A 144179-nucleotide genomic window follows, 5' to 3' on the forward strand; every position below is an offset into this window, starting at 1 on the left:
GCTAACCACAGTTGACCCTCCTCTGTCTGGCTCATCAGGCTTCTGCTTGGGCGATGGAGTTAGTCAAGCCTGAACTCATGAGCCCTGGCTTCGACCAGGATGGTAGTGGAGAGGGGCTGAAACATGAGTGGATTCAGGATATATCCTGGAGGTAAAATGGTTAGGAGTTGGTGACTGACCGGTCATGGGGGTGAGGAAGAGGAATCTGTTGAATTGGAATTGTCTGGTTGTTTGCCACCAACCTCCTTGGGTTGAGGGACATTTGTATTCCTGGTACCTACTGTTGTGTTGGCACCTGGTAAGCAACCAAAAAATATTTATTGAATATATGAATGAATGAGTGATGAGTGAAGACAATGTGATCATCCAGTGGAAGTTCTGCCATTTACTCAAGGTCATATAACTAATGGCAGGACTAACCTTGGAGTCTAGGTAACCAGATTGTGTGTGACAGAACCTTTGACTTTATGTCCTATCTGTGGTCTCTCTCATTTCCCCTTCTGATTTTTAACTCTTTGAAGGCAGGGACTGTGTAAAAATCAATATAACTAACATTCTTATTTGGCAGTGGAAGGCTGAAATCAAGCATAGATGTCTGCGTGTGTCTCTGTTAGCTAGGATGTGCTTTCCTTTTGAGGATAAGGGAGGAAGTAGTTTGGGGAAAGACTGGAAGTTCACAGATACTGCAAGATTCCCAGGTTTTTCTGCTGTCGAAAATGTCGACTTTAGTTTTTCATTATTTCCTTTCTTCTCCATTCCATTCTAGCAATGGCCCACCCCTTGCCTGGATTAAAGCAACAGCCTCTTAACCTTCCACCTTTTCTCTTGTTATTTATGTGCTATTGACCTCACGAAATAGAGTCATCTTAGCTTTGCCACTTATTAGCAGGGTGATCTGGGCCAAGGCATTTATTTTTTCAGAGCCTAAGATTACTCATTTGTCAAAAGCAGATAAAGACAAAAAATGCCCTACTAATACTGTGAAAATTTGTTGTAAATAACTGTGAGAACCAGACCAGACCACAAAGGCTGGGCCAGGCTAGTGGACTGGAGAGACCAACCAGCCAGTCTTGGCTAAGGCAACCTCCTCTTTGGTTCACTATTGCCTTAGCTAGCAAGCAATGCAACGGGGTGGAGGGTGTCTGGTGGTACAAGTGGTAGCGCTTCCCCAGTGCATGCTTGTCGTTCAGTGATTTGGGGAGCTTCTGGAAGTTCCAATGAAGCAGTTGAGGACAAGTCGTGTTTCTGGGTAATGCTGCTGTGTAGACCCTAAGGGGTTCTCTTACTATTAACGCTATTAAATTTCTAGTGCCAGAATGTGCACTAGGCTAGATAGTTTTGTGTACTTCACTGCATTTGGTCAACATGACAAAGATGGAAAGTAGATATAATTATGTCTATTTTACAGGTGTGGTACCAATAGAAATGTTAAGTAACTTGCCCAAGACCACAAAATCAGGTTTATATCATTCCCAAGCCTTTTAATTTGAAGTTACAGTTATCATTGAATTATATACTCCTTAAGGTAGGATCTGTGTTATATAACTATTTATCTCCAAGGTGCTTTGTGGATAAAAAGTTCTTCATATATATTTTTTGATGCATGAGTGGGTAGATAACTTGTTTTATAGGTTATGGTTTAAAATTAAGGGACTCTGTAAGACTCTTAGAAAGTCATTAAGATGTCTGAGAAGACCTCCCTCTTGGAGGTCCAGGCCTAAATTAAACTTCAAAGTTGGGGTGCAGAAGAAAGGAGGATATTTGGGAACACTCAGTGATTTCCAGTTACATAAGAAGATTTGTGAGGAGAATGAGTACAGAATGATCTTTGTCTAAGGGCCAGGAAAACACAGTATGAATCAAAAGCCAAAAAGAAATCAGGATGGTACTGAACCAGTGTTTCCCAAAGTGTGTTCCAGGGAACTGTATCCCCAAGAAATACTATCTTGCAAGATGCTTTTCTAAAAAAGGTCATGATTAAATACTGAAGAAGCATCTTGCAAGATAGTATGCAGGGTTAGGGGTGCTGACCTGTGTGGTCTAAAATCCACATATAAGTTTTGACTCCCAAAAGCTTCACTTCTAATAGCCTACTGTTGACCGGAAGCCTTACTGATACCATAAAGGGTCGATTAACACATCTTTTGTATGTTATATGTATTATGTATGATATTCTTACAAGGAAGTCAGCTAGAGAAAAGAAAATGTTATCAAGAAAATCATAGGGAAGAGAAAATACATTTGCAGTACTGTACTGTATTTATTGAAAAAATCTGCATATAAGTGGACCCATGCAGTTTAAATCTTGTTGTTCAAGGGTCAACCGTACATACAGAAACAGAACATAGTATATACTCTTGTAGTATATGTTAGTGTTCTAAAAGCTGAGAATTCCTATACTGAAAAAAAAACCTAAAGCCCTTTTTACTTATTTAACCAGTATTCCCAAACATATTTAACACATATATTCTCCCTCCACACTCCATCATTTATTTTCATACCAAAGAACTAATGGTTATCAGAGCCTACTGAGAAATGCTAGAAAGGAAATTGAGTAGTAGTTGAACAAAACTCCCCTTTTCTCTTTTTTTATGCTTTCTTACTTAATATTCAGATCGTTTTGTATTTGCTGATAGAGGCTGGTCTATTTCATCCATTCACTCAATAAATACTCAACAAATACCTATAAAGCTTAAGACATGGTACAACATGCTCTGAGTTAGTAAATCCTTGATTTCTCTTGTCCACATGAGGAAGGGAAAAGAAAGGGGTATAGGAGTGCTGGGGATCATGGGTAATCAAGATATTTCTGTCTTTCCACATTTAGAAGACATTAATGCCCAAATAACAAGAATCTAGGTCTCTATGCTGCCATCAAGAAGTTCAGCATTTTTGGGGCGCCTGGGTGGCACAGCAGTTGGGCGTCTGCCTTCGGCTCAGGGCGTGATCCCGGCGTTCTGGGATCGAGCCCCACATCAGGCTCTTCCGGTATGAGCCTGCTTCTTCCTCTCCCACTCCCCCTGCTTGTGTTCCCTCTCTCGCTGGCTGTCTCTATCTCTGTCAAATAAATAAATAAAATCTTAAAAAAAAAAAAGAAAGAAGCTCAGCTTTTTTTTTAGGGTTTCATCCTTAAGTAATTTTTTTGGAACCTTAAGGAAGCTGTTTCCCAAACCCTCCCATTCTAACCAGGCAATCTGATAGTCTCTGGCCCTGGGACAGGGCTCCACTTCTGCTGGTCACTCCTTGCCATCTTGTTGCTTTTCTGGGCTGTTGTCTTTTTGCTTCTTCCCAAGGGCAAATAAAAACGTTTAGTTATAAGACAGCTTAAATCTAGATTTAGGGGAAAAAAAACCCTAATGCTGCAGGCCAATAATTTTGCTAGTTATTCTCAACTGATATACCCAAACAGAATATTTTACATCTCAGTCTGAAGCATTTGCATATGTGTGTATATATATATATTCATCAAATGGTCATCAAAATGTTGCTTCAAGAATTAAGGGATAGTCTGCACCCTAAAATACAGAAGTTCATTGCAACCTTCCAAATGAGTTTTCCAACTTGAAATCTTGTCTTCTCTAGAAGAAGCAATGTAAACATTTTGGATCAAAGAGAATTTCTTTTTCTTTTCTTTTTTTTTAAGATTTTATTTATTTATTTGACGGAGAGAAAGACAGCCAGCGAGAGAGGGAACACAAGCAGGGGGAGTGGGAGAGGAAGAAGCAGGCTTCTAGCGGAGGAGCCTGACGTGGGGCTCGATCCCAGGACCTCGGGATCACTCCCTGAGCTGAAGGCAGACGCTTAACGACTGAGCCACCCAGGCACCCCCAAAGAGAATTTCTATAGCAAGTGATATGCTTCTGGGGTTTTGCTTACATATACAAAACAGTAATGATCAGCTTGGCCAAGCTGGATCCAAATATATGCTGGAAGGGCAGTTTAAGAGATCCTTGATAGAGAAACTGTGGGTTAATCTGATAATGGAGACTCTCTAACTTGAAGAAGCTATGAAGAAGAGAAGAGATCATGGGTAATTTCATATATATACAATATATATCTAATATGTATGATATTAGGAGGTAGATTCTGAAAGGAAAGACCACTGCATGGATAGTATGCCTGTCTTAGTGGAGCTCTTCCTGAATTGAGGGTCTTGTAAAGATAATTATTTTGGGAAATGATTCCAGTGAACAGGTGTTGCATTGGGACCACGAGACAGAACAGGGAAAGAGGGAAAGACAGGATGTATCATTGAGCTGGTCACTGCCGTGGGTGGCTGAGGCTCCGTCCTTTTGCGGGAAGTCTCTGAGAAACTGTAGAATAAGCCTCAGACTCTTTTGCCTTAAGACCAGAAGTAGAGTAGCTTATGTATTGGCTCCCGTGCCCATGATCCAAGTTGCCCTGTGAGGTTTTACCTCCCTCACTTCCAGGTTTGCCCGTATGTCAGATGACTAGTGAGTTCCAGAGGGTGAAGAGAAGCCCCAGAGAGGAAAGTGAGACAAACCAGCTACTGTCAAGTTCAGCCTGCAGTCCTCTCTAAACCGTGCCATTTATTTATCATGTCACTTTCAGCTGAGGTCTTTATCTGGAGCAGCTTCTCAGTTCAAGGGTCAATTGCTCATAAAGCTATGGGCTGCCTGGAGGAAGCACAAATAATATGGAGAGCAAGCTAAAATTAGTGCAAATGAGATGGACTTTGCCAAAGGCGGCTCCCGCTCCTTCCCATTTTTTTCTGGCTGCCCTTTTCTGCTTACGCTTTGTGTACCAGACACTGCATTAAGCACTTTACAAGGATCACCTACTTCATTCAATCCTTATAAAGTGGACATTGTTGCTCTTGCCATTTGAAGGTTGGTTGGCAGAAATAGATGTGGCTCCGCTATCTCAGAGCGCCTGTGCCTGCCGCCAAAGGAGTGAGAGGCTTAGGCTTTTGATAAATATGAGGACAAGTGATGATCTTTACTAAGGCTCGGAAAAGACCTAGCCAACCCCCGTCACTCTGGCCCTTGACTCTGCTTTATTTTTCTTCTGAGCATATTATTTATTGGTTTATCTATTTGCTTATTGTTGGTTTCCTGCTACTAGAATGTAAGCTCCTTTGGATTTGGGATTTTATCTGTTTTGTTAGAATGATGCCCGGAACAGGGTAGGTAGTCAATGATGATTTACTATTGAATGTCAAAAGGAAAATGGGCTTTCATTGGTGTGGGTGCAACGAAGTTTGTTTTGTTAAGAACATTTTGATAATGATGGATGCCTGGGTGGCTCAGTCGGTTAAGCATCTGCCTTTGGCTCAGGTCATGATCCCAGGGTCCTGGGATCAAGTCCCACATGGGGCTCCCTGCTCAGGGGGGAACCTGCTTCTCCCTCTGTCTGATGCTCCCCTGTTTGTGCTCTTTCACTCTCTCTCTGACCAATAAATAAATAAAATCTTTTTTTTTTAAAGAAATTTTTGATTAAAGTAGTGATAGACACTGGTATAGGTAAGGGGCGACTTGCTCAGTCTCAGTGAGCAGGGATAAAGCCCAGTTGGAAGCCCATCGAATATGGAATCAGTGGTAAAGACAAAGAAAAAGAATGAAAAAGGAAAAGACGGGTAGGGATTGATTCAAATTACTCCATCTATCAATATTTATTGGGCACTATCTGTCCCAATACATAGTAGAGGACACACTGGATTGATTCAGTGGGATAAAATGTAGAGGAAAGAGCAAAGCTCAGAAACTGAAAAAATTTAGAAGAAACAGGACCGAAGAAGGCTCTCTGTAGGATATTTGTAAGGGCCTGGCCTTCTCTCTGAAGCATCTGTGTGAGTGATTTGTGGTATGTGTTAGGGAAAAGGATTACAGGAAGTTTCACACTAGAGAGACCTGGAGAGAATTTGACTCTGTTGCCAAGTTTTCAGAGTCAAAGAGGGCAAAGTTAATCTTTTCTACTCATGCAGGTCATCAAATGTCATCCAGAAATGGAGAGCAGCTTTAATTTTAAAAAAAGAAAGAAAGAAAGAAAGAAAGAAAGAAAGAAAGAAAGAAAGAAAGAAAGAAAGAAAGAAAGTTAACAATTATGTAAAAATTAACTCCCTGAGGGTGAATTTCTGGAAAGTGGCAAGCTTTAGAAAATGTGATAGAAAAAATAAACAAGGGGCGCCTGGGTGGCTCAGTCATTAAGCATCTGCCTTCAGCTCAGGGTGTGATCCCAGAGTCCTGGGATCGAGCCCCACATCAGGCTCCTCTGCTGGGAGCCTGCTTCTTCCTCTCCCACTCCCCCTGCCTGTGTTCCCTCTCTCGCTGGCTGTCTCTCTGTCAAGTAAATAAATAAAATCTTAAAAAAAAAAAAAAACAAAACAAATTATCTTGGGCTCGGGGGATATGGATGGTGGAGTTGGGTGCTGTGTATTCAGCCAGTAGTTGAACCGGAACTCTTCGTCCAGTGAATCACTGTTTTCTCCATCAAAGATGAACTGTCAGCCAGACCTGCAAAGGGTTCAAGGATCCCAACAGTCCCAAGAAGAAATGTGCCCACTGTTCTTTCTTTATCTCAAAGTCCCCCTTCCACCGGTGTGCACAGGGTTGCATTTCCTCGTCTGTGGGGCAGGGTGCGGCTAGGGTCTGGACGCTGGAATCAGAAGAGACATTCCTGACTCCCACACAGCCATGTTCCTTCCCTTGCTTTTGGTGTCAGAACTCTAGGGGACCTAATCCCAGGCTGGCATTTCTGGCCTTGCCTGAAACCCTCTGTGCTGTTCTAAAAATTAATATCACTGTTACCTAAGTGATATAAGTCAAGCCAGGAACATGCAGCCCAGGGAAGAAGTACATTTTATGTTTTGATTTCTTCTTTTCTTTTGGCAAAAGCTTGTTGTTCCCATCCCTGCTCGGGCAGAACTGAAGTCCACTTGGTGTGGAGGGGGGAGGGGTCCATCCTGCTCGACCGCATCTTAGCCTGGTGCCTGTTCCAGATGCCCTGCTGGTTACAGAGAAGCCACTGTGGGAAAACACAGTGTGCGTAAGCCCGGGCTTGCACAAATGAGGTGCTCCAGCCTCCATGCTGGCTCCCGTGAGATTTTTAGCCAGGGCCAGCTCTCCTCAGTGACATGGATTATAGATTTGATGAGACCTCCCCGGAACACACGGTGCATGAGTCCTGAGTTAGGGGTGAGTCTAAACTGAGGGAATAGTTTTTGCCTAGTAGAGGTTATGTGTATTATTGAGCAGGCTATAAAACTGGTATTATTTATGGGACCAGCCTTCTTCCAACTACCCAGGCTGGAAAATTAGTCATTTAAAAATTTCTCCCCATCCTTTACGCCCTAGATAGAAGCAGTCACCAAATCCCAATCAAGGATCCCAACAGTCCCAAGAAGAAATATGCCCACTGTTCCTTCTTTGTCTCAAAGTCCCTCTTCTGTTTTCTACAGGGTTGCATTTCCTTGTCTGTGGGACAGCGCACAGCTGGGGTCTGGATGCTGGAATCAGGCTGCATGTATTTCTTTAAGACCAGTCCCTCGCAGGGATTCCTACCTTTTCTCTCCATGCCCTGCCATCTGCATGGCCCAGCTCATGGGCTGGGGGGCAGCTGGAGGAAGCTAAGCATGCACTCTGGAGAAAGACATTTGGGACGTGCATTTTGGCTCTGTCATGTGACTTGGATAAGTTAAACTCTCTGTCCCTCAAGCTATTCTTATAAAATGGGATTGATAACACTCCCTACTTTGCAGGGCTATTGTGAGGATTAAATGCAATGTCATTTATAAAAATGCAGGTGTCTAAACGGTAGAGTCCCAATTGTTCTTTTAGATGTGGTGATTAGTAGACAAATGTTTATAAGGATGTGCACCAAAATGTTGATGGTGTTTTTATATTGAGGTGGTGGGATTTGTGGGCTTTTTTTTTTTTTAATTTGCATGTTTGTGCTTTTCTGTATTTTTAAAATCTCCACAATGAAAATGTATTACTTTTGTACTAAGAATCATACATAGGAATTAAAATTCCACCAAACCTTTAAGAACCAGCTGAGAGGACACTTCTTTTATTGAAACATTCCAGATGTTCCCGTTGAGAGGGATCTCTTTCTGAGTAAGTTATTGAATCACTTTGAGACAGAGATGCTCAGGTTTACGCACTGTCTGACGCTGGGCCTGCCTGTGTGGTTACTCAACAAATGTTTGTTGACGGGGTGGGCACGTGAGGCAGCAAGGACCCAGGGTTCTCGTGAGGGAAGCCAGAGCCCAGGTGAGCATGCCCGGCCCACTTATGGTGCCACAGGTGTCTGTGAGGAGGTTGGTTCGTTGAAGTGGATGGAGTTTGAAACTCAGACAGCTGTCCAGGGCCAATCCCTCCCACGGCAGGTCCTGCCCCTGATTGCTAAGGAAGGGAGAGGGGACTGCAGCTAAAAGAAACAATGAAGGACATGAAATTGAAAGAGGGCTAGACTGAGGAGGAGAAGACAGTCCTGCTTCGGTAACAGGTGGTGGGGAAGCACTTCTCCTGAGGTTGGACTGCAGCCTCACTGACTTCCACCCCCTGTTAGTCCCAGAAGGACTTCACCAGGCATTCACGAGCAGAGCCAAGACACCTTCACAGAGCTTTACAGACTTAGAGCAGAAGAGAAAGAAAATGAAGGGGCCCCATAGTAGCTGAGAGGGCTGGGAAATACAGCAGTGTGAAAGCACTTTCTAAGAACTTCCATAACCGGTTATGCGGGACTTTTCATGATAAATGGAGATTTTGACAGATTAAATAGAAGTGGGCAGAGCCTGAGTCACGCTGGTTATGCTATTATTATGGTGCTCTCTTCCCCTTGGCATATGCAACCCAAGAAACAAGTGATATATATTATTATGTGCATTCATGGAGTGAAGAGATAGTCTAAAAGAGAGAATGAAGAAGAAATACAGAAAGGAAAACGACTCATTGACAGAACAGGTGTGCCAACTGAGACACAAGACAGAATAGAGTTAAGCTCTAGATCTTACTGTAGTATATCTGGCCACTTATAGCTCAGGAAAACATGGTAGGACAAAACCTCAGTATGCTAGGCCATTCAGTGGGCTCCTAGAGTTTGGTGAGACCTCATGTGATGTCAATGGGGGCAAGACTATGAAGAGGTAGGGCTTTGAGTGTTCACTGATATTTTCTCCAACATCCTTTGTCAACAGTTGTGACTATCAATGCCTATGTATTCTCTGGGATACTTGTCTTGGGAAGGAAATATCATATGGGGCTGGTATTTGCATGTACATATACATGTGTGCATGTATATTTATGTGCATAGGAAGACCAAGAGCAAATAAAAATCTTTTAAAATACGTGTTCTGTGTATGACGAAATATTGATGATATACTTGGTAAGACCAGAGAAGAACTAAAAAACAGAACTGAAGCAATTAAATATTTGAATTGAATTTCAAGATAGTGATGAAGGTGGTGTTACAGAAGACATAGACAAAAAATATTTTTTGAGAACTTTCCAGATTCCATCACTGGTTCACATCTATCATTTCTTCTGATTCTGTGAGAACACTGTGAGGGGGGTAGAGTATCATAGTCCCATCTCACAGATGAGCAAACACATTGGGAGGGTAAAGGGATTGTCCGGAGTAAGTGGCAGGTGGGGAACTGAACCTAGGTTTGTAGACTCAAAATCTCTTGCTCTTGTGCTATTGCACTAATAACTAGTGACATTTTGTACCTTAACTCTCATTGTATCTTTTTTATATAAAACATTTTATATCTTATATACATTATATATCTTAGATCTCACCATTCTATCAAAAAGTCTGGGTGTTGTTCTGATAGAAATAAGAAAGTCCGCTTTTCCCGAGAATGGCATTTATGGATTCATAGCCTGTTTCTCTATGATTTCCAATAAAGCTGATGGACATAAAATTTTTCAAGAATATCACTGGGAATACATTTAAGGGGATATTTTAGTTGTTATTCTGAACACCCTGTCCACTTTGACTTTGTGTTCCACTGATGACACCCACCACTTCCACTGGGGGTTCAGAAGACAGCTGACTCGCTGGTGTAGAAGTGGGGGACACTTCTGGAAGGTGGTGGAGGAAAACTTTAAAAAGCTCAGGGGGTGCTCGCTTTGACAGCACATTTGCTAAAATTGGAATGATACAGAGATTAGCGTGGCCCCCGCACAAGGATGACACATAATTCGTAAAGCATTCCATACCTAAAAAAAAAAAAAAAAAAAAAAAAAAGAAAGAAAGCAAGCAAGCTTGAGTGGCTGGGCTGGGCATAGAGATGCAAGGGAGGATTTGTTGCCCTCGGTTCTGGGAGTGATGTCAGTAGACAGCCTCCAGCACTCAGCCCCATTGGGAGTTGCCTCACCCGCGGGCACACATTCCAGGGGATTGCCCACTTCCAATGACTGATCAAGGCAGAGGGTAAAAGTGCAGCTATTTCGGCCCTTTCAGGCCAACTCTGAGGGGTCATTTGCTCCGGCATTCCCTGTGGAGTCGGCTGGGGCTGCTGGACCTGCATCGTAGCCGGACTTCTCCCTGTGCCTACTGCAGCTTCCTCTCTCTCCCTTCAAGAGCTGTGGATCCCAGAGGCATTCCCTATTTAACATCCTGAACCCTAAACTCTTTCTCAGAGTCTACTTTTTGGGGAACTTGAACTGCAACAGTTCAATTTATCTGTGCTTTCTTTTGGAGCAGGAGTGGGTAATTTATCCTGGAAAGGGCCAGATAGTAAATATTTCAGCCCTTGCAGTCCAACCCTGCCTTTGTAGTGTGAAAGCAGCCACAGATAATATGTGGATAAATGAGCATGGCTGTGTTCCAATAAAACTTTATTTACAAAAAGAAGCGCTTGGCTGGATTTGGCCTGTGGATGTAGTTTGCCAGGGAATTACTGATTACTGAGAATTACTGATTCATTTCAGATGATTGGAGAATTCTGGCGAATTCCTGATTAATTTCTTCATACCCAATATTGCATAAGTTACAAAGCAGCTCATTATTGTGCATAGTGAGTGCTGAATGCTGGATAAGGCAGTAAGATACACTCTTAACAGAGCTAACAGCCCACAAATACAGTTTCAACATAAGACAGATTTATGATCTAATGCTAGAAGGTGCTTTTAGCGGTTGTCTTCTGCTGTAGGCAGAGCTGTTCCCCTTTAGCCTGGTTCATTAGCAACTTGGCATCCCCTTCTCAGAATCCATGGAGATGGAGAAAGGAGACTCCCAAAGGGAAGAGTGAGGGAAGGAAACGGCCAAGGCCTCTGCCAGCACTTTTGCATATGTTATTTCGCTCCCTTCACACAAACTGTGGGTATTTGTGTCCCCGTTTTGCATAGGAAGAGATTGCCTCAGAGAAGGTAAGGAGGCTGCTCTGCAGAGCTTGTAAACGGTGGAACTGATTTGAGACCCAGGTATGTGGGACTCGAGAGACCACGCCCTTTCCACTCCCCCAGGCTGACCTGTCAGCTTGGCCTTGGATGGGAGATAGTTCCTCTTTAAACCTGATCATTTCTGCCTGAGAGGGCTTGGCACGAAGAGCTGGATCCTGGACCAGCTTTCATGGCTCTGTTCCTGGGGTTCGTTGGAAGCTGAGTTTCCACATTCTTGCCATTAGCCAGCTCTGGGCCGTGGCATCTGATGAGTTGAGGCTTTTGGAGGCCTGGGCCCGGCTGGGTGGTGCTGGCTTTGAAGTTCACTTTCATTCCTTGCAGGTATGAGCATGGTGGGGACCCTGCACCAAGCCCTATCACCTTCCTCTGTCAGGCAGCTGTCATCACCCCACAGGGCTTTTCTTCACAGCCTGTTGTCAGGAAGCTGGCCAACTCCTTGGGAAGGTGAGAGAGGAAATTAGGAGGCTGGGGGCTGGGGGGAATCATGCCATCGTTATGCTCTTACCTTAGGGCTGATGGAAATAACACTTGTCTGGCACCTGGAGAGCTGGCTGGAGCCCAGGCTCTGCTGCACTTTGGCTCTGTGGTCCTGGGTGAGTCCTGTAATGTCTTTGAACTGCTCTTCTCACCCGTGTAAGAAGGATGAATGTTCTAGCTTGCCTACCTACTGCATGGCACAGTCGCAAGGATCCACCAGAGAGACACGGGAGAGAAAGCAGCTGGAGAAGAAGCCAGGGCCTAGTCTAGTGGTTCTCCCAGTCAGCAGACATTAGAACCACCTGGAGGGCTTGTTAAAACAAGAGTCCTGGGGCCACTATCAGAGTTTCTAATTCAGTAGACCTGGGGAGGGGCCTGGGACTTTGCATTTCTAACAAGTTCCTTACTCATCCTCCAAGACCCTTTTCAAGTTTCTTTTCCATGAAGCCTGTCTCAGATAACGCAGTTCCGGCTGGTCTCGCCTCTGAACTTCTAACCTGGGCTGTCCATGGTTTATACTCCTGTGTCATGGCACCCATGATGAGCAGAGCGGTGGCTGCCGGGAGTGCTCTCCTAGGCAGGGTGCCGGCGCTTACGCACACAGGTGTGGACAGGGAGGTGGTGGCGTGCATAGTAGATACTTACCACGCCTGACTTAGAGACTCCACTGTATTTTCTGTGTGCTGGGCTTGTCTTTACAATGAAATGATACAGTTCTTGATGATTTTTACTGCTGGCTCTTCTGGGGTACTTGGCTTACAACAAATCACCCTGAGCTCAGGGCCGTCTGTGTCCTATTCATTTTGACTGCTAAAGACTAGCACAGTGCTGCCAGGCCGTGGCATTGGCCACAGATAGTCTTTGCTCACTCAAATAATAGTTTTCAAACACTGGAAGAAGATTCCTCAAGTTTTTGTTTTGTCACAATGTAACAATCACAGTTATGAAGCACTTTCAACTTAATCTACATTATTGACACGCTCTGCACTATTTCCTTAAGCCCAGGCAATCAACAAGCCAATAAGTTAGGCCTTGATTTGCAGTGCTGTCAATATTTGTGGTGAAAGGACTTGCGCCCTGTTAATTTCAAGCTCCCAGAGTGATACCACTGAATACAGAGCTGGGAAGACATAGGCAACAGCATCCCTCTCTACAGTTTTTCCACCACGCACATACAGTAGATGGAGAAAAACTCAAAACACAAGTGACTGTATACTTATTAGGAAGTGATGGGTTTTAAGTATTTATTACCTTCTATAAATATTATTGATTTGCTCATAGGTTTGCATGATTTAATTATTAATAATGGCCATGCTTAACACCTGGTCAACTGGTTCTCGTGAAGCTCTCTTTAGAACACCACTGGATGAACTGGTATAGATATGCAGAAGTTAGGACTTTTTGGGTTGCAAGTCATAAAAGCTTAACCTAAATTGCCAAGAGGGATTATTTTGCCTGATAAAATTTAAAGCATATAGATGGGTAAGGTCGGTCTGGCTTCATGCCAGGTGTTATTAGGACTTGTTCTCTCTTTCTGTCAGCTTTTCTGTCCTCTCTGTGGTGTCAAGATGGCTGCCTACAGCTCGGGCTTCATTGTCTGTGGTTTCAGTCATCCAGAGAAGGGCAAGGGCTTGGCCTCATTGCCTCTGATTATGTTCTTTGTTTGGCTCTGAACCAGGAACGGGAGGGGAGGAAGAGTGAGGCTCTCTGCTACAGTCTGAGTTGTCTCCCTTCACCATCATCATATGATGAAACTTTAACCTCTAGTATGATGGTATTTGGAGATGGGGGCCTTTGGGAGATAGTTAAATTTAGATGTGGCCACGAGGACAGGGTCCTCATGATGAGATTAGTGCCTTTATAAGAAGAGGCCAGAAAGGTTCCTCTTTCTGCCATGTAAGGATGTAGTGAGAAGGCAGCCATCTGCAAGCCAGAGGAGAGGCCTCATGGGGACCCACATTGATTGACATCTTGATCTTGGGCTTCCCAGCCTCCAGACTGTAAGAAATAACTTCTCATTGCTTAAGCCGCTCAATCTATGGTATTTTGTTATGGAACCCCAGACTGACTAAGACTCTCCTTCTCCAGGTTCGCCCTGGCAGTTTCACCTGGGCATCTGGACTGAGAGTGGAGAGGGGTTTCCTCAGAGGAAATTCCAGGTATCATTACTGGAAGGGTGATTGGAAGCAGACAGCAAAGCAAACATCCACTGTAAGCTCGCTCTCTCTCTCTCTGGAAGGGATAGTTTCTTGGCTCAGAGGGTTCAGGTATCAGAATAGCCTTTCTGGAAAAATGATTGGATAACTCCTTTTGTGTCTAGTGGGAAAAATGGGAGAGGAAAGAATGGAAACCTGAGGGGGAGCCACAGTCCAAGTAGTTCTATCATTTTCGGGCTTGCTTTTGAAGGAGTTTAGGGCAGGCCACTGGAGAATGTGCCACTTTGGCGTGTGGATTATTTCAAACTGGACAATCAAAGCCTGAAAGACTCAGGAAGAGCTTTTTACCTCTCCCTTAACTGCCTAAAAGAATTTAGTTGGGGGGTCTGGTCTCAGAAAGGGCTATCACCAGAGATAACCACAAGGAGTCTGGACTCGGTGTGGTAGGCTAGGAGGAGTTTGGAAGGGCCTGTTTGTTAGGATTCCTCTCTCTGTTCCGTTGTCCGTACATGGTAAATACATTTATTTTTTTCATTTATTTATTTATTTTTTTACCAAACATTTGCTCTTCCCATCTTCCTGTGGATTGTCTTCCTTCCCTTTGAAGCCAAGATCCCTTCCCCCTTCTCCTTAGCTCACGAGGACATATAAACCTCAATTGTTTGACTGTCTTTTAGCCTCATAGCTTCAGGGTTCCTGAATGTAGAAAATTAAATTTGTTTGTTTTTCTTCTATTAATCTGTTCTATCTCAATTTAAGTATTAGACCAGCCAAAGAACCTAGAAGGGAAAAAAGGGGAAAGTGTTCCTCTCCTACACCTCCCACCAGGGGAACATGGCAAGATGTTTGTGGCACAAAGGACTACTGAGAATTTTGTTCCCTGAGTCCCAGGGTTCAAACTTTAGCTACTTGGGTGAGAAGATTGTGCCCAGGAAGGGGGGCTCTAAAAAGAAGTATCTTCACTAGGGGAGTATCTTGCTGGTACTAGGAGCATCTTGCTGGGGGCTTGGTGTGAATTCTGGGCTGACCAGCCATCACAACATTCCTAAAGACCTATCACTATTAGGACCTTAAATTTGGTGTGTGAAGTTATGTAGGTGCCCAGAAAAATGAGTGCAATGTGAAGGTCACAGACAGTATCTCTACTAGGAAATTTTGGAAGAAAAAGAGCTGGGGTTAGCAGTGGGCAGGTATGGATGCAGCCTTTTATATGAACTTCTAAGGAGGCGAAATGGAGAGAAACTTTGAATGGAACCAGATGTCGGTCTATCTGTTCCAGCCCAACAACTTGATTCTTCAGGGTCAGTCAGGGCCATGGGTACAGGAGAGAATGCCAGGCTTTCTGGCCAGCAGCAATTCCAAAATTCTCTCTATCCCTGGCGGTCAACACGACATTGACCTGGGGTTAGCCCTGTACTTTGGGGGTTGTGTGCAGTCCAGTGGGGCCAGGAGAAACCTGCCATATGCATATAGGATCTAAAATACAGCGAGAATCCCTTATGTGTGCTGGGCACTGTACCGGATGTCGTTACACACACACCATCTCGTTTGAGTCCCTCCACTACTCTGTATTACAGTCAGTTGTCCTCATCTGCAGAAGAGGAAACAAGTGCGGAGGCCACAGTTACATAGCTGCCCCATAAGTGGCACTGCTAAGCTCTACCCCAGATCTTTCTGACTTCAGCAGCAGGGTTGCTTTCCTCCATGTGATGGTGAACTATAGGTGTGGCAGCCTTTGGTTAAGCACTAATCATAAATGCAATCATCACTTTAGCTGTTCTTGAAGGCAGGGCTGTGTCTCATTCCCAATCATACCCCCCGTGACTAGTGGTGAAAGTTAAGAAAATACAGGATGACATGTACTTTTCTTAATGACCCCTGGCATAAACATTTAAAACATTCCACTTTAGAAAAGAGGAAACTGAACCTCGGAGAATTTAGATACTTTTTCTAAGTTCTCAGAGACGGTTACTCAAACTCAGGTCTGTGTGAATTCAAAATTGATGATCTTTACATTCCTTGGTATGTCTCCCCCGTTGACCTGCCCTGTGCTACTCAGCTTCTCTCCCCACTGGGTAGAGATAAGCCAAATGTGGATGGGGAGAGGGTGGCAGTGGTGGTGGGATGTGCATCAGTTTGGCATTGAGAGATGCCAAGAGGTAGACCAGTAAGCTGGATTCAGGCTCAGGCTCTACTTCTGTTTCAGCTAGAGTATCTGCTTTATTTAGTCTGATTTTTTTCTTAAGATTTCCTTTTTCTTCCCCCGAACAGGAGATTTTTTTTCCCACTCTCAGGAACAACAAATATTTCATGTACAGAAAATATTATTCAGAGGCATCTTTGGTATGTATGTATGTATTTATTTATTTATTTTAAAAGATTTTATTTATTTATTTGACAGAGAGAGTACAAGCAAGGGGAACAGCAGGCAGAGGGAGAAGCAGGCTCCCCCCTGAGCAGGGAGCCTGATGCGGGGTTCAATCCGAGGACTCTGGGATCATGACCTGAGCTGAAGGCAGATGCTTAACTGACTAAGCCACCCAGGAGCCCCCATCTTTGGTTTTTAAAAGTTAACATTTAATTTATTAATGTTTTAAATTCAGAAGCCTTGTTTTTCCTTAAAGTTCAATTTATAAATCTTATTATTCTATTTACAAGTTTAGTAAGTGTCAATTACTTTTAAGGAAGCCTTTAATTAATAATTAGGCCCATTTATAGACTTATATACCTCTAAGCTTTTAAACTCCATTTACTAATTGAATATTTTAATCTCATTTGAAGTCCTTCAATATCTTGACAAAATAAGCTTTCTCAACTTCTTTTTTTTTTTTTTTTTTTTAAGATTTTATTTATTTATTTGACAGAGATAGAGACAGCCAGCGAGAGAGGGAACACAAGCAGGGGGAGTGGGAGAGGAAGAGCAGGCTCCCAGCGGAGGAGCCTGATGTGGGGCTCGATCCCATAACGCCGGGATCATGCCCTGAGCCGAAAGCAGGCGCTTAACCGCTGTGCCACCCAGGCGCCCCTAGCTTTCTCAACTTCTAGCAACTTTTACAAATTTAATAAAATAAACTTACATAGATGGTGATTCTTAAGTACTCTTAATGGTTCCAATACTGTACCTAACCTTAGAAAGATTACACTTAAATATACAAGTCAAAATTACTCATATATTTCAGATCGGGGTTTTTTTAGTGCAGGTGTATTTTATAATAGGCCCAGCAACTTCTTTTGAGTATTACAAATACTTATACTACCAAATAGGCACAGATTTATTCTAAATACATAAATATTAATGTTCTAAGTGTGAATCTCTTAAACATTTCTATTCTTAATTCTAATTTTTCCCAGAGTTGAAAGATGCTTATCCACTAAGGAACTAATAGTGCCATCTCGAGCAATTTGGGGAGAATTCAGAGATTTTAGCTAGGATTGTAGCCTGGATTTCTGCCTGCCCTATTTGTAGCCCACACCTGGACTTCATCCTGTTATAGGTGGTCAGACTTGCATACAGAGCTCCACAAACTGGTATGGCCACATGGCTATTTACCAGGGTATCACTTCTGCTTACACTCATTTTATCCCACTAAACCCAGTCCCAGATTACTCATGGAAGCCTGCAACTGACTCAGGCTGTCACGTGACTCGATTTTGCCTTCCTTTGTCTAGGATATATTAATTTCTTTTCCGTCTAGCTCCAATGACTTTTGACATCTATGGAATTCTATCTTCTTTCCATATTCTTCCTGACCAGTAGGACCACACAATTCATAGAGTTATGAAAATGATATCCAATTACATCCTGCAAATCTCACAGCTTCTAAGGCAGAATGCCTGACAATTTTACAAAGGCTTCTATTGTTTAAAAGGATGTTTTAAAACATAACAGTGGTGGAATCCTCAAGGTTTAGAAGAGAGAGCAAATATTTTGGGAGCACCTGCTATGAGCCAAGTACTTTATGTACATTATTTTATTTGTCCTCCAACACCCCTTCAAAGTGTTTATTTTTATCCCCATATTCAAATGAGGAAGCTGAGTTCGTGGTGTTGGAAGTTTCTCAAGGCCAAATGACTAACAAATGGTAGAGCTAGAACTAGATTTTAAGACTGTTTGCAAAGTTCAGGATCTTTCTACTATTACTACTTTCCAGGTTTTGAAGGTTTTATTACCTGGCTCTGTAAACAATGGAGTGGTCTCCTCACTTCTGCACCTTGACGACCAGAAGTTTCTAGTGTAAACCTAATCTTTCCAGACAACCGCAAGGCTCAAAAGCAGTATCTGTTCCCCTTCCCCTCATATTTCTTAAACCACCAAGATTAAGATTAAAATTTAAGATTTCCAAGGATTTTCATGCCAGCAGCAAATTAAGGGTAAGCTATAAGACGCATTACAGCCACAGCCCTGGGCCAATGTTCTAGGGTCCCGAGGGGTTTGCAGAGTTCAAATCCTGACCTCAACTGAAGGTGATGGGGTTCAGGGTTGATGGCCCCAGAATGTGTCACTTTGGCCTATGGATTATTTTGAGCTGAAGACGATCAAGGCCCGGCACACTCAAGAGCTTTTACCTCCCCCTTAACTGTCTAAAAGAATTTAAATAGGATGTCTGTGATAGGAAGAGTTACTACCAAAGAAAACTTTTTTTTTTTTTTTTTACATGAGAAAGACTTCTCCAAATGGTATGGCAAACATTTGTTTACCAAACATTTGCTCCTCCCTTTTCCTGTGAATTGTCTTCCTCCCCTTTGTAGTCCCAGACCCCTATTTCCCTTCTCTTACTTGGGACGGCATATAAGCCTCAGTTACCTGTCAAGGGAGAGCCTCTCATCCTCGTGGAGCTCCCATAGGTACATAATTAAAGTTGTTTTTCTCCTGTTAATGTTTCATGTCAAGTTAATTATTAGGTCAGCCAAAAATTTTGTAAAGGAAGAAAGGAAAGTATTTCTCCTCTGCAGTTTTGGTGCCCAACCTAGGGCTGGCCAGTGCTCACTTCAGGGCGGCTACAGGGGACAGATGCTGGGACCTCAGATTGCAGCTGGCAGGAGGTAAGTGTTCTTACCCTGTCAGTCTCCTGGATCTCTGTCTGCCGGGTGTGCTGGAAGTGAAGAAGGTGAGAATCCTTTTCTTTTTCTAAATTTAGATTAGGAGAGAATATTTGTGTGAGCTCGTTACTTGGGTACAGCGACTCTGGTAAAGCTTTGTCATGAGTACTCTTGATTCCTATTGATCGTGTTCCTTCCAGAAATGACCATTGCTTTCTTTTGTCTTTGTCTTGTGTGTCATTGGTTAAGAGGAAAAACCACAGGGTAGCACGCAGGCACAGGTCCTATAAATCTGTTGTGTGAGCCGGTCTCACAGACTGGTGAGTTCATGGTTCTCACCAGAAGGGCATCTGTTTAGGGAGCTTTGCCGTGGGTCCCCTGTGTAAAACCCAGCTGAGTTTTTCCTTTTGTCTTGTTCTATGTGCTGAGAGCTTGGCTTTGCGACTGGTGAGAATATTCTCTTTGGTCTCTGCCATCTGGGAGTTTACATCCTTGTGTGCATCTGGAGGCCAGTCAAGTGGACTGGGGTTCTGGGACGTGAAGTCACAAATAGCATGTTCTGTTGTCGTTCGGCTGTGCCAGCTCTCAGGGGAGTTTGTCTTGAGGGGTCCCAGTCCATAAGGGCCTTTGCTGTCTCAACCTCTGTTGTCTTGTTAGTGGTGGAAAAGTCCTGTTTCTGTAGAGCCTGCCCCGTGTCACAGATTAGGTGGTCTGTGATTGAAGGTGTCGAAAACCAACCTCCAGTGATTCGGGGCCAAAATATAACTCGAAGACAGAGTTGGGGATAAAGAAGAACGATGGCGTTATTGCCTAGCTGGGCAAAGGAGGCTGCGACAGGCTTTGGCCTTCAAAATCTGCAAGGCCTTCTGGAGGAAGGAACCGGTGCGGAGGGGGGTTTTATAGAGAAATATAGGCGCTAGCTGGTGTGACAGGAGTTGTGCCACCAGCTTCCCTCCTCACGTCTAGGGTGGTACCGGAATCCTGAAACAAAAGGCTAAGACGGGAAGAGGGGAGGTTTGTGGAAGAGAGGAAAAAGGATACTTTAAAATCCAGCTTCACTGAAGCATTAGTGCAGCCAGCGACAGCAAAGGCCTTCGCTTTCTTAGGCTAACTTTGGGAGTGAACTTTCTGGATCTTGTGGGGGCCGCATCTCTTGTACTCTCTTGTGGGGCACCTCTTGTGCCCTTGGTTGAGCCGTAAAAAGGTTATTGGTTTGAGTCGCTCTTGAGATTAATAAACTTGTCAATGGCCAGGAAATGGATCTTTTTAAAAAGGTTATTTATTTATTTATTTGAGAGTGTGTGTGTGTGTGTGTGTGTGTGTGTGGGAGAGAGAGAGAGAGAGGCAGGGAGAGCAGCTGACTCCCCACTGAGCTGGGAGACTGACACAGGGGACCCTGAGGTCATGACCTGAGCCAAAGGGAAACGCTTAACCGACTGAGCCGCCGAGGCGCCCTGGAATGGACCTTTTGAATTGAAGAAGCTTCTATATTTGAAATACAACATTTTTTAAAAGAGAGCGCTCATTTTAAACAGTCATTTCCTTGGTACCTATGGAAAGACCAAATTAAAAAGTGGATACAAAGAAGTATAATGGCTAGCCTCGGGGGCTCCCCTAACAAGGCGAAGAGCAGAAATTAACCTTAGAACAAAATTAAAGTCCACATCCAATGTAAATTCCCCTTTTTAAAGTCTGGCCCCATCTCCTCAGCAAATTCCCTTCACTTCCAAAATTCCTCCACTTTGCCCAGAAAATTCCTTACACACTCTGCTGCCTGTTTTAGCTTCCCTTTTGCTACAAGATTTACACAGAGCACTCCGGACTAATCTGTAGGCCTAAGGTATGCATTCTTTCTCTGTTGCTCAAAGATGTAAATCTTACCATGTCTTTGAAATGTAAACACCCCACGAGGTAATTAAAACTCTGCCCAGACTGAGAAAAGGAGAGGGGGTGGGGAGGAAGAGGACTTTTTAAAATACAAACCGCTAAAAAGTCTGTCTAGCCCAGATTCCAGACCCTAGCCTCCTGAAGATCACCTGTCAAGCACAGTACAAACACTACAATACAAATCTTCAAGTCTTCTCCACATGTAGTAAAAAGCTTTAGCCGTCTGAGCTCATAAACTTAACTTTACTCCAACTAGTACTTATGAGCTAGTGAGTTTTATATTGTTGTATCTGATTCATGGCTGAAATTTGAAAATGAAAGCCATAGATCTCCTTTTATCAATATGTTTATGTCTGTCTTTCGTACGTACATTAGAGATATGGTACTTTTCCACCTCCAGTTGGTGTTGCCACAATTAATTTGTGAAGAGCTTCATTTAATTGACTTAAAAATGTGTTTATAAATTTAAGTATTGCTACACCTCAGAACTGTACCAGAGACGAAACCAAATATTTTTCAAGTCACATGATCAAGGATAATTTTTTGGTAAATAAAAACTAGTTTAAGTTTGTTGGTTTAATGAATACAGACGTATTTAGGGCTATCAGCATTAAGTATATAATATTTGTACTTTACCTAGGTTTACGAAGAGTAAGATAAGTACATGTTATCTCGGTTACAAAATATCTCAGCAAAATAATAATAATAATAATAATAATAATAATAATAATAATAATAACTTAAGATGAGAGCCAACTGCTTTAATGTGTCCTGAAAGTTTCATGAGTGATCTAAGTATGATTGTTAAGAACAAGTAAATTAAATAGATGTAAATGAAATATGAAATTTTAGGTGAACTTTTCAGAAATGGCTGTTTTATGGTATATGTATTCAAAAATAGTTACCGAATCTCTTTGGTGACTTCCACTGATAAGAGTTTTCCTAAGGTAAATTAAATGGTCGAATTTTATTGATTATCTAGATCATTTCCAAATAAGATAAAATACTAAAGCAGTGATTACTAAATATAAGCTTCCTTTTACAGAGGAACTGAAGATATTTGGGTCCATTAGTAAACACAGTCTGTGCCATACTGAAAAATTTACTATGGGAGAACGTGTATTTTCAGAAATTATACAAAGTATTTATAAATTTACCAAGCCATAGAATGCTAATGTAAAGACAGTTCATAATTGTTTGTTTTTAAATTTTCACTAAAAATTAAGGTTCTTAAGGGTTAAAATTCTAATATATGTAATTAAAGCTGCTAGAAATAAGGGACACCTCTCCAAACACAAGGAAAGTAGGATATGTGTTTGCAGGGGAAGGTTAAGGAACGGAAATGCATTTTTATTGAGGGAAAAGAAAGTAATATTGTCCTAAAGAAAGGCGATTTATTTCAAAATGAGAAAGAGGAAAGACAGGACAAAATCTGAATGTAAAAAAGAAAGTGATAGAAGGTTTGTGGAAAAGGAATCCTTGGAAAGGAGTTTTAATGTGTGGTCAAGCTGGCTAAAGTTAGAATAAACCTAATTAAATGAAATAAGAATTCTAAAAAAATTTTAAGCTTTAAAAAAATAAGTTTTAATGTCAAGAATAAGCTGGTGCAAAAATTAGAATTTAGTTTTCTCTGTATTAAAAGGATAACATTTCTTGAATTATTAGTGTGCTTTTGATAAGAGATTATAATAATATTTTTCTTTACCTTTTAATGTAATATACCTAGAGACAAAGATTTTGTGTCTTGTCAAACTAATTTCCTCTGTGTCTTCATTAGATCTTTATTTACTTAAGAAAGCTAAGTCTTCTCTTTGAATATAACTAATTTTTTTAAACAACTATTTAACTTTTTGTATTCGCCTGTGAAGTCTTTGTTACTATGGTTAAACGGATGACTTAAGTATTGTTTCACAGTGACCTATGATCCTATTTGAACAAAGATTTAAAAATCTCTGATATTTTTGACGAATTTCCCTCAAATTAAATTGCAATGAAGTCTTTTGACCTCGAACTAACTTTGCAATTTTATACAGGGCCCGAAAAATTGCAAAAGATTTGTTCTCTCTCCCTATTTTTTAAAAGCAAAAAAACAAATAAAAAAAAAAAGGAGATGTTAAACTAATTAGTCTTATTTGATATGTTAAATTGCACGAACGGATTATTGAACAAAAGGTAATACTAAGCCTTCTTCATGTTGTATTGCATAGGCATATAAGTATTCTACAAACTGTATGAAATTCCTAGAAATCTACTATGTCTTAATATAATGTTATCAGTCACAATTCCAGTTATCTGAAAATGTTATGTGTCACAGAAATAAACAAATTTCCTTGCCAATTGCATTGTAATAAACTCTCATCAGATCTTTAATCATGGCCATTTTTAGATCTTTTGTCATTTACAGGTGGTTATTGTTTTACTCTGGTGCTTTTGTGCAAGTGTTTGCAAAAGTGCTTCATCTCCAAGGAGACTCCTGAAAAGTACTCTAGAATACGGGTTTCTGATAACTTTGAGGTTAAAAAAAAACTGAACTGGGTAAGAATTTCTAGAACTAATAGAAAACGTGAATTCAAGTAGAACCAATGTTAATAACATGGGACTGAATATTTGAATTGAGAAGTATGATTATAATTTTTTATGACTTTTTGTTTGAAACATTGCTGATTTTTAAAAATGATTTGTTTTTCCAGATTTAAAGAAACTTGAAGAGGCCACTTTTAGGCAACAGGCTTGAGCAATGGAAACCTGAGTAAGTTAAAGAGCCTAGAGTGACCAGGGGCTGAATGCAAACAGGCTCATTAGGTGACCCACCTCCAAATATCCATATGCCCTAGCTCACCAGTGGGCTGTTTACAACCAGGCACAAGTACCAAAAAAGGAAAATTCCATACATTCCCATACTTCCTCACTCCCCACCCTTAACTATAGCTCCCTACCACTGCCTTGTGTCAGAGGGTCTCTCCTTTTCTGTCCTGCTTACTGCTCCCTTCCAGTGTATCTAATAAACCTTTTTTCTGCTTTGAGTGAATTCTTTCACTGCCCGAGCCACCTGCTTCCACCTGATTGGGTCCCCCTAAAATGTTTTTTCCTTTTTTCTCTTAGGCTACTTAGGACTTAGAGCAATTCGATGAAATATACCTTTGTGAAGAAAGATGAAATGTTTATCTTTTCTCTTTGCTTGATCCCTCCAGAATTCAGAAACGCTCAGTGAGTATTCTTATTTTCATGGCAATATAGTTATTTACATGTGTTCAACTTGTGATCCTTGTAGCAAGACACACTTAGGAACATTGGTTGTATCACCAAGGATTTGACTGGAATATCATATTTGAGAAAGAAACACACAGACTCAGATAGGACCAGACAGCTTTAAGGAGCTAAGGTTGCCTCTATTGAACTAGTAAAGCCCCTTGAAAAACCAGTCTGGTACCTTGCTTACAGAGTTCCCAGCTGCCTTACCAGGTGAATAAGGAAGGATACTTCTTGGCAGGCCCAGGAACCTCAGGGTATTTTGAGGACCTCAAGAAGAGAGAAATTCAACCAAATCTACAACTATTAGGGGTGAAGTCTGATGGCAAGTGCTTGGCTTGGCTGCTTAGCCCCAAGAAGCTGTTAAAAGTCCAATCTGAGGTTCCTTATAAAAAACACCAGCAAAGCAGATAAAAAAAGATTCTATATAGTCATTATTCTTGCTGCACTTATGTAAATAATCAAGCCAAATTTATTGAAATGGACAATTTGCAAGCAAAATACTTGACTATGGTTCTTTTTAATAAAACTGGGAATGAACTGTAGAGATAAAAATTATGTTTCTGTAGAAACTGTAATAGACACTCATGGAGATTAGATTCTAGTCTGTTAATTGTCTTCGAGGTTTCATTTTCTACCTGTAAACTGTCCTAGATCCTGAATTCTTCTACTTTCCTCCAATATCTGGCTGTAATTCTCCAAACAAGCATTCCTAATTTTTCTCCCACCCTTCTGACTTGGAATCAATAAGAACTAAAACTGTCCTCTTTCCAAAGCTGTGCAAGCTATATCGGAACACCCTAATATAAATCACAGAGAAATCACCACAACAGCTCATATATAGACAGTCCTCACACCTATGGCCATGCGGTCACTGCCTGCCCTCACTCCATCTGAAGATGCTTTGAACTTGACATCTAGAAATTTTCTTGACTGGCTACTCTCAGAACTCAGAAACTGGTTTATAATTGTCCCAATCATTGACCATGGTTTTTCCTTTGTTTCCATGGAAATACCTTATTAAGTACCTGATTTCTTGTACAATATAGGCCTAACCTTGGGGTCCCAGCTGCATCACCACCCCCTAAAATGAGACCTCACTGTTTAAGAGAACTGACCTAATTTCAAGAGTACAGGATTAATTCAGTGAAATCAGAGCAATCTACCAGCTCAGCTTTTACTGTATGAAACGTCCAGGGAAGTTTCAGAGGAGGGAACCGATGGGGTTCAGGGCAGGCCTTCCCAGAACGTGCTGCTTTGGAACGTGGACTCTTTTGAGTTGAAGACAGTCAAACTCAACAGACTCAGGAAGGGCTTTTTACTTCCCCCTTAAATGCCTAAAAGAATTTAGATAAGAGGCCTATACCAGGAAGAAAGCTATTACTAAAGATAAGTTGTTTGTGGGTTTTTGTGGTTTTTTGTTTTTGTTTTTGTTTTTTGGTTTTTTACATAAAAATGATTTCTCCACAGAGCATAGCAAACATTCTTTTACCAAACATTTTCTCTTTTTCATCTTCCTGTGAATTGTCTTCCTCCCATTTGAAGTCCCAGACTCCTACCCTCTTCTCAGCTCAGGACACATAAACTTTAACTACCTGACTGTTAGAGAAAGCCTCTCATGTCTTCGTGGGGCTCCCATGAGAATGCAATTAAGTTTGTTTTTCTTGTTAATCTGTTTTATGTCAATTTAATTATTAGACCAGCCAAAGAACCTAGAAGGGAAGAAAGAAAGTTCTGGCACTCCTTCCACCTTGTCCTAGAAATCTTTGGGCTTTCTTCCATCTCTAGGAGGCATTCAGACAGTTCTAGAAATTAGCACTTTCTGCCTCCTACCTTTTTTTTGCCTTCTTTTCTGTTTGCCCAGGTGAGAACTGCTCCCCTGACAAGTCCCAGTGTGGCTTAGGACTCATAGCTTCTTAGGGAAGAGGGTGGGTGGGAGCTGAGGCCCACAGGCTCTAACGGTTGAGCCAGTTCCTGTGTAGTGCCCAGGCCAGCGGAATGACGTCTTTCTAGTCACTCTGTATGATTGCCTGAGAGGGAAGAAGGAGGAGTCTTGACTCTGGAAGTAGGATGCGTTTGTCAAAATTCATTGTCCCCTTTGCTGAGGGTTGGACCCAGCAGGGTGGGTAGGCTTCCAGCAGAGCTTCAAGCAGATGGCTGCACTGACTGATGCCCGATGTGGAGACCCAGTGTCAGCCCACAGTAGACTGACTCCACAACAAAAAGATACTGGGATTGAGGAAGAGGGTCTTTGAGTCCTATCTTGGCTTTCTCATTGACTAGCTGTGTGATTTAGGATTGAACTGTGAATTGCGCTCCCTCTCTCCCCCATAACTTAGAATTTTAATTTTTCTCCCTTAAAAAATGTTTATTTAGATGTAGGCTTTAAAAAGTCATAAATTACTCTTGACATGAATTAAGAAAAGGAAAATATGAGTGAAATAAACTGATTAAGGTATTCCTAAAACTTCTTCACTTCTCTGAAAAATTTTTTGGCTTAGGCATCTAAACACTACATTTTTCTGTGCAATTGTTTTGAATGCCGGGTAAGGTTGTAATGGCACGTTGATAGAATGGCGGCAAGGAAGGTACCTGCCCAGAATGCCTAAATCCAGCCTGGCTAATCACACTCCTAACAGACCTTCCGAGATTCCTAAGGCCCTACACACCCAAGGAACAATAGTTGAATAAGAATAAAAGTGTCACTTGTCTGTCAGCGCCGATAACTCACATCAAACTAAGAACTCTGATCAAAATCCTCGGAGCCCATGTCTTGGAGGACCTAAATGAAGGCTTTTGCTTTGGTCTTAAATCGCCATTTGGGACCGCCTTGGGCAGGTGGGGATTAGTGTGGGAACTCGGGCTATCTAAAAGGTAGAACTGTCTATTTTGCACCAAGTGATTTTTTCCTGAAGTTTTTCTGGTGTTCTAGGTTTCTTCATCAAAGGATTAGCTCAGAACACTGTATATAGCCACAGGCGGTGGCACCAGATCTATTCTCTCAACTGGCATGGGTACCAGTCGCTGGGCCAGGGACAACAGCTTGAATCTCAACTATGGGGTTGGGTCAGACAGTCAAAAGGAGATGCCTGAAAGGGAGTCAGTGATTCAGTGGAGCTCCATTGTTTTCTGGAAAAGGAAAGCTGTTCGACTTTAACAGCCACATTCATCCTGCCCACAAAAGCACTTTTGGTGAGATGATTCCCCTTCCCTCTCCCAGCCACGCCTTCCCTTATCAATTCACAGGACACCGAATAGACAGAAAGTATTTAAATCTGTTGGTTGGGGCCCAGTTTTTCATCCTACTCTAGATAACCAGCACTGTTTTCTTTTCATTATGGAGACCAGGCAGGGAAGTGGGAATAGGTAGGTATTAGTGATGGAAAATGATCCTTTCTCTCAAATCAATAAAAAAAAAAATCAAACTTCATGTTCCTAAGTGGCCTTGAGAAACCTTGGCTAAAGTTTCCTGTGAAGTTCCCAGGAATAGCTAAGAAACTACTTAAGGCAAACTTAGGGTGATCCTAGCCATCTGTATTTATCCAAGCAAGTCAAATGGATTGGGACACCCTGTGAGGCCAAAGAGATATGAGTGTGGCTGTGTTTCAAAGTGGTTACAAGCATGGGTTTGGAGCCACAGAGCGCTGCATTTGACTCTTGGCCCTGTTACTTATTCTGTGAGACTGGGCTCTCGGCTCTCTCTGAACTTCGTTGCCCATCTCCAGACATAAATGATAACAATCCCCACCTCCAGAATGCTGGCTCTTCTTAAGCAGTCAATAAATGAGAGCTGTTATTATTGCCTAGGGAGGGAAGACTAGGAGCAGATGACTCAGCACAGAACTGGGCATTTCTCATAGAAATTCCTCTTACATTCCACTGCCTTTCCCCCCACTGCACATTTTACCAATGTCTATGAAATCGTAACAGAATGCAATGTCTTGCCTAAAATGATATAATGAAGAAGACATTACTGTGTATGGTGAGGGGTGGGGTGTGTATGAATATGTGGTATCAAGCAAGGAATGAGAATATGTTTGTAATTCTTTGTTAAATTACTGTGGCAGTGCCACTAGCAGATGAAATTGATCATTGTGATGGTTGGCTTTTCTTCCATTTTCTGGATAAAGATACAAGTCTTTGGTTTTTAAAGCTCCCCAGCATTTTTCTAGCTTTAATTAAAACCAATAACTATAGAAATAATTGTTTCTATAAATACCAGGAGGAACTGAATACTGGTTACTGTGTAAGAGCCCATCTATGAAGGGGAATATTCTGAGACTTTATTCAACCCTTGTTGTTAGGATACTGGTATTAAAGTTGTGAGTGGCTGCAAGCAGCTTTAAGAGTAAGGAATAGAGCAAAAAGCCTTTCAATGCCAAATAGCCAGCCTTTCCTGGGGAAACAGAGTCTGCTTCTGAGGAATAATCTAGCCAGCTGAGAGAATCTGGAAGTCCATAGTGTGGCCATTCATTATAGTTGAATTCTAACTTATTCCAGAGCTGGTTGGGTGAGAGATTGAAGTACTTTATTTGAAAGCTCCTACTTCCATTGCTAAGCCTAAGTAAGAGCCAGACAAAAGGCTTTGGAAAGATCTAAGGAAAAGTGAGACTCCAAGAAGGGTGGACACTATTAAAACAACAACAACAACCAACTGCAGAATGTCAGCTCTGGGAGGAATCTCGGAGATGAGTTTGTATCCCAATCCAAAGCACTCATTTTACAGATGAGAAAACTAAGATCCATGTAGATGGAGTGCCTAAGATCATTGGAAACTAGAGCCCAACTTTTTAGATTCCTGGTCCAATGTTTCTCCCACTAGAGATTGTCACCTATTTGTGGGGTACCCTCTGGGTACCAGGGTATAGAAAGTATAAGACATCCTATCTTACAACATGGCACTTACTGGTGGTCAGACAAACAAGATATGTATGCATGGAGTGATAATATTACAGGCATCTGTGATGGGCACCATCTGTATGAGACAGAAGAAGGAGAGATCTCATTATTGGTGGGCCAGGGAAGCTTCCAGAGATCATGGGACTATAGGAGGGCCATGAAGGTTGTATGTGGTTTGGATGGGAGGAGAGGAAGGCCAGTCTAAGAAGGAGAAAGACATGTTCAGAAGAGCCAAGTTAGGACAGTCAGAGGAATATTTGTGAGTCAGCAGCAATTTGGCAGAAGTGTTAAGTTTCACGGGGTCACAGAATGTTAGAACTGGTAGGTACTACAAAGATCATCCGGCTCAGTCACCTCATTTTACAGTTGAGATGTTAGGTCCAGAAGGTTGAAGTGACTTGCCCAAGTTTATATACCTACAAAAGGCAGACTGGGGATTAGGACTGTCTCATCCAGTACAATTTTTACTATACTCTGCTGACTCTAAGAAAGTGATAATAGACAGAATGATCACAGAGGACCTTGCATGAGACACAAGATGCTCGTATGGGAAACCTTTGAAATGGGAGATGATACATACAGATTGAGCTGGTGGTGATATGCAGGATGGATGGAAGGAATTAAGCAGAGACACCAGTTAAAGAGGACCCAGACCTAGAACAGCTATGAGATATAGGAAGTGATGTGGCAGGAGAGCAAATGAAGAGGAAAGGATGAACGTGAGAGAGATAGGCTATGGGAGTGAGGCAATGAGAGAAGATGGAGACAAAGACTACTCTGGCAGTCCAGAGTTGACCAGTTGTCCATGGAAGAAACCACCTTGTACTTTCCTCGGGCTTTTGCTGTCACTTCCTCTTAGCACTTCATTCCTGTATTCATTCTTCCTTTCAACAAACATTTTTGAGCTTGTGGAAGGTGTTTCATATTCACCCCAGCCAGTGACCAACTGAATGTAGTGCTTCTGTTACTTTCTTGGGATCTGCCCCCTTGAACTCTTCTTGGTCAGAGTTGTTAGAGGAGAAATAAGGAGAACAGCTTGGTTATTGAAAAGAAAAAAACCCTGATTGTCTGGGAGGGTGTTGAAAAGACAGCAAGATTTCAAATGGCAGAAGGATCAAAGTGTCTTGAGAAGGGAGGAGGCGGGCCCTGTGCACACAGAAGCTCCTGGGTCATAAGGAGAATAAAAGATCTCAGTGTGATGGCAACAAAGGGCCTCTTGTGCATTCACAGCCGGGGCCTGCAGGGGTGATGAGCAACATTGGCCCCAAGGCCAGGCTGGGGTGGCTCTGGGTTCAGACTGCTGCCCCTACCCAGGAGAGTGGAAGGGCCTGTGTGTCAACTATCGGAATGAGGGCAGGTGCTGAGAGCTCCTTATATCTGAGAGAGACCCAGAGACCACAGCTTTAGAAGGCTGAGGGCTGCCAAAGGGTCGAGCCTATGCTTTTCTTCCCCTTCATTCCATCTTTCATCAATTCCTACCCCACCCTCGTCTTTGGATACCCTTAATAATTATGGTTTGTCCTTCTCCTTTTTGTGGCTATTGTGACTGTTTTTATTCCAAAGGTTTAGTCTTACCAACCGGACTTGACCAAATAACAGCAAATAGGTCAGAACACACAGACCAATTAGTAGATTGGTTCTAGCCATGTGGAGAAGTATCCTGTCATACATCTAGGCCAAGCATAATGGTTCTAGGCACAGAGGAGACTTCAAAATGGTTTAACTTAGTTTTGTTTCTGTCTTCTAATAATACCAAGTGAAAATGGGGTAGAAGGAGCTCCAGAAAGCAGGTTAGGGAAATATGGTCAAAAACTCCAAGTCAAAGAACTTCCTATTTACCTTTCAAAATGTGTAACTTTTGTAAATGTCCTCTGATTACCTCTTGTACCCTCTGAGGTGAGGGGTTGTAGAGAAGTGCTCTAGAACCCTTGCTCTGCTATTTGCTAGTGTGTGATTTTGGGTAAATCACTGAATTTCTCTGGACTTTGTTCTTTATCTGTAACACCGTACGATATCTACTTTGCATAGTTCTAGCAGGACTATTTAACAAGTCTCTGGCAAAGAGTAGGTGTGCATTAGGATTAGTTCTGGGTGAGACCAGCTCGGATTTAGGACTTGGTATGTAATTCCTTCTGTTCTCTCCGAGTTGTTCCCTTCTGGCATTGAGGAAAATTAATCTCAAAGAAGTGTGATTATCAGGAAAGAGATGAGCATGTGGTGGAAATTGCCATGTTCTAGTTCATCCTGGAGGTCACCTCCCTCCTCAGGCTGCCTTGTGTTTTGGGACACCATGGATGGATGCCCATTTAGACTTTATTATAGGAAGCCCGAGGGCTGGGCAGTGTGTGGTTAGGAAAGTCATGTCCCAGCAGGAAAGAGTCAGTGACTTGTGCAAACTGCAAGCTGAGCCAGGAATGCAACCCAGGCATCCTGACTCCCCACCCTATGCCTAGAGATAAAGCCCATTCCCGTGTCCTGTGTCTGGGGTTGGACATCTCTGGAGCCAAGAGGGTGACATCAGGGCATCTGGTGAGCTCAATCTGCTGCTCTAATTTGGATGTAGAGAAGTGGTAACTTTGCAGCCTGGGTTTCTCAGAGGCCAGTGGTGGGAACAGGTCCTTCCCTGGAGACTAGAGGGAGGCAGCAAGCTTTCAGAATTCTCCACAGGCAGGGGCGGGAAGAACCACTGAAGCATCGAAGGGGAAGGGAGAGAATGATTTATGGGTAAAACCTAAATGAGCAGAACTTGCCGGCTTGACCTCAGCACCAACTGAGGGGCGTGGGAGAGCATTCTGCAAATATTTGAAAAGCATTGGTGCCAGAGAACTCAATGACTGAACCTGGATGGAAGGGAAGGGAAGGGAAGGGGCACAGAGCTAAGTCTGTCAAGGAGATCTTTCCCAGAGCCTCCTCCCTCAGGAACCCTTGTCACTTTGGGCATCTCCCTATGGCAAAGGGTTTAAGGGCTGACAAATTCCAGGATACAGACCACATGGGCCAGAGAAATAGGCCCAGATCACTTCTCCTGTAGAGAATTTGGGCAGCATGCTTGAAGAGAGACAGACAGTGAGAACAAGATGAATGGGATAGTCCCACCCTTTCTTTTTATGTTCTAATCAGTTTTCTGAAGATCCCCATTAATTTGTGTTAGTCCTGGCTTGTTCCACCTCCCCCCTGGTCCCTTCCCTATAATATCTTTGTGTGTGTGTGTTTGTGTAGGGGTGTGTGTGTGTGTGTGTGTGTGTGTGTGTGTGTGTGTAACAAGTTCACAGTAGGCAGTTCATCTTCCTTCAGGAAGCCCATCCTAACCTCAAGGAGCACATACTTGAGGTCATTACAGTGCCCCCCACTCCCCCGCACGCCGCCCCCTGCCTGCCTGAAAAGCCAACACGTTTCAGCATACAAAAAGTTCTCGGTGAACAGATACTTTATTGGTAAAGAAATACTTTGAACTTTGTTTATCCTAATATTTCCTAAATATGTTTGATTATAAAATTCTACTTTTAGATAAATAGGTTACATGTTGGCCGAGAGGCTTCCTCACTTGGTGATTCATGTATGCACGACCGGCACCCCAATAACATCCTAATGCTTCAGTGGGAAAGACTGCCCATTCCGGTTCCTTTGCACCTTCCATAGCACATACCAAACCCTGGGTGCTCACAACACTTGGGCTTAATTAAAAGGCAAGAGGAACATGAGAAATAAAATGAAAAAGCAAATGACAAAACCGAGAAAAAAAATTTTTTTTAATTGGGAAAATTTTGCAGTATGCATACAAAGGAATGATACCTTGCACATGGAGAAACTTCTCTAAGTCCATAAGAAAAACAAAGACCGCTGCAACAGAGATGGGAAAAATCATGAATCCTCAACTCACAAAAAAAGAAATGTATAAAGCTTATATACATTTGGATAAATCTTAACCTCACAGTTATAAAAAATATAAAGTAAAGAACGAAGTATCATTTTATCAGTTAAACTGGGAAAGAATAAAGAATTGCGTTAGTGAAGTTATAGGAAAATAAAAACTCCTTTATATTGTTGACTTTTAAAAAAGTTTGTATATAGCTATTTCCTCCAAGATGTGCTAATAAAAATAGGAATTTCCCCATCATGAATCATTTCTCAAAAATGTTATTAGTGACTATATAATATTCCACTCCAATATGGACTATCAGAATTCATATAGCTGCCATTTTGACTGGGCATTTAGGTTATTTCCAAGGTTTTGTCTGTTCTTAGATTATGTCCTTATTTAATAATGTGTTAGTTACATTGTGCAGGGTAACAAATAGCTAACCAAATATTATATGGCTCAAAACAACAATTGTAGTTAAATCTGGTTTCTATGGGTCAAAAACTTGGAGAGGGCACAGCAGAGCAAGTTGGCTCTATTCCATGACTTCTGGAACCCCATCTGGAAACCTAGAAGCCTGGGGCTAGAATCCCCTGACATGTAACTTTCTCACATGTCTGCCATTGATGCTTAGCGGGGCTGTCTGCTGGAACCCCTACACGTAGCCTCCCTGCGTGTCCTGGGCTTCCTCACAACATGGCCATTGGAATCCAAGGGCAACTGAGAAGGGTATGGCGCTGGCTTCCTCTGGATGTTGTAACAAATTAGCACAGATTTAGTGGCTCAAACCAACATGAATTTATTCTCTTATTGTTCTGGCAGTCAGAAAGTCTGAGATGAGCCTTACCAGGCTGAAATCAAGGTCCTGGCAGTGAAGTGTTTCTTTTGGAAGCTTCAGGGGAGATTTTGTTTCCTGGCCTTTTCCAACTTCTAAAACTGCATTCCTTGCATTGCTTGGCCTGTGGCCCCTACCTCCATCTTCAAAGCCAGCAGCCAAGCATCTTGGTTCAGTGGTCACGTTGCTTTCTTCCGATGCTTCCCTTTTCTAAGGACAGTTGTGATTGCATTTAGGGCCCACCTGATAATCCAGGATAATCCTCCCATCTCAGGATCCTTAACTTCATCATATCTGCCCTGTATCTTTTGCCATTTAAGGTGACATTCACAGAATGGTGATTGCCAGAGGGTGGGAGGTGAGAGAAATGGGGAGAGGTTGGTCAAAGGGCATAGACTTTGAGTTACGAGTAAGTTCTGGGGATCTAATGTATAGAATGATGACTATAGTTAATAATACTATATTATAGGGGCACCTGGGTGGCTCCATCAATTGAGCGTCCGGACTCTTGGTTTCAGCTCAGGTCATAGTTTCAGGGTCCTGGGATCGAGCCCCAAGTCAGGCACCATGCTTAGCGGGGAGTCTGCTTGAGGATTCTCGCCCCCTCTCCCTCTGCCCTTCCCACTTCTTGCACTCTTGCTCCCTCTCAAATAAATAAATAAATCTTTAAAAAATATTGTATTATATACACTTAAAATTTGCTAAGAAAATAGATTTTAAGTGTTCTCACCAAAAAAAAAAAATATATGAGGTGATAGATGTGTTCATTAACTTGATTGTGGGAATCATTTTACAATATATGCATTTATCAAATCATCACACTGTACACTTTACATGTTGTACAGCTATGCCTCAATAAAGCTGGGTTCCAGGGATTAGGATCTGCATATATTTGAGGATCCATTTTTAGCCTAGCATAATGACCGAAGGGTTTTCTCTCTTGTCGTTGGATTTACGGGAAGCCATGTAGTCATGCGGTGACTGGTGCGGGTAGAGGTGGACTGCTGGTACTGGTTGGTGACACGGACTCACCTGCTCATGCAGTGGACTCATGGCCTCCGGTCCTGCTCAAGTTCAGTCCCAGAAGTACCCTTTCCATTTTGGGAGGACTGTTGCTGGCCACATCAGCTTTATGACTTGGTGGGTCTGATGGAACACAGCCTATAATGAGCAGCCCCAAGAGTGCTGTCACTTGATGTTCAGTGGTCAAGCATTCCGTCTCTACCAGGACCTAGTAATATGCCAAGAACTGGGTTCAAATAATTTATAAAGTCCTGCTGCAGATGGCACAGCCTTGCTTCAGAAGCCCAAGGGCCTGCATTGTAATTTTCCACTGGGGCTCACCATAGTATCTATTATGCGCGTCTTTTCCCAACACTGACACTACCAACACCGCAGGGTGTGGCAGATCATGTGGCTCCAGTGTCAAGGCTTTTAGCACCATGGCTTCAGTCTGCTGCAGAGGCCTTTCCTGGTCTAGACAGCATCAAAGCTGGCAGCCTCCCATGTCACCCAGTATAAGGAAAAGGGCGATATTTCTAGGTGTGGAATGTGTCCCATCCAGAACCCAAAAGCCTACCAGGTACGCTGGGTGCTAGGACCCTAGAATGCAGCAATCTGTCTTTTACTTTAGAAGATATCCTGCTATGCTTCTTACTACGGGACCCTGAAACCTTAATTGAAGTGGCTGATCCTTGACTCTTCACAGTTTTTATAATCCAGCCCCGGAGCACATGTGTCTTCCCAATGCTTCTTGCTTGTCCTTCCCGGTCAGCATGAGGGGCTGATGTAATGGATCAGTGGGATATTTTGTGGATTAAAGCAGTCAGATGTGGGGCACCTGGGTGGCACAGCGGTTAAGCGTCTGCCTTCGGCTCAGGGCGTGATCCCGGCGTTCTGGGATCGAGCCCCACATCAGGCTCTTCCGCTATGAGCCTGCTTCTTCCTCTCCCACTCCCCCTGCTTGTGTTCCCTCTCTCTCTGGCTGTCTCTATCTCTGTTGAATAAATAAATAAAATAAAAAAAAATTAAAAAAAATAAAGCAGTCAGATGTCTTTGGATTATGTTGTGGCAGAGGGTGGTAGAGTGAACAGAACCTCATGGCAGATCTATGGAGGATATTGTCTTCTGCCCCATACAAATGCAAACTGTTTCTGATTGGAATGTAAAAGAATGCGTTTGCAAAATCAATGGTTACATACCCTGAGGCCTCTAGCAATAGGTAACTTTAGACACAGGAGCCACAGTTGGGGCGTTGAAGCATTTAGGCCTATGCTGGTATATAGTCATTCTCCAGGGTCTGCTGGTTTCTGCGGGGGTCAGACTAGTGAATATGGAGACATTATAGATACTACAGACCTAGCATCTTGTGGGTCATTAATGGTGACACTCATCCCGCCATTCCCCCAAGGATATGATATTTAGGCGTGAGGGCAAGGGGGTAAAAATTGTGAGGTTTCCAGGGCGCCTGGGTGGCTCAGTCCGTTAAGTGTCTAACTTCGGCTCAGGTCATGATCTCAGGGCCCTGGATGTGGCCTTGCATTGTGGGGCTACACGCTCAGTGGGAAGTCTGCTTCCCCCTCTCCCTCTTCCCTTCCCCCTCTCTTTCCCCTCCCCCTGCTCATGCTCTCTCTCTTACAAATAAAAAAAATCTCTAAAACAATAAATAAAAATGACCCATAGACCAGTATGACTGGTTTTATAAAAAAAAATTCTAAGGTTTCCAATTAGCCTTTCCTACTATGATAGATCTTATGCCACAAGCCAGGGATCCAGTGTGGGGGTTACTCCAACTGCCATGTACTGAATCAGCTCCAATTATATCCTTGGAGATTGTGTGAGTTGAGTCTGTGCACCTGGTGGGCCCTCTGTGAGCTGAACTTTAGCCAAGACTATATTTATTACCTGACTTCGGAGCCCTTAGTTCTAACAGGGAAGCCATAATGGTGCTTTGGGTCTCTGGATATTGATCAGCTTAGACCCTATGTTCAATCGTCCTTGAAAATTCTGGTTATTTCCCTTTCCCTGATATACAGTCAACTGAGTAAATGGCTGTCAGGACCCTCTGGAGAATCATGTGTTATATATTTGCCATGGTGTTGCAAGGTCTTTCCTTCTAGGAATCCAGTCATTTGTCCAGTCAATGGTTCCAATGAGGTCCGGAAACCGAACAAGGGACATGTTTTTTATTCGAGCTGATGGTCTGCCTTTAGCCTCTTGCCCCTTTAATATGCCTTTTTTGGATTATGGATATTAAGCAGCACCCTTATTGACTCTGTTTCTTTGGAGCATTCTTATTTGCATGAATATTAATAAACCCAGCTTTGTGACTGCCTTTTCTACCATCTAATTGAACTGGGAATCCTGCAGTTCATTTGCTAAATCTGGCAACACTGACCCCTGCCAGTCTTCTCCGTGCCTGATGGGAGAGGGGTCCTCTTATGGAAGGTCTTCTGGCCTCATCTACGCTATCTACTCCAGCTCACTCATTTTCCTCAGCCTTCTCACATCTCCCTCTATTGTCTTCCAGGGCAACTCAAGCATTTCCAATTCTTTGTGTGGCTACTGCCTTTCCAGGGTCTTAAGAGCCGTTCCAGCAGCTGTTTGGCCCATCCCCTGGGGTCCTTTCTAGGGTATTAAGTCCATTAATGAGAGAAAGTGCCCTGAAGTCAATTAATGTTTGCTCACCCAGTCTTACATTCTGACTATTTTGATCAGGTGTCTTCAAACTCAATCCCAAGAGTGCTCCTCTGGCTTCTGCTGGCACGTGCCTGCTAATTTTTGCAATTCTTTCAGTATATAGTCTCTTTACTCCCTTATCAGGCACAGCATGTCCCCAGTTGGGTTGTTCTGAAGTTTAATTCTGGTTGTTGTCCTAAAAACCAAGGAGAGGCATGGGGTTAGCTTCTAAGGGGAAACCTATTGCCTGTGGGGAGAGAGCCTTGCAGGATCATTCCATCACTGAAGTGCTAGCTTTTTTTTTTTTTTTTTTAAGATTTTATTTATTTTTTTGAGAGAGAGTGAGAACACGAGCAGGGAGAGGGTGAGAGGGAGGGCCAGAGGGAGTGGGAGAAGCAGGCTCCCACTGAGTAGGGAGCCTGATGTGGGGCTCCATCCCAGGACCCTGGGATCATGACCCGAGCTGAAGGCAGACACTTAACCTATTGAGCCACCCAGGTGCCCTAAAGTGCTAGGTTTTAATAGGGAATCGTGGGCCACCTCAGCAAGCCTAGAGGCTCTGGGGAGGAGGGGAAGGCTGAAGGGTCAACATTTTTCATTAGGAAGTCCCTTACCATATTTTAGGGGCCCAAATTTTGCCCACCAGGGCTCTCTCTTATGTATAAGAGATTGGCTGAGTATTCAAATGTTTCTGGAACTCTGTGCCTCTAACAGTTGGACATTTAGACTGCCACTTAGCTGTGTTTGTTGTTCCATTGCAGGAGATGAAGGCTTCCTTGGGACTGCCCTAGAGGGCCTCTAGCTCGCACACTTAGCCATCGTTAGTGGGCCTCAGTCTCTGTCTCTTTGCAGGGCATCTCTATGACTCAGCAGTAATTAGCCAACTCTGAGTCTTTGTCGACATTTTCCTTCCCATATTTTTATTTTTATATTTTTATTTTTTAGAGCGGGGAGGGGCAGACAGACTCTTAAGCAGGCTCCATGCTCAGCATGGAGCTGGACACAGGGCTTAATCTCACAACCCTGAGATTATGACCTGAGCCAAAATTAAAAGTCAGATGCTTAACTGACTGAGCCACCCAGGTGTCCCTTCCCATATTTTAAAAAATGTCATGGCATTCCTTTCCACTGGGACATTCCCAAGGGTTACAAATGAAGCTTTAGCAATTTGAACTATTATCTCATGCCACAGAGTATCTGTGCTTCATCTACCAACAAGGATGGCGGGGGTGGGGATCCAGTCCCAAATCCTCATCCTTTGTTTCTTTTTTTTTTTTTTTAAAGATTTTATTTATTTATTCGACAGAGATAGAGACAGCCAGCGAGAGAGGGAACACAAGCAGGGGGAGTGGGAGAGGAAGAAGCAGGCTCCTAGCGGAAGAGCCTGATGTGGGGCTCGATCCCATAACGCCGGGATCACGCCCTGAGCTGAAGGCAGACGCTTAACCGCTGTGTCACCCAGGCGCCCCCTCATCCTTTGCTTCTTGGACCACTGTTGGGGCCATTTGTGTTAGGAGTGTCCTCTGAGAAGCAGATGCCAAGATAAGATGAAGGAAAATGGGGATGGAGCTGGGAGAGCAGCCAGCCTGTAATATAGTTCTGTCCCCAGTGGGAGGTAAGAGGAAAGGAAGGAAGGTTGGGTGGAGGCATCTTAGTCTGCAGTAGAGTTCTAAGAAAGTTCGGCATGGTTGTAAGTTCAGCTGAAGTCGCTTGTCTGAGGTGTCATGTCTTCTAGGTGCAAGCCTGTTTAGAATCCCCGCTGTGCTCCATCATGGTGGGGGCAGCCATCAGAAGTGTGGCCTCAGAATGGAAGTAGGGATGGAGTTCAGAGCATGGTAGCTGGGCTTTTCAGTTATGTTCCTGGAGTGGGACACACAGGAGGTGCATTTCTGTGGTTTCCATAGGGACCATGTCTTTAAGACCTTTGGGACTCCCTAGAATCTCTTTTGTCCAAGTCAGGGGCTCTATTAGCATTATCTTAATTCTTCTAGAGGTCCTAACAGAGGGTGTTACACCCTCGAAGTGGTCTTCATGTTGGCCTCTCCATGCTATATTGGCAGCTTCCTATATTTGGTCTATGCCTTAATTTAATTTAGTCTCAGCTATATTTTAATTTGAGAATTTTTAATGGATAGAGAGAGTGGAGATAAGAAATTGTGTTATTCATACTCCTTCTAAATTCTGAGTGCAAATTATTCAGTTCTTTTCTAAGTTTGTCTCTCTCTTTTTTTTTTAATAGGATCTTTTCATTTTTAGCACAAGAAGTCAACCCATGTTTTCAACATTCTGCCCAAGTTCCCAAGTTCATTAGGTACGCTTGCTATCTTCCAAGCTATGGCGGGATGTACATTTCGCCACTGTATAATACAAGTTGTCCTTTTTCTAGTTCTCCACCTACTTTTCAGTTTCAATGCCACGTCTTTTAGCTTTTTGTTACAGCAGAACCCCATTTTTATGCCAGTCATATCAATTTCTATGTCATTGAATTATTTCTTCAGCAATAATGCATAAGAAAAATCACAGAAATCTCGTACAACAATAAGCTTTTGTTTAGCTCATGCCTCTTTAGGTTAGTTGGCATAGGCTGGAGCCAGTTGGGGCAGCTCTGCTCCCTGGGTCTCTCATCCCTCTCATGGGATCAGCAGGCTAACTTGGCAGGTTCTTTTCAAGATGATGGCAGAAGCACAGGAGAACAAGTTCAACTGCATAAGTCTTCTTAACCTTTTGGGTTACTGAACTTGCTAACGTTCTATTGGCCAAAACAAGTCACATGGCCACGCCAAAAGCCCAGGGGCTTTTCATACTCTGCTTGTGGAGATGGCGAGAGGAGAGAATAAATATTTCCAAACAATAATCTCTTTGAACCACAGGTATTTACTCTTACCATCTTTGTTATAAACCATGTTTCCATTTTATTGTTTGAAGGTCAATTTGCTTTCAAAGATTTTTGAAGTAAAAGAAATTTAAAATGTCCTGGGACTAGAAGGCTAATTTTTGTAAACACTTGTGAGGCTACTTTCAACAACTTTTTGAGTCTTTATGAATAGTCTAAGATTGTAGCTAAAGAGATGGTCTGTACCTTACATACCCTGAGAAGAATGGATCCCTTGTTGAATTTCTACCCATTTCTCTTGTATCTTAGAACTCCAGGGGAAGCCCTCAAAACTCTAGAAGTCCACCCAGTCACTGACCCCAGGAACAGACAGACAACAGCTCTCTTTCTGCTATATTACTTCTTCATTGTTTTTCAAGTTCTCTTTGTTGACCACTGACTGTCACGTGTTAAGTGCCTCAGTTGTGATATCTCATGGAATCATCATCACGGTGCTATGAGGCTGTTGTTACTGTTGCTCTTATCATAATCCCTTCTGGAAGTAAAAGAAATCCGTCCCCAATCTGACAACAAAGTAAAACAAACTTGAACTTGGGCCTCTCTGACTCTAAAGCCAGGGCTTCTGTCCTTATCAATACTGCCTTTTGTTTGAATCCTGCCTCTCTCGCCTCTTCCATCAATTCTTGACTGCCCCAGAGGTCCTTAAGGTCCCAATAAAATCAACAGAAACTGCTAATGCAAAGAAATTTGACTATAGAACACTACGAGAAAGAGTAACTGGTGTTGGGATGTTTTGCTTCGGCCCAACATTGTGTCACCACAAGGAAGTATACAGCTTGCTGAGGATTGGTGACTGAACTTGCCAAGAGTAAGCACCCCCGTGGCTCTGGTCTGTGTTGAGGAAGCCCTGGTGGCAACGGAAAGGAAGGGAGTCACTGCCTGTGAGATGCTCCCTTCCTCTTCCTGACAGTAAATGCTGCTTCAGGAGGCTCTGCTTTGCAGGGCAGGGGGTCACAAGAGGAGGGATAGTGAAAGATTTATTTTCCACTTAACAAAAGGCAAGGGATCCCTTTGGAAGTTCTGTTTGGGATCTCAGGCCATCTACACGCAGCAACCCAAGCAGAACCCCCCGACCACCCTGCTCCTGTAATTTGCTCTCAACTGTCTTCCCCTTTATTCCGTAATCCCTGTCTCACTCTCACTGTGCCAACTGCCCGGCACAGCAGCTCTGTCTGGCCTTTGTCTCGGCGGTAAACTTTCTAGCTCCATCTCTGAGGGATTTGTCCTCATTTCAGGGTTGGAAACTCCTCACCTTCAAATTACACAGTCAGTTTCTTGAGAAGGATGAGATAATAGATCTGAAAGTCCTATAAAGAAGAAAGACAAAGAATGAAGAAAAAGACCCAAAGCATTGTGCCCTCTCCTACCCCATGGGCATTTCATAGAAATAGGAGAGCCTGATTAGCCAGAAAAAGTAGAGGTGTTTGGAAGAAGGGGGGCAGGGAGGGAAATTTTTAATTCAGATGTGGCTCTTTCTCTAGGGCCCACGGGGATCTGAACTTCAGCTCTCTGAAAGTAACAGCACCAAGCTGAGGGCCTTGCAACTTTTTAAAGTAGAAACTCAGAAGGGTCTTAAAGGTTAAAAGTCCACCTAGGCCAACTCTCCCCTGCTCCCCATTTCTCTTTCCATCTGATGCTTGGTTTTCTTTGACGACTTGTCTTCTGCCATCTGGTTGAATACATCCTATTAGGGTAAAGTCACTTCGGTCTGGCACAGGGCTTTCTCTCCTTGGGCAGTTCTCCCTGAGTTACTAAGCTCCAGAATAGGAGTTAAAGACTAGTGAGTAGGGTTCAGAGGTAAAGGATGTGACGAGTGTTTGCAAAATAAGGAAGAAAGGATTTATAGCATTTCCCTGTGCAAAAGAAAGAGTAGGAGGCAGAGAGGGTAGAAAGCTACGGAGCAGGGGATGTTCAGAAGCCTGCAGTCAGGTAGACATGTGCTCTGAGTCCCCTGGACTGATGAATGAGACACAGTCACCCCAACTCCCCTTTTAATAAATGGCAACCCCCCCAGCAGGAAGTTGAATTTCCCCACATGAGGGTTTACAAGGCCCCTGCCTTTGGTCTAGTGCAGTTATTCCCAATGCTCGGAAAATTTGAAATGATGTAGGACGTGCAGGGATGGGGAATGGGGGAGGTGGGGGCATGAAGGAGGTAAGGGGTGGAGGGGTTGCACAGTGGGGAGAAAGAGATGGAGAGAAGGTGGGAGGAGAGAGAGAGAAAGGGTGAAAGAGGTGGGGTGGAGAGAGATGGGGAGAGAGGAGGGAGAAAGAGAGAGAAACACAAAGACATGAAGAGACACTGAGATACTGAGTGTATCAAAGGGAGTGGCAGCGAGTTTGGACAGGGAGACCATTGTGAAGAGTTAAAGGAAAGTCGAGGACAAAGGAAATGAAGGGAAATGACCTGGAAGTCTCTCCAGTGCAGCAGCGTCTGTATTGGCATCGTCATGGCTCCAGATTTCTGGGCTGCAGGGCATTTTTTTCTTGGGCAACTTGACTCCTCCAGAAGAGTGGCTCCCAGGCTGGGGAACTTGGGCAGCGTGCAGAGGGAAGTGGGGACTGCACTAGAAGGGCTGTGGAAGTATCCATCTGTACTGACCCAAGGCACAGGCCCGAATGCCCTCGTGCCCTGACCACTCCATGAAAATGGGCACAGGCAGGGTGGGTTGGGCAGAACTGCCAAGTATTCTTGTCTGGCACTCATCCTGGCCTTGACGCCTGTCACCACCCTGGTCTCCCCTTGCTATTGGAGAGGCTGATGGAGCTGAAAGGTGGACCCTCCCCTCCCCAGCTAGCCTGGGAGCTGCCATCCTTCTGATTCCAAAGCTGGGCAGTGTGTTGGCTCCAATGGGATCTGAGATGGCACAGGAGGAGCACAGGGTATACACGTGCAATTAGCCCTCAATGTTTGTCACCTCTGGGTCCATTTATGACATAAGAGGAGAGAAATTCCATGCTAGCTTCCCCTTCCCCTTAGAAAGATAGACCAGCAGTGGGGTGTGTGGGTCAAGTTGGCTGGGAAAGTGGGCATGGTGTTTTTATGTTAATTTTCATCTGTGAAGCTTGTTTGTGAAGACCTTTTCAAAGCTCTGAAAGCTATTTATTATTACCTCTGTCCTCACCATAAACCAATGAGGAATGTGGTCCCTACTTTAAAGAAGAGGAGACAAGTGCAGGAATGGCTCAAAGGTTGTGTGGTGAGACTCCAAATCCAGTGCTCCTCCTGTGGTATGGTGGAAGCTATTCTGAAGGCTTGGGACAGGTTAGTCCTGGGCCTTGGTAGTTGGGGGAAAGGGGCAGGAGTTGGCTTTTCACTCTCTTTAGAGGTCTGCCCTCATTGCCTGTACAGCAGCGTGGAGTAGAGGAAGAAAAGCATTCACTCTCTTTGTTTCTCCCTCCCCCAAATAAAGGCACCTGCAGCTAAGCCCATGCCCATGATAAAATGTCTTACTACTGCTGGGGCTCACATAGACGGGAAAGCACATCCTGAGCCCAGTTAAAAATCAGAATGGTCTTCCTCTCATGAAAACCCGTGGGGCAAAAGGAGAAACAATTGGTCACCAGTAATATTCTACAGGACGTTATGGAAGGAATCTTGATGTTACCCAATAACCCCAGACCCTCCCCTGCCCACAAGGGCCAGGCTGTCAGAACCCAAGAAATTTGGGTTGGTAGGATCCACATTTAGCTCTGCAAGTCTTTATTTTGTGCAAGGGCTCTAAATTTTGCTGCAAGAGGTAGACACGGAGCAAACTCGTTGAGTCTCACAGTCTGATAGACAGAAGACCAACATGCACAGAACTGCAGGACGGAGAAGTCCACAAGAGCTGCGAGAGAGGACGAGGTGCCGTATGGGATTAGAGGAGACAAGCAGCCACGTTGGGCTGGAGAGTGAGAAATCAGGGAAAGCTTCATGGAAGAGGGTGGCAATCAGCATGCCATTCTGGAGCTTCCCAGCGTAGAAGACTTTTCTATAAGTTCTTTTGGTATACACTATTACGGTAGCAAATGTTGGTGAGGTGGAGAAACGAGCACCAGCCTGCTTCTGAGAGTATAAATGCTTATGACTTATTGGAAAAGAAATTTGACACTCTCAGAATTCAAAATTCTAGGACTGGATGCTACAAATGCCCTGACACATATGGGATGATACACATGAACGAGAGACCCACTATAACAATGGTAGTAGTAGCAAAAGACTGAAAACAACCCACGTGTTCATCACGAGAGATCAGGTTATGAATTCCAGAACACCTAAGCAATGGAACCCCACGCAGACATTAGAAAGAATAAGGTAGCTCTGTATGTGTTGCTATTAAAACAATCTCCAAAATACGATATTAAGCAAAACATAAAGGCAAAGAATGGTATGAACAGAATACTCTCACACGTGTAACAATTGCGGTCCCAGAAGGATACACAAAAATCTTTTAACAGTGGTCACTTCTGGGGAACTAGATTGAGGGTCTGGAGTAGGGGACTGTTAAAACATTTTCAATAACTGTGAAATGTTCCATATATCTACAAGAGTATTTTACATATGTACTATCTGAAAAGTAATTACAAAGCACAGCAGACTTATTGCATATTGTGTAATAAATTCTTGTACTCTGAATTTTATACTATTTGCATATGGTAGTATGTTACTTTGCCAATGTAAAATAATCTCTGTGAGGCAGACGATGGGATTTGTTCCCATCCCTTTTTCTAAGGGACCAGTAGGAGCTGGGAGCTTAGGCAGAAGGCCTGGATGTGCCCAGGGATGGCAAGGAGATTGGTTGCACTGAGGGCAGAGTGAGGGCTGGGAGGGTTAGCGTCAGAGGGGAAGCCAGGCTCCACGCTGAGCTGGGGATTTCCAGGCCAGTCTGGAATGTGTTAGCTTCCGAGGACTTGTTAAATGTTGGAGAGAGAGATGCCATTAAAGTTTTACAAAGAGAATCTAAAATCAAATGCTTTGATGGTCAGCAAGTCCTCCAACCAAGCAGACTCGCATGGGCCGGGCTGAGAAGGAGCTTGTTCCCCCTGCTCAGCTGTGAGAAATCACTTGCTGATGGTCTGCGTGTGCTGGGTGCTGCCCTGACCACGGTGATTGCGTTGTTAACCTCATAACATGACCAGGTAGATCGTCCGTTCCCATTCTGCAGGTAAGGGGACTGACTCTCAGAGAGAGCAGGTGACATGCGGAGGCCCTCGCAGCTGGCAAATGGCAGAGGTGGAATTTGACTCCCCTGGAGCGCGCGTGACTCTGCGTTCTCCCCACCCCATGTACTCTTGCTTTGTTTGACACTGCTCATTGTCAGGTGGGTTTTCCTGCATCTGGGGGGTGGTGTTTTTCTCTCATCTTCTTGTGATGTCAGCCATACCACGAAGCTGAATGTGCAGTGGATGCCAAGCTTAGTACGCATGAGATGGGAGGTACCTAGGCTTCTCTTGGGGTCTTCACCTGCCTTCCACCCATCATGGAGGCCCTCCCCCTGCATGAGAAAAGTGCAGGGTGGCAGAGTGGTGTCTGACAGCACAGGCTTTAGGGGTGTATGGGCTTCGGAATCAGATTCCTGGGTCCTTGCTTTGCTTTCTCCAATGCTGGGGTCCTCAGAATGGTGCCAGGCAGGCTTCTGTGCTCCTGTCCAAGTTTTGCCGGGTATCTATATGGAATGTCCAACACGGAGGAGAGGAAGGCATTAATGGCCTTCTTCCCATTCCTGCCAATGCCAGGTTTATTTTTCAGTCTTGCACATCCCACTGACAAGCACCATTTCCTGGTGTCTCACACCAGGACTCCATATCAAGATTTGGCCGGAATCCTGCAAAAGGAAAGAAAGGGCAGATGCTGTGGGGTGGCCTGGACTCTGGCCCATGACCCATGGGCCCTCCCTGTTTGTACAAAGGCACGAGGGATGCCAGCCATGCCCCAGAGTCTTTGCAGAAGTGGTGAAGAGCGTAGCCATCTTTACAGTCTGGATCTGGTCACGTGCTGCCTGGGATGACGGTTGGGTTTGGTCAAAGGGCCTTATTTGTTATGGTGAACCCGCAGGCTACAGTGGAGGCCTGCAGGATTGCCTCCCCTTTCTGGGAGTTTGGTGGAAGCACCAATGTAATAATCTTGATTTATATCTCTAGCCAGCCCCCAAACACAGCTCCAGTCCCTGACAAAAGTAATTCTCCCTTGGACAGTAACGTGTGGAAATATGCCAGTTTGAGCCTGTAATGTACATTCTTCTCCCTGACAGGACAGAGCTCAATGAATATTTCACCTTCCTAATCTTGGCCACGGTCGGGGGTTCGCGAAGCTGTCTAAATCCAGTTTATCAGCAGGAATAAATGCCCTCAGACTTAAAAAGTGGGAAGCAGAACTTGGCTCCATTGGGCTGCTGATTTATGAAGGAACACCGAGCTGGGAATGGATGAGGCGAGAGGGGGAGGGAAGGAAGACAAGAGTCTGTGGGATTCCGCTCACAACCTATAAAAGCAGCAACATGTACTCTAACGAGAGATCATATTCCAAGATGCATTTCCTCCTGTGAAGGATATGGCGTCTGGCATCCATCACTTGTAGGGACAGAAGAACTCTGCAGGGACCAAGCTGCCTTTGGGGTGCTTGGGAAGGGCAGGATGGGGCTGGATCTGCAAGAGCCATGGCCTTGAGGTTGCATGTTCTTTCCCTTGGTTGCCCACAGGACCCTCCATGCCTATATCCACAGTGCATTAGGCCTTATCTTTCCACCAGCCAGCAACTCCTGAACTATTCCCTCCAAACATCATCTCAGGCTGAAGCCTACTTGGCGTGTCTTTTCCCTCCACAATGACCACTTTGGGACCTCCAGTGGCCCAGTCAAATCAATAGCTTTCCTACTTGTAAAGTCTGCTTTTTGTTTTGTCTTTGTGACATCCGCAGAGTCACCTTCCTTCAGAGGATAAGCAATGTGTTGGAGACCATGGGCTGGCAGCCAGACTGCTTGGGCTGGCATTTAACCAATACTTACGTGATTTGGGTGGGTTTTCCTCTGTGCCTAAGTTTTCTCACCTGTATTATGCAGATAGGAATAGTATGATTAATCTCTCTGGGTTGTTAGAAGGATTAAATGGAACTATAACAGCCTGGTCCCTAGCACGTGGTTATTCATTCATATCATTCTACAGAGTCTCATCAGAATGATGATGACGGAGATGTGATGGCGACAACAGTAGCAGGACATTATGGACACTAAAAATACTGTGAACAAACAACAGTTTTTTTTAAGGACTTTGTTTATTTGAGAGAGAGAGGGGCAATGAAGGATGGTGGCAGAGGGAAAGGAAGAAGCAGACACCCCACTGAGCAGGGAGCCCCATGTGGGGGCTCGATCTCAGGACCCCGGGATCATGACCTGATCTGAAGGCAGACACATACCCTACTGAGCCACCCAGGCGCCCCAATGAACAAACAACAGTTTTAAAGAGCAAAACTTTTGCAGATTCTGCAACTTGGCTGTCTTTTGCTTTTTTGGATGGTTTTGCAATAACCAGCACCAGAGCCTCCTCTTAGTTCCTCCCCAGGCACAGTGCAGTGAAAAGAACATGAGCTTTGGAGTCACACAGGCCTGGAGCTGAACTGTGATCATGGATAGATAGATAGATCACTTCATTTCTGTGAGCCTCAGTTTCCTCATCTATAGAATGGGAATAGAAGAGCTACTTTGTACAACTGTGGGCGGATTGAATGAGACAGCTCACGTAGCTTGCTGAATACAGGAGAAACATAAGGAGCGCCCAGACACTAGCTTCCTTGCCCCACCACTGCCCCACACGGGCTCCCTCTATCTAAATCCTCTTTCTTTCTCAAGATCTGTTTGAGACCTGCCTCCTCCATAAATTCTTCCCCCTACGGGTGGACATATTCCCTCTCCTTAATAAATTTATAGCCTTGGGTCACTGAGTTGGCGTTTCCGGGTCTGATTGACCTGCCAGGCTGGAATGCCATCACTTTGGGTTTCATAACTCTGAAGTCAGTGCCCTTAGACTCTGCAGTTTGCCAGGAAGATGTCGATGTGATTTCCTTCTCAGCTAGAATGAAGACTCCTTGAAGGTGGTTTTTCTGCCTTATCCATGTGTATGAATCGTGCTCCTAGTGCAAGGGCTGACAAATAGTGGGCTCAGTGTGTGATAACTGAATGAATGAAAGAAGGATGGAATGAGGGTCCAGAGAGGTAGGAGAGACCCTTTACAATTTAGAGAGCACTCCCTGGTTGTAGGTGGCCTCTCACAGCTCTGGGAGGAAGCTCTTCCATGGCATCAGCCCTGGAGTTATGTCAGATGGGCTCAGGCCTCCAGAGTGTGGCTCTGTAAACAATGGGAAAAAAACAAAGGCATTCTGATCAGCCTGTTCTGTTTGGATTGGCAGGAGGTTTCCAGTTGGAATTAGTGCCTCGGACGTGAATATTGGAGTCATTCCATAGGAGCAGAAGGCTTGCTGGCTCAACCACTAGCTTTGATGTAGAGCACATGCGCCGGGGGTGGGGGGTACAACTTCAAGAGAGGAGGGGAGAAGGACACAGAGGGTCCGGCTGAGTTTGGAACTTGTCAGTTCCTTCCCAGGTCTTTCCCACTGACCAAGCATGCTAACGCCCCAGTGTTGTTAGGGGGCAGGAATAGGCGATTCTAACCTGGGCTCTGCTACTAGCTGGCTGTGTGACCCTAGGCAAGTTACCTCACCTCTCTGGGCTTCAGTTTCCCCATTAGTAAAAATAACAAGGTAGATGAGATGATCGCTCTTGTCCCTTCTCCCTGTTCTAGGAACTTTTTGTTAGTCCATAGCCGCAGATCCTGAAGTATTCTGAGGAGCTGGGGGAAGAGGGAGGGGATATTGAGAAACAGGGATATTAAATGCACCCTGCAATGGGACCCAAGACTCCTTTCTCTTGGTCCTTTGCACTTATCACAACCCTCTCCTTCGCTTTTGCCTGCCCTCTCCCCACCCCTGACGATGATCCTTGTGGGAGATGAGCGCATGCTTTGGGGCAAGCTCAGGACATCCCTGAAGCTGCACGCCTTGGTTTTCTCATCTGCACGGGGAGGCCGATGCCACTTCCCTTACTCAGAGGCTGTGAGGATTGAGTGAAGTCAAAAATGTGCCGTGCCTTGGAAACTGTCAAACACCACGTAAACGTAAGGAATTGCTATTATGGCATAAAGCTGGCCCCGATGGGAAAAATATCAGCAAACAGCACTCTGTCAGGTGGCCCCTTTCTTTCTGGAAGATGTTTCAGTGCGAGGGATGCTTCCACTGCTGTCTGTCAGTGGCCTGCCCTGTTTGGTTTTCTCGGCTCCTTTGAAACAGAAACACCGCTGTCTGAGTCTTCATTTCCTTGCATACTTTTCCACTAGAGCAGAAAAAGCATTTTCCATATGATCTGGCTTATCCTGCTTAGCATGTGCTGCAGCGTCTCTGGGTCTTCGAATGAGAAGACTCTTCTCGCAGTCCCTGGAGCAGAGCGGTCCGGGAGGCTGTGTTGGGAGCAGATGCCAGGAAGTGGTGGCCAGATTGATGTTCTTTCTCATGACTGGGTCAGGGTCTGAGGTACAGAGAAAAGAGGCACTGGTTCCTGGTGTTGGGTTTCACGGCATATTAGTCGAGAGTGTGATGAGACCTCAAATAACATGCAGTCCAGCTTCCCTCTTAGACCGGAGAGTTCGGGGTTTTTCTGAAGTCAGCCGGCTCGTTCAGAAAGGAGCAGGGATTGGAACTCCTCTCCGGACTCAGTTCCAGGGCTCTTTCCAGCCTACCACATGGCTCCTTTTTCTTTCTTCTTCTTCAACTTGCCCACCCACCCCGCTCCCCCCATCACTCACCATTCTTCCCTCCGCCTCTGTCCTTTCACTTCCCTTTCCTGAGCCCATCTGATGCAACTTTTGGAATGGAAAAGTTCTCAGAGTTTCTGGGGCAGGCGGGTTGTTTGGTCTGGTTGGGTGATGTCCTCAAAGCACCGTGGGTGTGTTCCTGGGATGTTAGGTCTCCAGGAAGCATCCAGTGCACCAGCTCACTGCATTGGCCTTTTCTCAGAGAGCCCACCCACAGCCCCATGGCTAAGGGCTCAAGGCTGCCACCTGTGAACTGAGGTTCTATGGTGGCAGGTGCCCCTCTCCCACTCCCCCTCTGTCATTGACATGGAAGGAGGGCCGGTGTGTGCCGAACACCCACAACATAAGCATGGCCCAGGATCTCCCTCCTTGGATCCAGCCTTCCTCCCCTGAGGGGCATTCCAAAGCCACACGGATGAACCAGACAGCATCTCACTTGGCAGCCATCTCCAGAATCACCCAGATAACGTTGGCCCCAGTTCAAGTGCCCATGCAGCCCAACACTGCGGTGGCTTGTCTAGGGGAACTCACCATGGGTAGATTTCACCCTCTGGCAACAGCTGACTCTATTTATTCAGATGAGAACAATTTTCTCTCCCTTGCACTTTCAACAAGTTCGACCTCAAGGCCCCCCCCCCCCGCGCCCCCCCCCCCGCCGCTCGGCTGCCAAAAACAATAAAAGGCAGAAGCAGGAGGTAGAGGGTGGGGGAGACTCTCTAGTCTAATTGAGCTGTCAGCTGAGCCCTGGGTTTCCTGGATCTGGGGTGTCTCATGGCCCAAATGGGCCAGTTTGCAGCTAGTGGGGAAGGGAGCTGTTTTACTTCCTAATCATTCTTGGAGATAACTGTGTTCAGTGCGTGTGGGAGAGGCCCCTGTGGAAGTAGCTTCTGACCAGCCACCCCATGGCTGTTCTTCCTCAGGGGCTGGGCTGGAGCTGCCTCGGTTGGAAACTGATCTGTAACGTGGGGCTGGGGATGGGAGCAGCAGGAGGGCCTCAGTGCTGTGTCTGTGATGCGCCAAAATGAACAAGTCAGGAGCCAGGGCCTGGCACATGTGAATCTGAGGCCCAGAGAGGGTCTCAGCCCTCACCTGAGCACTAGCCCCTGTTGGTTTTGTTAGCTTTACACTCTTATACAGTGACTATCCTTGAGTGGGATTGTTGGACTCAGAGTCCCCATGGAGGAAACTTCTGGAGTGTCATTTTCTTTGGCTTTCTGTAGTCTTGGAGTTTCATGTTAAAAAGAGAAGTGTGTGTTGGATGATGCTTTGATTGGACCTGGCCACTTTTTGGTGTTGAGGCCACATTGAGTGCAGGGCTGGAAAGCTGGGCTCATTCCATCCTGGAGTATGGATGGCTTGGGATCCTATCAGGTTGGGGAGGCAGAAGGGAAGGGCAGTGAGAAGGATCCTTCAAGTGCGGGGGTAGCACAGAAGCCAACATCACTATCATTTGAAATAACTTATTCTCCCCACTCTCTGCCCTGCCTGCCTTCCCAACCTCATGTCACTCTCCTTGTCCTCCTCCCAGTCCTCACCCAGATTCATGTTTCCATGAACATTCCTGACACTTGAGGGTGACTTTGTTCTCACTGTGCCTTCTGTCCCCATTGCCTTTTCCTCATGTCCAAACCATACCCATGAACTGAGACTGTAATTACATCCTACTTCTTCCCTAATTCATTTATCTGTCATTTTGAGGCCTCTCCTGTTTCCTCGGGACCCTTTTGATCCCTTACAGCACAGAGAATAGTTTGTTGTGTCAGTTGCTCATGACTGGTCCTAACTCTTTCTTGGGATTGAAGTCCCTGAAAGAGAGATTTCCTGTTTTCTTATTGCTGTGTTTCCATACAGCCTAGCACTGGGCCCTGGGGGGGGGGGGTAAGTGTGAGATAATAGCCTATAAGGATGAAACATCTTGAAGTTTCTGCTCTTGGTAGCTCTTAGTCTTGAACTCTGATGGGGACAAATAAATGAAAGTTTCCAGGTTAGGGTTAGAAACAGCAAGTTTCAGGGCTGGAAGAGATGATAAAGATAATCTAGTCCCAAATCTTATTTTACAGATGGAGAAACGAAGTTTCCAAGAGGTGCCTTGTTGCCAGCCTTATAAGCAGGGGGTGGCTCTGGTCTGATGATTCTTATACCTGTTCCGTAGTTCTTGGAGAAGGCTTTCTACCAATGCTCCCAGGGTTTTCAGCAGTAGTGCTGGATTCCCCTGTATTGCCCTATCAGTCTCACCTGCCATGTTCTAGTTTCAGAATCCTGGGAAGCTTGCTCAAGACCTGTCTGTGCTAAATCCTGGAGGAGAATAAACCTAAATTCAAACACCGCTTGCTTTGGAACCCCAAGTTGTTAGGCACCCTTCCATCAGCATTGCTGGATTCCTAGCTCTGCCTCCTGGGGGACGACCTTGCAATGAATTTCAGATTGTAGTTGATGGGAAAAAAAGAAAATTGAGATTAAATTAAAAATAAATGAGAATAGCATACAGAAGCATGGGGAGGGCAGATCTGGATACTGGGGCCCTGGGTTCCAAAAGGAGAAAGATGTTCTTCCCATGAGAAAATTGTCTGCAGGCTTCAACTGAGCCTCTGTGAGGGACGGGGACACCTATGCCCCCAGATCCCCTCCCCTAAGAAGAGGAGAAGGTTCTGGACTAGAGCTTTCTCCAGATGTTGGGCTGATACAATTGGGCTCAGGCTCTGGGCTGATGAATGTGGCATCTCAGAACATCTCTTGCAACTAGATTTGGAGACCAATTGGGGTGAAGGGGAGAGGTGCAAATATCTCCCCTCCTCTTCCTCATTCCCCTCACTTTATCAGCTCCCAAGCTTAGAAAAAAAAGTGATTTCTAACTATCTCTTCCTTGTCCAGGGCTCTTTGGAGAAAATAAGACAAACAGGGTCAGAAGGAGGGCAGCCCAGCCAGGCGGGTGTCCCAGCTGGGGATGTTCCAGCAGAGCCTGGGCATGAGCTTGACAGGCGCCCTCCATCCAAGTTGGCCTGGGCTAGCCCAGCTTTTCCTTTCATTGGCTGCAAGGTGACAGGGGAAGCAGGGGACCTGGTGGTGTCCTTTCATGCTGTCCCTGCCTCAGTGGTCCCCCTTTCCTTGAAAAAAAGTTTGTTTTATTATTTGACCTGAGAGAACATCATTTCGAGACGCTACAAAACCCAAAGAATGTCCTTTATCTGCAAACCAGGGTCCTTCTTTGAGCACCTCCTAGCAACAGAGAACAGAGCTGGCCAGAGGGAGGGTGGCCAGAGGTTCAATGGCAATCTTCCTGGAGTCCCAGATGTGAGCTGTGGCTTCCAGGTAGGGGCCGAGAGGTTTGGATTTGCCATGTCCCCACATGGCTTTTGGCTGCAGAGCTCAGGGACTGTGCAGCCTGCAAACCTACTTCCAGAAGGAACTCGCTCCCACAGTCCGACTGGCTCAGAGCCTGATGGCCTTGTCCAAGAAACCATAGCCTGCGGACCACAGAAATGGTCGGATGTTGTGGTGTGGGCACTGTTTCATCAGAAGCATTGCTGGCATGAAGTTTTCAAAACTTCTCCACCACACACATCCACCTTGAATTTTCTCCTGACCCTGACCACATCTCAGAGTCACGGGCATTTATTTTTCCTCTCTCTGTGCTCAGAAAAGAAACTGTCTTAGGCTTACCAGGTGTTTGGAGTAGGACAAGATTTCCAGCAAACCTGAAATTCAGAGGTCAGTAGAGGGAATGGTAAAGGGGGTCCTAAGCCTCTTGTTACTTCGTGCAGTTAGATGGACATTGAAGAAGCTGTTTTATGTCCCGGTTTTTTCAATTGCTATGACAAACTCTCCCCTTAATAATTTTTTTTATTGTGTGTTTACTTCAGGCCCTGGATCCTTTGCCTAGATTTCTTTAGATTGGCTGTGGAAACCAAAGCACAGGGAAATTAGTGCTATTATTTTCCAAAGCCTACAAAGGATAAGGGCATGTTTTCTGACCTCAGAGAAAGTTGAGAGATCCTCCCTCACTTCTTGAATCCTCTTCTCTTACCCGAGGGGAATGAGATTGCATGCCTCCTCCAAGAGCTCTACACATCCAGCAAAGAAGCAAGTTGGAGGATTGACCAAACTGGGAATAAGAAAACTTCTAGAGCTGCTAGACTGATGGACTGTTATCGTTCCTTGGAACTAGGCTAGTTGGAGTCCCTTGAGATTTTCCTGAGGGCATCATGTCCCCCAATTCTACCTTTGCCTCGTCTCAGAGGACCCAGCTTAGCAATCAAGAACAATTTTCTAGGAGTGAAATTTTTACCCTTCTCCCCTCGACTTCAAATCTTGTCTCTATGCTACTGACTTCTTTAGGTTCTGTTTTAAAAAACAAGAACCTATTAAAAATAAGAAAACAAGACCTCTGCTGGTTGTCATGTGTCCTTCCAGAAATAGTGCTCAACTACTATTTAAGACCTTGAAGTCAGAATTTCCAAGGAAGCATCTGGGGTGGGCTCCAGGGGGTAGGGTAGCTTGCAGTGGCGTGGGTGACTTGCAGTCTGCCCCACATATGGGACCACATGTTCCTTGGGTAGTTGGGCTGTCTCTTCCTCTGGGTCCCATCTGGCTAGTTCGCAGCAGAGCAGCCCCCAGAGGATGCAGAGAAAGATCTGGCCCTCAGCTGATCTAGAGATTAGCCACCACTACTGACTTCCAAGAGATTCAGGGATCTGGTGTAGACCAGAGTTTAAGAGCAAGTGCTGTGCAGCCAGACCCACTTCTACGTTTCCTGCCCATGTGAACTTGGGGAGGTTTTTAATGTCTCTAAGTTCTCCTACATAAGTGAGGGATAAAAATATCTGCCTTATAAAGTTGATGTAATGATTAAATAACATTGAGGAAATGTTCAGCAAAGGCATGGGCCACAGTGAGCACTCAATACATGTTACTTGTTAGCAAATATAAATTCCGCTATAGTGATGCTTCTTTGTTGGTGCGTATGTATCTCTGTAAATGCTACCGAGACGACTTGCTTGGCTGTGCCACCTTCTAGATTGTGAATTTCTTATTTTGTCCAGTTCATTTCCAGTGTTTATCCCAATGCCTGGAAACCAGGAGATTCTCTCTAACTGGTTGTTGAATGAATTAATAACAAACTGATTCAATTAGGTGGGGAGGGAGGCAACTCACACGGTGAATGCTAACTGCCTCTTTGGAAAGTAGAGTAAAATTATGACCTGTTGAGGCCATCAGGTAGGGATCATGTTCAGTCGTTTTGCTTAGGGAATGCTTCAAGTTCTCAGGTGCTGGAGAAGTTGCTGAGGCTGAGAATTTGCCTGGGAATGAGGATACTAGGAAGCCTTACCATTTCTGTTCTGCCTCTAACCCAGGAAGGCCTTATGATTTCCGCAAAGACACTTCTAGGCCGCTCATTTTGCACACATCGCCAGGTCACCATTTACATTGAAGTCACTGTGAGTGGTGCCTGGCAGAGCTGTGCCCCGCATGGCCTGAAAGGCCACATGTGGCAGCCCCGGACACTCCTAGCATTGAGAACAACCTACATTCCTAGACTGTAGGACTCACCTTCCAAAGGAGGATTCATTTTCAAATGGCCTGAAAAAGATGAAAGTGGTAGGAAGATTAAGGGCAATTACAATGTCTCCTCTGCAGACAGGCCTACAGGGGTAGAAGGAGTTTTGAGGGTTCCAGTTGGCTGGATTCTTCTCAACTCAATGGCGGGAGTATTCACACCATGGAAAATAACATATGCTACAAACCCAGGCTCCCTCCCTGCTCTCTTGAGAGCTGCTTGTTAAGTATTCATAGTGCCCCACTGATTTTTGACTGACAGCCAAAGATGTCCACAAGAAACAACACAGGATGGTGAGGACGAGGGTAAAAAGAAATCCTGGGGATGTGTTAGGGGCCTGTGCAAACACCACTGGGGAAATGGAATTTTGCTTGCTGAATGCATTTTGAAAAGTGTTCACAGGCCCAAGCTGCTGAGAATTGTTCTATTTTCAGTTTTGAGTGCTACAGCACAGGAATTTGGCAACAGCTCCTTCTGGGGCCAACCCTGCTTTGACAGATAGGGCTTGCCTTGGGACTGAGCCATTTGGAGTTTCCAAGGAAGCAAAGTAGGTAAGGAAAGGGATGGGAGCAGCCTGTTCTAAGGCAGCCCCAGGCCCTAGATAGTTCGCCGCATTGTGCCTGACCCTCCCATGTTTGTCTCATTTGTGCCACAACATTTCACCCTTTCCTTTATGTGCCTAGAACGAATTTCAGTAGGTAAGATCCATATAGAAATTTGAATTTCAGTAGTGTATAGCACATAGTGGACACATTAAAAAGATTTTTACTGTAGTATAAATTGAGGGTTTAGGTATGCTCTGTGCAATTTGCTTTACATATATTATCTCATGTCAGGCTGAGAACCCTACGAATCAAGTACTATTTTTCTATCCCCATTGTGCCCTGAGACACAGAGACACAAGCCCGGGAAATGACAGATCCGTGATGCCTACGCGGGACTGTCTGAGTCCACAGCCCCCATTTTTAACTGCTATGCTAACCACTTGGTTGGGATTTGAATGTATATCAAGGAGAGAAAGGAGAAGACACAGTGTGAGTTGTCTAAGCTGTGCTGTCTCCGAGTGGACCTGGCTGGGGGGCTTGGTGGTATTCTGGGGGCTTTGACGCTGTCTGCCATGTTGGCTCGCACTGTAACACCTCATTCTACTCTATTGGGTTTTATTTATTTATTTATTTATTTAATTTTAATTTTAATTTTTATTTTTTTTACTCTATTGGGTTTTAAAGGGCATCCAGTGACGCCATGCTCCAAACTCTGCTCTCAGCTTCCATTTGTTCATCCAGCCGCTCATGAAAGCCAGCTTCCTCCCGGGAAAGTTGTACTCTGTATCCCTCCGTGTGTGTGTGTGTGTGTGTGTGTGTGTGTGTGTAATAATAACAATAAGAAACCCTACTCCTAAGCCACATGTTTCACTTTGCTGCTTGTTAATTTTAACAAGGCAGCTGGTGGTTTGGGTTGAGAGCTTGCTTTTCTATTAACCGCAGCTTTTCCTCTCTGTGGATTTCCTGTTTGTAGTTTCGGAGGTAGAGCCTTGGTAGAGGCAGCTCTGAATCATTCCAGCCTAACAGGAGCAGCTCTCGAGAACCTAGGCAAAGGAAGCCTTGCACCGGGCCAACCTTGGTCTTTCAAAATAACATTTTATAGCACGTTGGTTATGGGCCAGGCCCTCTGCTCAGCGTGGGAGACACAGCCAAAATGAAGATGACCAGGACCTCCAAGGAGCACATGGTCTAGTAGTGGGGATTAGACGTGCCCAAAGAGTTACTCTAAAAACTGTGCTAGGTACTCTAAGAGAGCCACAGGGCAGTGGATGAAACAGGAAACAGCAGATTCTAGATCTGCCATCTTCATGGAGGAAGTTAGATGTGAATTGGCCTTTGAGGAGCAGCAGGTCTTTTCATTTGTTGTTTTATTTTTGTTTTTTTATAAGCAGGGATGAGGGGAAGGGCATTCTAAGCAGGGAATAACTCCATGAGCAAAGGCCCAGAGGTGAGCGGTTGTAGACATAGTGATACCCCTGGTTAACCAGACAAGAACAAATGTGAGGGCAAAGGTAAGACAACAAAGGCACCTGGGAGCCAGGTTGTGGGGGTCACGTAAGGTCATGTAAGGAGTTTGAACTGTGTTTGGGCGGATGATGGTCACTATGGAGTATCATGTGCTGGCGGGAACTGGGTTCTAGAAAGATAACTGGTAAGTGGTCCTTAGGGTCTAGAGATGGTTGTCATGTAGAAGGCTGTTCGGGAGTTACAGGAGAAGGATTGGGTGCAGGAGACAATTCAGGGAGGGACCAAGAGCAGCGGAAGGTGACTCTGAGCTATTGATCCCAGGTGATTTTGATGACATTAACGTGACAAGAAAGATGAGGAACCAGGGAGGAAAGGAGAGGAGACTTTTTGACAAGTTGGGTTTGAGGTGCTGGTGAGTCATTGAAGGGAAAAGATCCATTTGCTGGCTAGAAATGCAGGTCAGGTTAGAAAAAGAGCTCAGGGCCAGGGTCTGGGTTTTTGATTTGTATGGATGAGGGGGAAGCAGACATTCTAAGAGGAAAACAATCACAGAAGGCAACACAAAAGGCGTAATTGGACAGCTAGGGAAGGAACTAGGAGAGTTCAGGCCTTCAAAGCCAAGGGAAGGAGAGCCACAAGGGGTCACCGTGCTAGGAGCTGCAGACCAGCACCTCCAGTGCTGGAAGTTGGGGACAGACAGTAGGACTTTACCATTAGGAAGATACTGATGACAACCCAGGAAGAGAAGATACAGTGGAGTGGTGGCCTCAGTGAGTCATTGGTGGAAGGTTCCGGCATGTTGCCTACAATTTATTCATTCCCCGTATATGCTCTGAGTGCCTATTGTGCTGCAGGCACTGAACTAAGTAAGCACTAGGGACACAGCAGGGAGCAAATAAGACAGAGACACTTTCTTCTTCCTTTCATAGAGCTTGCAACTCAATAGAGGAAATAAATATTAAACCTATAAATACTAAGATGTTATTTTATTATAGAATGATATCCTAGTTTGGGGATCAGGGAATGCCATTGAAACTAAGACCAAGTAGGAGTTAATCAGGTGAAAGAGAGATGGGAGAGGTTGGGTAGCAGGGAGAAGGGGCAGAGAAGGCCCTGAGATGAGAGGAACTTGCAAAGATGGAGGAACTAAGGGGAGATCCTTGGGGCTCCTTGAATGGGAGGGAATGGCTGCCTTTGGAAATTTGTCAGTGAAGCTAAGACAGAGATACAAGAAGCTTGAGGTAGTAATGGTCCAAGTGAAGCCATGGTTGTGGTAAGGGACACTCAACGTGGGAGGCCAACTAAGAGGGAGTGATTCTGCTGTTGGTCTGAAAGAAGCCAACACAGATCGCCTGTGGGTGGGTGGGGGGTGCATGTGGCAGGGAACTGCTGGTGGCTCCTAGAGCCTGGAGGCAGCCTCTGGATGACGGCTGGTGAGAAGTGGAGGTCTGTCCTGTATCCTTGAGGAAGCAACCTCTGCCAACGTCCGAAATGACCTTGCAGTTAGATACTTCCCTAATGGAGCCTCCAGATGATGATGTGGTCCAGATGATGCCTTGATTGAAGGCTGGTGAGACTGAAGTTGTGCCCTGACACATGCAGACTGTGAGATAATGGAAGTGTGTTAGGTTAAATGGCTAGGTTTGTGATAATTTTGTTATACACCAGGAAAAAATGAATGTGCTCAGTATATTTTTAGGCTAACATGTTGGAGGCTGTGGAGATCGAATAATGGAGGCTGTGAGAACATAATGTTGAAAATGTTGGGAAGGGCAGCCAGCCATGTGGTCTGGGAAATTGACAGAATATGGTCATGGAGAAGACAGGAGAGGAGAAGAGAGGATCAAGGTGAGAGAATTTGGGGAGCAGCAGGACAAGAGTCATTTATTCTCTGGGATGTTCTTACGTATTTCTGGATTTCCCTTCCATGAAAATTGTCCTCTGCTGTATGTTTCTTCCTTCCTCTTCTCCATTAGGTCCTGCCCCATAGCTCACTGACTTTATCTGAAATGCTGAGCCAACTAGGGCCTGGTTGGGGCAACACTGATAATCATTTAAAAATGTTCTTCCTTATTTTCATTTCCTTTGATAATATTATTATACTCATGCTAAAGGAAAACACTTCAAGTCCGTTTTTTATAATTTTTTTTTAAACTGAAAAATATTATTCATCCAAAATTTTATCATCTTAACATATGTACTTTTCTTCCGGTGATTTTTCCCAGGCTCTTGACATGCAAATATACTTCTATATAACTGTTATTGCACTTATGCATAAAACTGTAATTACTATTTATATTTGTGATTATAAAATTTATAATACTCCTTATACATGTGCATATAATGTTGAATTTTCCTTTACTATAAATATTTTTCCATGTTGTGTCATAGTTTTTATTGTTATTTTAAGGCTATCTAATAGTCTATCATATTGAAATAATTTAATATTTGTAGGTTGCTACAATTATTAACTTTTATAGAGCATGCTTCAAAACCATCTTTATGTAAATAAATTGTTTTCTTCTTTTGAGAATAAAATTTTAAGATAAATTCTTACAAGTGGTGTTACTGAGTAACAAGTAATAAATATTTTTATAGCACTAAATGTATGTATCCATACCCATTAATAATAAACAACTAAAGGTAATTGAAGTATTACTATTGTATCACAGAGTAAGCAGTTATTTGAAATAATTCCTTTAGCATTTATCCCTATGATCAGTAGGCCAGGCAATGATATAAGAAGGTGACCCATTTAGGATATAGAGGTGTAATTCCCAGAGATCATCTATCCATCAACTCACCCATTCCTCATATCCATCCATCCACTTACCCATCCATCCATCCATCCATCCATCCATCCATCCATCCAGCCATCCATCCATCCAGCCAGCCACCTATTCACCCATTCATACAACCACCTATCTATCCACCTGTTGATCCATCCACCTTCCACTCATTTACCCACCCAAGCATTCATCCATCCATTCACCCATCCACCCACCTATCCATCTACCCATTTACCTATCCACCCATCCACTTCTCCACCCACCCATTCCCATCTACCTGTCCATCCATTTATCCATCCATCCATCCATCCATCCATCCAACCATCCACCTTTCCACCATCCATCCATCCATCCATCCATCCATCCAACAGATAAACAATAAGCAACCATTCTTAGACACAGTGTTTCCACCATTACTGAAACAAATTGATTAGGGATGCTCCCTTCCTTCTTCAATATATAACTGAACTTTTCCTGACTTCCTTCCCCTCCTCTGCCTTTGATGTTCACTTTAATCAATCTTCCTGAGTTTAAAAGTTTTGGCAAAAGAAAACCTTGGCCTCTCTTATTTGCCTCCCTTCTCATCCTTATAAGGACACCTCTGCTCGTGTCCCAGACAGTAGTAAAGAGAGAATAGTATTGTTTTCCATCTAAAGAAAAACATCTCAAGTGTTTCGCAGGAAGAGAGCATTAATCCATGCTGGTGATATGGTGCTTTTCCTAATGCCAAGCCTGTCAAGACATATGACAAAATAATCTCACTGAAACAAAGCATATTGTTTTCTACAGTGTGAAGAAAATTAAAGGAAGGCCATTAATTCAATGGTTCTTAAGATCCTGAGATTCTTCCTTTAGGTTTTATGCTGTACGTAATTATGTTTTTCATAAATTTCCATGTGGCAAGTTGGGTAGTATCTTTGCTGAGTGCCTACTAAGAGCAGAGCTTTAGAAAGGAAGTGAGAAGAAACAGAAGATACGAGCACCATTGGATCTTGCAGCCAGACTGGAAGGTAGACCTTCTTTCTCTCCTTCCTCTTTTCCTGCTATTATCCCCTTGTTCCTTCACTCCCTCCTTTTCAACATTTCTGAACCAAGCAATAGGAACTAAATTACTTGTTTCAGTTAATCTTATTCTCAAACATCTTTGGCTTTATTCACACACACACACACACACACACACACACACACACACACAGCTTTTACACCATTAAAAGAAGGAAATGATTAGGTTCCTTTCCTCTGAAGCCTTCTCTCTCTTCTAGTGACCAAATGAATATTTTCTGACAAAACTTGCTTTGGTTCCCATTACAGTCTTCCACACGTAGAAAAACGACTTTGTCTGAAACGAAATGCATTATGTGTCTAGTACTATGTGACCTGACACCATCGACACTAATTGTTTCCATTCTTAACTAGGCCCCAGCGTTTATTTGAAACTATTATTCATCCTCCCCCCACTTCCCTTTCCCATTTGCTTTTTGGAGCCATGTTCTTTTATTTGCCTCTTTCCTTTCAGTTTCTTTCTTTCATTCTTTTCCTTGTACCCTCATGTGTGAGTCTTAACCAAGCTCCAAGTCGTGCTAGTCCAGGTGAGGCCTCTTCTAAGAGGCATTTTTCTCCATTTTTTCCCTGTAGTTTTTCTCTTTCAAGTAATCCTGACTTTATACACAAAATCAACTGATAAATATGTACTTTGTGTTTACGTGCAAGACATTGTGGTGGGTGTCTTGAAAGAAAGAAGAAGAAACTTGATTTCTGTCCACAAGGAGCTTGCAGAGAATTTGCAGAAAGGACATAGGTGCTTAGGAAACACTGTGGTTTGGTATATTTCTGGGAATACTTCTCTTAACAGCTGTTACTTCACTGATTTTATTTCTTCACTACACTCTGAATTCCCCTTGAGACAGGGTGTTTCAACTGTATAGTTTCCATTTAGCTCTTAATATACTCAGTCATTAATCCAGAAAATTTTTTACTGACTGTCTACTGTTTGTCAGGCTATTGTTGAGCTGCATACCAGCAACGAGTCTGGTCAAGCCAGATAGTCAAACTGTTACAGGACTTTAGAAAAGGAGAAAAGAGATCACTTTTGGGTGCAGTGGTTAAGGAGTGGACAATAGGGTGGACACCAACAACGTGTAGCGTTTGGACATATGGGCAGAGAAGGGCCACAGAGGCTTTCCAGGCAAGAGAAATAGAACGAACAGGAGCGTGGGCCCTGGGTTCTGCATGTGTAGGGGTAAGTGAGTAGAACAGTCTGGCTACCGTGGAAGGCTTATGTTTGTATTGGGATGTCCGGGAAGATAAGGGTGGAGAAGGAAGACTTTTGTGTTGGAGAAACTCGATGGTTGCTTACCCACACTGGCTCCTATTGCCTGCCTTCCCACCTGCTTTTAGGCAGTTTCTATTTCTTTCTGGCCCCTTCCATCCTTTTTCCTCTGAAGGATTGGAGCTGGAGTTGTGCAGGCATATCAGATTGCAAGTTATAATATAATGTTTGGATACTGTACATTGCTGTGCTCTTAATTAAAACATCTGGCTTACCTCTGCCTAAACCTGTCTGCTCTCGAGTGCCCCTGTGCCTCTGTGTTTACAGAAGGCTCTTGACTGCTTTATGTATTTACAAGTCTCTGCTTCAGTTCTCACACAGAAAAGTCCAGTCATCCAGTATCTCTTAGCTAAAACTCATAAAATCATATAATGTCAGAGTGAGAAGGGATTTTTGCTGCTTATTCACTCACCCTCCTCATTGCACAGATGATGAAACTGAGACCCACAGAGGGTAGTCATTTACCCAAGTCTACATTACTGACTTGCTTATTCCTCATTAATTTGTCCTTTTGTTCATTTAGGAAAACATTTTTAAAATGCCTATAAGGGCCACATGCTGAAGCAAATCTGAATTAAACATGAGAATGGACTTGAGGAACCATATTCTATGGGGAAGAGTTAGAAATGGAGAATTACCACCCATGATAGAGTAGTGACATGAGCAGAGTGGGGAGGAAGGGGTTAACTTTGTCTTGGTGACCCAGGGAAGACTTCGTGGCAGAGATATCTTTAGAACTAGGTCTTGAAAGATGTGGAAGGGGTCACTGGGCAGAGATGAAGCATGGATATTCCAGGCAAGGAGAGAACAAAATAAGCCAAGAATCATGGAAAAGGGTGCTTGGCAAGGATAGAGTGCATTGTGGCTGGAGGGTTCTTGGCAAGGACAGTGGGAGTTACGGCCAGAGAAGAAGGTAGGGGTCACATTGCAAAGGGCCAGAGGTGCCCTGCCAGTGTGACATTAAGTTGGTGGCGGTCTTTCATCAGGAAATGACCTGACTTGATGTTTTTCTTTGTTACAAGAACATGTATGATATTATGGCAGATGACATGGAGGATGAAAGGCTGATATTAGAGACATTAATAAGAGGACTGATACTTAAAATAAATCCTGATGTAGCCCTGAATTAATCTGGTGGTAACATATTTGCAGAAGGTGGACATGTTTTGGAAGATATGGCTACGTAGGATGGACAGCAGTTGGTAACCAAATGGATCTGGAGGATGAGGAAGAAGGAAGAGAGGAGGATGACAGACATTTTTAGATTTATTTATTTAATGATGGAGGGATGCCATTAGATTAAAGAATGCAGAAGGTTGAGTGGGTATGGGTAGAGAGTGAGAGAAGAGATGCTGTGATTGAGTGGGCTACAGTTCTTCCAGGAGGAAAGGGCCAGTAGGGGGCTTGACATTTAGGCCTGGGTGTTACCACATTAGAAGTTGATGTGTCAGGGCAAAGTGCAATGTACTGGGTCCCACTTCCATGCTCTCATTGGAACCAATGTGCTGCATATCCTCTCTTCATCTAGATTCCAGTTCTGATGTGATTCTGACTGGAGTGAAGGGAATGAGCTAAATAGCCTCTCTCTCACTTCAGTGGAGACCAAAGAGTCTTTGTTGTGTGTGTGTGTGTGTGTTTTTTTTTCTCAAGTCATTTCCCAGGACTGATGGCACCCCAGGACTCCAGGGGAGGGCCTGTCAGATGGAGTTTATTTATTTAATGAAAAGAACTTAATAATTTGGTTTTGTTTCCCCCTGGTTCTTTATTTTTCCTTCTACCTCCCTTTTTTTTTTCCCTGGGCTTTGCAGGGTGGGAAATGGGTCAGCAGCTTGGCCAAAACTTTCTCGAGTATTTAATTCTTTAGCTGTTTTACAAGCCTGCCTGGTTTATGTAGCTAATCTCTCTTCTGCGTGTCCCTAGAGGAATGTGTGTGTGTGTGTTGGGAGGCAAGGGAGGGGTGGGATGCACAGGCAGGGGCCTTGTTCAGTCGAGAGAACTAAAAGCATAATCAAGTCTGGAGTGCTGCTTGTGCTCTGGTGGTTAATTCCTCCCTGTGTTGGCCTGTCACTGAGGCTGTGTTTCTGTGCAGAGACTCTTTGTACCTTCTTGCTCAGACGGATGAGCTTGAGAGGTGGTTTGTCTCAAAGTCTGCGTGAGGTTTGAAGACTCTGGGAAGGTGTAGAGACCAGGAGGGTTGGAAAGGGTGCAATGGCAGGGGAACGGGCCTTGGGATTCAGGAAAGTGTAGGTGGTGATGGCTCTCTGCCATCGCACACCTGTTTCTCTCTGTTAGAAAATGGGATGACTCTGTGATTCTGAAGTTCCTCAAATGGATTTCATCTTAGGAAGGTGTGTACCTTCCTGATGGAGGGAGAATGGAAAAGGAACAGTTTTTCAGGTGCTTATTATGTGCTAGGTCTTGTGCAAAGGCTTGTATATATCATCCCACTAAACTTGACAAATTCTCGAAAAACTGCATTACTGCCACTGTACCGCTACTACTATTCCTATTTTAGTTTATGTTCTACAAATGAAGAGACTGAAAGTCAGAGGGTTGGAGGATGTGTCCAAGGTGGTTCTGCCAATAAGCGCAGAGTCGAGTCGGGATTCTCTAGACCCCACACTTTTAGGAATATTTTACAGCATTTTTTTTTTTTCATAATTCACATATCAGATTCCCCACCACCAGAAATGTGTGGCCAGACTGGGTGTGATTATCCCCATTTGACAAATGAGGAAACTGTGCCTAAGAAAGGTTAAGTGACTTGGCTAGAGCCACAGAGCTAATTAGCAGTAGAACCAGACTTAGATCTTGATCTCTTGATGTTTAGTCCAGACTTCTCCCGACTATTCTAAGCTGCCTGCTCTTTCTTGTCACTGCTATACTCAATCTTATTCCTGAGTCTTGATTTTTGAAGGGTGGAAAACTTGCCTGTTTTAATCTCCAAACTTAAAGTGTAACTTAAAGAGCCCCAGGGAAAACAAATCAACTGCAGTGCTTTCCGTCAAGGCTGCAAAATCCACCCCTGAATTAATAGGATAGTTATTGTATATAAAATGTTAACCTGATTAAAAACATATTTATTGAGGATTAGCAAGTCTGTAATAGCTATAAATCTCCTTCATGGTCATTAAAATCTTAAAATATGTTTCCAATAACAATGCAATTATTTATATAATAATTGCCTGAGTAAAAGAGAATTAAATGCATATTTGGTGAGTATAGATTTCAATCTGTAACACACAGAGAGCCTGGGATTGTGGGGTGGGACAGTAAGAACAATGACGATCTCCTTCAAAGAAGAAAGAGTGAGTAGGAGCATAAGGCAAGGCGCCCCCCCCCAACCCTCCCACCCACTGTGTCCTGGACCTGCCTGGGTCTCACTGACATTTCACATGGTGTCTGTGCCAAGTGTTTTCATCGTGTTTCCAGATGTACCTAAAGTATTTCCTGGGTGAGAGTCAAAGTGGAAGAAGCAAGGCCAGCAAAATGGGAGAATATATTTGTAAATCGTGTATCTGATAGGGACCTAGTATCCAGAATGAAAAAAAAAAAGCAAATTTACAACTCAACAATAAGAAGAAAATTAGCCCAATAAAAATGGGCAAAGTATTTGAATAGATATTTCTCTAAAGAAGATGTATGAATGGTTAATAAGCACAGGAAAAGATGCTCAACATTATTAGTTATTAGGAAAATAGAAATCAAAACCACAATGACAGATCACTTAAAAACCACTGGCTAGTCAGAATGAAAATAGTGGGCAATCACAAGTGTTTGTGAAGATGTGGAGAACTTCGAACTTTCATATATTTTTGGTGGGAATGTAAACTGGTACAATGACTTTGGAAAACAGATTGCCATTTCCTCAAAAAGTGAAATACAGAGTTACCATATAATCCAGCAATTCTACTCCTATGTATATAGCCAAGAGAATTGAGAACATGTGTTCACACAAAAATGTGTACACAAGTGTTCATACTAGCACTATTCATAATAACAAAAAATGGGAACAACCCAAATGTTCAAAGATTGACGAATAGATAAACAGAATTTGATATGTCTGTATAATGAAATATTATTCAGCCCTAAAAAGGAATGAACAAAAAATCATATATTATATGATTCCATTTAATGAGATTTCTGGAATAGGCAAATCCATAGAGAAAGAAAGCTATTTAGTGGTTGTCAGGGGGTATGGCAAGGAGAGATTGGGAAATGACTGCTAATGGGTATGGGGTGTCTTTCTGGGGTGATGAAAATATTCTGGAATTAGATAATGGTTATGGTTGTACCATTTGTGAATATACAAATGACCACTGAATTGTAACTTTAAGGAGATGAATATTATGGTGTGTAAATTATAGCTCAGTAAACAGAGTATGAAAAAAATTTCAAGACTTGAAATGCAAACAGTCCTAGAAGCTCTAAATCACTGGTAGTTTACGTACTGCGGTAAATAGTAGGTGCTGTCTAGTAGGTGATCAACATATATTTGTTGAATAAATAAATGAAAAATCAAATTATTTCCCGAGGAATCAGGTTTTGATGAAGGAAGAGACAAAAGACCAGAGAAGCTTGAGGGAGCTCTTTACAATACAAAGGAGGCAAGGGTGAGGGGAAGGGAGCTGGGAGATAAGGGGTAAGCCTGGAAAACAATAACTAAGACATTTCCTTTTTTCACATTTTTGTCTAGACTGTCTCCAGATGCTCATATTGTCTCCCTACTCTGGCCTGGTTTGGTTTTGCTCCCCAGGGTATCCCTAGTGCCTGGTCCCTACTGGGTTCTCAATGGAGACTTGTTTAATAAATGAATGATTAAAACTTCAAGAGCTTGTTTGAGACTCCTTGGTAATTTTGGGCGAAGGAAAGTTGAGAATCTTAGGTAAGAAAGCCAGATTTACCTTTTGAAATAGGATCCTCCTATTGGACAGAAAAGCTAAGCCCTGGCCCCTTAGCCCTCTGCATAGCTCTGCACAAGGTTAGGAATCTCTCTTGCCTCATCTCCTACAGTGTGGCCTGGAGCTAAGCCAGACCTTAAGAGGGAAATAGCAGACCTTGCAGTTATTGGTGGACTTGTCCTGACCTAATGGTGGGGAAGACCCATGGGTTCAGTTCTGTCTCTAAGCCGTGCAGTTGAGAGGGTTGGCCAGGGATTGCTGTGGTGGATTTTACGGGAATGTTCATAGTAAGGATTGTACGCGGTCAACAATACACACATGTAGATGCATGTCTTTGTATCTGTATTATTAAAGACAGTATCAAATGTACAAAACACACATTTATGTGAATAAGAGAAGTATGTATTCGCTCAACAAATAATTCCTTGCATACCTTCAAGAATACCTTTAATAAACAAATTTATTGCAATAATGTCAGAACAGGACCAGTTTTTTGTCTTGCTCTGTCACTAAGTGTGGGTCTTTGGACATGTGGCCTTACCAGTCTGTCTCCCAGGTCCTCACCTGCAGAAATCCAAGTTTCATTTCTAGCTTTTGAGTCTGCTTTTTTGCATTTACATGACAGAGGTGATAAGGGGCAAGGAACATTAAAACTAAAGCTTTTTTAAAAAATAATTATTATGAAATAAAATCAACATGAAATGAAGATGAAATTCTCTTACAAAGTTAGGAAGCAATAATGGTAATAATAGATTCTACTCTCCGGCAAACTAAGGCATATTTGGGATTAAAAAAGAGGGACCCAAGAAAGCCTTTGACTCGCTTTCAAGCACTGTGAGCAGGGTAGGTCTATGTAACCATCATCTTTCAAGTTCTTAAAATACTGTGATAGTAGCTCACATAGTTTTAGTACTTCCTGAATGCCAGTCATTATGCTAAATAGTGTATTGTTATTATGTCATTTAAGCTTCACGACTGTCTTATGAAGTAGGTATAATTATTCTTTTCTTTTTACAGATGAAGAAACTGAGGCCCAGAAAAGTTAAGTATCTTGCTCAAAGTCAACAGTTAGCAAATGACAGAGAGATTTCAAACCCAGGCAGTGTACCTCCAGGCCCAGCACTCTTTTAACTACTAGACAATACTGCCTCTTATTTTTTGATTCTAAGATATGAAATCATGAATTGGGCATATTGTAAGCATCATTTCCCAAACTATAATGTAAGATATAGGATAAGAGAAGGGTTAGTGATTTATCATCAACAGAGAAAGGACCAATTCTTAAACCATATCATAATTTTGCAAGAGGATTCCTTTTGGTGAGTAAGATGCATTAGTCAGAGTTGGTGCAGCCGTTGGGACAGGTCATGGGATCTAGATTCCATCCTGTATGTCCTTCTTAGGCAAGCTGCAGTGCCAGTCTTCAGAGCCTTGGTTTTCTATGGTGGTCTGCTCCTTGGTTTGCATTTGGTTTCTGGGCATAGAAGGAAGGAATCCTTTCAGAGGTGGAACTGAAGGAAGTTTCAGGGAGTCTACCGATCACTGATTCAGAAGTGAAAATAACCAGCAAGTGCCCAGCGACATGGGATAGCAGGCCAGAAGGGAGTTTGGGTTGATCCCAGCTCTCCATGGTTAGATTCTTAGGATTTGGTTTATGAGCAGTAAATTCCTCCATGAGGTTTGTCTTTTCATTTTATTGGAGAGAGTTCTCTCATAAAGTTCCCCTCCAGACCATCAAAACTCACTCAAACTCTTGGGAACTACACATTCCATCTGCATGCCTTGTGATTTCCTCCCTCATAATGTATCTTCTTCCCTTCTGTTTGGAGATCCATCTCAATCTTTTTTCCTCTCCCTCTATCCCATCTCAATGAGTGATCCCAAGAAACTTTGTTTTCCTAGAGCTGCCATTTTGAAAATGTTGTTTCCTACTCTAGGAACTGCTTTATGAGTAAGACAGGACACCTCTCCATTTATCTATAGGATGGGGGAAAACGTAGGAGTTAGTATGGTGCTTAGATCTCATTTAGTTAGGCCTACCTCCCAATGTGAAAATGGTCTATATATGTCAAGTGGTCATCTAGTGGCTTATAAATACCCTCAGAGACAAGGAACAACCGGTTCAATTTTCAGGCAGTTCTGGTTTTTTTTTTGTTGTTGTTGTTATAGGGCATAAATGTGGTATCTACCCATACGTTCCATTTCTTCTCTCATTCATGAGACAAGACTTTAAGATCACTTTCATGGCTTTTGCTCCATTAGCCATCCCAAGACATCATCTACTTTCTTTATTAAGGCTACATGTCTTGTTTTTCATGATTCCTATGTATTTTTTCTTCTTTCTTCTTCTACTTTTTTTTTTTTTTTTTATAAGTAGCCTCCACACCCAGCATGGAGTCTGATGCAGGGCTCAAATTCATGACCTTGAGATCAAGACCTGAGCTGAGATCAAGAGCCAGTTGCTTAACCAACTGAGCCATGATCATCAACAAGTCTTGGGGCCCCTGGATGGCACAACTGGTTAAGCGTCTGACTCTTGGTTTCAGCTCAGCTCATGACCTCAGGTTCTTGGTCTCAGGGTCTTGAGGTCAAACCCCGTGTGAGACTCTGAGCTCAGTGAAGAGTCTGCTAAAGTTTGTCTCTCCCTCTGCCCCTCCCTGTGATCTCTTTCTCTCTCAAATAAATAAACACGCCTTTAAAAAAAAACCCAACTCGGGGCGCCTGGGTGGCACAGCGGTTAAGCGCCTGCCTTCGGCTCAGGGCGTGATCCCGGCGTTATGGGATCGAGCCCCACATCAGGCTCCTCTGCTATGAGCCTGCTTCTTCCTCTCCCACTCCCCCTGCTTGTGTTCCCTCTCTCGCTGGCTGTCTCTATCTCTGTCAAATAAATAAATAAAATCTTAAAAAAAAAAACCCCAACTCTCTCAGAAGGTGAGTCAAAGTGAATCAAGGCATATTCCAGGTGTGGACCAGCAATGAATGCTATGGAGGAGACAGTGGCAAAGATGGTGTACCCTCTATGTTCTGTGTTCCATATCCTAAGAATCTGTTATTCATTTTTTTTCTTTTGTAATCTCACTTCTATGTTAACCTTTCAGAAAATTAAATCCTTAAGTTTTTCTTACTAGTGCTGCTATTCAGGCATATTGGATCCTCTATGATCTAATAATAAGATAGTAAATGGACCAAGCAGAACGGTCTTCTTTAGTAGCGAGAGACAACGTTCTCTGAGTAGGGCTCTGTGCGGTCATGAGGTTGACTAAAGTACATGGTGAATGAACCTGAGTAGACTCTTGAACAAGGCAAAGGCACTGAGGTAACAGAAAAAGGCCACTGTTTCATTAGATATTTGGCAGGATGAGACTTGGGTACTTGAATTGGGTATGAAAATCAGGGGTAGAATTTGCTGAAGAAGCCAGAGAAAGAATATCTGTGGTCAGGTATGAGAAATCCAGTGGGTGCATTTCCACTTATTGATGTGATGGGAAGAAAGTTAGACATGATATCTCCTCTCTGAGCTGATGTCGTATAGCCCATGAGCATTTAGTGTACAATTTATAGACCTTGATAAATTCTCTTCCCTGAACTGAAAGTATTTGTGTTGTAATCAGAAAAAATGTTTCATGTGTTCTGAGCAAGACCCCAGCTCACCACTGAGAAACTATAGGGAGAAGAACCACAGGATGTGTTTCTAAGGCCCCATGCTTCTGCTGCTGCTGCTCCTTCTTCTTTTTTAAGATTGTATTTATTTATTTATTTGTTAGAGAGAGGGGGGGAGAGAGAGCACAAGCAGGGGGAGCGGCAGGCAGAGGGAAAAGCAGGCTCCCTGCTGAGCAAGGAGCCTGATGCAGGACTCGATCCCAGGACCCTGGGATCATGACCTGAGCAGAAGGCAGATGTTTACCAACTGAGCCACCCAGGCGTCCCTCTAAGGCCCCCATCTTAAAGTTTCCTAAAGGTGGGGAGACCCTGATTTCTTCCCATAATCCTCCAGGCATCCCGTGGTCATAGATTTAGGAGGTATTTTGGTTACAAACTCAAAACAGGAATGGGCACTACCTCTTAATCCCGGGGCGGGGAGGAGGGTCTCCAACACAAGTGGGGGTAGAACAGAGCCACTGGGGTCAGAGGAAAAGCATTGGAGAGAGGAGTGAAGGGTGACATCTCCTCGCAGTGGCTCTCTCCCTGCCCCTTACCTCCCCATTGCACCTCCCACTATCGGAGTGGACAGGCTGGGGAGACTATGCCCTGGCTCGGCACTAGGGGAAGAGGGCATAGAAGGGGTGGCCTATCATTTTCTGCAGATCTCAGCCTTAAGTAAGAGTGGCAAAAGGACTTGGGGAACTTCCTATATGGGTTAGTCCAGCTTTCGAGGCTGAACTCTTGGGCAGCATTAAGGGATCTGTTTGTCCTGAGGGCATCCCGGTCTAACTGGCCCTTTAGGAACTAAGCAGGGATGGTGCTTGGAAAGAGTCCCAGAGATCTCACTATCTCTCATCTTTCTTGATAACGCCTAGCCCTAGAACCATCTTTTGGGTCATCCAGGGACATGAATTCCTAGCACAGTGGCTGGTACCTACTAGGCACTAACTCCACATGAACAATATCATAATTAAAAATTGATCGGGGGGGGCGCCTGGGTAGCGCAGTCGTTAAGCGTCTGCCTTCGGCTCAGGGCGTGATCCCGGCGTTCTGGGATCGAGTCCCACATCGGGCTCCTCTGGGAGCCTGCTTCTTCCTCTCCCACTCCCCTGCTGTGTTCCCTCTCTCGCTGGCTGTTTCTCTGTCACATAAATAAATAAAATCTTTAAAAAAAAAAAATCGATCGGATCAGTTTTCTCAAATTGGGTTAACCATTCGCAAACATTTCGAATCTGGAGGACCTGAAAGTGTTTTGGGTTGCGTGAATCACCATAGAAGAACTATACAGAAAATGATTTTGTTATTCTTATTCCTGACAGATAACTGAGCACGAAGTGACTTCCTGAACAACCCCACAGAGCGTTAGCAAAGGCCTTGGGAAAAGAACTAGGAGCCCTGCCTCGTTCCTTGCTATGTTAGGCAGCAAACCCTACTTTCCTTCGCCAGGAACAGCAACCCGATAAGGCTCCCTCTGCCAGATACTAGCTTCCCTGCCGAGTCAGGCAGGATTGGAAAGGCAGATGTTTGCCAAGCGGAGCTTGCTTTGAGTCATATCCTGGTAAATGTGTGTCAGAAGCAGGTGAAAGATGTTAAATTTCACACAGACGGTGCACCAGATGAAAGGTGAGGAGCATAGCAGCGCCCGGCTTTACCTTCATGCCCAAACCACCTTCTGTTCTGCAGAGAGAAACACACCACAAAGTTGCAGAACAGAGTGCAGTGTTATTCCCTGGGGCCAAGAGTTAGGATGCAGGAGGGCAGCCAAAGTGCTGACACTGGGGTCTAGCTTCCACCAGACAGGAGACATTGAGGCTTTAAAGAGGCAATAGTGGCACAACATCATGAATGTACTTAATACCATTGAACTTCACACTTAAAAATGGTTCGGATGGTAAATTTTATGTGTATTTTACAACAGTTAAGAGAACAAACTGACAACCCGAACAGCAAAGTACTAAGCAACAGCAGCAGCAAGAACAAAGCTAGTAACTCTTTCGTGCAAGCAGTGTAACGGGACGAAAGAGCTTCCTCTCGAGCGGAGCTGGAGGATCAAGTGGGACGTTGTGTGTGTGAGTCCGCTGTAAGGCTACACCAGTGCACGCTTCATCCTGGTGTATCTGTGCTTCTGACCACTTGTCCTGCCCGGTGTTGCTCCTGGGACCCAAGGAGTCCTCTCCTCACCAAATACAATCTAGTCCAAGGCTGAAGGTTTCCACCAGGGGTCCTGCCTAGGGCCCGACTGTCAGCACATGCTAACTCTCTCTGACCACGCATGGCTCCCTGCACCCCGAGAGCTTGGCAAGTGTCTGTGCCTTCCTGTTCCTCAGCTGAGACAGGCTGGTACTGTCAAAGGAACGTTACTAAAAACTAAAAGAAATAAATGCGGAAACAACGACAAGTTGCATGAGTAAAAAAGTAGTTTTACTTTACTGAACACATACTGTATGTTAGTCACAAAGCTAAGTGTTTGATGTGTCATTTTTAACCCTTGCAGTACTCTGGAAGGGAATGATTACTGTGCTTTTCTAACATCAAGGGAACTGCTCGGAGACCCGAGGCACACTGCAAGGCTAAATCAAGACTCAAACCTAGTTTGACTGGCTCTAAAATCATACCTGACTTTTCCTTCCATACTGCTCTTGAATTTCCCATCCAAAGGACTTCACCGAAAGAGCAAAGAGCTTTAACAGGCGCCCGCATGCCCCATGATAACCATGGTCTACGTCTGGTTGCAGGCACATTTTTCGGTCTTTGCCTGCCTCCCTCAACTCCTGCCTCTTTCTCAGTAAGCTCATGAGGATAGGGCTTGGCTTGCTTGTTCAGCACTGTACCGGTATGACCAAGAACAGAGCTGGGTATTTGGAACATAGAGTAGGTACTCATAGATATTTATCGGATGGAAGAATGAATGATCTCTTAGTGACATCACATTGTCCTCAGCACTCAAAGGCTGATCTGTCAGTCCATTTTATCCTGCTATCCAAGGACAGATATCAACTTTCATCTGTAAGTCACTCTTCAGACCCCAGAGTCCTTCTTCTTTTATTTTTTTTAATCTTTTTTATTTTTATTTTTTTAAAGATTTTATTTATTTATGTGACAAAGGGAGACAGCCAGCGAGAGAGGGAACACAAGCAGGGGGAGTGGGAGAGGAAGAAGCAGGCTCCTAGCAGAGGAGCCTGATGTGGGGCTCGATCCCACAATGCCGGGACCACGCCCTGAGCCAAAGGCAGATGCCCAACCGCTGTGCCACCCAGGCGCCCCCAGAGTCCTTCTTCTTAATACTGGTTTCTAGGTAACCTTTTTAGCTCTCCATAGACTTACTGAGTTCCATCAAACGAACAAATCCTTTCATAGCCTGTGTTATCTTCTTTACCCCCAGAATACTACAGACTGTATTATTGACCCCAGTGAATGATGATGGTGACTATGAACCTGGTGGTGATGGATAACTAACATTTATGGACCAATTAATATGTTCTAGGCATCATGCTAAGAACTTTACATGCATCGTCCCATTGAATCCTCACAATATCCTTTGACATTGGTCCTCTAATTGTCCCCATTTCACAGAGGAGAGAAACAGACTGAATGGCTCAGTGAAATGGCCAAAGTCATGAATAATTCTTTCTGCCTTCCAACTTTAAACTACTCTTGGGAAGTAGTAAAAAGACCCCAAGAGTGATACAGAACAGAAATTTACAATCTATAGAAACAAAGACTTCACAGGCAACATGACATCATTAAAATCATCTCTCTCAATAACCACTCTCAATGTGAATGGCCTAAATGCTCCGATAAACACCACAGGGTTGTAGATTGGATAAAAAGACACAATCCATCCATATGCTGTCTACAAGAGACTCATTTTGAACCTAAAGATACATCCAGACTGAAAGGGAAGGGATGGAGAAGCATTTTTCATGCCAATGGACCTCAAACTTTAAACTACTTTGTATTTTGCAACCCTAAATTGTTCTCCTTCTTATTTCACAAAATACATTGTCTTGGAAAAAAACAAACAAACCAAACTCCACCCATACAGCAGACTTATGCTATCACAATAACCTACATTTACACCATCAGAATTAGCACCCACTCTGTAACAGAAAGGATACCCTTTAACAGGCAGATTTGGAATATTCTACTTGGTTGATGAAATTTGCCTCCCCTGACTCTCTAGGGTCCTTCACCAGCACTGCATTTCCTAACCCACTTCCTTTCAAAGTACGCAGTCCTTCCAGAAAACCCTCGAATTGTGTAACTTTTGGCTGGACTCCATTCAAAATCAGTATTTTACACTTAATCTGTTTCTAGATGGAGCAATCAGGATCAAGAGGATTTATGAGGAGTGCTTTCCTGGAGCCTGACCTTTCTCTCATGTTTAATCATTTATTTGTAGTCTAGTGTCTTCAATGAATTTCAGCCCTATCCTGGGGCTTCCAGATGTGTCATACTATCAGATAGCCCCTCACTGCTGGAGTTGATGGTCTTGGCAATGAAAGGAAGTGGGGGCAAAGGTGAAGTATGGGGTCTGGAAGCTTAGGGGATGACTTCTCAAGAACTTGTTGTAAGCTGCCTCTTCACCCCCAGCCTTGATTTGATTCTGGCTGTCTGTGGTCAGTTTCCTCACGATCTCTAGAGTGCTAACCATATCTTCCTTCGCACCTGGCTGACTTACCTTTTGCAGTGAGTTCAGCATTGGAGATAGAGATGGATCAGGGAAAGAGAGAAGTTTCAGTCCTGTATGAATTCGTTTGGAAAAGTAAGCATGTAGAATTTAAGCAAATCTCCATATTGTCCCTGGAATAGATTGAGGTCTTTGCAAAACCCAAGCAGCACAGCATGCTCCTTTTCTTCAAGGTCAAGCATTCCGTGATTCTAGAGTGAGCGAATATATGTCCCCAGATTTGTTCAGGAATCCTTTCTCCATCCGCACGTCAGCTAGAACCTGGGTATTTCTCAAGCCTCACATTCAGACAGGTGGGGCTGCTGCTTTCCTTCTCTCCTGGTGTCACTTTAAGGTTACTGCTCAAAGGGACTGATTCTTTTCTCAAGAGACTATTTTCTCTGAAAGTTCACAATGTTCACCTTTCTGTTTGCTTCAAGGAGAACTCTGAATTCCAATCGAAATCCTGCAACTTGGAAGAGAGCTTTCCAATCTTCTGGAAATTTTGTGAGGTCATTTCACATGTTGGGAATTGGATACCAGAATTTTTAGATCCCTGGCTGGCCAAGGTGTACACGCAGTAAGTAACCTGGTCTTCAGGATCCGTGAGAGAGACCTATCCCATAGTCCTTGGGAACTCTTCCCCTTTTAAACGCTTGTGTTTATTTTTTAATAAAATATTTCACACAAACAAAGATAAAATATAATGTATGTAAGGTATACAAGATAATCAAGTAAATACTCCTGGGTCTGTTTGCCCAACTTAGAAGAATGTTGCCGAAATGATGAAGCACCCACGTACCCTCCCTGTTGGTTAGTTCCTCCCTGCAAGGAATTTTATGTTTTGTTTTGTTTTTTAAAGATTTTATTTATTTATTTGACAGAGATAGAGACAGCCAGTGAGAGAGGGAACACAAGCAGGGGGAGTGGGAGAGGAAGAAGCAGGCTCATAGCGGAAGAGCCTGATGTGGGGCTCGATCCTGGAATGCCGGGATCACGCCCTGAGCCGAAGGCAGACGCTTAACCGCTGTGCCACCCAGGCGCCCCAGGACTTTTATGTTTTTTGTTCTCTTGTTTTTCATTACTATTTGAAAGCGTATTTATGAATATATTTTACAATTTTGTGGGAATGAACTTTATTTGAATAGTATCACACGGGGTACTTGGGCTTTACGTTTTTCAAATTCACCTGAATTGATGCATTTATCCATAGTTAATTTATATTTGCTGCTGAACGGTATTTCACTATATGACTGTGTCACAGTTTATTACTGTCCCCTTGCCAGTGCATATTGGTTGTCTCCCATTATGCTATTAAAAGTAATGCTGGTATAAATATCGTTGGCCATGTTTCTTGGCCACATGGACCAAGATTTTCTCCTGGGTCACAGTATTTCCTTTGACCACTTTCTCTACATTCTCATTTTCTCTGGTAGGCTTCTCTTCTTCAGTGACCTCGTTTCTGGTAGTTATCCTCAGAGACTATGCAGCGGACACTGGTGGTGGAAATGTAAACAAGGCACAGTGCCTTTCCTTGGCCCACCCCCAGGTTAGCGGGGTCATTAATCGCAGCATTCATTCTGATCACCCAGCTGAAACCCTGACATTGAATTCTCAGAGGTCAGTTGGCCTGTGGTACCGTCTCGCACTCTCTCTACTGGTCACAACACCTCTTTCCTGCCTCAAAATCACTATTTTTACCTCAATCACTATTCCCCCCCCAATCTTCCCCTCCCTTCTCGTCCCCCTCTTTACCTATTGTTCCCTTCCCCCACCCCAAATTTTTACCTGTCCTCTTGATTCTATCCAATGACCAAATCCCCTGACCACTCTTTCGCATACTTTTATTTTCAGTCCATGGTTTTTTTGGTAAGCCCACCTAACATGGTGGGGATTCCTTATATCCCTCAAATCTTTGATTTTTTTTGTCTTAAGCAACACTCTCACCTCTGTCCTTTGAAAAATGCTTTTACATCTGCCACCCAACATCTGTCGTTGTTGACTTCTGCCCCAGACTCTATGGAAGATGCCTGCCCAGTGCTCACCAGTTACCTCCCAAGGATCAAGTCTAACGACTTTTCTTTGTACGCTCTGGAATTCCTCTCTGGAATTCCTCCCTTGTTTTACACAGCATGCTATTGCCCCATCATCCCTCCCAACACTCTCCTTGTTCATCTTCTTCTTCCTCCATGTACATTCCCTAAGTTCTACTTCAGAGGTATCATCCATTTCTTTCATTTCAGCCTGGGAAGTGGGGCTTCTCTGGGGACATTGTTGGGACCTCAGCAAAGGATGGGGCAAAAGCTTTGCACACTCAAGCTTCTTCTGGACCTGTAGGGACATTCAAGGGGAGATATGGTAGTGGGGTGGGGCAGCCTGTATTTTCAGATGGTTAAGATACTTAGAGTTAGGTGGCTGCTAATTTTGTGGTTTGGGGTGTCTCACCCACTTTTGCCAGTGGTTGGAATTTCTGGAGGTCAGGGAGTAGGTCCTTCGGGGGGAACCAAGACCCCACTGTAGAATTAGGCTCTGAGTATATACATCCTAGTCTTAATTAAGATTAGCATAGAGGCTAGGCAGGATGACTCAGGCAGTTTCTGGACTCAGCAGCATGGCTTATACCGGAATCTTCAGTGCTATCAACTTCACATGGGTGGTCCTAGCCCTGGTCTGCCTCCCTGTTTCTGTCCTTTTTCTTTTACTCTTTCCCTCCATCTCTCTTTGTCAAGCGTGCAGAAAAGTTGCAAGAACATTAAAAAGAACCTTTTTTTCCCTTGAGTATATGAGAGTAAGTTGACACGATGCATAATCAGCTCTGAATATTTTAATGTGTATTTTCTACAAATAAAATAGGATACTCTTATTCATAATCAAAATATAATCATCAGAACCAGGATATCAACATTGTTAACCTCTAACTCTCAGACCCCATTTCAGTTTTACTTATTGTCCCAATAAATTCTTTTATAACAACAGGATCTAATCCAGAATCAGTCATATTTCTTAATCTCCTTCACCCTAGAGCTGTTCCTCAGTCTTTCCTTGACTGGCTTCATGATCTTGACAACAAATCCAATTATTTTGTAGAATGCCCCTCCCTTTTGGTTTACTAATGTTTCCTCGTGATTAGACTTAAATTACACATCTTTGCTGGAATATTTCAGAAGTGACGCTGCATTCCTTTTACTGCAGTGTTGAAAGGTATATGATTAGAATCTGTCCCGTTACTGTTGATGTTAATTTTGATCGCTCAAGTAATTTTTTATCTCTCAGACTTCTCTCTTCTTGGTAATTGGTGAACATTTTGGGGAGGTTGCTTTGAGACTCTGTGAATATCCTGTTAATCATTAAACTTTCAATGTATTCATTAATTGATGTCAGTATGAATTTATGGCTTCCTATTTTATTTGATAGATTTTAATCTATTATTATTTATTATCATTATTCATTTTGGTACTAAATTGGCAACTTGGCTTTTGTGTTTTTTTGACATCACCATCATTTTTTGAAAGCTGCCTTTATTTTCTGACACAGAAAGCTATTTCAGGCTCATCTTTTACTTTTTCTGTTGAGCCTTAGAGATAAGCCATTCTTTTAAGGAACTCTGAATCCTTTTAATGCAAAATGGTATTTGGAAACCACAAAATTTGTGTGCTAGATGAGTTTACTGCTACGGGGGTGTTACTGATTTCCGATCCCTTTCGGAGTAAGAGCTATGAGGAAATGGCGCTGAAAAGAGAATAGGTATAGGAAGAGGGATTTTTCTTTTACAATCTAGTTCCTTCCTTCCCAACTATTTATTTGCTATTGCCTCTGATGCATCTTATAGGCATTTTAAAATCTACATATCTGAAACTGCTCATAGTTCCTTTACAGTAAAAACCCTTTTCTCTTCACTCTCCAATACAGCTGATGGCAATATAAACAGTTTGTTCTTTCTGGAAGATGACTTGACAATATGATCCAAAAGCCTAAGAAAAATCCTACATTTCCTTTGACCTCAAATTATACTTGTAGGAATTTATACTAGAGAAATAATTAAATTTGTAAGCGATATTCAGCATTAAGGATGCTAATTATAGCTAAAATTGGAATCATGCAGAATTCTTAGCATCAGGGAGCAGCTAGAGTACATTGTAACGAACAATAAGGTAGAATTCTTTGTAATCAGCACAACAGTGCTGAACTACAGTTACTGATGTGGAAAGATGTTCACTATATGTTACTAAGGGGAAAGGAAGTTATAAAGTGGAATGATCCAATTTATGATGGAAATATTAGAACTATATATGTGTAGGGAAGGAAAAAATTTTAGAAGGTATATCAAAAGGGAATGTTTAACAGTGAGATTATGGACTTTTCAATTCTTTTCCCTTTACTGTGTTTTCAGGTTTTTCTTCACCAAATACTTTTATTTATACAATTATGAAAGGCAATGAAAAGAATGCACACGTCCTTGATCTGATTTTGGCATTTCTGTTAAGGCAACAGCCATCCCTGAAGTCTTTGAAACCTTTGAATTTTCATTGATGGCTCCATCTCACCAGTTACAGAGTCCTGTTGATTCTCCTTTCACAATATCCTTGGGATGTCCCTTTCCTTCTGTTTGTCTGTCACTAGTGTAGCTCAGACCTTGGCTCCTACACCTGGGCTATTGGATTGACTGCATTGACAGAGCTCTTTATCCCCCCAGACGCAGACATCTGGATGAGTTGCTATGGGACAGTTCTCTGGTCACATCACTCCCTGCACAGAAATCTTCAGTGGTACTCCTCTGTGTCTTTAATAAAAGCTGGATGCCTTAGCTCAGCCTTCCATAACCTGGTCCCAACCAGTGTTGCCTTGCAGTAATTTCATACTTGAACTCTGTGCTCCAGCAAACATGATCTAGCTTCAGTTCTTTAAATATATATTGTGTTTTCCTGAGTCTGTGATTTGCTCAACTACTGGCCATTCTGGAATTACCTTTTCCGTCTACCCTGACTCCTTCTCTCCCTTCAGTACCCCACTCAAATGGGATGTCTCCTATGGTGTCTTTCTCTGTAGGCTTCATTGGATGTAATTCTCCATCTATGAACAGTATAAACATTTTATGTCACTCCCATTTTATATACCACAGTCAGCACTCTCTTCTTTTCTCAGCCAGGCAAACTTTCTTCCCCTGGGGTATAGTCAATCCACTCCAGAATCTAAGCCTTCTTTCTTGGAATTCCTATGTTTGGCTCAAGCTTTTGTCCACTTTTTTTTTCACTACTCTATGCTGGAGAAAACGGGAATTGAGATCCTAAGACTTGGACTTGGTCTTCTTAAAGTTCTTCCTTGAGATTGTTTCTCTATCCACCAAAAGGTAGTTTCTGCCCTTTTAAATGCTACCAAAAGGGACCTGGCAAAAGTCATTGTGATCTCCATTGGCTAAACCAATAAGCTTATGTATGTGAAGGATGGCAACATTAGGGAACTGACTCTGCAGTTGGACAGACTAGGGTTTGAGTCCCAACTTCTCCTTTTACTGTCTATTTTGTACGGGTTACATAAGTTCTTCAAGGACCAGTTTCCTCACCTATTAAGTGGAAAGAAAGAATAGTACCTTCTTACTAGAATTGTTGTAAAACTTAAATGAGATGATGGTTATAGAGTGTTTACATAGTGTTGGACATCTCAAAGTGCTCTGTAAATATTAGCTATTGTTGTTATTAGATCAAAAAGTCTAAGATCATTGCACTGGCTTCTGCCTATCCTTCGCCCTCACTTCCTATCACAGTCTTTTCCTCCTGTTCATCCCATGCACTTTATGCTTCAATTATAGTAGAATGTATATAGCTTTCCAAATACACTCATTCTATCCCATGTCCGAATTTTTGTGCTTGCTCTTTCTTCCACCAAGAATATCCTCTACCCGTTCCTTATTTACCTGATTAAACACATCCATCTTTTGGAACTTAATTCATATGTCACCTCCTAGTGAAAGCCTATCCTCCTCTTCCCCGACAGAGCAATTTACTTTCCTCTTCGTGCAATCTTTCTACCTTGCACGTAGCTCCATTGTTGTGCTTACCCACACCGCACTATATTTTACCCCCCAAATAGAAACTCCTTGATTCTGCTTCTATTTCTCTATCCAGTTCCTACCACAGTGTGTGGCACATGTTAGATACTCAACAATATTTGCTGAATGAAAAAACGGAAGGAGGCAAAGCTCAGAAACAGCAGAGCCAGGACGAAAAAGCAGGACTTTTTACTCCTAATCCCATGTTCTTTCACTGACATCCCCCCAAAGTCAAAAGCACATCGAGTCAGTTTTGCAGGTTGTCATATGATGTCTCATGGCCTTGGACTGACCCTGACAGTGAGATTTACTGCTCAGTATTATAAAAGCTTTAGACTTCAGCTCATCTCGAAGGAATTGTACAAAGATGGGACTAAAGGACGTTAGAAAACAGCAGGGATGTGGTAGGTTTTGAGGCTGAAGACAGGCACCTTCAAAGACCCCGTCAAAAACAAAACAAAAACTCTTTTTAAAAGCTCAGTAAAAAGAGAAAGACACTTAAAAAATTTGATATTAACGTGATCTCCAGGCTGTGTTTATTGAAACAATCTTAGGTCCATAATCAAAACAATGTTTTATCATTTCCCCTCCAGGCTGGTCACAAGCTACAAACTGGATCATTTGACACATCTTTCGTGCACTTGAAACTCAAATTGAAACTCTGCCATTTTAACTGTACAAAGAAAAATAACTTTTCAAAGCCCCACATATATATTTTTCTGATTCATCCTTTTGATATTTTACTTGGACCAAACCCCAAATTCACTTGGTTTTCTCCAAGCACATATTTGGGCTACTTCCATCATTGTTCTTGGAGATGATTTTTCCTTTTGACATACTGTACGTTCAGCATACAACCTGGTCAACACCATCACCGAACACAGCGTGGACTCCCTTGTGGGCTCTCGGGAGCATCTCTAAAGTATTATGTCTCCACTTAAGTCGATCACCTGCTTAGTTTTGCAATGTTCAGGAAAACGTGTGTGTGTGTGTGCGCACGTGTGTGTGTATGTGTGTATGTATGTGTGTGTGTGTTTATGTCAGCATGAGTAAATTTTGTGTCTGCTGGGGAAATGCTAGGTAAGCATGTTTTTCAGAGGGTTTAGAGAATTTCTGTGGCTGGTTTGCTGATATGAATAAATGTCAGAACATGTTTTGGGAAGATCTGTGTATATGTTTTCATTTATCTGAGAAGTCTCCTAAGTAGAGGAGACTTAACATGGGGAGACATTGTGTCCTCTGGGTCATGTAGGCAGGGGATATCTATTAGGAGAAAATGGAAAGTTTATCAAAATGGGGCAAAATCTCACTTTATTGTCTGAAAGGAAGAAGACGACAATGAGCTCCACTCCTGGGGGGTAAGATCATGGCAGCTTTTAGGAACTGGGGCAGAGTGAGGGGGGGAGGTGAGCAGAGAGAATAGAACTAGCTTTACTTTTGTGCATGGTCGAGATGCCGATCTCTTTGTCTTCCCAGGTCATCCAATGAGTCCATTGCCACCATCAAATAGAACTTAGTTCTTTTGCATAGCTCATTTCCAGCCTAGGCTCTGCTCTATCAGGTCCCTCACTCTCCCTTGTAACTGATCTTTGCCCCATCTCCTTTATCCTTGAGCCTCATCTGCTCTCTCCCTACTTTTCCGATCTTCTCTCTCTTAGTTATAGGTCCTGGCTATCGTCTCCTTACAAAGTCTGGGCCACCTTAGTTCGCCCCACCCAACTTTATTTTTGCCCTTATCTTCCTATTGTTTCTTGGCTCTGCCTTGACTTTAGTCTTGGCATTCATATTCTTTGCTTTTTTCCTCCCCAAGTTCTGGGTCTATGCTATAAATCGGAACCCAGGAAAATCACTGAGAGTTAAGGAAGACCACAAGAGAAGACTGAAGAAAAATAAACGCCATGATAGGCAGGAGCAATTGGAATTCTTGGAAGAATTCAAATTCCTTGAACTTGGGCTGTTCTTAATATGCAATGAGAGAATCAGAGCCAATCAGCCATTGGTGCTGCCTCTGGCTTATTGTAGTTTATTTGTAATAAATGTTACAGCTGGACACAATGACAAGATGAATTTTAGGGTCTTCCCAATGCTGAGATTCTGTGGTTGGTAGAGCATTACAGATATAATATTTTAAAATCATGAATTGTCCACAATCAAGGGTGCTATAATTGTCTATTCTAATTGTGGCTACAAGTCATACTTTTATATCCTAACTAAAAGGAAGATGTTCCAGCCATGTTCTAAGCTCTGTAGGCTTGTTTGACAAACATTGCTTTCCTCTCTTCTTGTCACAGCTGTAGCCAGAGCCAGGGAACTCCAGCACACCCAGAACTTTTAGAGAGGCCAGGGTTGCTGCTTTCCAATTCCTCCCACAGTTTAGGGAGGAGATGAGATATCAGAGCTCTCATTCCAGTGTTGCTGTGGCTTCAAAACACCATCAAGCAAAAGGAGAATGGTTCTGGCTGAGACTCGAGTCCCAGTCTTGGTATTCTCCCAGTCTCGAGGAAGCCCTGTCAGAATCCTCCAGTTTCCCCGCCAGAGCAGGTGGTGTGCACATGGGTGTTAGCAAATCCTTTAAGAAGATCCTCTAGTTCTTGGGGAATATTCTTCCTAGGATTTCCTACCAGAATCCAAGTCACTACCAGGTATGAGACTGTATCTTGACTTGACTGGTATCTGATTAGGTGTGGGGGTGAACTTTATGTGTCAACTCGGTTGGTCAAACACCAAACAGTCTGGATATTGCTGTGAAGGTACTTTTTTTAGATGAGATTAACATTTAAATCACTAGATTTTGAATAATGCAGACTAACTTCCATAATGTGGGTGGGCCTCATGTAATCAGCTGAAGGCCTTAAGAGAAAACAGACTGAGGTCCCCCAAATAAGAAGGAATTCTGCCTCTCAGTGGCTTTCAGACTCAAGACTGGAAACTCTTTCCCAGGTCTCCAGACTGCCGACCTATCTTGCAGATTTTGGACTTGCCACTCTCCACACTCACGTGAGCCAATTCCATAAAATAAATCTCTATCTATCTATCTATCTACCTATCTAGCTACACGCATCTTATTGGTTCTGTTTCTCTGAAGATCCCTGACTGATATACCTGTAAGGACTAATCTGGACAGAGTAGATGTTACCCTTCATTTATTTTTATTTATTTATTTTTAAAGAGATTTTATTTGTTTATTGGACAGAGAGACAGCACAAGCAGGGGGACTGGCAGGCAGAGGGAGAGGGAGAAGCAGGATCCCTGCTGAGCACAGAGCCTGACGTGGGGCTCAATCCCAGGACCCTGAGATCATGACCTGAGCTGAAGGCAGACGCTTAACCAGCTGAGCCATCCAGGTGCCTCTGAAGTTACTCTTTATTTTATTAGTTAATTTATCCCTGCAGGAGACCCTTATAGCAACTCATTGGATGTCCAAGATGAAATCTGACCTTGGATGGATGACCATGTTGGTGACCATGAGATATTCCAACTTTTGGGCGACCAACTATCCTGATTTGCCTGGGACTGAGGGATTTCCTGTGATGCATAATGTTTAGGGCTAAAACTGGGAAACCTAGTTTAACAATTTGGGCTAATTTAACAATGGGAGCTACTGATTTTAACAATTTGGGCTACGGATTTTTTTCTTTGCAAATATCCAACATTTTTGAGAACATTATAGAGAGCATCTCTGGTGGACTTACTGAGAAACTGCTGCACCTGATATCCCCCCTAGATCTTGGTTATTGATGTAATAAGCACCCTACCCCTATTGCAAACATGTCATTTCAAGGCCCTGGTGTTGCCTCCAAGAACGAGTCAGAGCATTACATAAATGTCTCCAAAGCACTTTAATTATGAGTGTGCCTCCTGTCAGCAAGTGCATTTACACTCTGGCCATAGAATAGTCTTGGGATTCATAACACTGGGTACTACAGGCTACAACAGACCCTGCCCAAGTCCAGTTCTTGGGAAAGCCACAGCTGCATATCCATAAGAACAGGGCCTGAAGCCTGCCTTCTCAAATGCTGATGCTTTGTGACTTCCAGTTTTCTGGCAAATTCACCTTCGACAATCTTAAGCCCTCCCAGTGCCCCTGTACTAAGGCTTTCACACCATTGCCCCTTCTTCTGACTGGTTCCTGAGTGGAATGTCTGCTCAAGTCCTTCCACAGAATCTATACAAAATCAAGGCCCTCCTTTTGCCAAAATCCTTCCATGTGGGTCATGGTTTCTTGGCCACCCAACTTGTAAGATTGGATAATGAAGAAAGTTAGGGTGGATTGGGTTAATGCCCCCTTGTCTGGTCACCCCTTTCCCCTCCTTTCTGGGACTGTGTGAGTCATAGGCTTTTGGAGAGACTGAGCTCTGGAGGGCCCCCAAACCTTCAGGCCTCACAGTCCAAACAATTCCATGTGGCATGTGGTTTTGATGTGAGAAGCTATATTTTGGGGATTATTGTGTTGTTATTTGCCAGACACTAAACTTCAGTGCTAGGAAAGCCAAAGCCCCATGGATTCTCACTGAATTATAATTGCGGGCCATGAAACACATTCATTCACACAGGCCCAGATACCTGAGTGCAGAAAGTAAATCTCTCAAAGGCCTATAGCCAGGTGCTGTCTAGGCATTGCCCTCTGTGCAACAGATAATATGTTCTCCATTTTATAGATGAGGAAACGGACTCAGAGAGATTAAATAGTATGTCCAGCGTCACAAAGTAAGTAAGCAATGAAGCTACGCTTTGATCCCAAGTTTTTTAGACTCACTCCAAATACCAGTTTCCTTCGTCTAATGCCTCATAGCTTAACAAATCACAAGTACACGATATACTCCAATCTCATCCTCTCTGAATTCAAAATTAGGATTGTGTGATACATTGTGAAAAATGGCCACAAACTCTCCCATCCCTGTGTGCATGGTTTGTGGACTGTGAGTTTGCTCTTCCATCGTGAAGCAGAAGCTTGGTCTTTACTGCTTGAATCTGGGTTTGGCCAAGCAATCTACTTTGGCTAATGTGACTTTAGCAAATGTGACACTCGCTGAGGCTTAAAGAGTGCTTGTGCAGGGGACTTGCCTGCCCTGTCTGCTGGAAACCTTCCCTCCACTATATTGCATGCTGAGACATGTAGCTTAGTTAATAGCTGGTACAAACCACCAGAAAGGGGAGTATGCCATCTTGGATCAGCTCCCAGCTGACCCTCCAACTGATTGTATTTGCATGACTGCAGGAGAGACAGGAAAGGGAACCACTCACCTGAACCCATCTGAATTATGCATAGATCCGTGAGCTCATAAATAGGTGGGATGGCTTATTATATAGCGACAGATAATGGATGCAGAAGGCAACACTATCCCTTGAGCATAGGAGCAGCAAATGCAGACACACACGTTCACATAGGAGACAATCACATGCTGACTTAGCTACTTTGTTATTTTGCACTGTGCAAATGGGGTCCGCCTGAGGGACTGTGCCTTCGTGCCTGTTTCTCCCTCTTCCTGTTACTTCCTTGTATCTTTTTGTTTCAGATTCTTTGCGTTGGGTGGGTGTAGGGAGTTCAGTGTTCCTGTGCTGGGGTGGGGGTGGGGAGTGTAACACTTCCTGGGAACTTATCACTCATAAAGACCGAGTTCTCTGGCTTATTCCTGTGCTTTGCAAATTCCAGAGCTATACATGTTTCAAGAATTCACTGCTTTTCCTCCTTTCCTTCTTTCCGTTGAGCTCTGAGTTCACTGTCTCTTGATTTTGCTGGACTTGGGGGTGGAAACAAGGGGGTGTGGGAGAAAAATGTGCTCTGATCCCTTTATGAACGGTGGTAGGGTTGACTAGAAAACATTGAGAAGTTTCATTCTGACATTTGTGTTTTAGTATGAGGGTTAATTTTCTTCCAAATATGAATTCTGCCCTCCTTTTATCTAGTTTACAAGAGAAACTATGAGAGCATTTGTATTTCTCTTGTGAACATAACATAGGTCTCATTTTTTATTGCCCCCAAACCCTGTCTATTTAAGCTTTCTGTCCAGCGAAAATAATACTAAGGTATAAATGTCCTTTCTCTCCCCAGATTGAGAAGGCTTATTATTGCTATTATATTATGTTATGTTTAACCATTCAAGGAGTCTATAATAATTTAAAATAAAAGCATAAACATATCTCAGATTGTCATATTATGTCTTTGAAAAAGGAAATGTTAGCAAGCTCTGGTTTAATATTTTTGTTGAAACCATACAGCAATCACCTAGAACAGGGGATTGCAAACTTTCTGTGAAGGGTGAGATAGCAAATATTTTAGGCTTTGCTTTTGTATGATTTCTGTCATAGCTACTCAACTCTTACTCTTGTAGCACGGAACAGCGATAGGCAATAATAAATGAGTAAACATGTCTGTGTTCTAATAAAGCTGTACTTAAAAAAAAAACCAACAAAAAACAGTGTCAGGATGGATATGGCCTGGAAGGTCATAGTGTACCATAGTTTACCAACCCCTGATCCAGAACATGGAGATTCTGAGCAGGGCACATAATCCTTGGGGTTATAAATCAGTCTTCTCAAGATGATTTACTTATATGTATCAGGATGCTGGTGTTGAAAAATATCTTTATAGCATCTAGTCTCACCATTTCATTTTATAAGATGAGAAGCCACAGGGGCTCAGAAACAAAATCACCTAGAATTAAGAAACAACCTGTTCTCCTGACTCTTAGCCAAGAATACACCAGTTGTTAGATATCTTTCTTGGAAAACTTCCACTAAGTTTCCAAGAGTCTTTAACAATAATACATCTCACATCTGTGTGTCAATTTATAATTTAAAAAGGAAGGAAATGGTATCCCATTTTATATATGAACAGTTGATGCTCATTGCCTTTGCTAACTTGCTTATGTTTGTAGAGTCAGTGAGTGATAGATCTGGACAATGCATGGCTTTGAACTCTAAGACTGGTGCTCTTTTAGCTACATCTAAAACACAAGGTCTGCAGAGAATGCTGTACCTGCATACATCCAGCAACATGCAGAACCAGTAAAGCAGAGAGGAGGTGGTACCTTCCCATTTAATTGGTAGTTTCTTCCTAAATGTACTCCTGGGTAGAGAAATGCAGGTGATCCTTTTTGTTCCTGTCTTTGGACGTTTGATCTTAAAAGTCTGGGCTTGGTCTGGTACGCGATCTTAAAGTGATCCCAGCACTTGAATTAAGGACCTCTAGTGCTTCCTGGCACTGCCCCAGTTAAATGGAAGAATCTGGCATCCACATAGGCTTTTGTTGCATAGGTTTTCAGGGTTAGTGTGTGCAACACATTTGCTGAATGGTGCTCATTAAATATAGAAAAATTTAGCTTAAGAGTTTGGCCCTAGAAATGCTTTCTACAGTCTGTCTTTTCTCCTGGTGGGGAGGAAGTGGTGAGTAAGTGCATCCTGGGGGCGAGGTGCACCTGGGACAGTACAGGGTGCCCAGAGAGCAAAGCTCTGCCTGGTATCTATCAGTCCCACCCCTTCTAGCCTCTCTGTGACAACCTGCCAGGGCAGCAGTGCCTGGCAATCTCTTCCCACTCACATTCCTGAGCACTACTGAACCCAGCCCAACTAAGCTCAGCCTGCCAAACAACCCAGCACACAGAGTGCGGTGAACCGCCTAGAAGAATGTAGGGGCCGAGGCCAAAGCCTGCTTGAGTTTATTATCATTTATTGTGGTGTATTTATTTAATTGTATTTGCAATTTCTTCTTTATTTTCCTTACTTGCTCTTGGATGGCTTGTGACAAGACTTTCTGGCATCACATCTAATTATACTATTTAAAAATTCTCCCTTCACTTCTGATCCATTGGCAAATATTTTTCAACAAACTTGATGGGATTAAAACTAAATTGACCAGATGGCTTCTTTGCACCTAATTTAGCACAATCCTGTGGTGCCAGATTTCTAGGCACAGGGACCCATTATCCCCTCACTTGCTTCCTTGAGCTGCTCAACTCTGCTCTGCCTTTTATATTTATCAAATCTGGAAATGGATTTAAGAAAATGCACAGATGTTACTGAGCCAAGAGGAGCCTTGAGGCTTTAGGGTTTGGCAGAGAAGTGCAGCAATGTGTTGGGAAGGGGCCCTAAGTGGTGTGAAGGGCCATCTTTTCATCTTCTAGTTCTGCTTCCTAAAGCCCAGCTAACAAAGGGAGTTAATGGGCTAGAACTCTAAGGCTGGGCCTGAGTTTCATGTTTTGTCTCTGCTATTGTCGTTGTCTAAATTTTTTAGAGGGTCCGAGAATTTTCTGGTTAACACTTAGGTTCATCCATCCATCCAATATTTTCTAAGTTCCTCTAATATGCCAGAAACTGAAATAGAATCTGAAGATATCATTGTGAAGAAGATAGTTTTTGCCCTATTAGAATCTATGGTTTATTTAGGGGAAAGGTATTAAATAAAGGTAGTCCAGGTATTGCTAGAACTCCTCATTTTTTCTTGAGAGGGTGATCTAACCTATAAGGAAATTAGGAGATTTGGACTTACCATAATTTCCTATATAGGTGAAATTGTAGGTTCTTGTCTGAGTCTTCAATCTCAAATAGTATTACCTGGATGAATGTAGATGTTCACTAAGTTTCTCAGGTTTCAGGCCATGAGTGAGGGTTAAAGTGGAATCTATACTGGCCAGGAAAATTTGCTAACCTGCTGGTTCCCTCTTTAACTGACATGTATCTAAAGATATCACTCTGAGAGAAACATAAGCTTTGAACATCAAGCAACAAAGGACAGTGATCCATAAGACAGGAAACAAATGAAGGGAGCCCTGCAATTGTTTCAGCTTACTATCTGGGAAAAGTTTTCTGATAACAATACAGGTAAGAAGAACCCAGACAGAGCCCAGTTGTTTCCCTGAGTTGATAAAATGGAGCTGGTAATCCAGGGAAGCCAAGACAGCTAGAATTACATGGAAGCTCACCATAGATGTGAGACCTGCACACAGAGAGAATTTCAGAGAGTACCCTTCAAGTATTTAGTTGAGTATTGATGCATGTGAGGAAATTATCCAAGGTTGAGGAAAAAAACATCTTGAAAGGATTAGAGAAAATCATAACTAAATGTTATATAGGGTATATTGCTTGTTTCCCAAAGCCACATTGGAAACTCTCTTAAGTTAAAAGGCATCACTTAGAGTTCTGAGAAATGTCTTGCCTCAACAGTGAGGAAAATTATGCCTAGACTAAATGGAGCTCTGGTTTCCACCTAACAAAGTTTAAAGCAAGTTCTGAAAGGATCAAATTGTCTTCAAGTAACTTAGCCATATTCTAGAATCAAACTTAAGAATATTTATAAGTATAAAAAACATGACAAGATAATAATAAAAATGTCTAGCATCCTTTCAAAAATTACTAAATATGCAAAGAAACAGAAAAGTGGAACCCACAATGAGGAGACAAAAGTCAATCAGTCAAAAGTGGCACAGAAATGACATAGATGCCATAATTAATAGGAAAGGACATCAAAATAGTAATTGTGGCTGTATTCCACATGCTCAAAAAGGTAGAGAAAAGAGTACATGAAGACAGGAAAAATATAAAAAAAGACTCAAATCAAGCTTCTATAAGTGAATATTGCAATTCTGAAATTTAAAAATATACTAGATGGAATTAAAAATTGTATACCACAGAAGAAAAGATTAGAAACGTAAGGATATAATAATAGGAACTCTACAAAATGAAATGCAGAAAAAAAAATGTGGGAAAGAAAAGAGTAGACCATCAGTGAGCTGTGGAACAACTGAAGTGGCCAAATAGCTTCATAATGGAACTCCGCAAGAAGATTAGAGAGGACTTACATTAAAAAATTGAATAAATAATGGCAAAATTTTGTTCAAAGTTGATGAAAATAATAAATATACAGATCTAAGAACAAAGCCTAAGCCCAAATAACAAGAATAAAATGGTATAAAAACACATAATCATACTGCTTAAAACCAGTAATAAAAAGAAAATGTTAAAGCAACCACCTAGTGATGGGTACTAAGGAGGGCACATATTGCCTGGAGCACTGGGTGTTATATGCAAACAATGAATCGTGGAACTCTACATCAAAAGCTAATGATGTACTGTATGGTGACTAACAGAACATAATAATAAAAAATAAAAAAATAAAAACACTGAGAGAGAAAAAAAAAAAAAACCAAGGCGAGGAAAAGACACGTTATAGTGTGGAACAAGTGGAAAACAAATAAATTTAAATAAAATCATATAATTAATACATTAAATGTAAATGGTCTAAGCACCTTAATTAAAAGGCAGGGGATATCTGATTGCATAAAAAATAAAATAGAACTTTGCTAGAAGAAACCCCAGTTGCATGTAACAACACAAACATTACAAGAATGGAAAAAGATATACCATGATAATACTAATCAAAAGATAGTTGGCATGCTCTATTACTATCAGATTAACAAAGGTTTCAAAGCAAAGAATATTGTTAGGGATAAATTAGGTCACTTCATTGCAAAAGAAGGGTTGATTCAAGAGGACATCACAAATCTAAATGTTTACGCACCTAATAATGGAGCTTCAAAATACACAAAGCAAAAACTGATAGAACTGCTAGAAGAAATACACAAACATGATAGTCAGATTTCTCAACACCCTTCCGTTGAAAATTGACAGAGCAAGTGGACAGAAAACAACCAATGATCAGGAGTACTTGAAAAAACTATCAACCAACTTGACCTTAAAATTTATAATTCTAGAACAATCCATACAATAGCAGAATGCACTCCTTTTCCAATGAACATAGAATATTGACCATGATATAACACATTCTGGGCCATAAAACAATATCAATACATTAAAAAAGATTCAATTCATACAAAGTATGTTCTCTGGCTACAATTCAATTAAATTGGAAATAAACGACAGAAAGATTTCTAGAAAATACCAAAATATTTGGAAACAAAATAACATACTTCTAAGTAAGCAATGGGTAAAAAAGGAAATAAAAATGAAAATTAGAAAGTAATTTAAACTGAATAAAAATAAAAACACAAAATATCAAAACTTGTGGGATGCAGCTTTGGCAATACTTTGAGGGGATAGTTATAGTAATAAACACTTATATCAGAAAAGAAAGATTTCAAATCAATGACATCAGCTTCCACCCTGAGAAACTAGAAAAAGAAGAACAAATTAAACCAAAGAAAGGAAATAATAAGGATCAGAGTGGAAATCAATGAAATAAAACCCAGAAAAGTATAGATAAAAAAATTAACAAAACCAAAAGTTTTTTCTTTGAAATGATCAATAAAATTGATCAAAAAAATGTAGTCAGGCTTATTGGGAAATTTAAAAAAAAGAATATGCAACTTACCAAACTCAGGAATGAGAGAGATGACAGCATACCAGACCCTACAGATAATTAAAGAATAGTAGAGCAATAGTATGAAAAGCTTTATGTCAACAAATTAGATAACTCATATGAAAAGGACAAGTTCCTTGAAACATACAAATTACCAAAGCTCACTCAAGAAAAATAACTTGATTAACCCTATATATATTTTTAAAGTTGAGTTTATAGTTAAAAATCTTCCAAAAAGAGCACTACAGGCCCAAGTGTCTTCTTGGATAATTTCTTTCAAACATTTAAAGAAAAAATTCCAATTATAGAGAAACTCTATCAAAAATTGAAGGAAATACTTGACAACCATGATTATAAGGTCCCTATTAGTCTGATACCAAAATTAGGTAAAGAAACAATAAGAAAAATTATGGACTGATATACATCATAAACATAAAGGCAAAAAATCTTAACAAAATTTAGGCAAGTTCAATCTAACTTTATGTAGGAAGAATAATACCTCATGACCAAACAGAGTTCATCCAGAGAATGAAAGATTGGTTTAACATTAGAAAATCGATGTTATTAACACATTAAAAAAAGGGAAAATATATGAGTTTTCCCACAGATGCAGAAAAACATTTGACAAAATTTAACATATATTCATGAAAAAAACTCTCAGCAAAGTAGGATTAGAAGAGAACTTCCTCAATCTGATAAAGGGAGTCTATAAAAACCCATATAGTTAACATTATATGTAATGGTGAAAGACAGAATGTTTTCCTTCAAGGTGAGGAACAAGGCAAAGGTGTTCATTCTAATCATGTCTATTCAACATTATGTTTTAGGTTCTAGCCAGTACAATTAGGCAAAAAAAATAAAAATAAAAGTTACTTGGATTGGAAAGAAAGAAGCAAACTGTCTTTATTCACAGAGGACATGATCATCAATGTAGAAAACCCCATGTAATCTACAAAAACTAGAACTCTTAATGGAATTTCATAAGGTTTCAGGGCATAAGGTCAATGTTTAAAAATCAATTTTATGTCTATATGCTAGCAATGGGCAATCAAAATTAAAATGAAAACACACAATAGAATTATTAAATAGAAATACTTAGGGATAGATCTGACAAAAGATGTGTAAGACGTGTACACTGAAATTACAGGGCAATATTAAGAGAAAATTAAGGTAGATTTAAATTGAAGATATATCCTGCTTATGGATTGGAAGACTAAACATTATTGAAATGTTAATTTGTTAATTCTCCCCAAATTGATCTATAGATTGATGTAATTCCAATCAAAATCCCAGCAGGCTTTTTTTTTTTTTTGGGTAGGAAATTTCAAGCTGATTTTAAAATTCATTTGGAGATGTAAAGGACCTCGAATAGTAAAAGTAAATTGGAAAAAGAGCACCCTAGCCCACAGTTCAGTCTTCAGCAATTAGTAATCATCCTTTAAGTGATCCTACCACGCTCCAATGGGGCTTTTGCTCCTTAAGCTCTGTTTCTCTGTATCCACCTGTCACTCAAGTTTTCAGGACAGTAGTTTGCCCTTTGACCTCAACTCTCTGATCAAAGAAGAATTGTTGATTTTTAGTTCAGCTTGTTTTCCTTGTTGAGTAGACAGGAGTGATGACTTCAAAGCTCCTCCCATATGGGACTGGAAACCAGAAGTTGACCATTGATTTTTGGCAAAGGTACAAAGGCAATTCAATGAAGAAAGAATTATCTTTTAACAAACAGTGATGGGATGATGCGATATCCATATTTAAGAAATGGAGAATTTTTATGTATACTTTGCGATGTAGGAAATGTCGGGGGTTGAAGCTGACAGCAAAGAAAGAATTCTTGAGATGTCTTCAGTGCAAAAATGTGGTTTTATTTTAATAGGGACAGGGACAGGACCGTGGGCAAGAAGAGAAGCACTGGGGTTGTGATGGGTGACTGATTATATACTTTCATGTTGGGAGGGTGTTAGGGTATTTTGGAAACAAGGTTTCCAGGATCCTGAGGGGGCTAGCTATGGTTAGGAAAGTGTCATTTATTACTCTTTAGTAAAAACTCAGCCATGAGACTCTTCAAATGTATATCAGTGGGCCATATGCTTGGAGGATGATTGCCAATATGTATCTTGGAGGGTAGAGATAAAGGAAGTTTCCAAAGGAATTTTTATATGTTAAAGTAGACTTTCAGGATCCTGGGGGGTTGGGCTAAGATTGCCTCTTGCCCTTAGCAAAGTATTAACTGAGTTCCTAGAGGAATGTCACTCTGCCTGTTTCAAGGACTTGTCAATGGGCTACAAGTAGTAAGGAAATTTAATTTTTCTTTTGCCTTTGTTTCCCACATCACATTGCACTATCTGCAAAAGTTAACTTAAAATGGATCATAGAACCAAATGTAAAACCTAAAACTATGAAACATCTAGAAAAACATCTAGGAGAAAAATCTTTATCAACTTCAGTTAGGCAAAGATTTCTTATCTACAACACCAAAAGCAGGATCCATGAAAGAATAATTGTTAAATTACACTCTGCTAAAATTAAGCATCCCGAAGGCAGGCCATCCACATTTGCAAATTAAATATCTGATAAAGGACTTGTACTCAGAATACATATATACATATATATACATATACATATATGTATACATACATACATATACATATATATGTATATATATGTATGTATATGTATATATGTATATATATGTATGTATCATGTATTATATGTAATTATATAGTTACATTTCTATATTTATATATAGAAATATAAAATATAAGTATATAATATCTATATATATAATAAATATTTATATTTAATGTATTTATATTTATATATACATATATAAATACATATTATTTATATATGTAATTATTTATATATATTAAAATACGCTATCTTTTTTTTTTTTTTTTTAAGATTTTATTTATTTATTTGACAGAGATAGAGACAGCCAGCGAGAGAGGGAACACAAGCAGGGAGAGTGGAAGAAGCAGGCTCTAGCAGAAGAGCCTGATGTGGGGTTCGATCCCATAACGCCAGGATCACGCCCTGAGCCAAAGGCAGACGCTTAACCGCTGTGCCACCCAGGCGCCCCTAAAATACGCTATCTTAAGATAACAAACAACCCAATTAACAAATAAGCAAAAGGTTTGAATAGATGCTTCACCAAAGAAAATACACAGATGGCAAAAACACGTGTGGTAAGATTTTCAACATTATTTATTATTAGGGAAACGAAAATACAAATTAAAACCACAATGAAGTACAACTACAGTCCTATCGGAATGACTTAAATTAAAAAGCCTGACCACATTCCACCTGCAGGCAAGGATAAGGAAGACCTGTATCTTTCATATACTATTGGTGGAAATGTAAAACATGCATCCCCTTTGGAAAGTTTGGCAGTTTCTTAAAAAGTGAAACATACAACACTATATGACCTTGCCATTATTGTCGTAGTATTCACTTAAGAGAAATGAAAACATATGTTTATAGGAAGGCTTTTACCTGAATGTCCATAGCAACTTTGTAGTAGCTTTAAATTGGAAACGACTCAAATGTCCATTAACAGGTGAAGAGATAAGTTGTGGTATACACATAGGTTGGAATAATATTCATCAGTAAGGAAGTAATGAACTACTGATACATGCAACGACATGGATGAATCTCAAAATAGTTAGAATGAGCAGAAGTCAGTATAAAAGAGTATACTATAGGATGTCATTTATATTAAGTTGTGGCAAAATAAAGTAATTTATGGTGACAGAAGGCAGATTAGTGGTTGCCTGGGGATGGAATGACAGAGTGGAGCTGAGGAAACTTTTGGAGTGATTACATATGTATATCCATTCTATTATCTATCTATCTATCTATCTATCTATCTATCTACCTACCTACCTACCTACCATCTATTATCTATCATTTCCACATAATATATTTAAGCAAATGTTCGTATAATATAGAATACATATTATATTTATTTATATATATCCACAGATATATATCTCCTTAGCTTGATTATGTAGAAATCATGAAATTTTAAATCAGTGCAGTTTATTATAGGGCAATTAAATGTCAATTAGACCCAAATAAAGCTTTGAAAAAACAAAAGTAGCCAAGTGTGGGTGGGAAACGATTCCCTAATTAGGGAAGAGTATTGTGAAGTCCCTGATAGCAGAAACAACTGGGAACAAAGAGGATCACTGACCCTTTTAGTGAAAGGGACCCAGTGAGGTCATCTTATTCATCTCCCTGTCCCATGAAGATATCAAGTGAAAGCTTTCCAAAGAAAGGATTCTGTCCTACTTTTAAGTTGTTTTATTTTAAAACTTGAGTTTTGATCATCTTTGTGTCATTCCACTTGGTATTCACCCATACAGCAAAATCCTTCTCTCACAGATCTCACTTTGCACAGGACACAGATAAGATAATGGAGTTATGAACAAAGTGTGATAAAGAATGGCACTGATGGGTGCTGTGAGGCAGAGAGGTGGGTGGGCAAATTGTTTGCAGAAGGGCTCACGGAAAAATAATATATCCTGTATAAATTCATGTCCCATCTTCAGAAGGGAGAATTTCAGTGCCTCCCGTCATTAACATTTCTATCTAAAAACTCTTTCTAATTGGGAGAAGTTTTCCTGTCTAATATGAATCCCTTCATTATTGTTCATATTATTTATTTCCAGAAGAAACAGAATAGTGTATGTTATGACATGGCACCTTCATTCATTTGTACATTTAAACTTCAACATAGTGTCTACTTTCAAGTTGACATAATTGTAGGTTTAGATGCAGTTGTAAGAAGCAATACAGAAAGATTCCACGTACTCTTCACCCGTTTTCTCCAGTGGTAATATTTTGCAAAGCTGTAGTATGATAACACGATCAGGAAATTGACATTGATAAAATCCACCAGTTCAGGTTTACTCAGTTTACACGTACTCGTGTGTGTGTGTGTGTGTGTGTGTGTGTGTGTTTAGTTCTATGCTATTTAATCACACATGTAAGTTCCTGTGTGTCTTACATAAATGGAATCATACTGTAAGTAATTTGGGGGGTGGATTTTTTCACTCATCATAATTCTTTTGAGATTCATCCAACTTGTTGCATAATAAAAAGAGCTCATTCCTTTTCGTCGCTGAGTAGTATTCCTCAGTACGGGCCTGCCGTAGTTTGCTTAACCATTTACCTACTACAGGACATCTGGGCCATGTCCAGTTGTGGACTCTCAGAAATAAAGCTGTTATAAACATTCATGTGCAGGTTTTTATATGAACATGAGTTTTCACTTTTCTGGGATAAATGCCCAAGAGTGCAATTGCTGGGTTGTATGGTATTGCCTATTTAGTTTTACAGGAAACTGCCAAGCTCTTTTCCTGAGTGGCTGCACCATTTTACATTTCATCAGCGGTGTGTATGAGTAATTCTGTCCCTCTTCCTCCTCACGAGTATTCGATGTTGCCACATATTTCGTTTTGGCCATTTTGATAGGCATCTAGTGATCTCATTGTGGTTTTAATTTGTATTAAATGTGTGGTTATGAAAAAATTCAACTACTAAAAGGAAAAAAAAGTATAACAGATGTTCATTAAGAAATCCTTTGACCACTCTCTTCCCTCAAGTTGTGGAAGGACTTCATAAAGTCCTCCAAAGATAGATAGATTGAAAGAATACTCTGTGGCATACAACATAAAGAATGTTTGCCCGCCAGGTAGGGTTCTAACAATACGCTTGTAATGTATACAGAAACCCTAAAGAGTAAAGCTTGCTTTGAAAGATCTTGAAACTGTATGCAAATTATCATGTTTATGCATCACAATCATTTTCTAAAGTAAAGGACATCTGAACTTTCCTACCTTGCAATCTCAGATCAAAGATAAGCTTAAGACAGCATTCTCCAAAATGTATTCTCCAGAACTCTTGTTCTTAGAGATGTTCATGGATGTTATGGGGAAAAGGTGAAACCCAGTAAAAATGGCTTTATGAGAAGTTAGAATATGAATAATCATGGGAAACTATGGAAGACATGCAAAGGAGTATGTATATTCAAACCACAGAATCCCTCTTTGTTTAGGCGCCTTTTGTCAGGAGAGTGTCCCATGAAATAAACTTTGGTGATGCTGACCTAGAGAAAAGCTTTTGTTCTGCAAATGTAATATAAAAGTGAGACGAGAAATCAATCAGCTGTCAGTGCATAGTTAAGCAGTTTTCTCTATGCAGGATAATAATGACAAAAACGTTTACCTTTATGTATCATTTCTTAACTTTATTAAACAGCTTCAAGAGTAGGGGTCTGGGCTGTGGTGTGCCAGCAGCCAGGGTCAGGCATGGAAACCCCTCCATGTGATCTGGGAGGGGGTGTCTTGGCTAGAAGCCAAGTGAGAAAGCCAGGCAGGCTGCCCATGAGAAATACTTCAGGCAGAGAAGAAGAAACTGGGTATGTGCCAGTGGGAGGAAACCGAAATTTTCAATAAAATTTTTCACAGATGTTATTACCTTTCTACTATTTGACTTAGCAATTGCAGTTGTTCTCCATCAGAAAGAGCAAAGGTGGGAGGAAGAACCTGGAGGAACTCCCTTGGTCAATGAGTGCAGGGGTCACAACTACTTATGGAGCTGAGACCCAGGGGCTAAGGCAGGGAAAGAGCTATTAAAGGTGGCCCTGTACGAACATGGTTTCTCCTTCATGGACCTCTTTTCCTGGGTGGAAGAGACTGCGTGTTGCTGGGCTTACCCAGATTGGCTCTGAGACATTTCTCAAGTGGGAAGCAGAGTCTTATGACCATTTCTTTGGTAGACCAGATGTTATGGTTTGAATGGATGCTGCCGTGGTCTAACATTTCTGTCGTTACAGACTCGTAATATGCCATCCAACAATGTCTAGGCTATCAGATAGACATGCCGAAGTCCAAGAAATCTACCCCATGACTTCTGACTTTGGACTTAGCTCAAAGGGTACACTGTTGTTGATGGCTGAGTCCTTCTTAAAACAGATTTTTAAAAATACTATCAGGTGAGGATATTATCCACAAAATTTCAGGATAGGGGCTCTTCAAAGATGCCATTCAGTAAGTTCTGGAAAATTGTTGAGGTATTACATAGACAAAATGACTTCCTTGTGTGTTCAAAATGAGTTGGATACCTTTAGAAAGCCGTTCTCTACTTGCTGTCTTTCTAGAGACAAAGAGACAATCTCCAAGCACAGATTTCATAAAGGTTTGTCCTGCATAGAACTAGTTCAAGAGCTAAGGGCTCATGGGTAGGGAGGGTGGTAAAGAATGTTGAGTGTATTGAGATCTGAATAACCGTGGAGAAAGCAAACTTTTCTCCCTTCTTCTTCATTACAAAAGGCCCTGAGGCTTCTACAGGGAGGATGGAGGTCTGAACAAGCCCCCACTCCAATGTGATTTTGACATACCGGCATAAGCACAGGTCCTGCAGAACAGATTGATTTCATAGCCATACCCCTTATGTGAAGATGCACATTTCCTCCTTTTCCTCCTCCTCCTCTTCCTCCTCCTCCTCCACCTCCTCCTCCTCCCCTCCTCCTCCTCCTCTTCCCCTCCTCCTCCTCCTCCTCTCCTCCTCCTCTCCTCCTCCTCCTCCTCCTCCTCCTCCTCCTCCTCCTCCTCCTCCTCCTTCTTACGCTCTTAATATGGTGGCAGTCATCTAAAGGGAAACAGTGGATGAGGGTTATTAAGGAGATGTATGGTCACAGCCATCTATGGACCATGGGGAAACATGGGGGTGGGGGGAAGCTTCTCTTAGTCCTCTTCTTGCAGCTTGAAGTAGACTCTGTTGCCCCATCATTGGGTTTCCATGCTTAGTTTATTTTCTGGAGCCCCCTTGGACTGGATGGGGAGCCAAGACTGCTGAATCTGGGCTTGGTCTATCACTTATATAAATCTTGTTACCTTAACGTAGAATCAGGAACCAGTGATTTTGACCATATCTGGGATGCAGAAAATCCTTCCTATGGCCAACAAAGGAGGCACAATGCAGGCAGGACCCAATAGTTTCCTGGCAGTTGAATTGTATCTCATGGATATGACATCTTTGGATGAGTGGGCTGACCTCGTGGAGCAGGCACAAATATACATTTTGCTTTTCTGGGCACCAGTGGGTTGTAGGTGAGGGTGCTACTATATGGAGCCCCTTTTTTCCCCCTGGTCTGGAGGGCAGGGGACCGTACAAATGGTGAGTAGAAGGTTGATGGAGCAGTTTGGCTCATGGGCTCAGGTCAACTCATGGTGAAGGGTCTCTGGAATCCTCAGAGCTGTATCTGATTTTGCTCAAGACCTGGCTGAGAAGCCAGAGCTCTAGGGTTCAGTGGTCCACCGATTCTGTCTCTGACAGAGCCTATAAATGGCTTTTCTGGCTACCTGCTAGCCGTTAGGGGCCCTGGTCGACTTTTTGCAGCAGCCTGCCATCAGAGGAATGGAACTGCCCACTTTTCTGCATTTTCTGCCATAAATGGGAAAAAATATGACACGATTTGAATTGCTTTTCTCCCCTGTGGGATAGAGTATTTTAGTTTTGATTATTTGTACCCTGCCTCATTCCACAAAGACTATGAGGTGGCTTACACAAATGCATGGAATATAAAGGAATGAAGATAAATAATTGAATGAGTCAGGGTGATGCAAAAATAGTAGTAAAATGAAGCCTCGAGTAATTTTATCACCCCAAAATGCATACCCCATGTCATGTATCCTAGGATTGGACCACATGTGTACCTATGGTGGAAGGAAGTTAAAGTCCTAAAGCACAATTCAATAAAAGCAATTCTAATAGGGGAAAAAATCAATGCAGTCTTTGAAACTAGAACTCTGCCACATTTGGGATGTAAATTGAATTTTTAAGACCAGCTTTTTCACTTTTCTTTATTAGCTTTAGTATGCTATTTGATTCAAACAAAAGAATATTCATAACCTATATGTAGTTACAAATTATAGTAATATGGTAAAAACCCAGGATCCTGCACTCAATCAGGGAACGATACATTCTATAACTTGTATCTGCCTCTGTGTTCCCTTCTCATTCCCTTGTCCTGCTTCTCCTCTCCTACCAGAGAGAATCACTGTCCCTAATTCTCTTTATCATTCTTTGGATGTTTTGTTTTGTTTTATTCCAAATGTATAAAAACATAAATTATAATTTGTTCAGTTTTGTTCTTTTGAAGTTTTGTTAAAATAATATGCAGATTGAAGTCTTCTGGGATCCTTTCTTTTCCACTCAATTTTGTTTCCAAGGGTCCATTATGTTGTTGCATGTACCTGTAGTTCACTCTTGACTGCTGTGTGACCACCTTTTAATGACTATACCACCCTTAATCTATTTTCTGTTATTGCCCCTTTGGGCTGCTTCCAGTATCGTGTTATTATGAACAATGGTGCTGAAATCATTTTTGAATATGTCTCCCGGTACCCATCTTCAAGAGTTTCTCTAGGGTACACATGCAGGAGTAGAATTATTGAGTATACTTTATAAGATAATGCCAAAATGTTTTCCAAAGCAGTTGTGCCAATGTACAATACTGCTAGTGGAGTATGACCTTCCTCAAAACCTTATCCTCTCCAACGTTTGATATCGTCAGACATTAATTTTTGCTCTGTAGTGGCATAAAAACCATCTCACATGGCATTAATTGCATTTCCTTGATTAGTAAGGCAGTTGAATTTCATGTGTTTATTTGTTTTACACTTTTTCTCTTCTGTGAAGTATTTTTTTTTCTTATTTTTTGCACATTCATTGGATCTTTTTCTTACTGATGTATAAGAATATTTTACATTTCTTCTCTTAGGCCAACGACTTTTTTCCTAGCCAGGCAATTTCATTTACTCTTATGACTTCAGCTTTTTTCTATATGCTGATTATTCACAAATCCAAGTATTCAGTTCAATACTTTCTTTTGAGCGTCACACCCACAAATTCAATTGCATACTCAACAACTTTACTTAGATGTCCCATAGGATTATGTGGCTCAGCATGTCCAAAATTGAGCTCATCAGTCTCCCACCCTGGCCAAATTCTTTTATTTTGTTTTCTATCTCAGGGATATCACTACCAACAACTCAGGTGTCCAAGCCCCAAACCTAAGAGTGGTTTTTGACAGCAGGCTCTCTCTTATATGCTATGTTCCATTAATTAGGATACTGATTCCTAAATATGTCTTGAATCCATTCCTATCTCTACATCCCCAATGCTACTTCTTTTTTAAATAATCACGGGAAACCCTAATCACTACAGAGCCCTCCTGACTGAACTTCTGGCTTGCAGTCTTGCTTCCCTCCAATCTATGTTCCATGCTGGAGCCAGAGTGATATCTTTCTAAAGCACTTCATGTGGTCAAGTTACTCCCTTGTTGAAAAGTTTTTATGGCTTCTATTTCTTACAAAGGTCCAAACACATCATGGCTCAAAAGACTCTTCATCTGACCCCAGCTGACCTCTTGTTCCTTATCTATTGCCATGTGCTCTGCTTGTTCTGTGCTCCAGTTATGCCCAGATAGGGTGGAAGCTGTCTTACCTGATAAGATTTATAAAAGAGAGTTGGGTAAAATAGAGAATCATAAAAAATGATATGTGATGTGTATTTCATTTTAACTCAAAACACATAAATGTGTGTTTGTTCAGTAATGTTTTGGAATCGGGCCAAGAACTTTTCTTGGAGTGTGAGTAAGTTGATTGGTGTTGGGAGTCCTCTTTCTTGCATAAACCACACCAATAATGGAATATTTATGATTTCCAGTTACAGTTTTTTAAAAAGTGGTTCTTAGGCTTGACACTTGCAAAACAATATGAGTGCATAATTCTTTTACATTTTAAAGACCCCCCCCACCAAATGATTAAAGGTGTTTTATCCACATCTAATTTGATAATATTTTCTTTTTAGGACTCCTGTATGAAATCTTTTCAAAGAATTCTACTTAGAATAAAAACAGCAACTTTCTTTTTGCAATTATTTGCATGAGGTTTCATGAAATCTAATTAAATGGTATAATTAAAATACCATTAAAACCGGCATACACAGCTTTGGGAACAAATACGACTGACCCTTGATAAACATGTAACTTACGTGGTGGAGCAGAAGTGCGCAGACTCACCAGTCATGCGCTGTGGGCAGCAGTCAATTTGTTTTACAACTAAGTGAATATAAGGGAAGCCTGGTTAAGAAAATGTCTACTTTATTTGCAATCCTCTCAATGCTCATCCCTAGGCTTTTGCCTAAGCAGTTTCTTCTGCTTGGGATCCTGTTTCCTAATTAAGTGTACTCCTAATTCTTCTTCATGTCTCAATGTACCTATCATTTCATCTGATAAGCCTTTTCTGACTCCCCAGAACATGGATAGAAACCTCACTACGTGCTACCCTAGGTTTCTGTCTTCCTCTCTAAGGTTTCTCAATGTTTTTGGGCCAGATCTCATTGGGGTCTGTTTTGTGTATTGTAAAATGTTTAGTAGAATCCCTGGCCTCACCTAGATGCCAATAGCACTCTTTCCCAAGTCACAACAATCTAAGATGTCTCCAGATATTATCAATGTGCCTGGGGGACAAAATCGCCCTGATTGAGAACCACTGCTCTAGTTTATAAATGTTCACTGAATGACCAAATGACCTTATTACTTGGACTGATACAGAATGGAACAGCAACAAAGCAGCATATAAATTTAGGAAAGCACGTAGGTGCTATTTCAGACAGTATTTCCATGCCGTAAAATACTTTAGCGCATTTTGCATTCAGAGCAGCGCTGATGACTTAAGAAGTTGTTTTTACCGTCTATAGGAGAAGCTTGCTAGTGATGTTTGTACACGTTAAAATTATTTTCTTAGCCCACTACAAGTCTGTCTCATCTTCATTCCACTTTGCCATCTGCCCAAATCTTAGGCCTTCACAGTGGGAAAAAATACTCTGTTGATCAACTGAGATCTACCAATACATTTCCAAGTAAATTTTGAACACCATGCTTCTTAAGTTTGTGAAGGAATGAATATATGTAAATAAGGAAGGGTGGGTTAGAAGTACAGTTAGTTTAGCCCCCTGTCCTAATCCATAGTTTCCCTGTACTTGAAAACAAGTCTCATCAAAAGTGGATACCACTTTCCATATACCCTTGGCACTATCTCACCTACCTATAAAACCTTTAATCATTTGTTTGACAAGTATTTCTGAGGATCTAAGGTGTGCCTGACACTGGATTAAATGCTGGCCATTATAAATACATTGTGTAACCTACCTAAAAATAAGTTAAGGTTATAGAGACATGAGTTTAACTTTGGGCTAAATGCGGGTCCATATCCTCCATGTTATCTAGCTTATGCCTGCCTTGATTTAAGGAGATGTTGAAAGATGCTTCAGAAGACAAAGAAATGGTCCGAAGGCTAAGGAATTGCTAAGATCACTGAGGTTCTCTTCTGTGGGAGAATCAGTGCTGAGGGACTCATCTAGAAAAGGGATCTCTCACAGACGTACAAGTTCATGCTGCACAGACATCACAGACACCCTCCTGACTTGCATGCTGTCACCCACTACGGTGACTGGCAGTTCCACCCACCCAACCCGAGGCTTCGTGCCTCTGCCTTTCTGTATTTGTGTGCCGGCACCTTGGTCTTCAGGGCCTAAGGAATTCTCACTATTAAATCCCTACCTGCTAAAACTCGATGTGAGGAAGATGGGTTTCCATGAACATTCCCAGAAATAACTTGTGGTTTGTGATTCTTTTCCCTTGGACAGTTGGAAATAGCAGGTTCGGTGACAAACCTCTGAAGGGCCTATTGGCTTTCTGTTAACTTATCGCCTGCAGGGCTTCAGAGGGAAATTCCTGTTGGGCTCCCTGCTCTGGTCCACCCTAGCTTCATTTTCCATCTCTGGATGCTTCCAGCCATGCAAACATACACAGCGTCACCATGGTGACTCTGGGACAGATACATGCATGTGAAAAGAATATGAGGCGAAATCTCTCCTCAGATTTCTTGTTAGAAAGGGAAAGAAGCTTTCAAAGCTTTCAAAACCACCCTGTTTATCCCCTAATTTTCACAGAAGTGCAGCTACCTCAGTCGTCAACACGGTGTCCGTCTGGTTTTCTTTTTGTTTGCTCATGGACGTGGACTAAAGCTATGGAAGATTTGCAGAAGACACTCCAAGATAAACAGAGCCTCATACCCCTAAACCTACCCCTAAAATAGTTTGCCAGGTGTTTGGTGGAGAAATGGCATTGACAGATGACCGTAGCTCTCCACACTGGACTGACAGGCTCCCTGTTGTCTCACCAAGCTGTCTCACTTTGCCTTGTGAGCTTCTGATTTTGGACCTCCCATCTCCATTCCCACCCTAGTTCGGGCTGCCACCTGCTCATGTCTGCATCGTTGTGGCAGAATCCCAACAGCTCCCCTTTCTTCTGATCCCTCTCTCCGTTCTACTCCCCAGCTGCTGGCTGTCCTGTGTACTGAGGAAGGCTAATCTTTCCAGGGTTGTTCTTGTGGGATCTGGTCATGGCCATGTCACCCTTGGCTCCGGTTCACGTCCAACATTGTTTTCCATGGGAAATCAAGTTTACATGAACATCAAGCAGTGACAAGAAAGACAGCTGCAGCCTGACAGAATATACATGGTAGCACAGAAATGATTTTGAAAATATTGTTGGTGGTAGAGGGTCAGTGGGAGGCACTAGAGGCAGAGGTGGGGTGAAGGAGGAAGGGGGCAAAGGGCAGGGTTTATTTATCAGCCTCACCAAAAGAAAGTGTGTTCAGAATGCCAGCTCTGACCACTTGCTGATACCTTTTTGGATGCTGTGCTGAGGGAGACTCTGAAACTGCACTCTGGTTCTGTGGTAAAGAATGATGGTGGTCAATTGCCAATGCTTGTGGTTGGTGCAGCAAGAGGGATTTCCCTCCCTTGAAATAAATAAGTGTATAGTCCTGAGAGGTGGGTATGGAGAAAGTCAATGACCAGGCACCTGTTTGGAGGAGGAACAGCAGATCTGAATAAATTAACTTTCATTGTCACCCCTTGGTTCTAGGATGAGGGTTCACCCGTATCATCAAGCCCCAAGTTCTCTGGATGTCAGGATTTTCCTCAGCCTGGCTCAGACCAATTTTAATTCCTACTTCTCAACACGGCCCTTTTGCTGAGGTCAGGCATATCGCCTTTTTAGTCCCAACTGCTTCCACCTATATCTTGAGTCTAAGGCCTACCCCTTCCTCAGCTGCCTGAAATTACTTGCTGTCAAAGCCAAGTTCAGGACTGCTTCTTCCACACGCTATGCGGACAGCTCCACCCAGGGGGATCTAGCTCTTCCCCCGTTGTACAGCCCCATCCCCCACGGTGCACACATTCCAGGTTGGCACTGAGTCTTCCCCAAGGTCTTCTTATGTGTTAGGTCTATCCTAGAGACTGAGCTTCAGTCGCAGACAGTGTTCGGCTTTACCGAGCCCTGAGGACAGGGCCAACTTGTGGGAAGTACTTGGTAAGCCCCTGTTGAGTTTCTGTTTTCATTCAGAAGTTTGCATTGTAGGTGTGTCGTACTCCTGGTTGCCTACCCAATGTGCATGCCCCTCTTCTGCCTTGGCCACAGAACCCAGTTTTTTCAGTAGTGTTATAACCAGCTAAAAAGCCACCTTTCTTGGTCTACTATATAGCTAAGAGTTAACAATGAAAGTCAAGCAAACACTGTTGGGCAGGACTTCTGGACGTGTTTCTTAAAAGGACGACAGACAGGTGTTTTAAAAATATTTTCTTCCAGTTTGTGGCTTGTCCTTTTATTTTCCTAACAATATCTTCCAAAGAGTAGAAGTTTTTAGTTTTGATGAAGACCAGTTTGTCACTTTTTAATTTTATACTTCATGCTTTTGGTGTCACATCTAAGAAGTCTTTGCCTAACCCATGGTCACAAAGATTTTCTCTCATGTTTTCTTCTAGGGAATTTCAGTTTTGGCACTTTGTTTTGTGTCTATGAGCCAGTCTGAGTTTATGTTTATGTAAGGTGTCAGGTACAGGGTCAGGGCTAATGTTTTCTTTTTTTGCAAAAGGATGTTCCATTATTCTCAGCACCATGTATTGAAATGATCCAAGTTCTAAACTAGCACTAGAGACCTCTGTTGATGGGTTTAGGGGGTCCTAGAACCATTTGAAATGGAATGTAACATTTACTAAGTGCACATATCACTTGGGAATGGGAGGGAAGAAGTGGAGGTGATCCCCATGATTTACCAGATTCTGGAAGGGGCCCCTGCCTCTCAAAGGGTGAGGGTCAGCACTCTTATGTCACTCAGCCCTCGTCTTCCTCACTAAACAAAGGCAGCCACCGAACAGAAGGAAAGATGTCAAAGACTGTGCGCGAGCTGCTTTGGAGTCTCTGGGAAGAAAATGATATGATCCGTTGGGAGTAAGCCTGTACAAACACACACAAATTATTCTTAATAATAGTATTAAAGCTGAGGCTATAAAACCGTGTTAAATCTGATACTAGGCATCTTTAACATAGCACATAATTCAAAGCAACTGTGTGGTCGTTTCAAAGTTCATTCTTCTGGGCCACTGTGTTTTCAATGGACGAGACTGACTGAGCAAGAGTGTTTAAAACCTAAGTTGAAAATGAAATTTTAAAAAGATTTTGTGACTCCTTCTAAAATTAGTATTCCGAATTCAGAATCTTGTAATGCCCAAATGTCAACTAGCTGCAATCATCAGAGATCATCCCTTACCTCACGGGACTGGTCACGAGGCTCTGCCGGTGGTGAGCTGCTTAATGTCTACCCCCCTGGGCTGCAGCAGCAGCAGGCATTTCCTCCTGGGGGTGAGGGAATTGAACACCTTGCTACTGGGAGAGTGAGCTAGACTCCATTGGCCTTCCATTCACTGTGGAGCTTCTTGCCCCACATTTTCCAAGTTTTTGGGCAGGCCACACATCGACTGACCTTTCCATGTCCCTGCTTTCCGAGGAGCACTCCACTGTGACTCAGACTAAGTCCACAGTCTCCCTTGATCCATGGAACCTACAGAACCAGAGGGCTGGAAGGAATCTTGGACATTAGTTGCTCTGACCCTTTTAATCTGCAGTGGATAAAATTGAAGCCCAGATAAGTGGAGTCGTTTGCCCAAGGTCATACAATTAGAGGTAGAACTGGCACTAGAAGCTTGGCATCCTGACTGCCAAGCCAGCATTCTTTCCATTATACACAGAACAGAAAAATGGAAAAGCAAACAGACCTAGGAGTCAGCCAGACCTGAGTTTGGATGCTGACTTTTTGCTTGTAACCTATGTAACTTTGAGAAGGTCAGTTAACCTTTCTAAGCTTCAGTGTCCTCATTTGAAAACAGAGATAAATATTCAGCAAATATTGATTAAGCATTTTTTCTGGACTGGTACATGCTGTCTTTGGTCCTGGGTACATAGTAGGGAATGAGACAGGCCAACTCCCTTGGCCCAAGATGCAGAGTTTACATCCTAGTGTATGTGAAGGATAATAGAAGTATCTCATTAAATGAGGTGGTAAATATGAATGTCTTAACATGATTCTTGGCAGAGTCAGCATTTAATAAAGGATAATAGCCATTATAATTGTAATTAACATTATATATATAATTATATATACATATATTTATATAATTCTATATATATATACATATATATACTACAAATATATATAAATTCACTGTCTCCCCAAACAAGGCAAACTCCTGGGGTGGCAGGGCCTGGTCTCAGTTTCCTACCCAGTACCAGAGTATCTAGGGTCCTCTGGGCAGCCCCTGATAATCTCCTTGTTGACCAGAGTACTGCAATAACCTACCTTCAGACTCCCAGGTAGGGTCCTCGCTTCTGAACTTCTTTGACAGCCTATTGATTAATCCAGATGCATATATCCTTAGTTTCTCAGCTGGGACCTCTTCTGAAAGACTGCAGAAGCTGGTGATCCTCTGCCAGCCCCTTGTGCCCTGCAGCTGACACTTCCCCAGGGGGCCACTCAGCACCTTTTTCCTCCTCTGGTTTCTGACCCATGGCCACTAGGCGCCGATTTGGCTCTGGCTCTGGTGTGCCATTTGGCCCCCTGATCCCTCATTTGGGATTGTTTTCTTCCTCTTATTCAGCCCTGATGTCCTCCTTGGCCCCCTCATGCTGCCCATGACACGGTTCCTGCCAACACTCCAGCATAAACCCTCAAGGCAGGAAGTTTTCTCCTTGTCTCAGTGTCATCTCATCCCCAGGCCCTCAGTCCATTCTGGGTTAATGGAACTGCTGGTGGAGAGAAAAGCCCTTGGCTTTAGATGTTCGTAAACTGTACTTTATCTGCCCTCCCTTCACATATGGGGCAGGGCCGTGGCCTGACTTGCTGGGTGTGGAGATAGCTGTTTAAAGAGGAGAAAAAGTGGGAATTAGAATGGCCCATGCACATAGAGCAGAGCGATCTCAAAATCACATGTCCTCGCACTGTCAGATCGCATTGGTGTTATTGTTAATTTTTCCTGATACATTGGAGTCTACTATCCCAGTTCAACCCCCAGAGTCTCCAAACAGAGGAGGTTAGGGTTGTAAAATGAGGAATATAGTGTAAGTAGGTGTGTTTCTGTATAACAAACCCATTTCTGTATAGTCCAGGTCTTCCCACTTTGTCCTTGGTGAAGATAATTGAAAATTAGGTAATAACAATAGGTAACACTTATGGAGTACTTGGAGATACTATTCTAAGTAGTTTAGATATATTAACTTATTTAAGTTTCAAAACAACCCTGTAACAAGCACTATTGTAATTCACTTTATTAAAAATGAAGAAACTAAGGCACCAGGAGCTTAAGTAATTGGTTCAAGGGCACACAGCTGAGACGCAGCCCTGGCAATTTAGCTCCTGAGCCATCATACAATACTACCTATGATCCATTTATTTCTCAGTAATTCATATAAGAGAAAAGCCCTTTATACCAGGCAAGAGCAGTAATTAAACACGAGTGCACATTCCATCCATGTAACAGTCAGAAACTGTTACTAAGGCAGCAAAGGAAGGGGAGGAGCAGTGATAGGTGCCAGGCTGCAGTTGTCCTCCTTGCTGCTTTCAGACAGGAAGGGCACCTACTTCTTCTTCTCCCTTGGGAAGTTAGGCTACAGCCTTTCCTATCTCCTTAGTGGCAGCCTCTGGTCCATCCCACTGGGAAGGCTCCCTCCTTGTCCAGATTGTCTCTGTTCAAAAACAAACAAACAAACAAACAAACAAACAAAAAAAACCAAAAAACAAAAAAACCCAAGAAGAACTTGTTAAAAAATCCCTGAAGATTTGTAAATTAAGGTGTTTTTTTGAATGAGAAGGGATTATTCTGCCTGGTGAGCTGGGTGTGTATAGCTCAGCCTCTTCTCCTTGTATCTGCCAAAGCACTCGTATTATGCTCTGCTTCCAGAGGGTAGGCCCTGCCCCTGCAGGTGAGACATACCTTATCTAAAACTTCCATGCTGGGTGGTTATGTCTGTTGAACTTCAGAGTTCAGTGTTAGGAAGCTCATTGTGGCAGCACATCTAAGCCATGTTTCCCAATGCTGATTTCAGGGGTGAAGTTGGCATTTTTATTTTCTTTTTTCAGTTGGGTACAAACATACACAGGGATAAGGGGATTTAACCATTTCCTTTCTTATTACTAGAGTTGGCCAAATCAATCATGAATTACTGTTTAAAAATACAAAGGTACATATGCACAAACGCACATACATAAAGAGCTATAAATTAAGGATTCCAAGAGTTTCAGGGAAGGCTACATTGGTGGTTTTACTTTCTTTCCCTAGGCTGAATCTACTGTGCTTGGAAGCTGGACTACTAGGAAATGGAGGAAGTCTGAATGTCCTAAAGTAAATGACCTATTTTCACAGAACTGAGTTTTCTCTACTCTGTCTTTCTAGCTAGTCAAGATGGAACACAGAAGTAAGCCTAAAGCAGGAGCAACTTGACATTGTCAGCGGTAGTGCCAAAAAAATGCTGGGCTGGGGTCAAAAACAAATGTGAGTTTTGGTTAGCTTGAGTTTGATCTCAAATCTTGGCACAAAGGAGGCACTTAACTAGAAAGATGAACATGTATGTACCATTTAGAAAGGATTTTGTTCACTATCATAGATTAAATACAGTAAGTGTTTGGGTACTATATAGGGCACTAGGTTCTTTCCATTATATGGTGCTAAGGACATAGCATATTAATTATGGATATATAATATAGTCCCTGTTTTTAAGTAGCTTACAGCTGAACTGAAAAGACAGATACACACTCATGATAAAAAGATTCTATTGGGGCATCTGGGTGGCTCAGTTGTTAAGCGTCTGCCTTTGGCTCAGGTCATGATCCCAGGGTCCTGGGATTGAGCCCCTCATTGGGCTCCCTGCTTAGCAGGAAGCCTGCATCTCCCTCCCCCACTTCCCCTGCTTGTGTTCCCTCTCTTGCTGTTTCTCTCTCTGTCAAATAAATACATAAAAAATCTTAAAAAAAAAAAAAAAGATTGACTATCATATGTACTCAAAGAGCCAAAGAGCTAAAGAGCTAAAACATAAACAAACACTAAGGAAATCGGGAAAATAATGTAAAAAACACAATAAGAGTATTAAAAATAGATATAAAAATTATATAAAGGAACCAAACAGAAATTCTGGAGCTAAAAAGTACCATAGCTGAAATTAAACACACACACACACACACACACTAGGGATTTCAACATTTTTGAGCATGCAAAGAAATAATAAAGAAGATAGGATGATTCAAATTATCAGCAGAAAGAAAAAGGAAGGAAGAAAAATGAACATAGCTAAGGGATTGTGGACACCATCAAGCAGACCAACATATGTTAAAAGAATTCCAAATGGAGAAAAGAGAGAAGGGAGCAAACGATAATTTGAAGAATTAATGGCTTAAAACTTCTCAAAGTTGATGAAGGACGTAAATCTACAAATCCAAGAAGTTCAATTAATTCCAAGTAGGATAAACTCAGAGATCCACTTTGAGACACATTATAATCAACTTGTTGAAATTACGAGAGAAAGAGAGAATCTTGGAAGTAGTAGGAGATAAACAAGTCATCACGTGCAAGGTATTCGCAGTGAGATTATTAACCAAATTCTCATCAGAAACCTTGGATACCAGAAGACAGTGGAATGATATATTTAAAGTGCCGAAAGAAAAAAAGAAGTACTGTCAATTAAGAATTCTGTATCTTGCAAAGCTATCCTCCAACAATGAAGGGTAAATTAAGGCATTCCTAGATAAACAAAAGCTGAGGGAGTTTATTATAACTGACCTGCCCTTCAAGAAATGCTAAAGGAAGTTCTTCAGGTTGATATGAAAGGATGCTAGATCACAATTTGAAGCTGTATAAAGAAGTAAAAATCTCCTATAAATTTAAATGCATGGGAAAGCATAAAAGCCAGTATTATTATTTGGGTTTGTAAGTCCTTTTTATTTTCTATAACATTGAAAGACAACTACATAAAAAGGAATTCTAAATTTATGTTATCGGGCAATGTTTAAAGATGTAATTTATGGGGTTAATAGCAAAACGAGGAGCAGAGCTATATAGGAGCTATATAGTGATTAAAGTTAAGTTGGTATCAATTCAAATTAGATTGTTGCAACTTTAAGATATTGTATATAATCTGCAGAGAAATCACAAGGAAAATATCTGCAGAATATGCACAAAAGGAAATGAGAAAGGAAGCAAAACGTGTCACGACAAAAAAAAAAATCAACTGAACACAGTAGAAAGCAGTGATGGAGCAAATGAGAAACAGAAAACAAATAGCAAAATATCACGAGTAAGACCTTCTTTATCAGTAATTATTAATGGATGAACCTCCCTACATCAAAAGACATAGATCAACACAATTGATTAAAAAAATCGAACTATATGTTGTCTACAAGAGACTCACTTTGTATTTAAAGATACAAATAGATTGGAAGTGAAAGAATGGGGGAAAAAAGGATATTCCATGTAAAGAGTCACCAACAAAATGCTAGTGTGACCATACCAATATCAGACCAAATAGATTTTAATTAAAAAACGATTACACGTGGCAAAAAAGGGCATTGCATATTAATAAAAGCATTTATTTATCAAGAAAATCTAACAGTTAGGAGCGCCTGGGTGGCTCAGTCGGTTGGGCATCTGCCTTCGGCTCAGGTCATGATCTCAGGGTCCTGGGATCGAGCCCCACATCGGGCTCCCTGCTCAGCGGGGAGTCTGCTTCTCCCTCTCCCTCTGCCCTTTCCCACCCTTTGCTCTCTCTTTCTCTCTCTCTCTCAAATAAATAAAATCTTTAAAAAGTAGAAAATCTAACAATTATAAACACATACTCATCAAACATCAGAGCCCCAAAGCATATGAAGCAAACAATGGCAGAATTGAAGGGAGAAAAAGATAGTTCCACAATAATAATTAGAGACGTCAATAGCCCACTTTTAATAATGGATACAAGAACTGTACAGGACATCAATAAAAAATAAAGGGATTGAACAACACTATAAAGTAATTAGACCTTACAAACAAATATAGACCATATCACCCAATAATAGCAGAATATTCATTTTTTTCTCAAGCATACACGGAACATTCTCCAAGATCGATCGTATGTTAGGTTGCAAAACAAGTCTTAATTAACATTTGGAAATGGTTAAAATGGCAAATATTATGTTGTTTATTTTACCACAATAAAAAAAACTCAAAAAGGATTTACTACCACTTCAAAGAGAGCTATAACGTTTAAATTCGCATTTTCTAAGAAGCAATGAATTGTATAAATCATACCTATGCTTCTGTTCAGTTCTCCTTTATGATTAATAGCATCCAAGGTCTTTGCAAGACAGCCAGCTGTGCTTATGTGAGAGAGTTCTGTTATCCCCATCACCTTTCCTTTGTCATATATATGAGTCTAACCTATTCATATTTACTTAATTATTTAATATTGGTATGTAATTAACACAGAACATTGTATTTAGTTTCAGGTGTACAACATAATGATTTGCTATTTGTATACATTGTGAAAGGACCACCACAATAAGCCTAGTTAACATTCATCACCATACATAGTTAGAATTTTTTTCTTGTGATGAGAACTTTAAATATTGACTGTCTTAGCAACTTCCCAATACATAATACGGTATTATTAACTATAGTCATTTTAAAACATATGTTTATATTTAGGCTTTGAAAATTGGATGTGGACAAACAGTGCATATATTTGTTGTGGTAGTGAGTCCTTTATTTTTCTCATTGAAAAACTACTTAAATTGATGATTTATTTTATAATCAATGGTGTGTATAAAGAGGTTAAATATGGTAGTGATCCTAAGATTTAGATGGTATGTTGAAGATCATAAAGGAATAATTTGTCAGGAGAGAATTAAGAAAAGGAGACTTCTTGGTTCTGACTTCTGGGGCTGGCTGAAAAGTGGCAACACAGATTAGAAGAAAGGAAGAAGGTTCACATTTTAGGTAAAGAGAATAGACTAAGTAGAGACATGTGTCAAGAAATAAATGTGCCAGTCACTATTCCAAGATCTTTATATATGTTCATTCACAAACTTCTTGACAAGTCTATCATTATTAAACACACTTTACAAATGAAGAAATTCAGACACAGAAAAAAACAAAATCCCTGCAAGATCATACAACTAGTAAGTGGCAGAGGTATGATTTGAACCCAGGTAGTCTGGTGAGAGCCACCCTCCAACAACTACTTGTTTTGCCTGTTCCTAATCCTGGTAGAAGAGGAGCCCTTACAAAAAAGAGAAAGGGAAAAAGGAAGTTAAGAACATAGAACTACCAGCAAATGAATTTATAATAGTTGAACACCATTGTATGGTTGAATATTAGCCAAGGAGTATACAAGAAAGGAACTTCCTGTTATCACGAGTGGGCTAACTCTTATGGGTATATTTTGATCACTGTATTAAAGAAGCACTATTAGATTTTCGATCTGTCACAGGTGAAGGTGTCTCCCTATGTGTGGGAAAGGGTCTCTCTAGATTGAGTGAATCACAGTGTATTTTGGGTGTGTGGATATGGGAATGTCTTGGATAGGAAATGGTTATTAGGTACCCATAGGTAAATTATTAGGTGCTTGCTTTTATGACTTCCATTTCTAAATAAGAAAATGGAGGCTTAGAAAAACAGAGTAACTATCCCACAGCTGGGACCCCAGTGCAGGTCTGTCTGACCCTCAGTGCTCTCAACTGAAGAGTTAGGGAAGTGTGCGCCTTTAGCCAGACATATTTCTGGAGCTTTCCTCTAAAAAGCTTGGCAAGTTTTGTGTTGTGTTTTAGTAAGGGAGGCATTCTCTTGTTCTTTTTATGTGCTGATTAATGCTTTAGAGCCATTCCAAAGGGAGGCCTCCCGGGATATAGGACTTCCTGTGTTACCCACAAGCTGGATATGTATATCTTTTATGTCTTCATATAATCGGCTGATAAAAATGTTGAATATGACATGGCCAGAACTGGAAGGCATTTCAAAATAATATCAAAAGACTTGAGTTATGGGCCAAAATCAATAAGGTGAAATTGAACTGGATAAAATGTCAAGTCCTGACTTGAGGTTAAAAAAAAATTATATAAATACAAGGTGGTAAAAAACTGGTTTGAAAAAGGCTTGCAATTTGGTTGGCTGCACTTAATTTTAGGTTGAATTCAAAGCAGGATTAGTGTCCAGAGCAGGAGAAATTGTAGGCTATTGTCCACAGCGCTGGTAATAACCACCTAAAAAATCGTATCAATTCTACCTGAAAATGGATGCTGACAACCAGAGGACGGTGGTCAAAGGTAGTAGGATGGTAAGTGTTGAGAAAATCAGATAGCTATATTGCAGTTTAATAAATTCCCCAACATTAGATATTTAAGTTTCTTACTTTTTATTATGAATTATGTTGCAATGAATATTTTTGCACATATATCTTTGTGTATGTCCCTGATAATTTCCTGAGGATTTATTTTCTACAAGTGGGAGTTCCAAGTCAAAGGATGTGCACCTTAAAGTTTTTGCAAATAACTGCCAAATTGCTCTCTGGAAATTCTCCAGTAATCTTCTTTTCCTTCCACCAGCGGTGTGTGGTGAATGCCTTTCTTTACATGTTCATTGGCTCGGGGACTTGTTTCTTTTTAAATCTTTGTCAATTTTAACTATTTAAAAAAGTGGCATCTCACTGAAGTTTTAGTTTTAATGTCTTTGCTGGCATTGAGGATGAAGTTTTAAATGGATTTTTGTTCGAGCAATTTTTTTTTGTTAGTTGTTTATTTGTGTCACTCTATTGTTTTCTGATTGTCTCAGTATTTATTTCTCATTACCTCATTGAGAGCAGAGGCTCTTTTGGCCCAATACAGTACCTAAAACATGGTAGGTACTATAAGAGGATGTTTTTAAGTGACTGGTTTCTAGGGCTTCACCAGTTACCTGCCCAGAAGGAGGATGGCAATAGTCAAGCTTGCTCCAGTCTTATTATCTTCGGCACCCACCATGATTAGAGAATTAAAATCTTCCTTCTGAATCATATGATTTAGTCACAAGGACAAGTTTCACTTCTGCTGCTACACAGCCCCGTGTACTTACCCTTAAAGATCCTTTACATGTAAAGAAGAATTGAGCTCAGTGGCCTAAAATGTCTCTTCAATATTATCTTCTCCTTTAAACTTCCAGCTCCCAGGGGGTCGTCATGAAACCTTCAACTCTGAAGCCACTGACTCTCCCCAAGGAGAAGGGCATCAGGCAAACTCTGGAGAGCTGGAAAGGACCCAAGTTAAGGACCCTGACATCTCTAGGGTGTAGGAATAATCAGCCTTCAATGTCCAAAAAGAAGAATGAGGATGACTGAAAGGGTATAAAAGCATGTAACATAAGAAATGATTTAAAGATCTGTGGGTATTTATCCAAGAAAAGAAGTGATTTCAAGAGTGAGAAAACTTGAAGTGTGTCTTCATTGCACTTTAATTATAAAAGCTATAAAAACATGAATTTTTATAATGCAAATTGGATATGACATAGTGGATTAATAAAGGAACATAATTTACTTTTAATTTACTTTTCACAAATTGCTTATAAGTTGGTTCATTGTTCATTCATTCACTCATTTACTTACTATTCATTCATTCATTCAACAAATGTCTTTTAAGTTTTTTTGTTTTTAAAGCTTTTACTTATTTATTTGAAAGAGAGAGAGTGAAAGAGAGCACAAGCAGTGGGGAGGGACAGAGGGAGAAGGAGAAGAAGCAGACACATGGGGCTCGATTCCAGGATCCTGAGGTCATGACCTGAGCTGAAGGCAGACGCTTCACAGACTGAGCCACCCAGGCGCCCCTATCTTTTACGTTTCTATCAGGAGCCAGACACTGTGGTAGGTGCTGGGAACTCAAAGGAGAACAGTTATCCCTGCCATTGTTCTGGCTTTCATGAAGATTACAGAATCAGAAATACCAGTGCATCAGAATCAGCAACTAGCTCTGCTCCGGGAAGACATAAGCTGTTGTGTGTAACATGCTGATGTTGCCTGAGAGACCTTGTCTATCGTAACAGGGGGAGGTAAGGGGTTAGAAGAATTTGTAAGAAATACTGTAGTAGTTATGGTACTGGTAATGATAGGAAAGGGAAAGATCTTTTGCGTAAAAGATAAGTATAACCAGACACTAGATTTGCTCAAGGGTGTTTAAATTTTAAAACTCTCCATGTGAAGTATAAAGATAGTTTATTGTCAAAATATCTTCACGAAACAAAACAGTCTACTTTGTTGTCTTGAGTCTAAAGCTCTTTAGCTTTAATATTCTCTTTCTCATTGAATGATTATTACTCTAATGCATTGTTTTAGAATGCAAGTTTCCCTGGAACGCTACGATAGAATGATGGGACAGGCTGTATTTGAGCCCCTTCTCTTGTTCTGCATGACCAAGTGTCAAGGAAGGCCAATGACCAGAAGCTGCAGGGAAGAATATTTCGGTTGAACATAAGGAAGAGAATTTTGTTAGGGAAGAGAAACAGAAAAGATTACCATTTTTTTTCAGAGGGTAATGAGTTGTCTCTATAATAATAATGATAGAGATGATGATGACAGCAATGGCAGCGACACTTGTCCACTTACAATGCTCCCACGTGCTGTGCTGAAAGTTGTGCATACATTACCTCATTTAATCTCAACATACCTAAGAGGTGTTATAATCCATACACACAGATGATGAAAATGAGGACGAGCTAGGCTTAACATACAGCCCAAAGTCACAGTTAGAAAGTGGCAACACCAGGCTTTGAACACCTGGTTTGGAGGCTCAGCTCCAATGCCTCTGTTCTCAATTATTAGGCCATTCTGTCAGGTTTTCATCACTGGAGGTGTTCAAGCATGAATTGGATTAGTGCATGAATGAAACAATAAGTAGGGGATTCAAGCTTTAGATGAGAATGAGGGTCACCGGGCTGGTTAACAGCTCAGTTAGTAATTCTAAACATTTTTGGTAATGGATTCGGTTGAGAATTTGACAATATGTGGACTTTCTCCCTAGAAAAAAAATCCATGTGTGCACACAGGTGCAAACCATCACGATGCAACATTTTAAGGAGTGAGGGTGCTCAGGCCTCCCTCGACACCACCTGTGGGCTCTAGGTTGGAAGCCCTTGCTCCAAAGACACTTCTGCTCTGGTACGTGTTTTGGGAGGTGGATTTCCCTCCAAGTTCTGACTGTAAGTGTTGAGACGGTGTCACCACCATATGGCACTAGTAGAAAAAACAAAGCACTGAAATAAGAAGAAAGAGAAGCCCTCTTCACACAGTGCTCAAAGCAGGCTTTATGTGCCATTGGAAGTCTCTCCCTTGGCTGTTACAATTTCAGGTGCATTCAGAATGACTCAGAAATAGAGACACAAACCATATGTAAAGCTTCCACTCATATTATTATTTATGGGACACAAGAGCCTGTCCCTCCCTAGCAAGCCCCATTGCCAATAAAGAAGTGAAGGGAGGTGGGGGAGGAGGGGCAAGAGCATGGAGAGAAAAGTGTCTGTGGAAGGAAATATTTTTATATGTTGTTGATTTCTGGTTCCTGCCTTGCCTGATAGCGCATGTGTTTCCAATCTGGAATGAACCCGTGAGCTCAGTATCTAGAGAGAGGCCATCAGGCACGGGGCCCCTCCTTTGCTGCTCCACGTCCCACTCCCCGCCTGAACTCCGGCAGATGCGAGCTCTGGTACCAGGGGTCTGGAAAACATTCTTCTGCTGGCCCGGGCTCCCTCAGTCTGGCACCCATCTCAAAAACGTACATGTGTGTCTGTGAGCACGTGTGCATTGTATGGGGTTTCATTCTCATTTAAACCTTCTCATTTGGACATTTGGATTGCAGAAGTTTCCGGGGGATTATGGATGCAGGTTAGGGCCTTCTGAGTCCCTTGAGGAGGGTTACAGTGTTTTTCCTCTTCTCTGACCAGCCTATTTTAATGCACTGTTACATGCTTAATTCCTTTGGCATCAGTCCTCGGAGCAGGGCTCACTGCACAGGTTCCTGATGATTTGGGGGGGAGGCTCGGCAGGGAGGCAGAACTGCAGAGCGCCAAAGGATGTGCAGAAAACGTTTCTGCTGCTCCGCCCCTCATGTCTGCTCTACCTTGACTCGGGCCCTCTATCTCTCATCAGGCCGTTGGAAATAGGCCCCCAACTCCTCCTTTCTCTGCCTCTATCTTGCTCCCATTCAGTCTATCCACCATGCCACTGCTGGAACAACCTTTGTCAAACACAAAAATGTCATTATTTTGCTTCAAAGCCCCCAGTGGCTCCTTGGTACCTTGTTATAAACAATAATCCCGATAACTTCTACTAGTTATGAAGCTCTTACTCTGTACCAGGCACTTAGCAAAGACTTTTTCATGCAATACTTCTGATAAGATTAGTTTTGAGTAAGATTGGATAAGATTACCCAAACAACCTTACCAGATGAGGTTTACTGTTCTCGGTCCTTAACAGAAGAGAAAGCTGACATTGAGAGTATGCAATCAAGGTCACACAACTGGTAAGCACAGGAATTGCGTAAAGTCCTGTAGCTTATACCCTGGACAAGGGCACCAAGTGGTAGGGTAGATAAAGCCTTAAGTCTAGCCAGGCCTTTGTTGCTAAACCGTTTGTATTCACAGGAGGCCTCCTCTTCTAATTTGTTCTGTATTCAGGGAGTAACACTCATTCTTCAGGTCTTAACCACCATCTGCGACTGCCACTTTCTTCGCTGGTCCAATTTGGTGCCAGTACTTGTAGAAACCCAGAGATAATCAAAGATGGCTACATACCTCAGAGATTTACAGTCCTATAGGGGAGACAGATGACACAGGCAAATGATCCTTCCATCCACTGGAGGAGACAGATGGCCATGGGTTAGTTCTGTTTCAATGGGCTAAGTTTAAAGTAGAGCTATACACAACACATTCTGGGAGCACAGAGGAAAACCATCGTATTCACCTTGGTTGGGGAGTAGGATATAGGAAGAGGCCCAAGAAGCCTTCCTACAGGAAAATGATGCCTGAGAAGTCTTAATAAAGGGCCCAGTTAGCCAGATGAAAGTGGCAGTAGGGGAGAAGGAATTCTAGGCTTTAGGAACAACATGGAAGGGTGGACAGCACTGCGTGTCTATGGTCTTGCTTTGGAAAACTCCTTTGTAAGTGAATTTGCATTGAACAAACATGAAATCTTAAGGGGAAATTTGGAGACTTCAGTCAGAGTAAACCTATGAAAGTTTTTTACAAAAAATTTTCATGTTCACTAAATTAAGGACAGTCTGCTAACAGGCAATGACCTCCAATATGGCTGAAATTATCCCCAGTAGTCACTGGGCTTGCAAAGCTTGAGAATCTCCCTTCATTGGGGGTTTAGTGGGGTGTTGTGAATACATTTTGCCAGGTAGAAGATGATAGACATATTCAGAGGACTTCGTCTGTGTTTGCTTCTCTGCTCTAGTGCCCCACCCTTCTGATTTTATGACACATGCTTTCCCCCTGGGCAGGTAGAAAAAGCTTCGAATCACCTGTACTGAGTGGCACATCTTTTCTGGGCAGGTATTTCCTATACCTCCTTCCAAGTATGTGAGACTTCATTGTCTTTGCTGTGGTCACTATTCGCTTGATGTCAAAGCCCACCCAGTCCATCACACCTGTCTCTGCTCCATTTTCATGAGAAGCTCTACCAACTAATGAATTCTAAGGTCCCTCTACTTCTTTAATTCTAAGGCTTCATGGCATAAACATCTATTCTCACTGTGCCATTTGCTTTCCCTCTTGTTCCTGCCCTATTAATTTTTTTTAATTCAAGTAATACATGAATATAACAAAGAGTCAAGTAGTGTGATAGGGCTGATAACAGAAAGCGACTCCGAAGTCCACCTGCCCCATCTGTAAGTCCTATCCCTGACAGTGTGTGTTATTTGCAACCCTTGGCTTTTACATCGTGCTTTACTTTTACGTCTCTAAGTAATTTGCTTTCCCTAGTTGGATTTTTTTTTCACTTAAGACATCATGTGTTGGCCTCCTACATGGGAGATAAACATTTTAGGGTCTCTCACAATCGTTAGAGCACATAGTTTGCATAGTTGAGTTCTCTGTCCTGCAATATACATAACGTTTCCTTTGCTACACCCCACAATTATGTCACAATTTTGCTTCAGCCAATACTACATTTTTACATGATTATGGTTATATAAACAGTATTAATAGTTGTGCCACAAGATATAATTACATTTCTTTGTTTTACACATTTTTTTCCCCCTGGAGTGATTTTTCAAGTTTTCTATGAATCTATCAAAAATTTTCCTCAAACTCTTACAGAGTCATAAAATTCCTCTCAGCAGTATCGGAAGGATCAGGCAGATTATTGATCTACCCCGTAACCCCTTTCAGGTCCCTCTCAGTGCTCTGACTGTGCAGGTTTCTCTCCAGGCCTGCTGCAAAGCTGGGATTCCCTCCACTATCATACCCTGCCATCATGCTCTCCTCTGATTTAAATCCCCTATTTTGGGGGCACCTGGGTGGCTCAGTCGGTTAGGCGTCTGCCTCCGGCTTGGGTCATGATCTCAGGGTCCTGGGATCCAGCCCCACATTGGGCTCCCTGCTCAGCAGAGAGCCGGCTTCTCTCTCTCTCTCTGACCCTTCTCCCCGCTTGTTCTCTCTCTCTTTCTCTCAAAAAAAAAAAAAAAATCCTCTATTTTCTGCATAATACATCTTCTTCTTTCTTGCTTTATTTTCTCCTTCCCCCACTCTTTTTTAGGGGAGCCGTAGCTTCTTCTTTTTTTTTTTTTTTAAAGATTTTATTTATTGATCTGACAGAGAGAGACAGCCAGTGAGAGAGGGAACACAGGCAGGGGGAGTGGGAGAGGAAGAAGCAGGGTCCCAGCAGAGGAGCCTGATGTGGGGCTCGATCCCAGAACGCCGGGATCACGCCCTGAGCCGAAGGCAGACGCTTAACGACTGCGCCACCCAGGTGCCCCGGGGAGCAGTAGCTTCTTGAGAAGGGTACATGGGAGATAAAGGGTACATGAGAGACAAATTTTTAAAAATGTCTTTATTCTACTCTCACACTGGACTGAAAGTTTGGCTGGCTTTTGCCTTCTATTTGGAAAAGATTTCTGCACATAATTTTGAAGGCATTGTTCCACTGTATGTTAGCTTCTATTCTTGTTCTTGGAAAGTCCAAGCAATTCTGATTCTTTATGGGTTTTTTTCTTTCTTTCTCTGGAAGTTTTTTAGGATCTTCTTATTAATTCGCCCATTCTGAAATTTTATAGCAATATATCTTTATGTGGATCCTATTTTTCTATAACTTGGTGGGCTCCCTCAATCTAGGAACTCATTTTAGTTTGGGGAAAATTTCTTGCATTATTTCTTTAATTACTTCCTCCTTTTGATTTTATATCTTCCCTCTACTGAAAATTGGATATAGGTCTGTCTGGATTCATCCTCTAACTTCTTACATTTCCTCTCCTAGTTTCTATTCCTTAACTTTGGTTCTGGGAAATTTCCTGAACTTTAACTTCTTATCCTTTCAGTTGCTTTGACTTGACCCAGGACTTGGCAGTTGGCAGGAACCTGGTGATGGTGAGGCATAGGGGCCATTACAGTGGCAGAAAGTGTGATAAGCAAAGACGCAGAGGCAGAAATGTGTGGATATGCTTGAAGGAAACCAGCCAGGCTTGACTGGAGAGTATAGGCCAGGGAGTACTTTGCAGACCCTTGACTGCTGATGTAAGGAGTTGGCACTTTATATTCTTGGCAGGAAGAAGCCATTGAAGGATTATGACACATACCACAAAGACAAATAAGTAGATTAAATAAGACCTGAAGCATGTAAATATTTGCCTCAGTTATCAAAAATGACACTAGAGACCGATGTTATTAGTGCATTCACTACACGTTACTTTGCAGTAGTGAAACTGGATTGAGTAAACTCATCTTCTATCCACTCTGGAGCTCTTTGCGTATATTTGGTCCCTTGGCTGGTTGGACTTAGGGGTTTGGTCTATGAGCAGATGAGTGCTTTTCTGTGGGCCACCTGACTTGATTTTTATGGGGATCAGACCAAATTAAAGGAACGCGTAATGTTTTCAGGGTTGAAGGGTGGATACGCAAAGGAGATCTGGCAGATTGATTAATCAGGAAATGCTGGAGAGGAATGGGGAATTCTGGGAGAGGAACAGGTGGCTCACTGAATCAAGATATGGTAGAAAACACAAAGAGAGGTTTCAGGAAGCTCAGGTTTTATAGGTGGCAACTGCTCACTGCCGAGTTTCTTCATCCTTGCTCTGTTAGGATCTCAACACTAGGTTATACAAGAACCAAAACATCATGGAAAACTAAAAATGTCCCCAACCAATCAATTGTTCGGTCTATGTGATGCCAACTAATTTCAAGGGAAACTACTGTTTAATCTCAGTTGTCGGTTGCCGTGGCAACAAATCGGCTTGGTCCTAGTGCCTGACACATCTGACACGTCATTCAGTGCAACAGCAACATCTGGCACCGCATGATTCTTGTGGACAACCCAGCAGTTACCACAGACTCTACAGGCTTAGTAATTAACTTGTCAACACTCCCCACCAGTGGCCAGAAATTTCCGTTGGTCCGGGAAGGCTCAGCTCATAGTGTGAGCCATGGTGTAAGAAGGTTTTCTTGCCTTGACTCTTGGAACCAAGATTGACTCTTGGAACCACCTTTCTGGTGGGCGAGTTTGCTGGGACCACGTCTTGCCCTTTGCTTGTGCTGTGTATTTTCAGTTCTGCAGCGCTCTGTTTAGAAGGACTTCATTTTGGTTCTTTACAGGCCAGCACTATGGAACTATTACAGATAGAACCCAAACTCAGAGGAAACGCAAGCTGAAAATACCCTTCTAATGTGTGATTACTTCAATTTTGTATATAACTAGCAGTTTACTCCCTATATGTTAAAATGCACTCTACTTAGACTTCTTTTCCTGAGTTCTCCCACTCACGTGAGAATTAGATACCAAAACTTTTTTCCTTTCTACAAACTCTTGCCCCTGATTGTCCCTGAACATTAAGATAATGCATGTAAAACATACTTATTGCTTAGCATTGGACATATAGCAAACTCTGAATAAATGGTATTAATTTAATTACAATTACCCCCATAACATGACAATTGTAACATCAACATAGGCTTCCCCCCCCCCTTTTTTTTTTTTTGGGAGAGAGAGCGAGAACAAGGTTGGGGGTGGGGGGAGGTTGGAAGGGGCAGAGGGAGAGGGAGAGAGAGAATCTTAAGCAGGCTCCATGCTCAGGGCAGAGCCCAATGCGGGGCTTGATCTCATGACCCTGAGATCATGACCTGAGCTGAAATCAAGAGTGGGATGCTTAACCAACTGAGATATCCAGGCAGCCCTCTGTTCAGGTTTCTTATGAACAGTCATATCCAAACAGTAGCATAACTGGAATTATCAGGGAAGGAAGAGGTGTTGGCTTCTCTGGCGTGGCCTGCAGTCAGTGTATCAGCTTAAATGGTGATCCAGGAAGGGAGTGTGTGTCTTCCATCTATGACAGGGATTGGTGGCCCCTGTTATTTTCTTGGTTAGCTGTAAATCATCCGATAGAAAAATCCAAACTTAGAAAAAAATCTGGGGGTAGTTAGTCAATAGTTCCCCACTTTCCCTGTTAAAGAAATATACTTAGCAAAATAATAATTCCTCTTTTTGTCTATAGCTTAGTGTCTTCAGTATTGTTTTGGACACAAAGAGAGATAGAAAAGACAGAAGACACAGTTCTAATGGTCAGAACTCTATCATTAAGTTGGCTAAAGAAGACATTCACACACAAAAACAATAAATAACCTTAAGAAAATATTTTTTAAACTTCCCAGGTACTACCCAAAACGATCTACATATTAAATGCAGTTCCTACAAAATGCCAGTTTTTTTCTTTTTTTCCAGAGATAGGAAAAAAAATACCTCCCAAAATTCATATATAATCTCAAGGGAGCACAAACGGTCAAAAAAAAAAAAAAAAAAAATCTTGAAAAAGAACAGTTGAGGGGCGCCTGGGTGGCTGAGCCAGTTAAGCGTCTGCCTTTGGCTCAGGTCATGATCCCAGGGTCCTGGGATTGAGCCACGCAGCAGGCTCCCTGTTCAGGGGGGAGCCTGCTTCTTCTCCCTCTGCCATTCCGCCTGCTTGTGCTCTCTCGAGAGTGCCCTCTCTCTCTCTCTTTCAATTCAATAAATAAATAAATAAATAAATAAATAAATAAATATATAAAATCTTAAAAAAAAGAAAGAAAAAGAATAGTTGAAGCTCTCACCCTCGCTGATTTCAAAACTTACTACAAATCTACCGTAATCAAAACAATACGGTATGGGCATAAAGACAGACCTATAAACCAGTGGAATAGAGTAGAGAGCCCAGACACAAACCCTTGCACATACGGTCAAATGATTCTAAACAGTAGTACCAAGACCATTCAAAGACGAAAGGATGGTCTTTTCAACAAATGGTGTTGGGGAACCTGGATTTTCACTGCAAAAGAATGAAATTAGAGCCTTACCTAATGCCATCTACAGAAATTAAACTCAAAATGGATTTAAGCAGTCTAAATGAGAGCTGAAACTGTAAAACTCTTAGAAGAATATACAGGAAAAAATCTTCATGACAGTAGATTCAGCAATGATTTTTTTTGATGACACCAAAAGCAGAGGCAACAAAAGAAAAAACAGATAAATTGGACTTCATCAAAATTTAAAACTTTTGTGCATCAAAGGACACTACCAACACAGTGTAAAAGCAAGCCACAAAATGGAAGAAAATATTTACAAACCACATATCTGATAATCGATTAGTATCTGGAATACGTGAAGAATTCCTGTAAGTCAACAACAGCAAAAACAACCCAATTAAATAATGGTCAAAGGACTTGCATAGCTATTTCTACAGGGAAGATATAGCCAATAAGCATATGAAAAGAGCTCACCATCACTAGCCATAGGAAAATGCAGATTAAAAAACCACAATGACATTAGAATAGCTATTCTTCACACCTATTAGAATAACTATTCTAAAAACAAACAAAAGTAAAGGATAATGCGTGTGGTAAGGATGTAGAGAAATTGGCACACTTGTGCTTTGCTGATGAGAATGTAAAATGGTTCAGCTTCGTGGAAAACAATATGATAGATCTTCAAAAAATTAAACATTGAGTTACTGAATGATCTAGCAACTTCAGTCCTGGGTATGTACCCAAAGGAATTGAAAACAAGAACTCAGATATTTGGAGACCAATGTTTATAGCATTATTTGTAATAGCCAAAAGGTGGAAACAATCCAAATGTCCGTCGGCAGTTGAATAGATAAACAAAATACAATGGAATATTCTTTGGCCTTAAAAAGGAATGAAAATCCGAAATGTGCTACAACATGAACAAACGTTAAAGATATTATGGTAAGTGAAATAAGCCAGACACGAAAGGACAAATATTGTATGAGTCTACCTATATGAGGTACCCAGAGTAGTCAAATTTCTTTTTTCTTTTTCTTTTTTTTTTTAAGATTTTATTTATTTATTCGACAGAGATAGAGACAGCCAGCGAGAGAGAGAGAGAACACAAGCAGGGGGAGTGGGAGAGGAAGAAGCAGGCTCCTAGCAGAGGAGCCTGATGTGGGGCTCGATCCCAGAACTCTGGGATCACACCCTGAGCCGAAGGCCCTTGGCCCCTAACCGCTGTGCCACCCAGGTGCCCCCAGAGTAGTCAAATTTCTAAGTCAGAAATGGTCGTTGTTAGGGGTGGAGGGGAGGGAGAAATGGGGAATTATTATCTAATAGGTGTGGAGTTTCAGTTTTAGGAAAACAAGAGGGTTCTGGAATGTGAATATATTAATGATGTTAAACTGTACACTTAAAAATGGTTAAAGTGATAAATTTTATGTTGTTTATTTTACCACAGTTAAAAAAAAAATCCCTGGAAATCCAGATGAAAAGAAAGAATGGAGAGGGATGACTTCTTGGAGGAGGAGGTCTTACACAGAGGTAATGACTGCAGTTTGACGAAGAGAAGATTGGGGTCCTTTGTCAAAGGCTCACAACTGGGTCTGGTTAAGATGTGTGTGGTGGCTGCAAAGAGGCCTGGTTTGGCAGGAGCAGCAGGCAGGATTGGGGCTCTGTGGGAGAGGAGGTTGGATAAACCCAGGTAGTGGGGAGAAGCCTGTAGGAAGAAGGCTGCTTTGTGGGGGTGGGGAGAGACCAGGGCACGCTCTTGGGAAGGAACTGATTGCAGGAAGAGAAACCATTGCTGCTGTGTTATCAGAATGGTCTGGAAGAGAAACAGCAGGAGAAAGGAGGCAGGGGGAATGGCGAGGATCCCGTCGAAGCAGCCCACGCCGGAGGCCTCAGGGCCTAGGCTGGGGGAGGTGGTCGGAGTGGGAATGAAGGGCCAAGTCAAATCCTTGCAATCAGGCATGGTTCCCACCTTCTCTTCTTGATTGCCAGTGGTTGTTTGGGTCCTCTGCAGTGGGGAGCAGAAGGCCAGAGCCTCCTCTATTTGCAGCTTTCCTGTGTGGGCCTTCTAAATGGGAGTCAGATGTGTATGAGGGATAGACCGAGGGTGTGTATATGGGTTTTCTCCAAAAGATTGTCTCGTATAGTAAGATGACAGAATTGGATTAGATGGTGGCTCTTTCCTGCTCTTAAAGACGGTGACTCACTTATTTGAATAATAATTTCTCAACTCATAGCATGTGCCAGGCACCATGTGAGGCAAATACAACTGTGAATGGCAGGCGTCTGTTCTCCTGGGGCCGCCTCCCCTGTTTGTGTCCTCCCTATTTCGGTGAACTCATGTGCCTAGCCTAATACCTGGCATAGAGTAGATCCTTAAAATGGCATCATTGTTTTTACGGCTCCTCGTGGCTCTGGGCATCCTTCATCACTTTGTCACTGCTCATGTGTGCTGTTCGCACATACACGCTTCCCCCCCACCTGCCCCCCTTTTTCGGGTTGTTGTAAAGCTAATCCCAGATCGCCCACAGCCACTGCCACAGCACAGGCATGAGCTCACCATGCATGAAGTGGGACTGATATTGCTTAGCAACTGGGAAAATAGCTCCAGCAGGCCCCACGGGGGCTCTGCACTTCATCCCTGGGGCATGTGGGAATGGAAGAGCTTCAGCTGAAACAAAGATACAAACAAACGGATTTGGTCCCCAAACATCAGGCTTCGTGTTGCCTGACACTCAGGGGAATGAGCTGATTTGCATCTTGCTTCACTTCTCTCTTACGCTCCACCACGTGCCTAGAAGGGGCGGGTAGGACGGAATAAGCATTCAGGGTTGGGACATCTATGAGTCCTCTCTTAGATGTACACAAGTATTCAAACATACAGCGACGCACACATTCCGATGGGCATGCACACACAGTTCGACGTGACTTTCTGCTCTGTCAGTATGCGCTGAGACAGCTGTTCGCAGTCAGAGCCCGGGAGCCAGCCCGCGAGTCTGGCACAGTGAATGAGGACAAAGGTTGCTCAGTTGGCTATGTTTTGCAACCATGTGTGTTGGATTCCCGCTGTCCTTCGTGGGTCTTCCGTGTGGCATAAACTGTCCTAGGTGGGGAAGCTCAGCATCCAGGACCTAATTTGAGGATCTAATTAACTGGTAGTCCCGGTGTGCCTTTGGAGGTGCTTTAGGTGTTCGGTTCCCATAGAGAGAGGATGTTAAGATAATGGAGAGATTTTTCATCAAGACGCTAAACTGAAGAATTTTCTGCTAGCTCGCTAGATCAGAACTAGGAGTAGGGTGCAGAGAGGTTTGCAGTAAGCTCGTGAAGATTGCTTTGTGCCCCTGGCCCCTAAACATGGAAATCGGTATGATTAAGAAACTAGAGTAGAAGGCCTGGAGCAAGGAAGCCTCCACCTATAAATGATAGTACATCGCACCAGGAGGAGAGAGCTCAGGTGTTACAGTACGTGAGTATTGTGCTGAGTCCTGGGTCAGGTCGCCTGGGGCTGAATCCTGGGTCTGCCACTCACTGGCTGTGTGACCCAAGGCAAGTTGTCATATGTAAGATGAGACTAATGATACTTCATAGGGTGGGTGGAAGAAATATTGAGGCTGTGTCCATATGGCTAAAAGCCCAGACCTTTAAGGCAGTGGTAACTTCTCCCACTCTAGCCAATTAACATGTAATTAATTAATTAATTAATTAATTAATTTTATTTTTGAGAGAGAGAGAGTGTGAGCAGAGGAGGGGCAGAGGAAGAGGGAGAGAATCTCAAGCAGACTCTGCACTGAGCCTGGAGCCCAATGTTGGGCTCACGCACACGACCCTGAGATCATGACCTGAGCCAAAATCAAGAGTCGGACGCTTAACTGACTGAGCCACCCATGTGCCCTGCCACCTAACATTTATGTGAGTTTTTCACACCCCTGAATCCCACACCCCTGGATTCCACTTTGAGTGCCTTTATTTGGCCAAGCGTCCTCAGCTATCCTGATCCTCAGTCCCGAACCTTATTCCTACTTGATTACTTCTTGTCTTTGACACCTTGGCTTTCTTCACACCTTCTTGTCCCAGCTCTCTTAGCGTCAAATAACGTCTATTATTCTGACCCTGTAGTCAACTCCTAGCTTGTTAGAAAATTACCATTCCCCAAGCCTACATGTAACATTTATAAAATAATTTAATATTGCAAGTTTCTAAAAAATATTGACCCAGTTCATATAAACTGAGATTTAGTGCTTTTTATTTCTTCAATCATTATCTTAGTCTTGGGGCTGGACTAGAGCCAGGGGGTTTTGGTTCCAATCTTCTAACATCTTCCTCCTATGGGACTGAGGCGAGAATTAGGGTGACCCTGAAAAGATTGTGAGCCAGAGCTAATCCAGGGTAAGTCTAAAATGAGAAAGGGTCTGTAGAAATGGTCATCCCCACACCCTTCCCTCCAATTCACTCTGGGTTTCATTCCAACTTGGCTTCAATCTTCACCACTTTATTGCAATGGCTTTTGCTAAAGTCAGTAATATGGGCTCTACTCAATGGGCGTCATTATTGTTTTTGGACTGTTTAATTCACATTTTGGACTAATTATTCAAAGTCTGCGCGGCTGATACTATCATAAGCATTGGAAAAAGAACACATACTTAGTAACAAGCATTGGAATTTAGATCCTTTTACCTTCACGAAATCAAGAATTTCTAGAAATTATTAAAATTATAAACAGGTTAATATTTATAAGCTTTTTCCCTCAAATTTTGCTAAATGTAACCACATTAAAATACTGACATAGTATAGCCTTTGATCATGAAGCAGCAATGTATCCTAGTGGATTTATTTTAATCCTTGCTCAAGAATGACATTTAGAGGAGATAATGCTCAGTGAAATAAGTCAAGCAGAGAAAGACAATTATCATATGATTTCTCTCATCTATGGAACATAAGAACTAGGAAGATCGGTAGGGGAAGAAAGGGATAAAGAAAGGGGGGGTAATCAAAAGGGGGAATGAAGCATGAGAGACTATGGACTCTGAGAAACAAACTGAGGGCTTCAGAGGGGAGGGGGTGGGGGAATGGGATAGACTGGTGATGGGTAGTAAGGAGGGCACGTATTGCATGGTGCACTGGGTGTTATACGCAACTAATGAATCATTGAACTTTACATCAGAAACCGGGGATGTACTGTATGGAGACTAACATAATATAATAATAATAAAAAAAAAGAATGACATTTAAGCAAAGCCCTCATTCAGGAAGATATATATTCAGATATGTCAGGAAAATGACATTCTAAAATTTATAATACATTTCCAGGTAATGTCAACCAGATTAAAAAATAAGAACCAATGCTATTATATATGTCCTTGAGCTGGGAAGTTTCTCTAGTAATGAAGTCATCTTCAGGAACTAATATTCAAAAATATAAATTCTTATACAATAGTTCCTCTAAGTCTCTTTCAAATTCTTCAATTAACAGAAATATTTAAAAATATTTTAACTATAAATACTAGCTTGCAATGTTTGTATTTTTTTGAATCTTAAAAATTTCTGAATATATTATCTTATGTTTCCTTTTAACGAACTAATGTTCATAAAATGATCATTATTATCATCCTCATCTGGTTCAAAATTTACCCTTTAGTTTTTGGCTCTGGAACATACTCAACCACCTTCCTAGGAACACGTCTTCTTCTGCATCTGATTTATCCTCCTTAATCATTCCCTGAATAACTCTTAGTAGCAACATTTTGGGAAGACTGCTGTCATAGATTTAAAGGTGATCTATAATAGGCATATTTCTAGATGAAATTGACATATTGGTCTTTGCACTTCTGCTTTGAGTAGAAGTCTCTAGACCAGTGCCTGGCTTACTGGTTTATTATAAAAGATAGAGCAACAGCCAAATAAATTGGAAGAGATGCATGGGGCAAGGGTTGGCGAGGAGTTTCCATGCCCTGCCCTGTCATGCCATCTTCCCAGCACTTCCACATAGTCACCAGCCCGAGAGCTTCAAAGATGAAGAAAGATTTTTCATCTTTCTTGTCCACTATGGCGTGTTCACACCACTGACCATCCCCTCCTTCTTGGAACATTCTGTTGCCTTCTGTGACACCACAGACTCCTGGCTGGCTTCTGCTTCTCTGGCCATATATTCTCTCAGTCTCCTTTGATGAATCTTTTCCTTCTGCCTGATGTTTAATGGTAGAACTTCTCAGGTTTCAATCCTAGACCACTTCTTCTTCTCCCCTTACTTCCCTCTGGGAGATCTCACCCGTTTCTGTGGCTTCAAATACCATCCACAGCATGACAACTCCCAAACCTATGTCTCTAGATAAGGCCGGTCTTCTGAGATTTTCAATCCCACATGCAGGGCCTGTCGATTTTATCTACTATCCCTAATGCATTTACTTGTCTCCCTCCTCTGCCTGCTCTTTTGGGCAAATTCACCATCCCTCACTTGCATGACTATGACAGCTTGAAAGGCCTCTCTGCCTCCACTCCAATCGATGTCTTCTGCACTTAGCTTCTAAAGTGATTATTTATAAATGCAAATCAGACTCCATCATTCACCTGTGTGAAACTCTCCAATGGCTCATTCTTACTCCTGGGATCAAGTCCAACATTCTAACATGGCGTCTTAGACCTTAAGTGGTCTGACTCCTAGTCGTGTCTTCAGCACCCCGGCTTCTTTCAGGTTCTTGAATTTACCAAGTTTCTATCCATCTCAGAGCATTCTCACATCCCACTTGCTTGCCAGGTACACACTTTTATACACTCATATGGACTTTTCCTTTGTGGCGCTTATCACAATTGCCACTAAATGTTTGTGAAATAATGCATTTGTTGTCCACCTCTCCCACCGAAATGTCCCTTAGAGTCAGGCACCAGATCTCTTTTGTTTGATTCTTTATCCCTAATGTGAACACAGTTTTATTTGACTGAATAAATACTTCTTGAAGGACTGAATAAGCTAGTGAAAGTATGAAGGGATGGGAAGATCCCGGCCTCAGGCTTTTGCCTGAACCTTGAAAGTGGTTTCTTAGGTTAGTGTCTGTGGATAGACGTGAAGCCCAATCTTTCTGCAGATATGGATTTTAGACTTCCACAGAGGGGACTATCTGTGTCAAAGTCTTTGGGTGTCCCATGGACAGCACTGTGTGTGAATAAGCTTGATGACAACAACTCTGTGAGACTACAAGGTGTCTGGATGGGCCGATTGCGAAGAAGGAGATTGTGACATTGTCTCGCTTTAACAAGTAATGAACTGGTAGCATGATGCTGTAAAAAGAGTTGAGTTCAGGCTCAAGCAACAAAGACACTCGGGTTTGAATCCTAAGCCAAAGCCTATCATCTTGTACAATCAGGCAAGTTATTTAATTTCTCTGAAACTCTGGATTGGGTACCTATCTCATTGGGTTGTTATGAGAATTAAATTATATAGTCCATGTTAAGTGCTTAGCAAAGGGTTGGCACATAGCAAGAGCTGATTAAATGTTTCTTTTGTTGTTGTTATTATTATTATTAGTGATCTCAATTCTCTAGTAACAAACTATTTGGCCTTGACTAGGTTGCTTCCTCCAACTGTAAGATCATCATTTATTGGACAAAGTGACCTCTGTAGCTTCTCCGGCTTTAAGATTCAGTGATTCAGGGAACTTTTAGGTCTCATCCATCCTGGAACTCTTTGAACCACTCCCATGGGAGATGTAAGAACTCTTTCTCTTTGCAGTCATACTCAGATGGACATGTCCTGGAAGATAAACGAGGATGACACACACAGGAGGGAAAAGTCCAGTCTAGTCTGGCCTGGTCCTGCCTGGAACCTGGCACTTTTGGGTGAGATTAGAGACAGATGTTTCATGACAGCCACATCATGTGCATCTTTCTGGGAATGATGGCAGGAGAGAAATCAGAGAAGCAGGGTGACTTGAATTTATTTTCTTGGAAAGATTTTGTTGGCAAGATTCATATTTTGCCTCATAAATGGGCAGGGAGGCAACTGAGAAGGAAGAACTGGGTTTGAACTAATCCCTCTCTGCTGACCAAGCCAAGAACATTACCTCTAAGAGCCCAGTCATTGTCTCCAACTCAAACCTGCCTTCTCAGAGGTCCTAGGGTATCCTTCTGGCCCTTTGGTGCTCTGTTTAATATGATACATGTGTAACTTGAATCCATTTGGGTGAAATACATGGGGGGGAAGAAGATAATTCAGAAAAGAACACTGACTTTAAGTAGGAAGAGATGGGGGAAAGAATGGAGGTATCTAGTGCAATAGATAGGATTCTATCCAGCTCACTGACAGAAAACCCAAAATTAGGACATTAAGGTTTCTCCATCCTGCACATTAAGTGCTAGAGAGCCAGACCAGGGTTGTTACTGTGGTTCCACAATTGTCAGTGATCAGACTCCTATGTTACTCCTTTGCCATCTTCAATAAGCCCTTTCTGTCTTGTCGCCCAAGATGATGGCTCCAAATTTTGTCATCATATCTGCATTCTAAGCAGCTGGAAAAGGAAAGAGAGCAAAGGGGAGGGGAAGGGCACGTCCCTTCTCTTTAAGGACACTTCCCAGAAATTGAACTCATGGCTTCAAACTTCTATCCTGCTGCCCAATACTTAGTCATATGGCCCCATGTAGCTGCGGGGAGACTGGAAATGTGTCTTTACTTTGGGGAGCAACATGTCTACCTAACTTTTCTGGGGTTCTATTACTGAGGAAGAAGTTGGGAACAGGTGTTGGAGGACACACCCTGAAAACAAGAATGGACACTATACAGTGATGTCATAGGAATAGCCATAGTCAGCCTGGGATGTCAGCTCTGGAGCCCGGCAGCCAGACCTGGTTGGAATCCTCATTCTACCACATGCTAGCTGTGCAATGTTAGGCATGTTTCTGAATCTCTCTGAGCAGCAGTCTTTTGTAAGTGACACTAATAATAACGACTTCAGAGAACTGTCACCAGAATTAAACAAGGTGATGTTTGTAAGTTGCATAGGGTGATCCTGGCAAACAGCTGGAAGCTTACAATAGATGGTAATGATTACGATGCTTGACTTGGAGGCAGAATCTTCCCAGAATGTCCTTTTCCTTTGGCCCAACTGAGAATGAGATTCCTAGCTGGCTATCATCATTCTTGTGACCATTACCCACACCCTTCAGAAAGGCCATCCTTTTCTCTTTAGCTAGATCAATCTCTTGCTTGGATTTTGAGTTCCTCTGAAAGCCAAGATCTCCTGGACAGAATGGAGCCCTCACATGTCAAAAGTAATAGCTTACAATAAGAAAATATCAGTGAATTCCCTCTTTAATAGTGCTTTATTCTCTCAAACATGCACTTAATTTAGGCTTAATAAAGCAGTTGTGGTCCATTTATGAACAATTCCTTATTAAAAACATATTGTAGTCTGTGGTGTGGTCACAGAACACCAAAAACAATCCCAGCCTACACTTCTACCTTCTCCACCTACTACTGAAGGGCCAATGTTTGTGCTACTCCAAAAGGATTTTATTAACTGCTCTTCATTACAGGAAAGGAACATGCTTAAGGCTATTCCTTCCATCTCCATCCCAATGATGACTATACCCTGGTCTATGCCCCTAAATGACAAGGCTTATGGTGAACTCAGATATCTGCTGGGTGGTTTTCTTCCGCAGGCTGTGGATCCTACCCATATGTACTTGCTGCACACTGAGGGAAAGCCAGGTTCTGTGGGATTTCTTTGCACAGTACCAGTGGTGTTATGTATGATTTCTGATAAAATTGAAACATAACTAGTGCTATTTGACATTTATATGAAGTTTTGCAACTCATGAAACATTTTTGTATGCCAGTGAAAATAATAAGGATAATACTGACCATTATTGAATATATACGCTAAGTACGTTATATGCATTATCTCTAAATTTTACCATCTAGCAAGATGGGCATTACTGTACACCAGTTTTACGGATTAGGAAACTGAGGCTCAGAAAGCAGGGATGACTTATCTAAGGATACAAGCTCAAAGAAGGCAACTTTCGAAAGAGGCAAAGTTAGGCTGCTTATGCATTTTCTTGATTTCACAATAATTTCTGCCTCTTAGGGAGCCAGTAGAAGAAAGAAGGGGACATACTTGAGTCACACAAATGCCACCAAAAGGAAACATTTTAGAGCCCAGATGAATGGTCCCTGTAGGACAATTCTACAGTTCTAAGCAGTCCAGAAGTCACTCATTTTCTTGCCTTCTCCCAAGGTCCTTTCTGGCTGGGGGAAGATGGTAGCTATTTTTGAGGGTTACTGGCTAGGAAGGGCTGGCAACACAGAGAGATTATCTTCAGGGGGTGCCTGGGTGGCTCAGTTGGTTAAGCGTCTGCCTTCAGGTCAGGTCATGATTCCAGGGTCCAGCCCTGGATCGGGCTTCCTGCTCAGTGGGCAGCCTGCTTCTCCCTCTCTCTCTGTCCCCCCCCACCACTCGTGCTCTCTCTCTCTGTCGAACAAATAAATAAAATCTAAAAAAAAAGAGAGAGAGAAAGAGAGAGAGAGAGAGAGAGAGAGAGAGAGATGTTCTCTTCTGACACGACAGTCCAAGCCGTCGGGACTCTTGATTATTATTTATAATAATAATGTCACTTTTCCCTTTCCATATTTAATGTTACAATTTTCCTTGGCCTCTTTCATTCTATAATTGTTGTCTCTTCTAGTGAGAATCTTATTTCTTAAACATCAGTACAGATGCTTTTCCTTACAATTTTTATAAAATGGTTTCAAATTGCATTGTCAATATTGTAAGTAACATAAAAACTACTAATCGTTGATTTTTTTAAATCATTTTAATATGCTGCACATTTGGATTATTTTATATTTTTTGTTTATGGCTTGTTTTCTTTTCCTGTTTACTTTAACTGTGGTTTTTATATGTAAAACATTTCCTTAATTGAAATACAAAATATTGCAAAACATACACTCAGAAGATTTCACTCTTATCCAAAACTTCTTCAACCACTTTCTTTAGGTAACTATTTTCATTAGTGTCTGAACTCATCTTCCAATTTACTTTTGCAAATAGAAGTATGTGTATGTATATAAGTACATTTTTACATAGATACCCATGAAAATATTCTTATTTTTTTTCTTATTTTTGAAAGACTTTATTTATTTATTAAGAGAGAGTGAGAGAGAGAGAGCACACGAGTAGGGGGGAGGGGCAGAGGGACAGGGAGAAGAAGACTTCCCGCTGAGCAGGTGCGATGGGGGGGCTCCATCCCAGGATATTGGTGAAGCATTGGTCCTTTGAAGAGGTACAGGACCATCTGCAGTCCCCTTATGTCTTTTCCCTCTTGCAGTAGGACACATTCTGCTCCATGTTTAACATGCAAGGATTAAGCAACGAACATGGCTGTTGCTGTTTTGGCTGAGAACCTTGCAGGATTCACATGAAGGTAGCTGGTTTCTTCCATTGAGGGTAAAGGAAGTGTTTCTGCAATTCAGGAACAGCCAGATGGAAGAGAGGCATGAAGACAAGATATGTGGAAAGGCACGTGCGGCGATGAGCTGTGGGTGTTATATGCAACGAATCACTGAGCACCACATTCAAAACTACTGATGTACTATACACTGGCTAACTGAACATAAAAAAAAAAGATATGTGGGAAGGGGGCAGAGCTTCCGTACTCTTGGGTATGCTGTTTCCAGCACCTCCATGTGTTCACCAACCCAGAAACTCAATCGTGCCGTTTGAGCACTGTTTGATCAATACCACCCCAAGCACTACGTGCTTGTCACTGAGTTAAGAGATTGATGACATGGTTTCATTGAATTCTCACAACAGTCTTGCAAAGTAGGTACTGTTATCCGTTTCACAGAGACTCTGAGAGCTTAAGGCACGAGAATGCACAGGGGATAAGAGGTGGCCCCAGGATTTACCTCCAGTTAGCTAGAGTCCTCTGAGCGTTTGAATACTACCCACTCGCCTGCTACCCAAAAGTTCGCCTTATGCCACTTTGCTTCTACAAAAGACCTGCACTGGCACTTGTTTTTGCTAACTGAAAGAAATCTGAAGAGCGTTTTCATTTTTACGAAATAGTATTGCTTCTTCACTTTACCCTGTTTGAGTTTATGAAAGGTTTCCTGGGAACTCCACTTTCCGCGAGCAGGGAAAGCCGGCATGTTGAATGCAAATAAAGTACTTACCACGATGCAATACTTAGTAAAAAGCTCAGGGCCTGGAGCATAGCCAGTACACAGCAACTGGTAATTGTTGTCTAATCAGAATTTGAGCTCACTGGGGGCAGGGATTAATCACTGCGTATCCATCCTTCTACGTCTCCGGGTGCACGCGGAGCAGGGCGGTGGCGTAAACGCTTACCAGGCCCCGACCGACAGTGACTTCAGAAGTTAGATACCAGGGGAGAAGGAGCAACGTAACCTGCGCTCCGCGCTGCTCAAGGCATGCGACGTGGACATGTTTGGTGACGGTCCACAGCTCGGCTTTCCCAGAGGAGCCCGTCCGGCTGGGCTGAGATTCTCAGGCTCTCCTGAGGGTGAAAGAGCCTGGGAAAAGCCACGACAAGGAACAGGAAGGTCATTGCCAGCTGTAAAAGGTCTAGGATTTGGTTTCCAGAGAAAAGGGAGAGGATAGAGGTTAACTGAGTTTTCAGACCTCAAAGTAACCAAGGGGACTTTCCTAATTCTAGTAAAAGGCCACTAATTGTGGTGAGTCAAGGAAGCGGTAAAGAAGCAGGGGAGAGGCAAGTGTTCAGCACCCCTTTTCAGGGGAAAAGTCCAAAAATGATTCTGCTTAATCTTACCCAATCCTTGTAGAACACAACTATGGTCACTCAAGGGAGCAAACATGTCACATTTGGACCCAGCATCTTTCAGCATTGGTGGAAGCCACCCTCCCCCGGACACAGGGCCAACCTCTCCCACCGCACTTCCCTCTTCCCACGGGGCAGGCCTAGGTCCAGCTCCCAGCCCCGTCCAGTCCAGTCCAGTCCAGGCTGCCCCTATCCTGTTTAGTCCACTTTTCAGCCGAGGGAGCCACCTCAGGAGACATCCCTAGCTGTTCGCCAGATCCTTCCTAGGTCAAACTCCATGTTTGTCATTGCGTATGTGGACAAGTCAAGCCAGAAAACCTGGGTAAGCTTGAACCCGGTACCCGAGCAAGGGAGGAGTGAGAGCCGCATCCCAGACCAGCTCAGGGACAGAGGCAGTCCACAAGAAAGGATCGACCTGCCTCTGTTAATGGGCCTCCTCCTGTCTTGAAATGCTAACAGCTAGAGGGAGTTAAAAGGATTTCTGAAAGGTTTATTTTGGGGTGGGTTTGAAAGCTCCCCTCTCTTGCTCTGTTTTTCTTTTTAGACAGCTTTGCACAAGGGGCAAGGCTCCTGCCAAAAGGCCTCGTAATGCCCCTCTTTGGGGACTGAATTTATCCGCTCAGCTGTCCCTTGTAAATTTATTCCTGTGTGAGATTTTTCCCAAACCATTCATTCCTCCGCTTAGCTCAGGCAGCTGGAATGCAGAAAAAAAATACATTTTTTTCTTTTTCTTTTCTTTCTTTCTTTCTTTTTTTTTTTCTCTTTTCTTTTTTCAAGAATGTGCCTTTTGTATGCCGGAGGGGCTGGGCTGAAAAGAAAACAAACATGTGAGCCCATGCACCTACACACGGAGCTACCGACAGCACCATGGAAGCCCCGAGAGCTGCCCTGGGTTGGTGGGGGGAGGGGCAGCATAGGGCTCCTGGGATGCCAGCCGATGAGGGTGTCTGCAACGTAGGCCTCTGGTCCTCAGCCTGGGTCACAGCCAGAGAAACACCTCACTGGTTGTTTCCATGGCAACATCACAGTTTAACTGGAATGGAAAGCCTTGGTGGTTTAGAGCCAGGAGCTGCTTTCCAGCTGCACGTGTGCACAAAGTGGGTCCGTGGGGAGGAGGAGGAGGGTGTTGGGAAATTTTACTTTATTTTTCCTTGAGTGATTATGGTCTCCGAGGCAGGTGAGGCCTATAGAAGGAGTTGGGGTGACATACGTGCTTAAAGAATTTGGGTTGCCTTAGGGACAGCGAGAATTTTCCTGCAAGGCACGGTCACTGGGGGAGCCTTCTGTCTTGGGCAAGTGGGGAAAGGTATGTTGGTACGAGCAGGCACGTGAGCTGACTGGCCTGCTTGTCCTCTACACTCCCATGATCTTACTCCTCCGAGGACAACCAGCACAGAGGGACAGTCGAAAATTTCGCAGCAATGGCAGAAGAGTCAGGACAGGAGTTGGCCCCATTTTCTGGAAAGGACTCATGTGCCATGGAGCAAAGAGTAAGCTCTAAGTACAGGAGATTAGAGGTCCGGGTGTCCTGCGGTGTGACATTCCAGCCATGGTGACAGCTAGGCAGGTAAGAACCAGCACCTCAGCTCTGGGTTCACATCTCTGCTCACAGACTTTTGTGAGGGTTTCTGCCAGCAATGGCTGTGCACAGAGGCTCCTACCCAACCAGGAATCTTGGTTTTCTTTCATGGAAGACAACGTTGAGAATCAATGAGCCTGCAACCATCTTTTTCTGCCTATGGAATATGTTCACATTTTTTGGTGCGGGTACCACTCCTATCCCTAGAGCACCGGGGCAATATTTGGGGAGTCTGAAGTGTGATACTCGTTATACTCACGTTCTCAGTGGCCGGCCACCAGTCTGGTAGCCTGAGCTAACTGGCATGGTTGTGTTTTTAGGGAAGGATCTCTTCTGCTGTCTGCTTTATGAACCCCCCCACCTCGCTCATCTGCATTTGGGCCGATGGGGCCCAACTGACTGTATACCACGCCCAGGAGGAGGCAAAAAAGAAATGGAAGATGCGGCCTCTATCTTTAGGGAGTTGGCGGTCTGATGTACAGTATGGTTAGGAACCATGGGAGGCCCAAGTGAACTGGAGAACAACTCCAAGAGGGGCCAGTGGGGCCTGTGGAAGGCTTCTCAAGCCTCCATGTGCGTCAAAATCAGCTGATTCTCTTGCGAAGTGGCCCATTCAATACATGCTGCTCTAGGTGTGGCTGAGGTTGACCTTTCCGGCAAGCTCCTAGGGAATGCCAAAGCTGCTGTTCCACGGATGACCCTTTGAGTAGCTGGGGGCTAGAACACTCATCCCGTGGGGCCTAGAAGGGATTCTTGCACTATGGAGAATGAAAGAACATTCTCAGGAAAACTCTCCTGCCATTGTGGGCTGGTAGGGATGTGGCTTCTCTTTTGTAAGCCTGTCTTTCCTGGTCTTATGCTCCCACAAACACTAAGTGATTCAAATAACAGTTGGCAATTTCAGAGTGCCAGGCCTTGGGATGAGTGAGTTTAAGGGCAACTATAGTTTGCTTCTGGAATTGCAATATCACTTCATGGCTCAGAGGTTAGTACTTGATGTCAGATGGTCCTGGATTCGAATCCTGACTCTCCCATGCATGTAGCTATGCAGCCTTGGAGAAGTTACTGTGCTCTATAAACTGAACTGTCTCAACTGTGAAGACTCAATGTAATAATGTGTGTGAAGCACCCAATTTTTATTAGCTATTAACATTATTGGCTATGAAATAATCGATATATATGAGAAATTATTAGCTGGAGGCCCACGGCCTGAACCTGCCCTTCCCCCAGATCCGGATGGGTTTTGTTTGGCCCGTGCAGTACTTTAAATAACATCGACTTAGTTGCCAACATCTTAAAATTGGGAAATTTCACATAAAAATCGGAATTTGGGGCTTATGTTGAAAAATCATTAGCTCTGACAAACCTGGCACCAATTTCTTGCATGGTAACAGGCAGCTAGCTGCAGGGCTGAGCAGGAGCTGGCGACTTTCCAGGGGGTCTCCACCTCCAGTGCACCATCGACCCCAGTTCTCTCCTTTGTTTTCTCTCCTCCCGGTGAACATATGCCCTTGGGTCTTCACACCTGTTGGGTCCTTTCTGACTTTAGAATTCTAGTTATTTTGGCTCACTGATGGGTAGTAAAGGCTTCTGGAACTCAGCGAGTAAAGGATTACCTTGCCAATAACGAATGCTTATACTGCTTACAGGAGACAAGTCCGCTAGCCTCTTCTTTGTGAGCCAACAGAGCAGTTGCCTTTATTGCCCTCAGCAATACGTCTGGGGCCAGAACCTGCTGGCTCTGGAGTCTCCCTTGCCTGCCATTGGCCACTGGTCATCTCAGTATCATGTCTTCCTTTCTCTCTCTCCAAAGCTGAAAATGCTCGTGACCTTGTGCTGGCAGTTTGGGCATAAGGGTAATGAGCGTCATCACTTCTTTTGGGTTGGACCCTTGTTTTTTTTTTGAGTCTCCAGAGCTGCCTGGGTCTAGCACCACAGAACATTGCTTCTTGAGTCAATTCAATAGCGATACTAGATTATGCTGCTGGCTACCACCCAGAAGTAGCCTGGTGCTTGCGTGGGAAGGGCCATGCCGGGAAGGAGTCTTCTTGTTCCCTCTCTCATTCTCCAGCTTTTTATTATTTATGGGCTGGAGGTGAAACTGTAACAGCATAGAGGAGGTGAAGGCACAGAATGAAGATAAAAACCCTGAGCCTTTCATTCTTTTCTTCACAGGCTCTTCTGTGGACTCAGAACTTCACAGAAGTTCTGTGAAAGCTGCCTTCTCCTGTCTGCCTCAGACAGACCCCTGGGGGTAGGGTGCTGGGTATGGGTGGGGGGAAGAGTTCTGGGAGGGGTATGGAGTTTAGGTCTGAGAGGGACCACTTGGTTGTTTCTGTGTTTGGATCCATTTCTTTGACCGGTAGTGAATAACCCTGTGTGAGGCCTGGCTGCTTCCCTTTCCCTAGGCTCCCGCCTCAGGGTAGGGGTTTTCAATATTACTG

The 144179-nt window shown here is 42.6% G+C and overlaps 1 long non-coding RNA gene and 1 other non-coding gene across 2 annotated transcripts; both read left to right on the plus strand.

The window, feature by feature from the left end:
* Window positions 1-10085: 10085 nt before the first annotated feature.
* Window positions 10086-10188, plus strand: LOC113260224 (U6 spliceosomal RNA). Its single transcript, XR_003317862.2, has one exon. It is a non-coding gene; the product is annotated as a U6 spliceosomal RNA (small nuclear RNA).
* Window positions 10189-18968: 8780 nt separating this feature from the next.
* Window positions 18969-118323, plus strand: LOC130544563 (uncharacterized). The gene is made up of 5 exons (XR_008960943.1): window positions 18969-19110; window positions 23620-23678; window positions 24032-24136; window positions 76518-76657; window positions 118065-118323. It is a non-coding gene; the product is annotated as an uncharacterized LOC130544563 (long non-coding RNA).
* The last annotated feature ends 25856 nt before the right edge of the window (window positions 118324-144179 follow it).

This window comes from Ursus arctos, unplaced genomic scaffold, assembly GCF_023065955.2.
Source record: "Ursus arctos isolate Adak ecotype North America unplaced genomic scaffold, UrsArc2.0 scaffold_22, whole genome shotgun sequence".
Taxonomy (NCBI): domain Eukaryota; kingdom Metazoa; phylum Chordata; class Mammalia; order Carnivora; family Ursidae; genus Ursus; species Ursus arctos.